Source organism: Mastigoproctus giganteus, chromosome 3 (genome assembly GCF_048544385.1).
Source record: "Mastigoproctus giganteus isolate SK-2022 chromosome 3, ASM4854438v1, whole genome shotgun sequence".
Classification (NCBI taxonomy): domain Eukaryota; kingdom Metazoa; phylum Arthropoda; class Arachnida; order Uropygi; family Thelyphonidae; genus Mastigoproctus; species Mastigoproctus giganteus.
Window position 1 is genome coordinate 188,384,034 of NC_143577.1, and position 144,179 is coordinate 188,528,212.

Below are 144,179 nucleotides of genomic sequence, written 5' to 3' on the forward strand. Positions count from 1 at the left end.
ACAAATTTACTCCTAGACTTGCGAATTGCAGTAATCTACACCAATGACTAAATCCACCGGTTCTCGCCGGATATGACATGCTGGTTATTCGAAGCTATTCTGAATGCTCGTGATCGCCAGAAGGGCAAATCGCTGTACCCACAGCAGCTTTCTTCCGTGTCTATCCTGAACAGCCGTGCCCCACCCATCACATTGTGTCACAATGGACAGATGCCCTTGTATACCATGTTTTAAGCTTTTGTCTCATGCCCATTGTACCCTTATTCTTTATCTTGCTATATTTAACTATCTCTGTACTTGGCGGATTATGGCACGAAGCTTAGCTACTCAATGATGCAGAGGTATTTCATCACAGGCCAGTCTCTGGATCTTTGTCTTGTTTTATTCAGTGTTAACACTGAATTTCACCCTTCAGAATCTGTCTTGATAGATCTCCAGTTTATGTAGCTCCGTCCATTCCAATATGATCTAGAACCTCTTTAGACCTTTCTTCTAGAACGCTTCTGGGATTTGCTTATACGAGAATTAAAACCATCCACATTGGCATTAAGATCAGTCCGCCTAATAAATTTTGAAAAATTCATTCAAAACAGCTGCACATGAAGGGGCCCTATAATGGAATTGCGGAGTTCATGTAATGATCTTACTTGCCTTAAACTTGGTACTGACCATAACTCCATATCATCCCTTATCAACTGAGTAAGATTTCAACATACTTTTCTGAGATTCCTAAACACCCTCTCCCAGCAGACGATCAAACGCACCATGGAAGTCTATAAATAACCGAGCAACTTTTTCGAATGAAAGCCTTGCTTATTTAAAGCACGTCGAACACTTCAGTCGATCTGCTCCCTTTTAAGCTTTCGTTAGCAGATTCCTGCCCTTAATGGTGAGTTTTCCGTTCCAATATTTTACCCAACACAGACAAGGGTTCCATAGGTATTGTACGATCACGGATCTATAGGATCCTTATCGGGCTCTTTTAGTAATTTAATGGCTACATATTCCATCTATTTGGAAAGAAACTTTGCCTCGAGCATTCGTTACAAATTCAACAGTAAGTAGGGTCACTTTAGCTATTCGCTTAACTGCTTCAATTACCACATTATCCAACCCTGGAGCCTTATTTTTATTTCACTATTAACAGCATGTTTGCTATTAGTTTCGCACATATGGAAAAGTCAACTTTCATTTAAAAACATTTGGCAATTAAAAGCTACAGCACACAGCAACAATTGTTTCTAAAAACAGTCCTTTGTTAAGTTATAAAAATTCGAATTCCTCAAGACTTTAAACAAATTGAACAAGCGCTTTAGTTATGCGCATGCAGCATCCATAATCGTATCTGCAGGAAAGCCATATTTACGTAATAGTTAGCAAATAGCTCACTACAGAAAGCAACTCCAACCATAATGGACGCAATCGGTGCGTTTGTTTTGGGTGAAGCATTGAGGAACTATACCGGGTCGCATAGAAATAGGCACTGTTCCTTCGTTTGCTTTGTGTTAAATTGTTTCGCAGTAAGCATCCATTATACAAATTCAACAGGAAGTCGGCAACCTTGCAGTTTTCGCTTCATTGCTTCAATTATCCAACTCAGGAGCCTTGTTTGTTTCGTTATTAACAGCATTTTCGTTAGTGTCACGCATATAAGAAAATGTAACTTTCATTTAAAAACATGGTTCTATTAAAAATTGTAGACATATAGAATCAATTACTTCTAAAAACAACTTTCTCTTCTGTTAAGTTAATTACAAAAATTCGAATTCCTCAAGACTTTAAACATGAATGCCAGTACTTTTCATGATAGTACATTAATTCAAAAGTTTGCAATTTGAGAAACTGTTCACTCAACATAATTAAGTTGTACTTTTTCCACTGAAAAACAAAGGAAAAATAGTCAAGCCTTTGATTGCTGATAGGGGAGTGAGTGGGAAAGACAGAAGCAAACTCAAGGAAGCACTGGATTCGTACTGTCATGGCTTAAACCATAACCGTCATCTTTCGCACCAGAACTGTTTTAAATTGGCCTCATTTGTCCTACAACAGTTCTAGTTTTGTGATTAGGGCCTGCAACTAATTGTAATTACCAATACCTAGAAATTCTTCATCCATTCATGTTTCCTTGAACTACAACCAAAAGGAAATATCCTTCCTCTCCAACTAGGATTGAACAGATGGTAATGCCATCTGGCTTCCCTCCTAATGCATCAATGCCATACTTTAGCTTAGCGCAAGAGGTGCCAATTTGCATTGAAAGCTAACTGGCGTGCCTGAAGGGAAAGATTGAATCTATCTATTGCATTCTTTCTATGGCGCGAGTATGGAGGTCTGATGCAATGTTATTGTCAGACCATCAGTGGCCAAAGGAATCAATCTCCTCTCACCGCAAAGGATGCTGTCTGCATATTCAGGACTATCACTGTACTAATCCACTTTCTCTCCTACTGGAGAAAGACAACTGAAATGTCTACCTCTATCGGCAATAAAAAGCAGAAATCCTTTCCCACGCAGCTTAGGATTAAATCGACCTGTAATCAGTCTTTTTTACAAGTCTACATAAAGGGAAAAACTATGAAGGGTCAACCTGGAATGTTTTCAAACATCAACTACACCTAAAACATCTGCAGCTTTATTTCGCTACAAAACGGGCATCGTCGACCAGCCAGTCATTTGAAAAACCACGCGTAGTGGTAAGCAATCGTAGATCTTTCCCACTTATGAGCGACGCTGTCGTATCCATTATCGTTGTAGTAAACCCCATTAACCAAAGCTCGTGTTAAGAGTACCATACACTAAGATTGACTGCATGACATGTATAAAGGGGAAGGGTCATTAATCTATTTAATTGACGTGACTAAGGATATTTCATAGTTCGCTTTCATTAACCCCACAATTTCAATTCTAGTTAAATGAACAGTAAACTACAACATACCAATGATGCTAATACCAAGTATAACCTAACCTCCATCTCGCTATATAGCGGTTGTTCATTAAACAAGCAAAAACTACTTGCATTTTACATTTAATGTATTAAGTTGAATTTGCATTCCTCACAGAATGGTCCGACTACCCATTTTGTAATTTATGCAGCATGATTGTTTATGTAAAGTCTGCATAAAGCGGAGTTACCTCAGCTTTTGTTCTTGTATTTCGTTTTAATACAACACCTTCCTTTACTTGCTCTTCAAACCCACAATGCTCGATCGATTCTTAGTATACAAATCCTCCAGCAATTGTTTTCTAGAACACTCCTTTGGAATGTCATTAATAAAATTTGGATTTCTCATTTTAGTTATATTTTCTAAATAACGTTCTATTAGTTAAACGTAATTCAATTGAATTACCAATACTTCTATCAGCCATGTACAGCGTTTGAGTAATTTAAGTTTTTCGCAAAGAATGGCACGTGATTCATTTATCTCCTGTTAGCAATAAGCATTCATAACTTTCCTCCCGGATTTAATACGTAAAGTGTTCCTTTGCACTAGCAACAGCTAAAGTTAGACTTGGATTTTTGTTTTCTTTCAACGATTACTAAATCTTTGGTAACCAGTCCCAAGCCTACTTTCAGATTCAATACTATCCAAAGATGTTTGTTTTTCAAGGCTTAGTCTTTAAAAGTTACTAGGTAAGTTTCTGAACTTTCTAGATGTTTCAAATCATACAGAGGAACTACTTAAATACATTAGTAAACTGAGCTACGGTATCTGGTTCCTTGAACGGTGAGCCTTTTAACTACGAAAATTGATGGGTTTTCCCTTATCTGTAGGTTATGGTAGGCTTCCATTTATAGTTTTAGGTGTTAGATTTAGTTTTGCGTTTTTATACTTTAAATTAAACAATTGTTTTATCCTTAAAGTTTCACTAGTAGTTAACTTAACTAACATTTAGTGTAATCAAATATGAATGCAGATGCAAACTACTCATTCAGTTGATCAGCTACTCGAGTAGGATCAATAGTCGAACCATCTATGTTAAGCGGACAAATCTGATTCATCCCCTTCTAGAGTTTGCATAAATAACTGTTTCTTTTTGCCAAGATTTCTCTTAATCTGCTGAACGAAGGCGATATTGTAGTTTACGTATATTCTGTATTTCAGCTTGGGCCAGTTGGCAACGTTAATTTTCAATCAATTTCCATGGACAAATTAGCTTTTGTATATAGAGCTTTAATACTGAAATAAGTGTTCGAAGTAAAAAAATTACTTTAATCCTAGGTCGATGAACTACTGGCGTGGTCGCTTTGTAAGGGGCCCTTGAGGGAGTGAACTTAATGTTGGTTGGTGTGGTATCTGGTTCTTCAGAAAGCAAAGGAAGTTAAGAAAGAGCCAGAAAAATCTGACATGGGTTTAGGTCTTTTACTGATAGATAAGCATCTCGAGGGTACTGCATTCTCTGATCACTTAAGAGAACAGAACGTTTTCTGAAGTTTAAAGCGTGATCTGAATTCTACCGGTTATGTACAATGGTATGGAATGCAGCCTACCTCAGTTTCGTGTTCTGCATCCCTAGATACTATTGCGGTATTCTTTAAGTTAAAGCTAAAAGCTCTCCGATGAAACAGCCATTCGGGTCCATTTAAAGAGTTAAAACCTGAAAATGGATAACAGTAACTTATTGTTGGATTTAAAACTTCAATGGTTCATTACTTCAAAACTGGTGACAGTTATAAACTCAAATTTATAACTAATTTTTGTACGTTATCGCTTTCATTGCTTAAATTTATCTCTATAAAGCCCTTTGATATAATGCATCTTTACTTTGAGTACTCAAATCTAAATCTTCTCTCCCCACAGCCAGGACTTCCATTTCTAAGAAGGAATTGTTTAGAATGCCTCGCACATTCTGTACAGGATGTGCGAAACATGCAGCACCATTGAGCTCATTGATCTGTCTTTGAGTTCCCCTCAATAAGCCAGCCTTTATACATAATAGGCATCTTAGTTGTAATAGAATTTTAGCCCTGTTTAAGATGGCTATCCTGTCTCTTCTTAACAGGAAGAAAACATTTTTCTATTATAGAAAAACTCGCTAAAAGATTTAGTACATTTTGGGTGTTTTTAGTAGTTCTATCCTTCAAGCAGTAAACTTTGTTTGTATCGGTCTATCAGACCTTCCAAGATGAATTAGCAGTTTCCATCATATCGGGTTACTTCTACAGACTCGTGCATACATTTATGCAATATTACCAAATCTAGCTTATGTTACGATGCAAAGTTTTTTCCCAACAAAAGATCATACACCGTACAGTTCTTTCAGGTCCATCAGAACAAACTCATTTGTCCGCATTTAAAATATCCATAAATTCCGCGGTCTTTTGCCTGAAGAAAAACCATTCTTGGGAGAAAGTCTTGCTATCCGATCTTGAGATCGACTAACTTAGTCATGTAGTGAAAAAGCTCAATTTCCCAGTCATTTGAGATTCGAACCTGGACCTTTTCAGCCGGTGTGGTGAAGACTTAACTCTTGTTACCCAAGAGGACCATCTCTGGTAGAAATGTCCTTTCAAGCGCTGAACTAATTTCGTGGCTACAGAATTAGCTTGACCATTGGTTTAAGGCTACACTTTTTTCTCTAATCATCCCAAATGTCAATTCCGAAAAATTGTGCAATAGGCCATTTTCATTTATTTTGACTTAAGGAGCAGCCAAAAGTTTAAATTGATACCTTTTTGGCTGCACTTTCAAAGCGACAATGGCGTACTTGAATTTAAAGCGAAATAAGATGATTTTAATCTGTTCAACTACGTTGTTTTTTGGAAGTCAAACTTTTAAGGTTCCATTCTTATCCCTAAAACGCAGACAATCCCAGTCTACTTTAAATATCATTTATACATGTATACGAAGTTTTTGTTCTTAATTGCCTCATGTCGACAATAGCTCGTTCAGCTTGGTAGGCTAAAGAACCTGCAACATCCCATGCATAATGTTTATTCGCAAGAATAATATGAATATTGCTTGGGTTTTATTTTGATCCATGCTTCTGCGAGCCTAAGACGCAAAACTGATATTAAATAATCGAAGGGCTTCTTTCAAACAGTGCTGCTGCCTCTCGTGCAGTAGTTACTTTCCTTCCGAATATTTAATTTATACAATTAAACGAGCTATATAAAATCCATAAATAATGGAACTTGCAGAGTACTTGTTCCACACGACATTAATACCTTCTAAATAACTAATCTTTTTAGTGAATGCGTATTTGGGCTGTGCGCACCGGTCTGGTTTCTTGGCTTTTACTTAACTTGCCTTCAGTTTCCTATGGCAAGTTTTCCGGCGAATAGCCTGCCAGTAAATTTCATCAAAGCTCAACTGTTTTGTAAAGTGAGCCTCTTTATGTGGCAATAATCGTAACTTCCATGAGACTTAAAAAAACGCAATTAAGCTCGCTTTGTTCTGTACACTTGTTCAACTTCTATCTTAGTAATAGTTAATTCAGACACTTTATCGAATTTGACAGCATTACTTGTAAAAATGTGATCCTTCATCTGAAAAGTTATGTAACATTCTAAATTTGTTCTTTAAACAAATCTGAATTTTTGATAAAGGTTATTGAACAATATTACGGGTATATGGTGTAAAGAATATTAAGTAAATCAACAATTTCCTCCAATGTTAATGTATTGGTGTTGGCAACATTTTGCAATTCCTATTTAATATTTTACTACCTTAAGTGGTTTTGTTCATTAAGATTGTAATTAATCTGAAATCATGCAATAAATTAAGATTGATTGCCCGTTTCCCTGTAGTTGAGCTTTGTGTAGCTAACATTTCAAATACAGAAAGTACTTTGAAATCACTTGTAGTAAAACCAAGGAAATAAAGTTTAGATATCGCCTTAAATCAGTTTGCTGTATTGCAAACTTGAATGCAATTCTTGGACATCTTGTCCACCAATTCTATTCAGATTTGATGGCTCTCTCAAGAAGAGTGCAGTGGCAGCCTGTACTGAAGTGAGCTTCGCTTGATTTCAATGTAAGACTTGCTGTACGATTTTTTTGCAATTTATGTTAATTAAATTGTGGTAGCCATGAATAGTTTAGTCCTGAAATTTTCTAAGGGGTTTAAATACAGCTGGCTTGTCAAAAGCCTAAATGACAAATGCTCAATTATATTGAACTACTCCAGGAAGCAAACATTCCTTGCTTCATCCTTTAACTTAAACAGATCCTAATGAGTAATATCTGAGCAGTGAATCTTTCCATTGTGTCAAATGGAAACACTGAACTACCGAAATGTGCTATTACTGAAACTTAGGGTTTCGATTTGTCACAATCGAAACATTCGTCGAATATATAGAGTAATGGATATTTATCCATAGCATGATTATCGCTGTCAGTGTTCGGACATGTCTGGCTCCTACTGTCCAGTTTTAACGTCACTGAACATGCGGCTATCCTATAGTTCGGCATGTTTGTGGATCCCAATAGCGTAGCCATAAATTTGTTCCCACTAGGAGTGTACCTAAATGTTTCTGTCGCAGTGTCTACTCCTTGGGCTACTGAGTCTTCTCAATGAAGACAAAGCTATTAGAAGGCAACTTTACACCATTTTAAACTGTTCTAAGATAACATTCCGTGAAATTTTTAAGTTAACATTTCCAACATGCTTTCAGTGATATGAATTTAAGTATCTTGGATTTTAAATTTTTGTAGTAAAATTATTTTAATGAATAAATAAGTATTCTACTTTTAATGATGTAAATTATGTATTTTAATGCTACATATGAATGTAATGTTCAAATAAAACCTGTATTTTGAACTGTAAAGCAGCTTTATTTTTTTTAAGTGAATTATATTGAGAAAGACCAACACTTCTAATGTACTTGCAATATTTTCTGAACTTTTCTAAGTTTTTTTTTTCAGTAAAATCTTAAATATTAGCAAAGACGTCAAAGTTCAAGATTATTTGAAGTTCTCACATCAGAATCTTGGAAAAATATTTTCCCTGAAACTACGCAAGCAATTGAAACAATTTCAAGAAAATGTTCTGTAGCTATCAGTGTTGAATCCGGGGATAGTTTCACCTCCGGTGGAATACATTTTCCTAGGGGAAAATGTTAATTTTTATTTTAACATTGCAAGAATAAGCATTTGTAAAGATGTAAGCTTATTGTAATACTTATAAACGTTTGATTATAACTTATTGTTTTTGCGAATTTAATCTAACATTTGTTATTAAACTAAATGTCAGCAATGCAGTTTGTGAACTGATCATTTTACTGTTATGTATTTAAATAAATACTTTCCTTGTTTTCTGATTCTCATATTTATAAATACACTTTTCTAACTTATAAAATAAGTAAAAATATATTCACTACATCTCCCCCTTCCGATGTTCATTGCGTTTTTAGCTGCAATACACATTTAATTGATTTTTTTAATCAATTCTGATGCAAAGTTAATTAAATGACGAGGAGCCACAGTGAAATTGTCATCTAAACTTTTTCATATCTCGAAGGAGGAGAACACCATAACAAAACCAAATCGTTCAAACAGGTTCGTGGGGAAAATCTTTGGCCTTTACGAATTGTCCTCTTGCCAGTCTTCACTGGAATGAGCTTTTATGGAATTTGGAAGCATTTTTTTTTTGTGGTAGTTGTTGGCTCATCAGCTTCTGTGGCCATAATGCACCTCCCAAGGTTTTTGCGGTACTTTGATCCAAGCCCGAGGCGGGATTCGAACCCGCGGCCTTTAGGTTGCCAGGCAGGCACTTTACCCACTCGGCGAAGCATAAATCTAGAGGATTACATCCATTAGTAGGCACTTGCTAGCAACACACTTTCACTTCATAGTCACAAGGATTATGTTGAAAAGTGTAAACAAGATCCAATCTTAATGCTGATGTTTTCAAACATCTACACTTTAAGTCATCGGCAGACGCTAAAAACATTAATTTTCAGGTATTAATAAAATTCATGGATAATATTTGTAATTTAATTACATATCGGTTACTGAAAAGTATTGGTCTGACTAAAGTAGGATATCTAATCTTCATATTGAAGAGATTTAGTTCACGACTGAAACTATAGTCCCATTACGTGTATTTATCGAAAGATCTGACGACAGTGCAAGTTGAATGTTTCATAAATGTGCAGAACTCTTCCGGCCTCAGTTTAATTGTAAAGAAAGGTTACATTCAATCTGAAAACACCAGGTGACTTGAAACCAGAGGTTTTCGAATTAACGCATTTCTCAGTTTCCAAAATTTTAGTATCTTAATATTTCTGTTCTAAATTCCTTCGTTTTCCAACGATATGCTATACGACCACATAATCCTGTTTATTACGCGAGAATTTACTTGTTCATATTTTCCTCTCGTATGGAGCTCTGTGCCAAATTTCATTAAATTTGGCCCAGTAGAAGGTAGTGTTTCCACCATACAAGGATTGCAACAATACAAATTACAATAATTCGGTTCTGGTGGAAACTGAAAATGACGTCACTTCCGTAGCACTTTTCGCATGACTTTCCTTTCCAAAATTTTTGATATAATGTATGTTATTTTACTTTACATATTCCTCTTAAATACGTATCGCTTCAGAGTATTTAAGTCGCTCCTGCTGGTCATGGGAATGCAGTACAATCTCTCAAAACAAGTCTGCCAGGTTGTTGCTTAGAAAATACATCGATGGGTTAAGAATATCGCCAGAAAATGGCATGAATTTTTATTGTTTCAAAATGTAAGATTATACATTGGGAACAGAATGGAGATAAAGTTCAATGTAACTTCGGTTACTATTCAGCTTGGCATAATTTTTTCATGCAGTTGTGGGGTTTTAATGTTATTTTATTTTTATCTCTCAGAAGATTTTCCTTTGGGTACCCTCACACCTAACAAGGCCCACCTGACTGCTACACACTGTATACCTCACAGAAGATTCTAAAGACCGTGAGGATAATGTTTCCCTTAATCAGTGCCCAGGATTCTCTCGCCTAATTGTATGGGAGCAAACAGTTAACGAGGCAAGCAAGGCGAGTGTTATTTAGAATAACAGGACTCAAGGTGAAATTAAAACTATATATTATATACAACTGAACTGTATGTTATATATTATGACATACAAAGAGATACCTTGCATCTTATTCCAGTTTCCCTTCACTAGTTAATCTGATTTGACAATTATATATACTCAATTCCTAGCTAACTTATACATTCACTATACCTATTTCCTTTACTCCTGGATGCAATACTGTTGCATATATTAATAATCAGATGTGCTACATTCAGCTATGTCAACGCTGTTACAATATACTTTTAGACGATCGTCAGTATCCTAATTTCCTCCCTTGTTATTAATCATTCAGATAAACCAATTGTACATTTTCTTTAATTAAAACAATATTCAGAGTTGCTCATAACTTTATCATTTAAAACATTCAGAATCCTTTAATCTTTACTACCCTTTTAACACATAGCTATTTGTACATAAATTTCATCTATTTACTCATTCCTTCGTTTCCCTTGCACTATACACTTGTAAGGACCTGTCCTTACAACTGTTAATTAATGAGTTATTGATATTGAAAAATTAAGGAATATTAATACAGACAACCATTTAAAATATCAGGTCAAAACTAATAACAGAACTTGTATAAAATAGTTCAGATAAGTTCCAGGTTTAATTGTGCTCGTTTCGCCTATTACTTTTAAGCAAGAGGAAGATTAACATAGCAACGGGGAGAAGCGTTTCGAACATGCGATTCAATAGGAAACACTGATGGAGCAGACCATAGTTAATGAGCACAGATCAGAGTAAACATTTTCGCCCCTATTGAACAAAAACAATTGAGATGGAGCTCGGTAATGGAGATACTCAAGAAATTTAAGTACTCTTTAAAATTTCACGGGGGCAATTAACGACAGGTGCAGCCAGGCAAATACAGGGTGTAGATGGGTGTGGATGTGAGGTCACAAAGATCTGGAAACTTCTTGGCTGACCGGTACTTCCGTTTACCTTCCTAGAAAGTTCCAGAAATTGCTGGAAAATCGGAAGCCTCCTCATATAAAGGATGGAAGACACGCCCACGGAAGAGTATAGGAGACGAATGGGAATTACAGGGGAAGGGATGTACAGATCAGCGATTGGCCAGAGTAAAAAGAGTAGGAAATTTTGAAATTCAGAGTAGGGAGAATTTTTTTGGGAGAGTCTTTGGAAGTGCGGAGAGGAAGACAGTCGTGTGGAGAGTTTTTGGAAGTGCGTGGAGGAAGACAGTCGTGTGGAGGGTCGTTGTTGAGTTTTGGGGAGATGGTTTAGTAATAGGAAGGAAATTTTCCTTGTGAGAACTTTTGTAAGTCTAAAGTTGGGGAAAGAATGTGTCCATGTGGAAGAAAGATGATACAGAGTAGCCAATGAATACAACAATGTTGTGAGAAACTGAAATTCATAGTGAAGGAAGGAGAGCGCCCAATGAGAATTCTATAGAATGATGTAAGAAAAGGATCCTCATTCAACTCAACAGAGCAGTGCCTATGGGAGAGCGAACCTCAAGTAAATTGATTCATTCCAAGAATGAACAACCGCCGCCTTCTAGTCTACGCCGCTACGCTGATGGTTATGGCAGCCCTGAATAGAAAAATCACTTGGAAAACCAGTAACTGATAGTTCAGTAAGAAAAAATCTTAAGTTAGTGAAGAAAGGACTCTAGGGGAGAAAGCTAAATGTAATTGTACCCATGTACACAGAATTGTAGGGAAATTAAGAGTAGGACTTTATGGTAAAGGTTTATTAATGGGTAGAAAGGATACTTTGAGATAATAGTTAATTTTGGGGAATGACTAATTAGGTATCAAAGGATTGTAGTTGAATATGATATTATAGTGAATTTGGATTTATAGAGAGTAACTTAGAGTGATAGTAATTGTTTAAACGGATAAAACACTGATTGAGTGCCCTGCTAATTAAAGAATTATAGGATTAGATACGGGAAGACGGTTAATTACCGTTTTTGATTATGAACGATGAACAGGTCTGTAGTTGAGGAAAGGTTTTTCTGAGATGTGTATGTGATAATTTTGGAAAGGGATATAAATATGTATATATGGCTACTTGAAATTGTTTATTACCACGCTGAAAGCCACTTGTAAACCTACTAGGACAGTTGATTGGTAGGAAAGCTGATGTAAGGATTGAGATGTAATGAACTCGTAGATCTGTTACAACCCAAGGATGAGACACACAAAGAACATGATGTTATGTATATATGTATGAAAATTCTGTAGTTTGAATTACAAGGATAATTACACAGATAAGACCTAGCAGTCTAACAAAGCCACACATAATAAAGTTTACAGTTAATCGTAGTTATAGATTGGAAATGTATATATAATGTCAATAAATATTATTATGTTTGGTACTTAAGTGTCAGTCAGTCATTTTGAACTTCAGCCAATCCAGAGGAATACCTAAAATATTGAGACCCCCTTCGAGTCTAGAATCTTCTGGGAGACAAACAAGTCAGGTGTAAAGTGGGAGGGGACTACACGGGGGCACAGTAGAGTACAGGAAATTATTTAAATAAATTAAGAAACAATAAATAATTTCTTCAATATAAAATCCCCCCCCCACACTAACCACTTTTAGCGTAATAACCTTATATCTACCTCAGATAATTTCTTTCACTTTACTTTGTAGTGTTACCCCCTTTTCATTAATTATTATGCTATTTCACTGACAATCATTGTTAACTTAGTGTACTTAATATATCGCTCACCTTTTTCTTTTCCATGGAGGGTTCAGACCATCGTCTAAGGCTTTCCTTCATTTGCTTTCTCCTTAATCTGCTTCAAAATTTTTCGGAACTCTTGACTGCTTAGGTCTGGCATCCTTTCTCCTGCTTTGAGTACACAACTTCTTTACTACAGATCATTCAGATGTACCTTTCTTCAAGGGGTCGTTATCTTTCCTGGTTCATTTAACTGTCTTTCATAACCTTTTTGCTTATCATCCTTAACCTTCCCGTTACTTTCATACTCTTAACTATTTTCGCCCTTTCTGTCTAGGGCCCTTTTTGCACTCCAATACATTTCTGCACTGCCCGACTTTTCTCCGTCTCGACGATTGCCCCTTTAAACACACTCCCTCTTACTCTAGCCACTACTGCGTCTCACGCTGACTACCCCAACTTTTTCTCTGTCGTTTGAACCTCCTTCCCCAGGACTCTCCACCAATCCCAAGAATTCACTTAATTGTCCTCTTTTCTATTCGTTAAAAAAATTACCATAACTATATGCGCCGTGTGTAAACAAGCCTTATTCCGTAATTTCCTTGTTTAGTTCTCAGGGTAGCACAATCCTTTCATGTCGGCAGTCATCTCCCAGGATAGCATTTTTGTCTTTTCACCTTAACAAAAATGTTCACAATTTACCAAAAAGCCACTACAGTGACCTGGTCTTTTTCGACACAAACGCTAGCCCATCGGGACTTAGGTCCAGCTGCCGCATAGGTCAAACGCGTCTTAATCACCTGCATTTCAGACCCATTGTTCTGTTTCCAGTAACCCTTTTCCACTCATTCACTAATGACCAATCCTTCCCTAGTTTGGGGCGGCTGTTTTTGTTTTCTCACTATTCACTCCTTTTCCCACGGATCAACGTTTATTGTTACTATCTCTTCCATCTGACTGCTATTCAGTTTGCACATCTGTAATCGCTTATTTTCTAAATCTAGTATTCTTCCCATATGCTTCTCTTAAATGCAAATTTCCTTTCCATATCAAAGATTAAATTATTCCCAAATTACAAATTTTCCCGTAACTTCTAAATCCTTATTTGTAAGACTGACATCTTACAAAGTGTAGATATGGGGCTAGGGAGGCACATGGGCTTTTGCTATCAAAGAAAACACCTTGTGCCCCATTTTCTTAGTATTTTGTGTTCGGAGGTGGAGACTAACTGGCAACCTTTCAGAGAATTCATTGAAGGGTAGCCTGATGAGAAAAACTATATGGAACGTGTTAAGTGTGGACTAGGAAGTTTGATGCTATATGGTTGACGGAAGCATAAGGCTTTTGCTCCACCAGGAAAATAAAGGAACCACTTATTTGATTCCATCCTCAGGTAGATAATTATCTGTTCTTCACAGAGATATGAGGCGGAGTTGAACTAACGTTCTAGGAGCCGCCCCTTACAAAAACACATGTCCACATCTCATCAACAAGGAGGGCGCTGTTGTCTGCCTACTTGGTTAGTCGCACATGTTTACTGCTCCAGATTTTTGCTTTTAAAAATTAATGTTAACAGTGAGTTTTGTTTTAAAACATACACCAACGGATTCCTCGTCATGTGGACTATCGTGGGAGTAAGTTTATTTTTGATTTTTGGGTTCTCCTCTGGGATATTTTCGTTATTTATCTGGCGCTATTGTCTGTGGGCCGGGTCACCACGCCGCCATAGATATAGCATTGGAGAGTGCGGCCGCTCTATCTTGGCCGCCATGAAAGTATCTAGGCGACCTTGACTAGGGTGGGTTTCCCCCCTTGTGTGCTGACAGTCGATAGATTTGCTTGTGACTTGAGTGTGCTTGAATATTCCGGAAACTCTGCTGACCTTGAAATTCTCACTAGGTTTTCTCTCACTGACCTTTCTCCCTTGTTGACCGACAGCAAAAAGATCTGCATTGTCTTCCTCGCAGCGTCTACTGTGCTACAACTGATTCTATCATGTTTTCTGTATTCCCTCCCCCCCATTTATTCAAATTTTCCGCGACTGACTTTCAACTCCTCCCGTTTCTTGCCCCAAATTGACGCACGAACTTGTGCTTCATCGCATGCATCCTGCAGCTGTTGTGGAGGACTTTACACCGTATAGCTTGCATCCCGCTAAACCAGAGCCCCGCAAATCCGAAATCGTAGGGGAATGGAAGAGACAGAGCTTGGTGATCCAAGCACAATTGAGGTAACGCCACCAACACAGGGGACACAACCAAACTCAACCGAAAGAACAGAGGAGACCAAGGATCCAAAATCGGTCACGAAGATGAAAAATACAAAATCGACGTTACCGAAATTTGATCGGGAAACCCGGAGTACAAGTGAGGCCAAGCAACCAAGCGATCAGGTGGGAGGACTTGAAGAACAGCATAAAATGCCAGAGGGAATCATCCTAGACCCGACACTCCCACAGGGAACTGTGCCAGAGCACACACTCCTACTGCGTATGGCCCTCGAAAATATAAAGAATAGTAGTAGGATCTCTTCATCCATCCGTGCAGAAATAATCCTGCAATGGAATAAGCTGGAGACCATACTAATGAACACACACACATACAAATTACCAGAGAACAATGGCAACCCTGGAAGCCCTACGTGCAGATGGCGGCAATCAAATGCCACAGCGCGCCCCATCATATGCCCAACGCTGAGGAATACATCCACAAACACTTAGAATGGGCAAGGCCATAGAAGCTAAAAAGAAAACACTTCTGCCAATGCCCAATATAGTCATTTTAAGACCAACAGGGGAACAAACCAGTACAAGTGAGGAAATCAAGAAAAAAGTAATCCAAAACCCCAGAAGAATTCGGAGCAACCAGAATGAAAGACCAGAAATCCAGGGACAGTAATAGAAACGGAGCGTAAGGAAGAAGCAGAAGGAATTATAACAAACCCCAAGTTTCCTACACTGGGCCTCACAGCGGAGGCCCCGAAGAGAAAAAGGCCCGCGGTGGTTATCTTCAACATGGACCAGGATTTTACCCCTGAACTTCTGGCGGAGGAGATCTACAGGAAGAATCTAAAAAGTGCACTCCCAGACCGGGATGCGAAAGTGCTGGTTTTCCCAAAATAAAAAACCAGAGTAAATAACAGTGACAACTGTAATTGGGTCATAGAACTTGCCCCTGAGGCTTGGAGAATCCTACGAACACAGAGTACCATCTATGTGAAGTGGAGCAGTCATAAGTATAGGGAGCATGTGGCAGTAATAACGTGCTATAGGTGCTGCAAGTATGGCCACACCTCCCATACCTGCAACCAGAAAGAAGCTACGTGCGGCCACTGCTCAGAGAAAGGGCATGAATTTAAGAACTGCCCAAACAAGGAGAAAGGTCCCATATGCGTCAATTGCAAATCTCTGAGGCTGGACCACACACTCCATACGGGTTGCAAAATGCCCAACGTACCAAAAAGTAAAGAGTATTCCAACAACGAATTGATTATGGGAAAATACCATAAGAAATAACTACAGAGTTCTGAAGATACACCAGATCAATGGGCAACGTGCCAAGGCAGTGGCTGACCAGGTGCGCCATAAAGCGGAAGAAGAAAATGGCGACATCATCCTTATCCAGGAGCCCTATACACACACAAAGCAGGTCAAAGGATTCCCAATGAGTTATAAAATTATCCAGAGTGATGAGGATACCCCATGGGCAGCAGTGGTAGTGAAGAATCCTGAAATAGCAGCAACAAAATTACCACAGCTCTGTATGCCATGGGCCGCCTGTGCCTATATAATCAGCTCAATTGGGAGCTTCTACGCAATTTCATTATACTGCAGACCTGGTGTGGAAATCGACTTTGCTATCACATATCTCCAATCCGTCCAGACAACCCTAGCAGGACAATCAATAATTGTAGGAGCAGATGTAAACTGCCTCTCCCCTGTTTGGCACAGTGCCACACTGAACCGGCACGAACCAGAAATGGACAAAGGCTCGACGAATTCCTGGCAAATTCAATCCTCACAACAAAAACCAACCCTTTAAATTGCCAACATTCTGCAATACCTTGTGGGAAGCCATGATTGATATCACCCTGACCACAAGGAATATTGAAGGCCATGTGACCGATTGGACAGTGCAAAATGTCTGGACCACATCGGATCACCGTAGAATAACCTACCAAATCAGAAGATCAATGACAAAAATAACTACAAATAGACAATTGGCAAATAGATTCGCAATCCAAAAGGCAGACTGGGAACTCTTCAGAGTATAACTGACCAGCAAGGTGCAAAAAAAAAAAAAAAACGCTGGAGGAACTGGCCAGACAGGCGGTGGACAGTGAGATTAAAAACCCAGATATACTCCAAGAGAAAATCACCAGTATCATAACTGAAGCAGCAGAGACAGCGATGAAGAGGAAAAGCCCCTCAGTCGGGGACATGCCCTGGTGGACTCCAGAATTGCAAAGATTGAGAAAACAGTTGTGGATATAAATGCAGCAGAACAACCTTTATAGTATCAGTTAAGCGTACAAACTAAAGCAAGAATGGGGAAAAGGAGTGATCTTACGGACTTTGAACGTGGCATGGTAGTAGGTGCTGGACAAAGCACCCCTGAAACGGCAGTTCTGAACTTTTCGCGCACCACAGTTTCAAGGGTGTATCAAGAATGGTGCAACGAACGGAAAACATCCTCTCAATGGCACTTCTGTGGAAGAAAATCGCTTGTTGATGAGAGAGGTCGGAGGAGGATGGCTAGAATTGTGCAAGCAAACAGACGTGCCACAATGTCGCACATCACGTCAGAATACAACCTTGGTGCGTAGAACAAAATATCGCAACGGACCACTAGCCGCACTTTGTTGCGAATGGGCTACAACAGCCGACGGCCACATCGCATACCTTTGTTATGAATGAAGAACAAGAGAGCACGCCTGCTGTGGGCACAGCAACACCAATACTGGGCTATCGAGGATATTGGAAAACAGTTGCTTGGTCTGACGAGTCGAAGTGCCTGGTGCATCATGTTGATGGACGCCTCAGAATTTGGCGAAAACAACATGAATCCATGGTCCCCTCATGTCTGACGGCTACTGTGCAAGGTGGTGGGGCAGTGTTATGGTGTGAGGAATGTTTTCTTGGCACACGTTGGGTTTATTGATACCCATAGATTCATGTCTGATTGCGACATTATACCTAAACATCGTTGCTGACCAATTTTTTTTTTTTTTTTTTTTTCGTTACTTGTTGGCGCATCGGCTTCTGTGACCATAATGCACCTCCCAAGGTTTTTGCACTGCTCTGATCGAATCCCGAGGCGGGATTCGAACTTGTGATCTTTGGGTTGCCAGGCAGGCAATTTACCCACCCGGCTAGTCCGGTCGGTTGCTGACCAAGTGCATCCGTTCCTGTTGACAGTTTATCCTCAGTCAGATGGTTACTTCCAGCAGGATAATGCGCAGGTGCACAAAGCCTGAATCACTATGGAATGGTTCCAGGAACATGACAATGACTTTTCTTTGCTGCAGTGGCCCGCTAAGTCCGTTGATCTCAACCTATTGAACATCTTTGGGATGAGCTGGAAAGGGCTGTTCGCTGCAGACCTACACCTCCGTCGAATCTCAAGGAACTGTGTGACACATTCATGTCTTCCTGGTATTCCATTCCTGCACAACGTTTTCAGCATCTTGTTCAATCCATGCCTAAACGAATTCAGGCTGTGTTGAAGGAAAAAGGAGGCTCAACACGTTACTAGGTAGGTGTATCTAATCAAGTGGCAGCATAGTGTAGAGAAGATACAAAGAAGAGAAGAGTTGAACATTGCATGAGAGCGAAACTACCTAGAAGATCATATTTAAGTTATGGATTGACACAACGTAGAAATCAACTAACAAAACAGTTAGAATCAAATTTCACCGAAATATAAATGACAAGTAGCAGTTACAATTTGGGTTGCATAAATTTCGAACTGTCCTATATTTCAGACAGACAGGACATCATGATGGTAGTGTGTTGTAGGGTTTTAGGTGCATTAGTGGCAAAGGCCATATTGCACTATACGTATTTTCTGTAATGTTGGCGTATTCTATTATCGGTTTCCTGTTTGCTGGAGAAAAAACACGAGTTACCGGGAGAAAAAGCCTTGCAACCCTTATCTGAAACCGACTAAATCGGCCAGGTTGTGAAAAAGACCCATAAAATTCTTCGCGTTATTGACAGAATTCAAACTCGGGTCTTTTCCACGAGGTATGGAATCCTACAAACTGTGCTACCCATGCGGGTAGAGCATAATGACTAAAAAGTAATATTGAATACTCGCCTTATGCGATGAGTTTTTAATGTATGTAGGATTTTATGTGGATGCATTAATCGTACTAAAAGAATATTTGATGGAGAGGGGATTTTGTTTCTGGTAAAACTCTTAAATTAACGTTGCCAGGAATATATACGAACACTCTAAAATCAAAATAAATATAGTTCTTTTTCTTCATTATAAATGTGAATATTTTTTGTAATTTGACTTATTAATTTATATTTCCAGAATCACTTATGATCGGGAACATCAAGATACTCTTTCTTAGGTGAAGTGACACCACAGCTGAAAGCATGCTGTGGGCGATTATGATAATGGCTGCATATCCGGAAATCCAGCGCCGTGTTCAGAAAGAAATTGATTCGATAATTGGGAGAGAAAAGATGCCTTCTTGGGAAAACCGCTTCCAGTTACCCTACAGTCAGGCTACGTTAATGGAAGTAATGAGGTGGAGGACTGTATCTCCACTGAATGTGCACAGGACGTAAGTTGTCTTGTACTTTCGAATCATCTTTCATGCATTTTCTCCCGAAACGTTTTTCCTCCCGCCAAACAAGCAGATCAACCATAGAATATAGAATAATTTAGAAATACAGTAAATGTCTTATAGTCTTAGGCATTTTGTCTTAAAACTAAGTATATTCACGTTGCACATTTTAATTTAAAACTTTCATAATATTTAAGAATGAAGAAGGAATTTCTTCTACATACAATTCCCCTCTTACAGACAAAAAGGGAAATTAGAGTAGCCAATGGGGTAGAAGGGAGCGATGTAGCAGAGAGAAACATCAAAGTCTGACTGATCACTGAATTATGACCACCCCTATGAAAACTGAATGCGACCCGTTGACCACGTGAGGTACGAGAGTGCGGAGTTAAAGTGCACCAGGACTCGTCAAAATGGTCAAACAACGACCCAACGGCAAAACTGCAAAGGTCAGCGAAAGGTTGATGTTAGAGGTGAGCGCCAGGTCTGACGACTCGTACAGGCGAACGGGCGCAGGACTGTTGAAGAGTTGACTACCCAATACAACATGGACCAGCCAACCCGGAACAATATCTGGCATGACCATGCTTCGCACGCTTGCACGTATGGGCTATACCAGCAGATAATCCCTAAGGCACACTCTCCTAACCAAGGTTCATCGGCATAAAAGACTCGCCTGGTGCAAAGAGCATGCAATTGGACGTTAGAAGACTGAAAGAAGGTATGCTGGTCGGATGACTCCCGTTATTTACTCCACACCGTGGACGGTCGTGTACGGATTTGGTGTCAATAACATGAGGCTCTTGATCCATCATGCATGGTATGAAAAGTGCAGGCCGGTGGAGGCTGTTGTATGGTGTGGGGCTGTTTCACTGGCAGGAACTTGGACCCCTGGTGCATGTGGAACAACGTATCACTGGTCTCCGCTTTCGTTAACTGTTTGCTGACTGTGTACACCCCGCTATATTACACAATTTTTCCCGAATGGTGATGGTGTGTTTCGAGATGACAATGCGCCTAGCCATCGGGCATTTGTTTTGAGATATAGGGGTATGCATATGGTATGGTTAGTTAAAACAACTCACGAATAAGAATCACCAATTACTGAAGAAGGTAAGTAGTGGCGAAGTCCTTGGAAAATGTTACCCTGTAACTCTAGATGTCCACAGGAGTGGCCAAAAGTGCACCTGTCCACACGTAACTCTACTGCATTGACCTTCATGATAAAGGTGCTGCTCACATGCTTTGATCATGTGGAGCGATGATTCACGTTGTACAGCGTTCAAATCAGAAGATATTTCCCGGTTTTCAGAATGGCCAAAGAACTACCTGGAGTATAATGCCACTTGTCGCTTCACACTGCAGTAGACTCAAGTCCGTTCGGTAGCCCCTCATAGGTAACACAACGGCTATCACCGTTGTCCCACAGCATATGGAAAAAGTATAGATTCGAATTGGTCTTAATTTTTCTTGTCTTGATTTTTCTGTACTTTATGATACTTCTTCAACACTCTAATATAAAGTTATCAGAAGGTGCTACTGCTGATTTAGAAGGCGATTTTTTGTTACCTTTCAACCTAAACCACAGAAACTATGCCTTACAAAAAGGAAAAGGACAATTAAAAGCAAAAACTTTAAAATTCTGCTACCTCTTTAATGCACTTTATAAGGCCGCATGAAAGAGGCAGAGAAGAAACTGTTAAAATTTATAAATTATATGGAAGAATATCAAAATGAATGCACACCATGCGACAGTCAATACTGAAATTTATGTAGACGTTCAAATATATAATTTTGGGTTTCTATATACAAAAATTCTTGTACGGTAATGAATCTAAAAGAGTGTGTTTCATCATGGGGATACACAAATAAATCTGAACTTCTGCAGTAATTCCAAATTTAAGATCGTAGAATAACAATTTAAAGAGTTATGATATTGAAACAAGCAGTATTCAGTCCAAACATTTTAATCAAATTGAAGTGGTACTTCAATATAACGCAATCCTTACTTTGTTTAAATGGATATATACAGGGTGTTTAGAACTGGATGTTGATTTCTAGTACGGGTGCAGAGAAGGGCAAAGAGTGGGGAAGGAAACGAAAGGGTGGTCCTCCAACAAAAGCTTCAGTTGTTCAGATTTCAGGGGCTGGAGACTAGGCACCTAAGAAGTGATCTGACTGAGGTGTTTAAGGCTTTAAATGGATTGGGCATGCTTAATGATGATGACATTATTCCTCTTGCTCAGAACACATATAGGGAGGCATAAATTTAAATTGAGGAGAGATGGCTGTAGGATAGATGTATGAAAGTTTGCCTTCAGCCAGCGGATGGTTGATTGTTGAAACAAACTTTCATCTGTTGTTGTGGAAGTGGGTAGCTGGATAAATTCAAGGAAGAACTACAACAACTATTGGATTATAGGGATTAGTGATGTGCGAAGTTTTTAGGAGTCTTGTAAGGTGCTTATGGTGTTTCAATGAGGTTTATTCCTCGAATGCCATATTAGCCATTTATCACCGAGTGTGATAGTCATATCTCTTAACCTCACAAATTGAACAGTAGCCGATGTATTGAAAAGATAGAACAAGAGCAGAGGAGATGAGTTTCAATTTATATTTCATGAAATTCACCTAAGATCGTAAAAAAAATCCAGCTTATTCAGAAATTTAAACATGCAGAATTTGGAAAAAGTAGTTTATTAAGAATAAAAGTACAAAAAGTAGTTTGTGCTTTTATTCTTAATAAATGTGAAGAAGACAACAATTTCATTAATGATATAGCTAGGATGCCAGCAAATAAATTTTCAGATTTTGAGCCCAGAAAAATAATTACACAAAAGGGCTGCATCCTGTGATATAGTCAGAATGCTATTGCAGTAGATTTCATAAAATTTAAGTTTTATATATTTGATAATACTGTATAACTATGACAATGATCTCTAAAAGTTACCTGAATAAATCGCAGAACTTTCATGTTTTTGAATTGCATGTAGGAAGATAATGCTTAACCCTTACACAGTTTCAACAAGATAGAGGAATATGCCATTACCACCAAAATTTCCCATTTCAGCAAAGCTTTATAAGGCCATCCAGTTACCATTTAAGTGTTCAGCCCATGTATTCAATCAGAAATCTGGTAAAAGTTCACAACTCGACGTTAGTGAAGTCCTGCTCGCAGTCATCACGAAAGAGATGCTCCATCTGGTGGGATCGCCCTAAATCGACTATTACCTCCTAACCAGTCAACAGCGAAAAACCTGATTACAAAAACGAACGCAAGGAGGAGATGGAAATTATTTATCTTGATATTTCAGCAGTGTTTTGAACCACACTAGTATTTGTCCTGTTGATTCTGCTTGAACAGCACACTATTCAGGTGATATTCTAAGCTTCTTGATATCAATTCCAAAGAGGGCAACAAAGTAAAGGAAGCGCGCTTATGAGAACAGTATTTTCCAGGAAAACGTAGTGTTATTTACTGCCATAATTATCCCCTTATGCAGAACTCTATCGAATTGAACAGTTATGCGGATGACATCAGTCTGTTTATACTGATTAGCCTCAGTATAGAACTTTAGCAAATCACTCAGGCTCTGAATACCTCAGTCAGTTCGAATGAATCGACTTACCTCAGTCAATATGTGGCGTCCATGTCAATCCCATGATTGAAAATACTCTGATCTCTAGCGTCTTCATCCACGTAGATCTAGGAACAGTTCTGTATCCCAAGCTCCACTTCCACCAACACGTACAATTCCCTAATCAACTGATTAGGGAATTGTTCGATAACAACGTGGCATATATTAAAGTTTGGATTATTTTATCTAACCCAATCTATCCAACAAAGAGGCTGTTATGGAATGGGAGTACCAATTAATGACAGTCATCTTTGGAGTCTAAATTTTTACGATGATCAGGTTATCATTGCACAAGAAGCTTATGATTTGGAATACATGATGAGAAAATTGTATCTTACATATGACCGATGGTGCCTCAATATCAATTTTACAAAGACAGACTACCAAAGCACAGCGGAACATCCTGATGAATTGAAAGTTACAGTCTATATACATCGAAAACCTGTTAACCTTTTCAAATATTAAAGATGTAGATTAACTAAGGAAGGATTGGGAAGAGAGGGAGTTTACACACGAATTCATCAAAGTAGGAAGATTCTTAGTGCCTCAACTCGATATGATGGAACAAAAACATCTCCCGTAGAACTTAAAAAAAAACATATCGGACAGGCGTTAGCGGATTCGATACTTTTCTACGGAAATAGGGTGACAAAAAGAAGCTTAGGGCCCTAGAGATGGTCTACCCACGTCGAAGTGCCAAGGTTTCTAGTCTAGAGTGAACAGCAAACGAGGAAATAAGAAGACGTATGCAGGCAGATGAAGATTTTATAGAACGAATAGAAAATAGGAAGTTCAGATGGTTCGGACAAATACTGCGCATGAATGAAGAGAGACGGCCTCAAATAATATATGAGTGGATACCATTAGAAACATAAAAGCCACTGCCTGAATACTGGGGACAAATACACGATGTCACGCATTTAAACATTGGCACGCGACTACCTGTCCTTGAGGATGATTACAGTGACGCCACTGGCGATGGGAGACAGTCTATTTCTCTAGCAGGGCTAGCCTCGCTTTGCTGGAGCGGTGGCGAAGCGAAGCAAAGATTGGCGCATGTAGCTGTTGGTAATAGTGTATTCATTACGTGCAGAAATACCAAATCATTGTTCTGTTATGCCGGATACATTACGTTTTACAGGTACCTGCGTTTGGAGATCTGCTTAACCTCAGAGTTTTACTCAGCCGACCACTTACTGAACAAATGATAACAGGTGACTATCGTTTACAAGGTAATCAGTGTACGGGATTCTGTTGTAATCCGAAGGTGTTTCCTTCTGACAAAACAAATGCCCTTCTGTTGCCTTTAGCGACTGCTTATTTACAGTAACCTCCGATCATATGGAGTCACAGTTGGCAAGTATTATTGAAAAGTACTTTACGATTTCAGCAATAAGCGTATCTGTGATAGCTTTCTTTTCGTATTACTTATTTAATCGTCTGAAGATTGGATGGAGGCTTCCACCTGGTCCTGTCACCCTACCTATAGTGGGATATTTTCCATTTCTTGAAAGAAACACAGTGCACTTACAGTTGACTAAACTTGCTAAAAAATATGGAAAGGTCTTTGGGTAAGCAGTTATGAATATTTTGGGCCAATTAATTCTGTTTAAGTTCGTTAGTAAGTAACAAAATTGAAAGAATTATAACGTTTTGCTTGTTTGTGGTTAATTATGAACGCAAATCAAAAACTATATGGGCTTCCCGTGTATAAACAAAAACTAAATTTTCTGTTTATTCACTGGATCAGCCATATTGTGTTTAACAGTCACATGAACATATGAACGTAATCAGGAATCACGTTCTTTGAATTTTACTTCTGTATTGAGTTGGTTCATGACTTATAAATTTAACTTCAATTGCGTTATAATTAAAATTATGATTGTAGATATCTCCCTTTGTTTTTATTTTCTAGCATGTACATTGGAACACGTTACGTTGTATTTCTCAACGACTTTGAAAGTACAAAAGAGGCTTTGATGAGTGCAAGTTTTCTCGGCAGGCCAAGCGTATCCTTGCTAAACCTTCTTCCAGAAAGCAAAAGTAAGAACAATAATTTTATTCGCTTTTAATTTAAAGAAGGATTTTATGGGAAGTTCAATTTTTGGCCAGAGGGGATTCATTGGATATGTATACACAAAAGTTACTTCATGCGCCCGTGGTATAATGATGCAATACTTTAGACTGTGGGATAAACAGAAATTCATACGTTGTCTCTATTTCAGTTTGATACATTTCTTGTTTATTAACTTTTTATGGAGATTAGTTTAAAGAACAGTTTTCGCTGGCAATAATTAAAATATTCTAAACAGAAATTACATTTATCTAACAGGAAATTTCAAATTTAATCAGGTGTGCCTGATTTTAAGAAATATATACTTTAAATGGTTTAAAAGTTTCCTTAAAACATTACTTCCTCTTCCCCATTTTACTTTCAAAGGGTAACAGGAGTACTTCGAATTCTCAGAATAGTTTAGGTGATCTGTAGAGTAGAGACATTTCATAAATCAAAATGAAAAAAATTAATGTTTGTTTGCAAGTTCGTAAATCGAATGTTCGTAACTGGGAATTCACTCTACCTTCTACTACACTTCCGGACCACTTTATTAGGACCATGGGATTTGAGCTGTATACAACAACCTTTGAAAAAATATTGAAATCAAAGAAACGAGAGAGAGAGAGAGAGATCCATTTCACAATTCAGACAAACAATCGAAACCATTCAGGAAGGAAATATTGCAACACTGCTGAATTTTATTGTAAAATTGGGTCGTTAGTTTGTTACGAATACTATTTCAGATTATGCAAATATATTTGAAGCATTTTGTTAAGGTACTTCGACGTTCCATACAATGTGAATTTTGTTAACAGGTGTTGCTTCTGAGAGTGGACCCAAGTGGGTGGAACAACGAAGGTTTGCATTACACGTACTTCGTGATTTGGGGTTTGGCAAAGGTCAAATGGAAGAACGAATAAAGGTAATTGTAAAAGAGTTCACAATGTAGAATTACTGCAATGTATTTAACTGAATTTCTATGATTTAGAAGCCCAAAATTCACTGTTATTCGATGTACCTAGTATCCGACAAAATAATAATTAAAAAAAAAGTGACTTGTCAAATAATCGAATCTTTCGAAAGGTGACAGCCCTTGCAACTTGTCCAATGGGCTATGCAGTATAGCCATAAGCAAATCAAGAGGAGACGTTATGAAAACTTATTGTTTCTGTTCTAATCTGATTTGTTTGTATTTTAAACTTATCGCATAAATTAATTTCGAATTTATTGTGCTTTATCAGTTCATATGTTATTCTTATCTTTATTAAAACCTGGAGCAATAGCTTTATTTTGTGTTACAGGATGAAATATGCAACTTTATCAAAGTAATTTCTGCCTACGATGGAAAGCCTACAAATCTGAGTTCTGATGTGTTTTCCAGTACAACCAACAACATCACCTCCATGATTTTTGGAAGACAGCTGAACGGACATGAAAAAAAGTTCCTTCTTGATCTCTCTGCCACTGGAGATGAAGCGTTTCCTCCATTCGATGTGGCCACGTATTTCCCGTGGTTAGTACCTTTAATAGTAAGAGTGGTACAATTTATACCACTTGTGAAAATTTTAAAGGAATTCAATAAATTTCTCGAGTAAGTATGTTTAAAATTTCTTATCGGATTATTTCTATTTTATTCTGAATGTTCTAAAAAATTTAATAATGAAAACAAATGGATTCCTTCGATTGAAATTGTGTGCTGTACATTAATCAGGACTGTCTGCCAATGGAAATCGGAGTGTAAAGCCAAGCTATACTCTTCCAGTCAAATGGATGTGTTTGGGTATAGAGAGCCCTTATCCAAATACATCCATTGGAGAACGCTTATTACCAATGGAAATATGAAATTGAAGTGTGTAGCCGCAACTGTGAACCTGGAAGGAGAAGGCGGAGGAGGAGGCATTGCATTTACAGTTATCATAAATAGGACATTGAGTTCTATTTGATCCCATAGTAATTAGTACTTGGGTATGGATTAAAGGTTGACAGGACACTAGATTCTTGTTGACATTGAACTTCATTATTATGGTCTGAATGTATTTCTCCTAATATAGTTTAGATCCATTGAAAGTACTGCATGGAACCATGAAAGTTGTGTACTACATTGATGCCCTGGTCAACTCTATGCCCTACATTATGGTAATTTTATGGAAGCGGCCTATTATACCTTCCCATCTCTCACGCTTCGGGTCACAAATTATGGACAGTGAAAGCATAGTTTGAAGAGAATGGTACCGGAACATTATAGCAGCCACCAAAGTTCCCTGAACTGAATAAAACTGGACGTCTTTGGGGTGCAGTGAAACACAGGATTAGGGCAAGCGTAAGATGGCTGTCTTTTTTTATTGGAACATGTGAATGCTTTGATTGAGCTCCGCTAATTCTTTTCTGAATTACTTCTTTAACTGAAGTATTTCAAAAAAAAAAAAAAAAATATATATCCTTAGCTGTTTGAAAGTTTTCCATTAGAAAAGCAAAAGATCTTTTCGCAATTACAGTTGATATGTTTGTATTCCTACCTCCTACCATTCAGATAATTTGTTTTTCGGCTTTTTCACTAATGGATTGGTAACTCAAACCATGTTCATTGTAGAATGTGTGCGTGTTCTGTAAGGCCGGTTTTTAGTGGCGGGATGAAAAACCCAGATAAAACAGTGAAGAAGGAACTGTACATCTTCCTTGCGACTGACTAATTCATCTTTATTTAAGCACATTCTCAATGCATTTCATATCTTATTGATGTCATTAGAACCTTTACATTTCCAATGATTCTCGCGCTATACTCCTGTTTTACTTGAAGGAAGATGTCTCATGAGAACATTTTAAGACGTTATCTCCTGTCGTTTTCAGAAAAGAAATTGAATCTGTTAAAAAGAACATCGATCCAAATAGTGTTGGAAGTTACATCGGCGGATATGTAGTCGAAATGAAAGCACGAGAAAATGACCCACATACGTCCTTTACAGGTAAGTATCTAAATAAGAACACAATTTGTATTTATCATTATTTATTCAAAAATTAAACTTTTTGGATATTCCTTTCTGCTTATTTATTCATTGCATGGGAATATTTTTGTGCATAATAATTTTTGGCGTAATTCAATTTAGCATGAGGCAAATTAGTATGCTGAATATACATGTAATAATTTATAGAGCTTGGTAAAAAAGTGATGACAGTACTCTTGACTTAGCGAAAATATTCTTGACTTGTCACCAGTTTAAGACGATTGTCGCATTACTCTTGACCTTTTACCCGGTATAGACATACAGGTTTGTATGAAAGAGAAAGGAGCTAGGAATAAGGCGCATAATAATACGTTTTAGCTTAATTCCATGGGTTTCTTTCTTGGGAACATCTAGAGGAATGCCCCCGAAAATATTGTGTGACAATTTATGGATGGAATTTATAAAAGAAAGGAAAAAAGAATAAAACAAGCCATATAGAAAACTGTCGCATACAATTTTCGATACAACCTTTGATAAGCATACTTTATCTGATTTGAAGTAATGAACTTTGTTCTCCTCGTATTTCTATTGTCATCTACATACTTAAGTATTTAATAAGAAATGAAATTTCCTCTGCCCTTCCTAGCAACCATTTCTTGGTATCGAATACGGGTTCTTGAGAAGGCACACCAGCCTTTTACTACTTCTATAACCATCCTACATTCCAACCTTGATTTCTTCCCCCGGGACAGACAATATCCACAAGAAGTACAGGGTCTGCACTGAAAAGAAACTGAATTGCACTAAAGTTTTAAATCCAAACTAAAAAATATGACATATAAGAGAGCAGAAAATTTGCTTAAATCTGAGTTAAATTTAATTTTCCCAGCAGCAGAGAGCTACAAAGGCACAATGCGAACATCGCAAGCATATATAAACTTCCATCTGTCGTTGTAGAAGTTGATAGCTTAAATAGATTCAAGGCAGAACTAAACAAACGTTTGGAGCGAGTGGGTGAAATAAGGGTATTTTTTTTTTTTTTTTTTTTTTTTTTTTTGGCAGCTACAATATGAGCTTGCTTTCTTGCATCATGTGCCTATGCTAATGCCGTCTGTAAGTTTACTGTTGACAATGTGCCTCACTTTGCTTGATCGCGCTTTAACTGCGAAGTTCTACGTTAATGGATCAATGTAGCGGCCGCTCTGCGTGAATTTAGACTCTGTAAGAACTCACCTCAAGGTCCTTTATCAGCTGCGGCAGTTATAAGGATGATTAACAAAGTTTAAGGAACTGGGTCTTTTGTTGTTAAGCCTGGAAGAGGAAGGAAGACTGTTTCGCCTCAGGCAGCAGCAGAGGACGTTGCAACGGCTATCGTCGATCGACCCATGGATACACCTGCTGCAACTAGTAGCAGCGCATGGGGAGAAGCGAGGCAATTGAATGTCCCATTTTTCTGCTGTGTGAAAAATTCTTCGGAAACTAATCCACTATTATCCAAACAAGATCAGTCGCCATCAGCAGCTGCAAAGAGATGATCCTGAAAAACGAATGGCATCTGCTCTAACGTTTCTGGCCAGAATGGAAGTGGACGATGCCTGGCCATGGAACATTCTTTGGGGAGATCAGGCCCATTTTTATCTCGATGGGACTGTTAACACTAAAAACTGCCGAATATGGGCTCCAGAAGCACCGCACGCTATTCAGCAAATCCCATTGCACTCGCCGAAAAACACCTTCTGGTGTGATGTGACTTCAGATTTCCTCCTAGGGGCCATACCTTTTCGAGGGATTGCACCCAGCAGGAGCAGCCACCTGTTCCGTTACAGCACAAAGATATCATCGCATGCTGAGCAGTTTTATTATTCCTCAACTGCAGCAAAGAGGATGCCTGGATGAGGCGTTTTTTATGCAAGATGGGGCTCCTCCTCATATCGCACGACCAGTACAGCAGCTTCTCCGGCATCACTTTACTGCAGAAAGAGTCATTAGTCGTTTGTTTCCCATGCATGGCCACCACGTTCGCCTGACCTTACATCGTGTGATTTTTGGCTGTGGGGTAATCGCAAGGCCAATATTTATCGAGGAAGTGTCCCTAACCTGGCTGTCTTAAAGGACAATGTAAATCAGCATATGCGGAACATCATCCTGAGATGTTGCATTCTACAGTCGAGCACACTGTACATCGAATGCAATTTCTGGTCCAGAACAATGGTAATCACATCGAAAACCAACTCCACCATTAGCGACATCATCGATCATTTGGGGTGAACTATGAACAAGTTTGTAGCTGTGAAACCATTTTCTCTGGCAGTTTAGTTCCGTTTCTTTCTGCTTTTTTTGCAAAGAGCTCAAATAAAAATTTGTAATTTCATTAAGTTTGTCTTATTTGTTGGTACTTTGTCATGTATTTCCTCTTGTACAGCGCCATATTATCCCATATCGGCAGATTTTTCAACTAATTTTTCTTTTTTCACGGAATCCTTCTACCCATGCCTTGAATAGTTTACTTACTAATTTTTGTGGCATTCCGCTTATTACTTACAGCTACAGAGAGCTCTGAATAGGGATACAGTACTTTAATTATGGCCACCTTCGAAATTTAAATTTTAAAAATTCAGTTTAGTTCTTTCCAAGATAGATAAATATGTAAATGTTATTTTAATTTTTTTCGAATGTAATAGTAAAGCATTTTATATGTAACCTTTCAGGGCGAACGCCCCATGGAATATATACCCTAATGCTCATGGGGACCCGCTTCACACCTAAGCATGTACCACACACCCTTTTCGCCAATGGCTGTCCCAGGGATATCTACAAAAACGAGATTGATATTATTAATGAAAATGAATAAATCTATGTCCATGAAATGTATTTAAAAATAATAAATTACTTTATACAGAAAGTATGCTAATGGGAAATACTGGAGCATTATTTGGTGCAGGAAGTGACACAACAGCTTCAGCACTTGTATGGTGTCTTCTGACAATAGCAGCGTATCCTCAGGTTCAGAAACGTGTCCAGAATGAAATAGACGAAGTCGTGGGTAAGGAATGGATGCCATCATGGGATGACCGACTTCGACTGCCTTACACACAAGCCACATTAACGGAAGTGTCCAGATGGCGGAACCCCACCCCATTGAACATATTTAGAACGTAAGCAGTTTATATTTCTAGGTCTTTAAACAGAACTTAGCAGTTAAAATTTTAGTTACTTGTTCTAGGAATAGCTGATTGATATTAATTTCTAGACGTGATAAGAAACATAATTATTCGTCTATAACTTATATTGTTTCATGGTACAAGAGGACTGGAGTCACACATTTAGAACTTGCAACGTCCACCTTCACGAAAGTTATAAGTTTCCTACCATTACGACGACCAACTACCATTTTACAACTTCCACCTTCCGTGAAGGTGGAAGTTGTAAAATAAACTTGAAAGTTACCAAAACTTTCAAGTTTATTTTACATCGTACATTTTTAATTTTCTGCAGCGCATATTCGACGATACTTTCATATCTGGTATCTTTCTTGTTTACTGAAAATTATGAATACTATTTTAGAAGCAAAGGCATCCGTTAATTGTCATTTTACATATTTATTTTCAACTATGGTCTTTTTTTCCTTCAATTCAGTTTCCTCCAGAAAGGCGCATCAGCAACGTAGGCATATAATGTCTGTAAGGTGAGTGTGTTCAGTTGTCGATTTTCTGTTTGCTTGAACAAACACCGAATTCCATGGAGGAAAAACCATGCTACTTTCGCCTGAGATCTAATGACTCAGCCATGTAGTGAAAAAAAAACATTAAAATTCCTCGTGTCATTGACGAAATTCGAATTCAATCTTTCTCGCTTGTGCTTCTTGATACTTCTGGGTGGGCTGCTGTATGACACTACACCATTTATTTATTCATTAACACAAAGAAGAAATATGATGTTTTTGGGAAAATATGTATAAGATAAAGAAATATAGATACCATTTTTTAACTCAGAACAATTATATTTATTTAGTGTTTATGAATTTGTTTTATTCTAATTATGCACTGTTTATGAATTTATTTAATTGAATTTATTGCCTATTTATAGAGCAGTTGAAGACACTACAATAGGAAACTATGGCATTCCTAAAGGAACTATAGTCATTGCCAACTTCTGGGCTGTGCATCATGACCCCGATTACTGGGATAATCCAGACGAGTTCATTCCAGAGAGATTTTTATCATCAGATAAGAAGACGGTGACAAAACCAGAATATCTCATTCCTTTTTCAATGGGTAAGGCTCAAATATACCTAGTTCTATTTACAGACGCTAACAATTGTCTATATACCCCAACGATGGCCAAAGTGAATCTTTCAAATGACATGTCTCTCCAGATAAAAGAAGTCCAAAGTGCTCAACTATTACCCACTTGTAATTGTGTTTTCCAGCACGAAAATTTTATATCATCATTGAGACCACAAGGGAAAGTCAGATAAAATGTTATGACTTGCTATCCCGAAAAAAAATATGCTCGACTGTTGTTAAGTGAGAAGTTTAATATAAAAAATAGAAAATGGGTAAGGAAATGCACAAAAAGGATATAATATTGCGCCTAATATAACATATATTTAAATTGCGTTTGCGTTCTGCGCTCGATGTGCGGTTTGCTGGACAAAAAACGGGTTCTGGGAAGTGAAAACCACACTGCCCTCTCCTAAGACTACAAACTCAGCAACTTTGTAAAAAAGACCCATAAAAATTCCTGGCATCATTGACTCGAATCGAATTGCGTCTTTTTTCATCAAATATTATAACAATGAACTTCGTAAATTCACCTCACTCATTTTGTTCCAAATATAATTTAACATTATTTAATTTAATATTTTTCTTGTCTTTAATACTTTCTATGTATATCTTGAAAATTCTAATAGTATTTTAAGATAAGGAATCTGTTTATGTATAATAATAATAATTTATGGATATGTGTTTAATTTTAGGTAAAAGGTCTTGTCCAGGAGAAAAAATGGCCCGTTTGTCTATTTTTCTGTATTTTGTGACAATTCTACAACAGTTTGATGTAAAGTTACCAGAGGGAGCAGAAGCTGATTTCGGAGGATATTTTTCCCCAATCTTTCGTTCCAACCCTCAGAAATTATGCCTGATGAAAAGAAAATGAAAAGAAATGAAATAAATTTATTTTTTCATACTGTGATGTTATTTATAATCATGTAAACTGTTCCATAATTGTAAGTTGTATTAAGGGAATACAAGCGACTGTTAATTTTTTTATGTTAACCTAAAACAGAAAATGTTATTTTAACTTAGTCTCCAATAAAATGTTGAGAAAACTGTTTGTTGACATTAGAGTTGAATTTTTACAGATTATAATTTTCACGAAATACATGAGAAGGTAGGAGGTTGTTCAGAAGGGGTAAATGAGGAAGAGGAAAATTCGGTGAGTTTGGAAGTTAAAGAGGAATGGACGTTAACTAGTTGAGACATGTGTTGGGATTGGTTTAGGAGAGAGTTTACAAGTTCTTTTGAATATGACAGAATAAATAGAGAAAATAATTTAATTTGCTCAAGAAATATACTGTACCCAATTAATATAATGAATAACTGTAAGCCCACATATTGAGACAATATTTCAATTGGGTTTCAATAGCAAAAATCATAGCGTAGTGATAAGAAGCAATTGTTATTGTGAAATTTAATAATAGGAATAGAATGAGTAATACAGAGTGGAGATGCTTTAATAAAGATTTTATTAGCTGCTTAATTACAAGTTTATTACCATTTGTGCAGTAATCTTTTATTATCATTACTGTAATCGTGTTTTTAATTTCTCACTTCACAATAGTCCAGAAATTCTCTACTTGGATTCATGTCGCGAGCTGTTTCCAGGCCAAGGTGAAGTTTTCAGGTTTAATTTTTGTAGTACTTCAGTTAGTTTCTTTGCCACAGGGTGCTGCATCATCTTCGAAAATATATTGCCCATCTGAGAACCGCTCTTTAATTGGAAGTTAAAACGTTCTTTTGTAAAACCTTGATGTATTGGTCTTGCTTCATCGAGCATTCTACAATATATAGACGTCCCGGACAATGGGACGTCTCTGGCCATACTTGAAGTTGGTTGATTCACTGTTTGCTTGATGCAATCTGCATAAAACTCTTAATTTTGCCTTCTGCGCACATACTGACTTGTTCCTCGGAGATAAAAAAAAAAAAAATAGCTTCATTGCTAAAACATACCTAAAGTAAAAAACAAGCAGTACGTTAAGCAAATGTGACATTATAATACTTGAAAAATAAAGGAAAAATATTGCATTTTATCGTGCAATACGATAATTCTTTCATAGCCATAGACAGAATTAAATAATATTATGTTATAATGTTAGTATGCTAAATTTTAGATACCTTTCTTCACTCATAATTGACCATGAATTCAAAACATTTGCTCACTTCAACTTTTTTTTTCTGTCATGCTAGGCGTGATCTTCGCTTTCTGACATAGTCTATTCGATTTCAAACCTGTTGCTGCTAAATGTCGCCTCGAAGTTCTAGGTCTAGTCCTAAAATACAAGTTTTTGTCAAAATTACACGTTTGGTCTAATAATTTGGCCACTCTGTGCGACCTATTTATCAATGTATTTCATTTAATTTCTATGCTATTGCTGTTTCATTTGATATCTGCATTATGTTTATTTACAAGCATATTGTGTATTTATCCATCTGAGAAGTGATAAATCTGATTTTTCCAACAGTTCTTCTCTCTTTCGTATTTTGAGAAATCATCGTGGTTTCTAAAGGTTGCACAACGACCAGTTCACAATTACAACTTAGCATGTAGAGAATGTCCCCAGCTGTGGCTTATCTCGGTTCATTCTTTGATTTTCTGTGGGCGAAGGAGATTCAATCACAATTTTATTCATTGTACGTTTGTTTGTTTATGACCACACGTAATATTTGGTGGTGCTCTCTGTGCGTGGTGATTACAACTTCTGGGGACGGCAGAAGCATTATAGAAATAATGTTTCTTGTTATTCATACTAACTGAACACAATTCCACCTCGATGAATGGTGGCATTACCATCCCAGGGCATTTCATATTCGCAAGATGGGATGCAATGAGAGGATCTACTCCATGTCATGAAAATTCTCTCCATACCCGTTCACGTTGTCTATAAGTACCTTGACTGAGAGGATCAGAAATGATGGGTGTATGTCATACTGTGAATGTCGATACACTCGTCGACCATTTGTTGGGTAGAACGTGAACCGATATTCTCCATTCACCCTGGAAATGTCAGTGGTGGAGTGATACCATGGAATGCGATAATATAATGATATTTATGCATCTTTCTCACTTGCAGTTGTTTCCTTCAACTGTTGAAACTGTGGCCTCTGTTCTTCACAAAGCAGTTTGAACCAGAATGCTCCGTTTCATGACGTAGTCTTCTCCATTCACATAATTTTCACTTCTAATGTATACCCTTTTAATGTGTCCCTTGATTTTCCGGCAAAGCGAAGCTAGTTATCCGGAGTTTCACGGAGCAGTGGAGAAACGAAGCAAAGCAATATACTCCTGATTTTTCACTGATGCCCATGATTTTCTTTGTAGAAGTTTCTTCCAGTATACGCGTACAGCAATATCAGTAAAAAATCTGACTCTGTTTTTTAAATGCAGTTGTATACACTACTGTATATTGAACGTTATACAGTAAAACTGTCTTTAACTTACTGCTTTATCAATACCTTTTAAGATAACGTATTGAGAAGTTACGTGTTGAATTGATGAAATCAATTCAACACGTATATTAAAGTTTTGCCAATAAATTATCAGTAATATTCGTTTCTTAGTAAGGATTACTTCTTGAGAAAAGGATTGCTCATGCGATCTGACCTATAAAATTATTTAATGGATTAAAACATATTTCGCTGCTCCATTAGAAACATAAAAGCCTGATCATTGGAGTACAAATACAGTACACGACGTCAAGTATGTAAACATTGGCACAGTGACTAGTTGTCCTTGAGCTTGATTGCTGTGACGCCATGAGCGATGGGAGACACTCTGGCGGAGCTTCATAACGATGTCGTAACTGGCTTCGCTTTTCTGGGGCGGTGGCGAAGAGAAGCAAAGTTTTGCGTACCTGCGTGTTGGTAAAGTTGTATTAGTTAAGCACAACTACCAAATCATCGTCCTGATATGTTGGACAATTTATGTTTTACAAGTATCTGCGTTTGAAGATATATTTAACCTCAGAGCTTGACTCATACGCTTACTGAGCAAATGATAACATGTGGCTATCGTTTACAAGGTAATCAGTGTAGGTTTCTGTTGTAATCCGAAGGGGTTTCCTTCTGAAAAAACAAATGTCCGTGTATATCCGTTAGCGACTGTTTCCCTACAGTAACCTCTGATCATATGGAGTCACAGCTGGCAAGTATTATTGAAAAGTACTTTACGATTTCAGCAATAAGTGTATCTGTGATAGTTTTCTTTTCGTATTATTTCTTTAATCGTCTGAAGATTGGATGGAGGCTTCCACCTGGTCCTGTCACCCTACCTATAGTGGGATATTTTCCATTTTTTGAAAGAAACACAGTGCACGTCCAGTTGACTAAACTTGCTGAAAAATATGGAAAGGTGTTTGGGTAAGCAGTTATGAATATTTTGAGCTAATTAATTCTGTTTAAGTTCGTTAGTAAGTAATAAAATTGAAAGAATTATAACGTTTTGCTTGTTTGCAGCTAAAGATGAACGCGAATCAAAAACCATATGGTCTTTCAGTGTATAAAAAACACATTTTCTGTTTTTAAACCGGATCGGCCATATTGTGTTTAACAGTAACGTGAACCAAGATCAATTCAAACATGTGTGGTCATACTACTGTTTACCATTCGCCTGCCCAATGAGGACAAATTGGAACCTATCAGTTGTATTGTGGGGGGGATGTAAATGTTATTTATTTTTCCCTCTTTGTTATTTTTGTATTATATTTATTTTCCCCCTAATTCTCCTCCTTCCACATTAACAAGTCAAGTGTTAATCTCTCAGAAGATTCTAGATTTCGGGGGGGGGGGTTTCCAGTGGTTATATTCCTCACCCGGACTCTAGGCTCTGTGCTCAAAATGACTGACACAACTCATATGCATTATATACAATTTGTTTATTAAGATAATTTACATGAAATAAATTGGTGAATAATTAAGTACATATAACAGTTGATAATATTATCTTCACCGTCCAAATATAAAATGTTTGGCTAGGTTAAGCTATACTCTTTTACATTGTCCTTCACTACATCACATGGATAATAATACTTCCATAATTTACTTAAAACAAATATTCTTTAAGTAAATCACCCTTATATTCTAATAGGTCAGACTTATCTTCCACTCTTCCTTTATACAAGGCTATTCCTCGGTTAGCAATATTTATGATAAATCTCTCTTATTTAGATTTTTACCTTAATACATTCGCATTCATCCTTTAAATCAATATTCATATCATTGCCTAAGTTTTATGCTAACAACTTTACTTCTGACTTGTCATTCTACCACATTTTAGACATCATATATATTTATATAACATTCTCTATATAATCTCCCTTAATTACTCCCCTCCAAAACTTATCTTACTTTCCGTTAATCAGGGTATTTTACTACCTCTATGAAACCCCTTTCCTTATCATAATTACTCATTTTTATGTACATGTCTCTTATATAAATCTGTTACAATTTGCTCTTTCTGTATTTGTTATCCTCTCTAGAGTTTTTTAAAATACATGGGAATACTAATCAGACACTTACTGCTAATAATGGACATGATCCCTCCGCTGGGGCTTTCCGTTCTTTATTGGGGCTGCTGTTCTCGTCTGAATAGGGCATCATCTACATCTTCTAGGAATTTATCATATGGTCCTTGATACTGCTACTCGGTTTCGGTCTGCAACTTTACCTTCACGGCTCTCTTTATCTGCACACTGGCCAATGTCACTGCCTTCTGATGACGGACTAGGCTTTATTTCTCCTTAGACTTCACTTATTTGCCCAAGGCTCTATTTCTCCTTTTGGCGCACTTGTCCGCATACTGCTGTACTGTCGCTTCCATCACTAGCCTTATAAAACAACTACTTAACCGTTCACTCCTATTCTTAAAACTTATCTAACCTTTCACAACTGACTACTCCATCTTAAAACTTTGCCAAACTTTCTTAACTCTACCAGACAGACCTAAACTTTATCAGAACCTACTCTTCAGGAACCACCTCTTTAGGGACCATCCTCATAACAAACACTGGAACAACCTCTCGGGAACCTTTGCTCTCAGAAAACTTTCGGGAACACACCCTATCAGGAAAACTTTCGGGAACCCCTATTCCTCGCCTCACATCCCCTTTTGTATCTGCACTACCTCTCATTTCTAACCAATCATTCGCTACTTCGCCCCTCTCATCTCCTATCTCATTCGCTCATTTCATTCCTATTGTCCTTTGTTGCCTGAACTTCCGACATCCAGAATTTTCGCGATCCTTCTAGGATGGCCGGAAGTTGCGGGTCTTCTTGTGACCTCACATGCCCTTAATCCCCCATGAAATTTTTAAGTACTTACTCCCATTTTTGAATATCCTCCACTATCGTGTGCTGCCTCTTTCCCCAAATGGGTTTCGTAGCGGTCTATTGTTTGATTAATGGTGGGGTTCTGCCTTCGCTCAGAATACTTTCACTATGAATTTTTTCCAGATCAGTGAATGCATTGTTCCGCGGGTTCGAAACCGTTTCCCACCCGTTGCTGTTTCAATCAAAGACTTACTTAAAGATTTTTGGCCGAACAAGAGATATAATTAAGGCTGGGAGTGTCTGAACTACAATTTTCAGTCTATTGTTTTCTAAAAACCCGGTATTTTTGCTGAAGGCTGACTGTTTAAAAATACAAATAATTTCCAATACTTAACAAAGCCACTATTAATAATATTTGTAAGGATGGGTCCTTACAGTATATAGCTGAGTAACCAAGTTCGGATTGTTAATGAGTTTATTAGTAAGGCAGACTGACTGGTAAATGGAAAAGATATGCATACCAAATAGTTAAAATATATTTTAATGAAATTTTAAACAAATGAGATAGTTAAAGAATTCTGCAGAGTAACTTTCTTTTATAATAAACGTAAACAGGAATCACGTTCTTTGAATTTTACTTCAATTGTATTGAAGTCGTCGGTTCATGAATTGCAAATCGAACTTCAATTACGTTATAATTAAAATTATGATTGTAGATATCTCACTTTGTTTTTGTTTTCTAGCATGTACATTGGAACACGTTACGTTGTATTCCTCAACGACTTCGAAAGTACAAAAGAGGCTTTGATGAGCGCAAATTTTCTAGGCAGGCCAAGCGTATCCGTGCTAAACCTTCTTCCAGAAAGCAAAAGTAAGAAAAATCATTTTATTCCCTTTTAATTTTAAGAAGAATTTTACGAGAATATCAATTTTCAGCCAGAGGGGATTCATCGTATTTAGACTGTGGGATAAACAGAAATCCATATGTTGTCTCTTATTTCAGTTTGATTCGTTTTTTGATGTTTGTTTCTTGTGTATTAACTTTTTATGGAGATTAGTATCAAAAATAGTTTCCGCTGGCAATAAATAATTAAAATATTCTAAACAGAAATTACATTTATCTAACAGGAAATTTCAAATTTAATCAGGTATGCTTGATTTCAAGAAAAAATATACTTTATATGGTTTAAAAGTTTACGTAAAAGCTGAAAACATTTCTTCTTGTTCCCCATTTTACTTTCAAAGAGTAATAGGAATACTTCAAATTCGCAGAACAGTTTAGGTGATCTGTAGAGTAGCGACGTTTCATAAATCCTATGCGCTATCAAAAAATTAATGATTGTTCGTAAGATTGCAAGTTCGTAAAACGAATGTTCATAAACTAGGAATTCCCTCTACCTTCTACACTTCCTGCCCAGGACCATGGGGACTTGAGCTCTATACAACAATCTTCGAAAAAAATATGAGAATCAAAGAAACAACATAGAGAGTGGTGCATTTCAAAATTCAGAAAAACAATGGAACTATTCAGGAAGGAACTTTTGCAACATTGCCAAATGTTGTTGTAAAATTGGGTCGTTAATCATCACGAACACTATTTGATTTTATGTGTATATATTTGAAGCATTTTGTTTAAGGTACTTCTCTGTTCCATACAATGTGAATTTTGTTAACAGGTATTGTTTCAGAGAGTGGACCGACATGGCTGGAACAACGGAGGTTTGCATTGCACGTACTTCGTGATTTGGGTTTCGGCAAAGGTCAAATGGAAGAACGAATAAAGGTAATTGTAAAAGATTTCACAGTGTAGAATTATTGTAATTTGTTTTAACTGAATTTATGGAACTTGGGACTTTTAAGTTCACTGTTATTTGAGGTTCCTAAGTGTCCCACAAAATAATGATAAATTTAAAAAAAACAGTGACTTGTCAAACGTTCGATTTTACTCGAAAGGTGGTAGCACTTCCAGCTTATTCAATGGGTTATGCAGTATAGACACAAACAAATCAAAGGGAAGTGTTATGAAAATCTTCCGTTTCAGTTCTAATCTAATTTACTTCTACTTTAAAATTATTGTATTAATTTCGAATTTATTTTGCTTTACCAGTTCAAATTGTATTCTTATCTTTATTAAAACCTGGAGCAACAGCTTTATTTTGTGTTACAGGATGAAATATGCAACTTTATCAAAGTAATTGACTCCTATGATGGAAAGCCTACAAATCTGAGTAATGATGTGTCTTCCAGTACCATCAACAACATCACCTCCATGATTTTTGGAAGGCAGATGAATGAACAAGAAAAAAAGTTCTTTCTCGATCTCTTTAACACTGAAGAAGCTTTTCATCCAATCGATGTGGCCACGTATTTCCCATGGTTAATACCCTTAATAGTAAGAATGGTACAATTTATGCCACTTGTAAAACTTTTAAAGGAATTTAATAAATTTGTAGAGTAAGTATCCTTAATTTCTTCTGATACTATTTCTCTTTTATTCTTTCCGAAAGTTTTTAATAATGAAACAAATGGATTCCTTCGATTGATGCGCGGTACATGAATTTGGAGTATGGGCCAATGGAAATCGGAGAAAAAAGTCAATATATATATATATATATATATATTCTTCTAGTCAAATGGATGTAGTTGGGTATGGTGAGTCCATGGCGAACGCTTATTACCAGTGGAAATTGTGTTGCGTTGTCTCAGCTGTAAAACTGGAAGAAGGAGGAGGAGGCATTATTACAACAATTTTCATAAACAGGAATTTTAGTCCTATTTAATGGCATAGTAATGGCTACTCGGGTGTGCATTGAAGGTTGAGATGACAAAAGATTTTTGTTGAAAATTCAACTTCAGGATTATGGTCTGGATGTATTTCTCCCAGTGCAGTTTAGATCCATTGGACGTATTGTATGTAACCATGAAAGTTGGGTCCTACGTTGATGTTCTGGTCAACTTGTGCCCTAAATGGTGTTAATTTATTGGAAGCGTCCCTTTACACTTACTATCCCTCAACGTTCCTGGTATCAAATTATAGTCTGTGAAAGTGTAGTTTGAAGAGAATGGCACCAGAACATTACAGCGGCCACCAAAGTCATCTGAACTGAATACAACTGGACGGTTTTAGAGTGAGTTTGAGTCCAGAATTAGAGCAAGCGTAAGATGGCCGTCTTTGTTATTGGAACATGCGAATGCTTTGCTTGAGCTCCACTAAGTTGTTCTCTTCTGAAATACTTCTTTAATTGAAGTATTTTAGAAGAAAAATTATATTCCTTAGATGTCTGAAAGTGTTCTATTAGAAATGCAAAAGATATTTTTGCGGTTATAGTTCATACAGTATGTTTATATTCCTGCCACCTACCATTCAGATTACGAGTAATTAAATCAAACCATGTTCAGTGTAATGTGTGTGTGTGTGCGCGCGCGCACGTGTGCGTGATTTAATGCCTGATTTCAGTAGCGGGATGAAAATCTATATAAAACATTGGAGAAAGAAACTGTTCCTTGAGACTGACTAATTGATCCATATTAATCCATATTAAACACATTTCTTACCTTATCCATGCCATTAAAACCAATAAATTTCCAATTTTGCACCCGCTATATTACTGGTTTTAGGTGAGGGAAGATGTTTCATGAAAAAAAAAGTTGTTTTCTTCTTTCATTTTCAGAAAAGAACTTGAATCTATTAAAAAGAACATCGATCCAAATAACGTTGGAAGCTACATCAGCGGATATGTAGCAGAAATGAAAGCACGAGAAAATGACCCACATACGTCTTTTACAGGTAAGTATCAAACGAAGAACACAAAGTTTATATTTATTATTATTTATTGAAAAATAATAATTTTTTGAAATTCCTTTCTGCTTTAGTGCATGAGAATTTTTTGCATAATTCAATTTAGCAGGAGGCAAATTAGTATGCTGAATAAAATAATAAATTGTCATATTCAGCATACTGATTAGAGCTTGCCAAGAAGTGATGATAGTACTCTTGACTTGTCGCCAAGTTAAAGAGTATTGTCTCCAGTACTCTTGACCTTTTATCTGGTAGAGTATATGGGTGTGCATGGAACCGGAAGGAATCAGGAATAAGGCGCAGAATAATAAGTTTCGGTTTAATTTCATGGGTTCCTTTTTTGTGAAATATCTAAAGGAGTGCCCCCCCCCACAAAGAAATTGCAGGCATTCCTTTCTTCGTATTGGTTTTGTCAGACATTTTCCCCTAACAGTCGAAAACATTGTCTGACAATTTGCAGATGGAATTTATTTATTAATAAAATAAGCCAGATCGAAAACGGTCGCATGCCAGTTTCGACAAGCACAATTCATCTGATTTAAACGTTGTTCCCTTTGTATTTCTATCATTTTCAATGAGAAATGAAATTGCTTCTGCCCTTCCTAGCAACCTGAAAGCGTTTCTCGCTATTGAATACTTGCTATTGAGATGGCCTACCAGTCTTTTACTACCTCTATAGCTATCCTACTTTCCAATCACAATACCACAAGAAGTATATACACATTTTAGATCAATTACTCGCAAAAATATTACAGGGAGGAGAGTTCCGTATTAGCTTAATAACCTATATAAACTGAGTCGTTTCTTCCAAGAAAAACCATAGATCATTTCAATCAAATTAAGATGGATCAAGAAAAGCACTGCAACTACAAGTTCTTCAAGTTGCAAGTTGTGGGAACTTTTTTTTTAATTTTTTTATTTACTTATATAAATATGTTTCTATTTTATTCTTTATTACTTTCTAACCCCCCTACTTACCTTGGAACCACTCTGGTAGTTGTTATTTTAAGTTTCAAATTAAACTGGAATTCTCACCTTCTCCAAGGCCCACAAAGCCACCTGACTGCAGTATTTTCTTTTCCTCAGAAGATTCTGGGCAATGAGGATTTTGTTATTTCCCCGTTTCATGATAAGCTTCAGTGGTTTTCTAGAGAGTGGTGTATATTTCTCTTGAATAACGAGACATTTTCTTTATCAACATAAAGTTTATTACACTGTTTGAATCATATTAGCAATACAAAATGCTAAATGCTGGCCATCAGCAGAGTTCCGGCTCTTTCATCTTTGTAGTACTGTACTAGGATTTAGTTGAAGTGAAGTGTTTCGGCGTCCATTACTTAACGATCTTTCACTCTATCATAGCAATAACCGCGCTAATTCTAAAGGCCCTTCGGGGTCGGTCACTTTATTTCCGCCCCTACTCTTACTCCAACCATTACCGAAGTACTGCGTCTCCTCAGTTTCAAGTAAACCGCCTTATGTCCCGCTGTCACATTTTTTATGGTTTCCATTTTCTCCTGGATCGGCTCCCATTGACCTCTGTACTGCTCACCACTTCAAACAAGAATCTGCCGAGTGTCTTTTGATATGCACGATATTTGCCCAACTCATAGTTTTATAGAATTGATTCCATAAAATTATTTCAGTTCTGTCAAAAAAATAAATTGATATTAATAATAAAAACGAATAAATCAAAATTCCAAGAAATGCATTTAAAAGTAATAAATTACCTTATACAGAAAGTATGCTAATGGGAAATACTGGAGCATTATTTGGTGCAGGAAGTGACACAACAGCTTCAGCACTTGTATGGTGTCTTCTGACAATAGCAGCGTATCCTCAGGTTCAGAAACGTGTCCAGAATGAAATAGACGAAGTCGTGGGCAAGGAACGGATGCCGTCATGGGATGATCGACTTCGACTCCCTTACACACAAGCCACGTTAATGGAAGTGTCCAGATGGCGGAACCCCACCCCATTGAACATATTTAGAACGTAAGCAGTTTATATTTCTAGGTCTTTAAACAGAACTTAGCAGTTAAAATTTTAGTTACTTGTTCTAGGAATAGCTGATTAATATTAATCTCTAGACGTGATAAGAAACTTAATTATTCTTCTATAAATATATATTGCTTCATTTACAAGAGGACTGGAATCACACATTTAGAACTTACAACTTCCCCTTGAGATCTACTGACTCAGCTACTTAATGAAAAAGATCCATACAAATTCCTCGCGTCGTTGACGGGATTCGAACTCAGTCTTTTCCACCTGTGCATTATTAATACTTCTGGGTGGACTGCTGTATGACATTATACCACTTCTTTATTCATGAACACAAGGAAGAAATGACGTTTTTAGAAAAATATGTATAAGATAAAGAAATACAGGTATAATTTTTTAATTCGGAGTATATAAACAATTATAATTCTGAAAAACAGTTCTGAAAGGCATTTCAGAATACAGGGAGCTCTACTAAAAGTCATCGTTTCCATTCTCAAACAAAGGTATTTGAGAGTTGAACATAAAACCTTCCAATCGAACCTCGTCATCTATAGAGGAGTAGATGGCCCCCAAGGTGGCGTCCTTTCTGCACTATTTTTTGCCGCCGCTTTAGACCCCTTTCTCTCTACGCATCCCGACTGCAGCTTTTACGCAGATGATATAAAACTCTTCATCTCGTCGAAACAGAGTGACAAATCTGATGCAATCAACGCCCATGCCACTGCCTTAATAGAAGAATTTGACCGTTATCTTGAGAATGTTGGCCTATCCATAAATCCGATAAAGTCAGCACAAATGTCTTTCACCAACCTGAAGAAGAAGATGAACATAGACATCTGCATCAATGGTATTAGAGTCCAAAAGGTCTCTCATCACACTGATCTAGGGCTCACCTGGGATGATGGCCTGACCTTCCAACAGCACTTCGCCAACACTAATGCAAAAACTCTGTCAGCAATGTGGGCGATAAGACAGGAACTTACTGGAGTAAACAACCAGAAACTTGCCACTCACTACATACAAACATGTCTTGTTCCGATTCCCATGTATGATTCGACGATCTGGTCCTCTGTTTCCCTCACTAACATCAAAAAATTCATGGGTATCGAGTACTGGATTTTAAGGTGGTTGAATCGTGTTAATGGCCACCCTTTCACCATCTCGAGATCAATCATATCATGTATGATAACCTTGGTTGCACTTCTTTGAATCATTTGCTCATTGCAGGAAATCTGCGCAATATCTGTCAACTCCTCACCGATCGCTTTGACGCCCCAAATGTCCATAATCTTGTTGTAGGCCCTAGGCTTTCCCGCGTCCTTTGCAATAGCGCATGAATTCCCCTAAGAAGCTTATTACAGAATTTAACTATGCTTAGAAGATGTTTTCCGTCTAACATCCTCCAAACGTACAACACCCTGAAGATTGATCCCCACAAGTTCTGTGAAGAGAAAGCATGCAGATCTGAGAAGATACAGGACATGTACCACCACATACAACTGTAGAAGTTTCCTGATCATCTCCTTCAGGATGGAATCTCCAATGAACTCTACTTTGCTGAAGAATTAATTTGTTTTAAATTATTATGTTTGTATGTATATGTATTAGTTGTATATGCATATATTAGGATTCGTATGTGTTTATATGTCTCTACCTTTTGCTTGTGTCACTGTATATATTTGTATGTGCTTTATTTGCTCTCATTAATGTTATTTGTTGTATTATTTTATAGAAACTAATGTTTATATATGCATAATTTATGTACGACTTCTATGTTTGCTGTCTAAGTTATAATGTACAAATGTATATAGGCACCCTCCTAGCTGAAGGCTGTTCAGGGGTGAAGCATAAACAATAAATTGAATAATAAATAAAAAAAATAAATAATATAATTAGTCAGTGTTCATGAATTTATTTAATTGTAATCATTTAATATTTAGGAATTTATTTGATTATAATTATTTAGTGGCAATCAATTTATTTAGTTGAATTTATTGCCTATTTATAGAGCAGCTGAAGACACTACCATAGGAGGCTATGATATTCCTAAAGGAACTATAGTCATTGCTAACTTCTGGGCTGTGCATCATGACCCCAATTACTGGGATAATCCAGACAAGTTCATTCCAGAGAGATTTTTATCATCAGATGAGAAGACCGTGACAAAACCAGAGTACCTCATTCCTTTTTCAATGGGTAAGGCTCCAATATACGTAGTTCTATTCACAGACTCTAGCAATTCTCTATATAAATCAAAGATGGCCAAAGTATACCTTTCAAATAACATGTCATCCCGATAACAGAAGTCAAAAGTGCTCAAATATTACCCACTTGTAATTGTGTTTTATAGCACGATAATTTTAATATCATCATTGAGACCACTCATGTAACACAATTGACGGTCAGATAAAATGTTATGATATGCTATCCAGAAAAACATTTGCTCTACATATCGCATCTTATATAACATGTCTGTAAATTGCGTGTGTTCTGTGGTCGATTTGCTGTTTTCTGGACAAAAAACACGAGGTTTTGGGAGGAAAAACCATATTATCCTCTGCTGAGACGACAAACTGGGTCACTTTGTGAAAAATGCCTCGTGTCATTGATGGGATTCGATCTCAGGTATTTTCCAATCAAATATGAGAACAGTGACATTCGCACATTCTGTTACATTTGCAATATTTTGTTCCAAATATCATTTAATGTTATGTAATCTAATATTTTTCTTGTCGTTAATACTATCTAAGTATATTTTGACAATTCTACTATTATTTCTAGTATTTTAATGCAAGACATCGGTTTGTATATAATTATAATAATATATAGATATGTGTTTAATTTTAGGTAAAAGGTCTTGTCCAGGAGAAAAAATGGCCCGTGTGTCAATTTTTCTGTACCTTGTGACAATTCTACAACAGTTTGATGTAAAGTTACCAGAGGGAGCAGAAGCTGATTTCGAAGGACATTTTTTGCCAAGCTTTCGTTCCAAACCTCAGAAACTATGCCTGATGAAACGAAAATGAAGACTGCAATAAAGCACAAATTTAAAAAATTTTTCCTACTGCGCTGTTATTTATAATCATGTAAATTATTCCATTATTGTAAGTTATATTAAAATATTACAAACGCTTGTTGATTTTTTTATAGTGAAGATGTTTTTATCAAGATTTGATTAGCAGCTTAACTACAAGCTATTACCATTAATGTGTACTCATTAATCGAAAAAAAAATTACTACATTTTGCAATTATTGTTAACAGATAATTATATGCATGGTGTGCAAATGTTAGTTGCCACATAGTTTGATCATAACCATTTTTATGTTTCTATTTTCTTGCTTTATTTTAACCCGGATTGAGTTGTTTCAAGAATACAACGCAACTACCCACTGTGAAAAATTGTATCCGAACGGTTCGAGGAAATTTCACAAGATTTCCAACGTCTAATTCGGCCGCCTAATCATCCAGATCTGAATCCAGTTGAGATTGACTGAGGTAGGTTGGAAAGGGCAGTTAAGCTTCGCAGTTCTCTAACGACCACATGACAGCAGCTAACAAATATCTTAATGGGCGACTGGTCAAATCTAAAGCTCGATTTCCTTAGACACCTACTGGAATCCATGCCACATCGTGCGTACGGACTGTAATGCGGGCAAAAAAGTGGGCCAGAAGATACTGAATAAAGATTTCTGATTCTTTAGCAGTGAGTGTGTAATATATTGTGATATCCGTATGAACTGAAAATTTACTTATTTCTAATATGAGAAGAAATCTAACTTTTAAATATTTGTAGAGTATTCGATAAGTTTCCAGGATTCGTATAAATGTTAAAATGTTCTGCATTAGAATAACAGTGCCAGATTTCACATTGATACTAACATTTCTTGTTTAGACTTCTCACTATATGTGCAACTACAGTTTCTTATCGTTTCGCAAAGAAATGTTAGCTGACCAGACAATTTATTACGGAATCCAGTGTTTACGCCTTCTTTAAACTCTGGAGAGATTGTTTCTGATGTACATTCCATGCATTGTTATAATTATGAATATAAACCAGAGAATGGTTAAGGCCATATATTTTATTAACCCACCTGAGTAATATATACATAAACTGTCATTTTTCGTTCCATATTATTATGTAACCCTGTCCTCAAGCTGCATAGCTGTAAAGGAACATTCCTTTGGAAATAAACAGATTAATAATAATGATAATACCGCTATATCAATCAGAAGACTACTTATCTGAGTGACATAGCGGTATCCAACACTGGCAACTTGCAGAAAACCCATGAGGAAAATATCAGGAAGTACACGAACCTAAGACTAGATCAAAGAGATGTGGCATGTGCAACAAGTAACGACCATCCCGATAATCGTGTCAACCACAGGTATGGTGCCAAAGACCCTACATAACAGCCTAGCAGCAATAGGTCTCCAGAAAACACCTACAAGGAACTCCAGAAATTCGCAATCCTGAACACTTGTAGGATAGTCAGAGAGTTCCGCGACCAACAGTAACACCAGACATAACAACAAATCACCCTGTGTACTTGGTAGCAATAACCGTCACGAGGTGAAACTCCAATCAGGGAGAAATAATATAAGAGCAATAATAATATGATAATAATAATAATAACACCACCCGAAGTCAGCAGTGGAGAGAATAACAATATCTGGGAAAGAGGGAGGAAGGGGCCTGATATACCTGATAGAACAACAGAAAACAGCGATAGCTAACCTGAAGAATTACTTCGAGAACAACACAGCACCACTCCAACAGGCCATAAGATAAGTGGTATGATAAGTGATAGATAAGTGGTATGCTCCACTCAACCTAAGCGAGGAAACCCCTCCCGCCTAGACAGTAAAAGACACTACAATGACCTCCATCAAGATCACATCGACACCATTGCTTCCAATGCATGGCTCACAAGCGGGACGCTCTTCCCCGAGACTGAAGGATTCATGATGGCCATCCAAGACCAGGTAATCAACACCAGAAACTATAGAAAATATATCGCAAAGGAGCCCGAAATGTCAGTTGGCACATGTCGACGATGACACCTGGCCTCAGAAACGATCCAACACATCACTGCAGGGTGCAAGGTGATCATCCAGACTGAGTACACTCATACAACCAGGTAGCCAGGATAATGCATCAGAAGCTAGCGAGGAAATACCAGTTGACCAAAGAAAGTGTGCCATACTACAAGTACGAACCCCAGGCAGTATTAGAGACCCGAACCCACAAGCTGTACTGGGAACGCGCCATAATAACGGATAAGACCATCCCGCACAACAGACGGGACATAACCCTTCTGTACAAGATGGAAAAGGCTACCTAGCTGATTGACATAGCGGTGCCGAACACTAGCAATGTCCTGAAAACTCATGAGGAAAAAAATTAGGACGTACACGAACCTGAGACATGAGATCAAGGAGATATATCATATGCAAGAAGTATCAACCATCCCAATCATCGTGCCAACCACCGGTATGGTACCAAAGACTCTGCCTAGCAGCAATAGGTCTCCCAGAGAACACCTACAAGAAACTCCAGAAAGTCTCAATCCTGAACACCTGTAGGATAGTCACAGAGTTTCTCGACCGATAACACCAAACATTACAACCACCCTGTGTACTTGGTAGCAGTTCCCGTCAAGGAGTGGAACCCCCCCAATCAGGAGAAATAATATAAGAGCAACAATAATAATGCACTACAATAAATTACAATTTATTCATCAAAAAATTTGTTTACAACAAATAAACTTGTTAAGAAAATTAAATTTCTTGACAACAAGTTCTAATTCATCACATAAACAGATCACAAATTTATATATTCAAATATATACGTACAAATTTATTATTTAACAGAAAAGATAAATAAATTCCTACACATGCATTCCACACTGTAAACAGAGAGTACTATTGATATGCATAGCAACTCTAATCTACTGAATCAATAAGTATCAAAAATTTCTTATTAAAAGTTTTAATTTGAAACGAGGATAACATCTACTGTCTGAAATCGATATTAGCCAACTAATTGTTTATTTTATTCATTGTACATCTTTTTCCAAATCTATTCAGTACCCTAGAGTACCCTTAAATTATCACATTATTTAAGGAACCCAAAAGCAATCGTTTTGCTTTTGGGTTGTAGTCATTCCAAATATTTTTTCCATTATAAGTCTCAAAATCCTGTTAATTAAGTTGTTTATTACCCTTATTTCAGTTATATTTGCTGGTGCCCATACATTTAGTAAATAATTGAGTTGGGAATCCACTAATGCATAATATAAGGTAACTTTAGTTCTAAGATTTAGTTTATTCTTAATGTAGCAAAAATGTACGCATAAACTCTCATTTTTTATACAAATTTGTTATATGAATTGTCAAACTGTACTCAATTAATAACCCAAAGCAACAATGATTTCAAACTTCTTTCGCAGTTTGGCATTCGCAATTCTGGAAATTCTAATCATGAATGCATTCATATTTATCTAATTTTATAGAAGGATGAATATCTAAGATTTTATGAGGCCTAATTACCAAAATTTTTGTTTTTTCAAAGCTCAGTGCTAGTTTATTATCATGTAGCCAACTCTGCAAATGAATAAGATCCTGTTGTAAATCATGAGTCTTTTTTTTTCTTAAGTTTTTTCCGACTGTATATAAGATTATATCATCTGGATACTTTTTTTATAAACGATCTCTTAATTACTTTAAATATATAATTTATGTATATAATGAACGTTACTGGCCCTGCATGGGGACCTTGAAGTACCCCTCTATTTAATTATATGATTTTCCTTTTATTTTCTACTTCAACTGCTATTTTAATTTGGATAAATAGCATGCTAAAAGTTGATTGATTCTTCTCCTAATACCATATTTCAGTAATTTTTGTTGCAATATTGGAATATAAATTAAGCCATATCTATAAATAAAAGTTATTGAAGATTATTTAAATGTAAGATAAAAGAATTCATTAAATTCTCTAATGAGACCTGTGTGCTCTTACCCTTCGGATACGAGAATTGAGAGTTGTTTAGCAGTCCATATTGATGTAATTATTTGCTAATATGAGAGGAGAAAATATACTTTTCTATTATCTTATTTAGTACTGACTGTATCGTTATTGTTCTATAATGGTAATAATTGTCTGGTGACCCCTTTTTGTACATTGGAATTACATTAAATGAAAATAAATTAGTTGGATAGCTCTCTGGCTCTAACATCCGTGCTATAAGCTCCACTAAGAGATACAGCGAACTGTTCCTTATTTTTCTTAACTACGGTTACTGTATTATAGCCCAGTACATAAGTTTTCTTGTTCTTCAACTGTAGCAGATGAACCCTACGGCATCCTCTCCTAACCAAGGTTCCTCGGCGTAAAAGACTCGCCTGATGCAAAGAACATGCAAGTTGGACGTTAGAAGACTGGAAGAAGGTGTGCCGGTCGGATGAGTCACGTTATTTACTCCACACCGTGAATGGTCGTGTAAGGATTTGGAATCAACTACACGAGGCTCTTGATCCATCATGCATGGTATCAAAAGTGCAGGCCGGTGGAGGGCGGTTGTATGGTGCGGAGTATATTTCACTGGCAGGAACTTGGACCCCTGGTGCATATGGAACAACGTATCAGTGGTCTCTGCTATCGTCAACTGTTTGCTGACTGTGTACATCCCGCTATGTTACACTTTTTGATGAATGGCAATGGTGTCTTCCAAGATGACAATGCGCTGAACCATCGGACACTTGTGCAGAAATGGTTTGAGGAACAAAGTTCTGACTTCCGGCATATCGATTGGCCTCCGAACTCCACCGATATCAATCCCATAGAGTACTTGTGGGACACTATAGAAAGGCATATCAGGCGTATGGATACACCAATCACCTCCATACCTGCATTGCTGACCGCATTACACACGCTTCCGTCATCTGGTTGAATCAATGCCACGTCGGATAGCTGCTGTACTGAGGGCAGAAGAGGACCTACGAAGTATTAGGTTAGCTGGTCATAATTCAGTGATAACTCAGTGTATATTAATATATAAAATAAATATGTTTTCTATTTATCCTCTGGGAAACCACACAGAATCAGAGAAATTTAAGTAGATTGACGAGTTGAACTCTGTATTCTTTTATCTATCACTTAATGCTCACAGATAACACTAGATGTCAGGATCTTCAGTTAACAGCAAAAATGTTGGACTTCTGGTTTAAGTGTGTGCCTTTTATCTGTTTGTGAAGTACAACATCGCAAGTGGATCATTCCTGAATAAAAGTTTAACAGGGTATTTAATAAGCTTTCGCACGCCCAATGGTTATCCATCTGGTATTTACAACTATTATTCACTAATAGAAATGCAATCTCAGTATATTACAAAACTGGGAAAATTAATACAAAGAAATAAATTAAAACTGAATGATGGAGTCCATGTACTTCAGCACACCTTCCAATAGTTTGCCTAGTTCTTCCTTGAATTTATTTAAGCGATCCACTTCCAGAACAATAGATGGAAGTTTGTTCCAGCAATTAACTAAAGGCAAACATCCTCTTACCTGTTCTGCGATCATCCGTCCTCAATTTGAATTTGTACTACCTTATGTGCACAGTATGAACAAGTTGAAGAATCCCATCAGTTTGGTCAAACCATTCAAAGCTTTAAACACCTCAATAAGATGGCCTCGCAGGTGTCTAGTCTCCAGACGCTGCAATTTGCAGAACTTAAGACTTTTTTGGTAAGAGCAGCATTTCGTTTCCTTTCACCAATCTTGTTGCCCTTCTCTGACCAGTTAGAGCAGATCAATATTCTTCTTAAATTGTATTATATTATAGTTTATCTATTTTATATTATATCTATATATTTGTAATTTATACTAGTTCTCGCTAGTATAAATTACTTTGAATGTAATAACTTTTTCATATCTCATATTGCTTCTTATTTCTCCAAAAACTTGTCAAGGATACTTTTCACACATAAATGACAGCACTCTTTCATGGCGTTGGTAATTTTAGGACTTGGGATATAACTAATTATCTAATGCAATATCTATTTCAATTTAAAGTAGAATGTTTTCTTATACCCAACAGCATGCGCGTTGGAAGTCGGCTTGTTGTTTTCTTAAATGACTTCCAAAGCACCAAAGAAGCTTTGACTAAATCGGCCTTCCTAGACAGACCTCATCCATCAGCAGTTATTCTTCTTTAAGAAAGTAAAAGTAAGCAAAAATCGCATCTTATCTGATTCAAACATTGTGATCAGTGTCCTAACATTTTGACATTTATATGAAAAGGCACAAAAACACTAAATGCTTTGATATAAACAGCATTGATGATTAATTATATTTTGATAATTCAAAATATATTAATAATCAATAGAAGTAACAGACACACCGGATATAGATTAAACATGGCGTATAGAAAAATAGCCAAAAGGCTATTTTTTAAAAAGGAAAAGAGAGGGGCTGACAATGGAGTAAACTGTGACCTGAGTGTGCGGAGAAATCCTCATGCATTTCCAGTCATCTGTTACATGCTTATGCTGATGACTAAAGGAGTACTGGAAGAAACAGTGGCCATGTTGGGTACTGAAGCGCAAAGAAGAGGACTTATTTGTGCAAAAAATATATGGAAGTCCGGAGAACGGTAGATAACACGGAAAATTTAAGAACCAACAGCTTGTCATTTGAGCATGTTCAAAATTTCGCCTATCTAAGTTCGCAGGTAAACCAGTTCAACTCTCTTACTAATGAAACTAAGTCCCGTATCCTCAGTGGAAACAGATGCTTCTATGCACATGAAAACTAATGAAGTCCAGAGTATTGAACAGACATTTAAAATTAAGAATATACAAAAGTCTCATTAGACCAGTTGTAACATACGGTTGTGAAGCTTGGACATTAACGAGTAAAGATGAGTAGTTGTTGAGAGCGTTCGAGCGTAGAATTTTGTGAAACGTCTTTGGGCCCGTACAAGACGTTGATGGATCCTGGAGGATCAGGATGAACCATGAACTTGACAATCTTATTGAGGGTGAGGACATCGTCAGATTTGTAAAGAGCCACAGACTTGTCTGATTGGGACATATAATGAGAATGGATGACAGTAGAACAACTAAGAGGATAATGGAATTGAAACCTATCGGTAGGAGGGCAAGAGGAAAACGTGTGTGTGTGTGTCCTGGTATCAAAGGTGGCCCCTAGGCATAACCCATCTCCACCTAGTGGATCTGTATTGAATGTAGGACCTCTGCAAAGGAGCAGCCAATACCTGTGCAGCTGCTATCTGGTGCCTGTCCCCAGGCGCGAGTAGCCAGACCTGGTTTTTTTTTAAACCTTTTACATGCCAAAGTGCACGAAATCCCGCACCCACTGGAGGTAGTGCAATACCAGTGGGTGCCCGCTATCCCGCTCACAGGCTGCCCAGGCCTAGAGCCAGCAAAAAAAAAAAAAAAAAAAAAAAAACAAGGCTGGAGCTCCAAAAACCCATTGAAGTCACACAGCCAAGACAAGCATTTTTAAAGAGACGTGCAGTTATCAGTAACATTATGTATATCAGTTATCCTATTAAGTTTAGCATTAATGAGGGCAAGAGGAAGATCCCGTCTCACTGACTCTCTGAAGAAGAAGAGGAAGAAGGTCTGTCTCACTGACTCTCTGAAGAAGAAGAGGAAGTTCCGCGGAAAAGATGGATGGATGGCGTAGAAGAGGATTTAAAGACCATGAGAATAAGAGTTGGAGAGACTTCTGGGAGGGCCTACTGGTGGAACACCGTTGAGAAGGTTAAGACCCACCTTGGATTATAACGCCTGAAGAAGAAGTTACATGCTTATGAAAGATGCTGCTCATAATCAAAGTAAACTAAAATCTAAAATCCTAAAAAGGCGTTGTTAATTTGTTTACAATTCTGGCCCATGTCATGGTGCATTACCTTGTTGGAAAAAACGTATTCACAGATTGATGCGCTGCAGCCATAAAAGAATGTGCATGGTTAGAAACGATTTCCAGCTAACGTGTAGAATCTAAACAGCTACTGCACTAGTATGAAGGAGCTCATTGTGCACCATGAAATTCCCCACTCCATTACATCGCCACCACTAGGTCGCATTTTTGGCCACTTGTTGGACTCGTGTTGTTTCCCATATAGTGGTGAAACATTCGGATAGGTGTTCATCAGAATATAGTGTATTCATAATATCATTGTATCAGTATATACTGTTTGTAAACTGCTTGCATTCTTGTTTTACTTGCTGTCTTGATACCGAATTAGCTTAATAGAATTGGACTCGTACATGTTATTTAGGCTGCAAAACTGAATATTTCAGTGGAGAAGTCAAATCATGCAGCTTTCGTCCGAGACGGACTAAACACTTTCTATGGCCTTTCCAAAAAAAAAAAAAAAAAAAAAAAAAGAAGAAAAATCTGTAGGTACTCCCCAAAGGTCCAGATGGAAATCCATATTGCTTTGAAGGAAGAGAGGTATTTCGTACAGTGTCGTTTTTCCCTTGAAAATCTGCTGTAAAATTTCCATGGATATTGGTTTTTACTATTTTCAAAATTTCTTTTGTGGCTTTATATTTAAGTATATTGAACCATGAAATATTCATGGTTCCAGATTTGTGTGCAAACTTAAACTTTGGAAGAAAAAAGCTTTAAAGAATAAGATGGAAAATCTGGAACTTTTAGATCACTTCAAAGGTGTTTCGATGGACGAACAACATTTCAATTGACTGACTGACCATTTGCGTGATATGGGTATTAAATCTGCAATTGTACAAAATGACTTACTCATAGGTCCGGTGCTTGTGGTACTTATCTGATACAGTTGAATGGAGATTTCTTTTTTATTCTTCTCAGTTCCGCAAAGAAAAATGTGAAAAATTTAAGAGGATTTACTTCTAAGCAGACTGCCCAAAAAGAGAATTTGTGTCTGGAATCCTGGAGGGCGACGGTTCTTTTAAGTCATATATTGAAATGAAAAACGTTCTATTTTAGCTAGTTCATTTATTAAAATAGTAAATAATTGTGATCCTTGACGTTAACCTTGTCTGCGCGTGTAGCACAGTGGTATCGTCACCATCCTGCCCACACTGGATGGATAAGGCCCGGATTCAAATCCCGATAATGACGTGAAGAACTTTTATGGCTTTTTTGAATCTGTGGCTGAGTTATTCGATTTGAGACGTAGAAAGTAAGGTGTCCCCCCTTTGTTGGACAGGTAAGTCACAGATTCCTATTATTCGTCTGGAGAGGTTAGTTATTAGACAGCAAATCAAATTTAAAGCAGAAAAGTTTGAATTTTTTACTCTAACCTCTTGGCAAACTTTTTACATAAGTTATACATTTTAATATTTAAAATTTCATCTTACATATTTTCTGGTTCAGTGGTTAAGTTATTTAATCTGTTGCCAGTGACAAGCTTTATCATTTATGTCAGTTAATTCTTCACTAGAGGCAAAATTCGAGGGTAAGGTCATGAAACCACATAGTTAAGAAGAATGGCTTTGATAATGTAGAGCAGATTGGGAACAGCATCGCTGTTACTTTAGATAAAATTATATCATATTTACTTAATCTTTAGTTATCTGAAATTTCATAATTCTATTTCAGAATGAAAGAAAGATAAAATTGTACAAATAGAAAAGATGAAACTCCAGTATCGCCAGAATACGCGACTTGTATGATAGACTGGTTTTTAATCAAAAAAGTTCAAATTTCAATTTGAACTATCGAGTACAATATTTTAAAGGAATGCGGTATGTGAAGGTGCCTTCTTGAAAACCTTACTGTATGTTTTAGTACACTGCAAGCAGTGTCCAAGGTCATTTTTATGCAGTGAGGGAAGGGGAGGACTCTTTATAAATGACAATGATAGGAGAATAAAAAGAAACGTCCTTGTCTTTTAGTAATGAGAAGGACGTTTCTTCTTATGTAATAGTTGAGATATTACCATGCCATGCCATTTAGCGAGAGAGAATGACATTCGAACGGGAACCCTTTTTTTTTGTCCTTGGTGATGTTTGAGCAATTACGACGCTTGCCTGGCACATCGTTGTTTTCTTCGCCAATTCAATATTGACATCATTACAATCTGTCTATAAAATCGTGCGTATTCTTCAACCGGTTTGCATGTTTTCGTTGGATGAAAACTCGCATTTCCAGTTAAAGAAAAAAAAAAAACCCACTGAAATCGCGCCAGAGACTAACACTTATACGGCAATACAAAAAAAAAAAAAAAATAATATTAATAAGGGGCTTGATGCCCAGTGGTTACGACACGGGACTACTAGCTACTATCAAAATTTTTGTATATCATTGACAATACCCCATGACCTGTCTTGCACCCTGTCAGCACTGTTCAGAAAACTGCATATCGCACTTCGCAATTACTCCCAGGTCTTTTTCATTCTCTACCTAGTTTAGTACCACACAGTTTGCACGTTTCTTTGGGGTTACTTCTACTCATATGCAGTACTTTGCATTTGTCAATGTTAAACTTCAGTTGCCACTTCTCAGCCCATCTTCCCAAATTTTATAGATCCTGTTGCAGTAGCCCACTGCCATTACTATCATTAATAGGCTAGGTATGAACTTTGCCCTTTGAGACCAGAGCAAATTTTGTTTAGCCTTCGCCAACTATACCTGTTCTTCAATCGATTACCCCGTTAAATTCCAAGTCGGGTTACAGACATTGAGAATATGATTCAGGTAGCCGCATTTTTCTTCCTCACCAAATCGGACTCAATTGTGCATCGCTATAACGCCCATTTTTTTGAATGTGGGTATGAAATCTCGCCTCACCATTCACGTGAGCGAAATAAGCTATGGGAATAATACAGTACTAATTTATTAAAGATGTAACGTTTGAAGCTAAATGTAAGTTTCATGGTTTTGATTCTGCCATAAATATGATAATATTCTTGCGCTCTCTATCTTATATCAGGAAGGGCTGTTGTATTCGTTGGATATTTCGGGATTCATCGACACTTCGTTTGTAGTGTGCCAACTAGTAAGGTAACTGAGTTCCTCTCACCTTTATAGTGCGCTATGTTCAAGGGACGTTATGTTGTGCGGAAAAACTCCCTGAATAACTAGAAGAAAAACTAGACTAGAAGAAAAACTAGATTGTTTCCGTCTAAACACAAGAAATAACAAAAATCACCAATCCTTTAGCAATAACAACCACGAAGAAGTGAATCAACACGAATTGGTTACGTTTCTAAGAAAACGAAGATGCTCGCAACTATTCTAAATGTGGAATGATCCTATATCTCTCTAATAGTAAACACGTAGATTGCAGTGACTTATGTACTGTATGTTCACACGGTCAAAGCCATATTCGTTTATCTATATCACTTAATGTTCACAGATAACGCTAGATGGCAGGATCTTATTCAGTTAACAGCAAACGTTGTTGGACTTCTGATTTCAGTGTGTGCCTTTCATCTGTTTGTGAAGTACATCGCAAGTGGATCGTTCCTAAATAAAAGCTTAACAGTTCCCCAAGGTATTTAATAAGCTTTTTCACACTGAATGGTTATCCATCTGGTATTTACAGCTCTCATTCACTCGTTGAAATGCAATCTGAAATTGTACAGTTTATAGAGAAACATTTCACCGCTGCTACTATCAGCATATTTGTGGTTGTGTTATGTGCGTTTGTTATCATTCCTCGCCTACACTGGAGACGAAGGCGACTTCCGCCTGGTCCGATCTCTCTACCAATTGTGGGATATTTTCCATTTATTAAAAGGAATGCACACATCCAACTGATTGAACTTTCAAAGAAATACGGGAAAGTGTTCAGGTAAGACAATGAAAGTTATTCAATAGGTATAATAATGACTATTAGGATATGAACGTCCATAATGATCCTAAGAGAGAAAAAAGACAATGTTCACTTCTCTTATTTATATAAAAATTTGACAGATCAATTTTGGCTGCGATGAGATTGATTATTATGAGCTTATAATACGTAATTACAGTGAAAAGGAAAATATATGTTTTCTAAATCAACAGATAACAATTCTTCGGGATATAATTTATTTCTAAAAAAAACAAAAATAAATTGTTAATACGACATTTCTGATGTATCTTATTCAGTATATAACAAAACTGGGAAAAATTAATGGAAAGAAATAAAATAAAACTGAATGATTGAGTCCATGGAGTTCAGCAAAATGAAATGCTTCGTGGACTTTTCCCCCTTATCCTTTTTCTGTTATTTGCGTCCATCATTAAGAGATAAAATGTTTTGTGTCTTATTCGTAACCTTACCAATTATTTCGCAACTTATATTATCTTGTCTTGTTTTGTTCTTGGGAATTTTTTGATGCACCAAACCATAATACTATATAATTGAAAAACTTAGAATAATTCTCGAGGGTTCCACAATCTTCACCTGAAATCAGCTAACTGTGACTGGATTAAAGGGCTCTTAAGAACTTCTCCAGGCTCTTACTGAATTCGAACTCGTATCTCTCTGAATCAGTAACAACAGTTGAAATTACTATATTATCTCAGAGGAATCATAGACTGAAATAAAACAGCCGTGAAATACGACTCACGTGTATTACAAGTATGTTTACCTTATAGAAATTTCTATTATCCTCGTCATGGTGAAGTACACTGGTTTCATTCATTTGTTTGGAGAAGTTTGAGTTTCTAATCCTACAGGAAGCTACAGAAATTTTTAAAGCTTTCCACACATACCATCGTCCTTTTATCGATGTTATCTCGGACCACCTTGTTCCCTTCATTACTCATCCCTAGTGTTTTTTTTTATATATTACTATTCACTCTACATATCCAGTGAAGTTTTGACTACAGCAGTGTCAGTTAACTTATAAATATCTACAAAACTGAGCTGACAAATTTATGGTTACTTCATTTTCTTTCTACAATTTTTATGCATTAATAATTATTTATATTTACATTTAAAGCAATAAAATCTTTAGCTTCGCGAAATCGACGAAAAAAAATTATGATTTATGGGTCTCTAAGTGTGGTAAGTTAATACAATAGGAGTTCGAAATAGCCAGATAATCGTGCTGTAAATCAGACATCCTTTCAGAATCTCTTCGAGTTCCTTTATAAAGCCAGACAAAACTAAAATCTCTTCAACTCTGCTCGATGACAAAACTAATTCTGTATTAGAACAATATCACTCACCAGTACAGTATTAGATGACCAATGCCTTTTCTACAGTGTACAGCGAATTCGAATAAAATATATTAAATTCTTAGTCTTTCAAATTAATCTTGCCTTTCATCGACCAGGCATGAGGCATTCTGCCACCCTGCCAGAACGGTCCCTCTCTGCTGTAGACACGTGATCATGCTATTCATCCAATAGAATCGTCCTAGCATTAGTAGTGGCAAATGATTCAAGAAAGCAAGCTTATGCAGCATCAGCCAAAAAGAAGAAAGAAAAAAAGACACCTCTCATTTCACCTATTCATCTCTTCCAATAGTTTATCTAGTTCTTTCTTGAATTTATTTATGCTATCCTCTTCCCTAAAACAGATGGAAGTTTGTTCCAGCAATTAACCACCCGCTGTCTAAAGGCAAATTTCGCACAATCTGCTCTACGACTCTCTTTCCTCAATTGCAGTTTATGCCTCTCAGGTTTGTAATCTGAGCAAGCGGGAGAATCCCATCAGAATTGAGACTTCTCAACCCATTCAAGGCCTTATACACCTCAATCAGATCGCCTCCCAGGTGCCTAGTCTCCAGACCCTGCAATTTGAAGTCCTTAAGTCGTCATTCTTGATAAGAGCAACCCTTTGTTCCCCTAACCAATCTCGTTGCCCTTCTCTGTACTCGTTCCAGCAGATGTACATCCTTCCTGAAATGAGGCCTCCAGACCTGAATGCGGTACTCAAGATGTGGCCTAACCATTATACAATGGGATAATCACCAACTTATATATATATATATATAATTACTATAATAAGAGTATAATAGCTACTCAAAGTGTATTAAAACATAGGCATAAAAGTACTCAGCGGGCCGTAAGGCCAAAAGAACCTATAAAGACTAAGATAACCTGTGTTGGTCTACATTGCCATACCCTAGAAATAAACATATAATTAGCAATAATATAAAATATAATAAAATAAAATAATGATTATGTAGCTAATTATTGATATACGGATGCATTGAATGGAACTTTTTCAAGGGCTTACCCCATTCAATATATCCCACCAATAATTAGCAAGGCTCTGTTTCTGATTTCTATCTGCCTGTTTAATTGGTTCAATTAATTTATGTTTATTAATTGGACTAGTTTAACTAGTCCAATTAACAAACATAAAGGCGATTTATGCTAAACTTTAAATTTAACAGCAGACAGGCAAGATAACAGCTAGCCCGACAAATAGCATTGAAACGAATATACAGAATATAATACAGAAAATAGAAGGGCAAACATAACTTTCAGTTCAGTTGTAAATATGTATATATATATATACTTAAAGTATATTTTTACCTAAAGTATATTATATATATATATATATATATATATATATATATATATATATATATATTATTATATATATATATATATATATATATATATATATATATATATATATATACACACACACACATTTTCACACATAAATAACAGTACAAGTTCATGGCATTAGTAATTTTAGGACTTGAGATGTATCTTGTTATTTAATATAATATCCACATCAAATTAAAATATAGTGTTTTCTTATAACCACAGTATGTACGTTGGAAGTCGGCTTGTTGTTTTCTTAAATGACTTCGAAGGCACCAAAGAAGCTTTGACCAAATCGGCTTTCCTAGACAGACCTCATCCATCAGCAGTTAATATTCTTCCAGAAAGTAAAAGTAAGCATAAATGGCATCTTATTTGATTCGAACTTTATGATCAGTTTCCTAACATTTTGATATTTATATGAAAAATAGCACAGAAGCACTGAATGCATTGGTCTAAACAGCATTGGTTAATTTGATAATTAATAATATATTAATAATTAATAGAGGTAACAGACACACCGGATATAGAATAGACACGGCATATAGAAAAATAGCCAAAAGGCTATTTTTCCAAAAAGGAAAAGGGATGGGTTGACAATGAGTCAAACTGTACCCTGAGAGTGGGGATAATTTCGCATACTTTTTCAATCATCTGATACATGCTTGTGAAAGATGCTGCTCATAACAAATTAAACTAAAATTCAGACATATTTCTGAAAGGCGGTCTTAGTTTTTCATAATTCTCTCCTCTAACCTGGTGCATTATCCTGGTGGAAATATCTATTCACAGATGGATGCGCTGCAGCCATGAAAGAATGCGCCTGGTGGAAACGATTTCCAGCTAATGTGTACAATCTAAAAGTTACTGCACTGATACGAAGGGGTTCAGTGTGTACCATTAAAGCATTCCCCACACCATTACATCACCACCAGGCCGCAATTTTGACCTCTGGCTGGACTTGTGCTGCTTTTCCCCATATTGTTTTTTTAACGTTTTAGAAAGCACCAAAGAAGCTTTGACCAAATTGGCTTTCTTGAATAGACCTCATACATCAGCAGTCAGTCTTCTTCCAGATAGTAAAAGTAAGCAAAAGCAGAAGTCGCATCTTATTTGAGTTGAACTTTATGATCGGTTTCCTAGCATTGTGGTGCTTCTCTGAGCGTGCAACATTCGGATAGGAATTCGTGAGAATATAGTGTATTCATATTATTGTATCGGTGTTTGTAAACTGCTTGCATTCTTGTTCTACTTGCTATCTTGATACTTTATTTCTAAATTCCAACCTGTTTAAAATATATCCAGTATTTATAACTGTGTTTATTATATGATTCTTTAATATTTTTAAGGTTTCGGTTCTGAAAATGGCCCCATGTGGCAGGAACACCGAAGGTTTGCACTGCACGTACTTCGTGATTTAGGATTCGGCAAAGGCCAAATGGAAGAGCGAATAAAAGTAATATGTCTATTTGTTTACAATACAGATATAAAGTAATACAGGTATTAGATATAATTTACACATTAGATGAAGATATAATTTTAACAATACAGATATAAAGGTCCTTTGACATTGAGTATACTGTACTTGAGTAATATACATGAACTCTAAATTACTAATTTAGATGAACTCTAAATTACTAATTTAGATGAACTCTAAATTACTAATTTAGATAAACTCTAAATTAGATGCAACTCAATCATTCAACATCAAAATGTTACACAAAAGTGTAGAAAAGATTGATTGATTGATTGATTGATTGATTGATTGATTGATTGATTTGTTTAATCCATCAGACAATGTCCTGCTAAAATAGTTATTAACTTAGAGCCTTTCGAAGAACACAGTTTCTCTATATCGTGGAGTGAGGCATGGAATTAGGCAGATCACGTTTGCACTTCTTTAAGAATTTTCCAAAATTCTCAGAAGAAAATGCTTGAAGAAATTTGTGTGTTGTTTCTAGTTGACTGATAAGATCTACTTGATGATTTGTGCGAAAACTTAAACTTTCGAAGAAAAAAGCTTTAAAGAATAAGACGGAAAATCTGGAATCCTTAGATCTGTTCAAAGGTATTTCTCTGGATGAACACCATTTTAATTGACTAACAGTTTTCGTGATATAGATATTAAATCTGCAATCATGCAAATATACTTACCCATAGATCCATTGCTTGTGGTACTAATCTGATTTGATTCTGTCTGATGGAATATTTATTCATGATTTTCATTTTTTTTTAAATTTAAGATGTAAGAGGATTTACTTCTAAGACGACTGTTTCTGCCCAAAAAGGAGAATTTGTATTTGAAATTCTGGAGGGCAATGGTGTCTTTTGAGTCATATATTGAAATGAAAATCTTTGCATCATTAAAGATAATAAAAATAAGGACTCTACTCGATTTCTATTTTACCTAGTCATTTATCCAAATAGTAAATAAAACTGGTCCTACAGACCTTAAGGAATGCCATTGGAGAAAAATCAACAGTGATAGCATCAGCTTGTGTTGGACATGTACTCGTACAATATATGTAAATCACAGATTTCGGTTATTCCACAGGAGAGGTTTGTTATTAGATAGCAAATCAAATTTCAAGCAAAACCGTTAGAATTTTTAGTCTAGCCTCTTTGCAAGCTTGTTTACATAGGCTATACATTTTCTTGTAGTAGTAATAGTAGTAGTAGACGCATGCGATGCAAGAACGGAAGTTTATGCAGCATCCGGCAAAAAAGAAAAAAATCATTTCACACGTCCAGTCCCTCTAAACGTTTGTCCAGTTCCTAATTGAATTTATTTAAACTATCACCTTCCACAATGACAGATGGAAGTTTGTTCCAGCAATCAACTACCCGCTGCCTAAAGGCAAATTTACCCACATCTATTCTATAACTCTTTCCCCAATTTGAATTTATACACACTCAGGTTTCTAATCTGAGCAAGAAAAAGAATCCCATCAGAATTGAGCCTGTCAACCCATTCAAGGTTATACTGCTATTTTCAGAAAAATTTTTATGCCTTTCTTCGTAAGACCACCCTTTCGCTCCCCTCACCAATCTTGTTGCCCTTCTCTGTACTCGCTCAAGCAACTCTACATCATTCCTAAAATGAGGCCTCCAGACCTGTACACAGTACTCAAGTTGTGGCCTGATAATTGCCTTATTCAAAGGGATAACCACCTCCTTATAAAAAGGGATAAGCAAAATTCCTTTATATCGTTGACAATACCTCATGCCCTGCTCTGGTGCCTGTCTGATCTGCTCAGAAAATTTCATACCTGACTGCACAATTACTCCCAGGTCTTTTTCATTTTCTACCACCTTAAGTGTAGTACCACACAGTTGGTACGTTTCTGTGAGGTTACTTCAATCCATATGCAGTATTTTTCATTTGTCAATGTTAAACTTCAGTTGCCACTTCTCAGTCCATCTACCCAACTTTTCCAGATTCTGTTGCAGAACCGCACTGTCATTAGTACCATTAACAACCCTGCCAACTTTGTATCATCTGCAAACTTCAACACTAAGCCTGATATACCTTCATCAACATCACTGATAAATATACAAAACAACATTGAACCCAACGTCGAACCCTGGGGGATTCTACTAATAATATTAGTCCACGAAGAGCAGCGTCCATTGATTACCACCCTCTTTCTTCTCCCACTCAACCACCCTTTTATCCATTGTAGCAACTTACGCTTAATACCATACTGCTCCATATTGTACAGTAATCTTCAATGTGCAACGGTGTCAAAAGCTTTTCTGAAATCCAAGTATATGATATCAAAATTATTTTTTGCGTCCAGTTCCTTTGAAACCACATCATAATATCCAATCAAAATTGTCAGACAAGATGTGTCTGAATCATTGCTGCAGTCTTGTCTAGATGATCTTGCAATGCATCTTTAACCAGTGACTCCATTATTTTCCCCCTGAACAGAAGTTAAATTAACTGATCTTTAATTATTCGTGTGACCCTTTGTGAATTGGGGATATATTTGCACATCCCAGTCCATGGGTAGTTTGCTTAGTTGCTTTGCCGCCTCTAATCTTTAGTTATCTGAGATTTCATAATACTGTTTCAGAATGAAAGAAGATAAAATCGTACAAATAGAAGAGGTGAAACTCCAATATCACAATAACACGCGACATGTATAATAAACAGTTTTTTACCCTACGTTTTAGGAATAATATCAACGTTTTATGTTTTTAAACTTAAAATGTTGGTCTTTAATTCGCAACATTTTGCAATTACAGTAGACTAAATTTGTAGTTTAGTCACAAATACGTTCTCTCACTTCCATTCCTAATATGTTAAAAGACTTGGACCTTAAAATGAAATTTTATTAGTGCTCCAAATTTTTCGGAACCTTTAGAGCGAAATTTTGGAGAATGGTTATCAAAATTCAATTTGAACTACTCAGGAAATTTTACAATAATTTTTGCACTTTATTTTTAGGGAATGTAGTATACGAAGGTGCCTTCTTGAAAACGCTACCCAGGAGTATCCAAGGTTATGTTTTACGCGGAAAGGGAAGCGGAGGATACATTATAAGTGACAAGTATGAATAAACGTCCTTGTAATTTGTAATTGTTCCTTTAATAGTTGAGATATTTCCATGTCATGTGATGTAGCGAGATAGTGTGAAACTAAAACAAACGGAACCTCTTTATTTGTCCTTGGTGACGTTTGAGCCGTTACGAAACTTGACTGACATGTTATTTTCTTCGCTATTGTATTTTGATATCATTACAATCTGTATATAAAAACGTGCATTCAACCGGTTTGCCTCTTTTTGTTGGATGAAAAACTCGAATTTCCAGAAAAAAAATAAAAAAACTCTGCAACATTCGCCAGATATTTAATAATGATAATAGTAATAATAATAAGCCTATGATAAGTCTTCTTGCTTTTTACATGATTCGAACCAAGTCTTTCCTTCTCAGTATGGAAAAATCGTTACTGCGTTGTTACTCGCGAGTTTTGTATTAACAACGTTAAAAAGTTGTATGACATAATTTGTGAATCCTTTTATTGAGCGTTTAGCTATTTTCCATAGTAAAACAGATCTATATATTTCTTAACATGTCATGAACGTAATCTGTCTATTCAGTTGGACTTATTTCTTTCAAAACACTTTAAAACAAGTTTGCCATTACAAGCACAAAGCAATATTCTGAATAACATTTCTAAATTATAAATCTAATTAAATCTTGCCAACTCTTAGAGAAGAAAGAAAGAAAGAACTTACACCACCTTCTAGGAGGGAAACATTCTTGAATGGGTTTAAACCGACTCCAACCAAATGTGTTTAATGTTGGATAAAATCGCTCAGTAAGTGAGTGATTCTCCTAAACTTCAATGGCTTCAAGGTGGAAATGGTAGAAAAGTTATCTAATGGTAGATGATACCATGCCCGCAATATCAGATAAATTCTGTAATATGTCTCAAATTTTGTGTTCCCAAAGAGATAGTATGTATATTCTCTGATATGAATGTTTTTATTTAGTTTGTCAAAATAGTTTTCTTGAAGACTCCTCCCTCTGCGCTAGGGGCAATACAAAAATCGTTTTATGATGCTCTACCACTACTACTACTACTGTACTAGTTCGGGACTTGGCTCAAATGGACTTCATTTTATCTTCATTTTTTCTCTCTGATGTCATCCTAGACATCAGAGAGAAAAAGAGTTTCTGAGCATCTGTAATAAAAAATTACTACAGACGTTCTGAAAGTAATATCGAATTCAAGCCTACTTCAGGAATCGTCAGCATAGGTAGTTACTAACAAATTACAATCATCAACAGGCGAATGTGAAATAAATTAGAAAAAAAGATAGAAAAAGTCATTTCTAATACTTGTCTCCATCTCTGATGTCGAAAGACTTTTTGTTTTGCATGCTAATCCTTCGAATGTGTGGTCTTGGTCTTGCATGCTAATCCTTCGAATCCTTCAAAAATAAATTAGAAAAAAAGATGGAAAAAGTCATTTCCAATAATTGTCTCCATCTCTGATGTCAAAAGACTTTTGGTCTTGCATGCTAATCCTTCTTGGCAAAAGAAGGATTAGCTTCTTCACTTCTGACAAGATGGAAAATATTGTAGTGTGTAATGCGGTGGGTGACATGAGATCATTTTATTTGCCTTCCATGTTTCGTATTGAAAAATATAGTATTAAAGTACGTATTTTGCTCCTTTTTTGAATGCAAATTAGCAAATCTCAGCAATTTAATCTATATAAATCTTTCTTAGTTATAAATTTGTGACTAGCTGTAGATTCGTGGAGTATATTCATACTCCATGAATGTTTGTATAAAACTAGCTGAAGGAATGACTTTTACAATCTCTTTTTGCTCTTTTTTGAAGGTAGACTCATAATTTTTATCTATATTACAGGACGAAATATGTGATTTTATAAAAGTAATTGAAAACTACAATGGAAACCCTTTTAACGTGAAGGCGGATCTTCTTTATAGTTCCATCAACAACATCTCTTCTATGGTTTTCGGGAAAACAATGAATGAAGAAAGAAAACGGTTCACTTACGATCTCTTTACATCTGGAAACGAATCTTTTCCAGTGTTTGACGTACCTACATATTTCCCTTGGTTGACACCAGTGATCATTCGAGTATTACCATTTATACCAGCAGTAAAACTTTTTCTGGATTTTAAAAAATTTATCGAGTAAGTATTGAACAAGGAATATTTGCCTCAAGGTTTTATTGTATTTTTAATTCTTAAGTGATAATGAGAGACGAGACTTTTTTAAGGTACGAGCAAATATTGGTTTAAATTGGGTTTTTTTTATCAGAAAAAGTTTGAATTTGGTTGCATTGTTTTGGATACATGTCCGGGCTACTAAGACAGGGATCAATAAATCATATCAGAAGGCATTTAATGTATTATTGGCTTGTCGATTTGATGAAGGAAAATTCAAGGCAGATTTGGTCTCAAAGAAATTGGTGATTATATATAATTGTGATTGTGTAATGGTGTGGGAAATGTTTTAGTGGTGCATGTTGGGGCCCTTAATACCAATTGAGCAAATTTCGATAGCAGGAAGAAGCACCACGTCACATAACCAAAATTATACAGGACTGGTTCCGGAAATATGAGAGCGAATTCTGCAGTATTTGCAACTATCGAATTTGCAATGGCTGCCAGAAGGAACTATATCAACTGGGATGCCTTCTACACCTTTTTGAATCCCTAACACGACGAATCCCAGCCGTTCAGGGGTCTGAAGGAGAGCGGGAGACTTACTTGCTGTTAAGTTCGCGTGTCTAATAAGTGACTGCTCAGTACGTGCTAAATCTTGGAACTTCTACAAAATTTTATATTTCGCATAAATAGTATCTAGTTCCATAAAATCTATCGTATAAATGAACTCCACTTTGCATAACAATCTTTTATAATGATATTAGTCGGATTTTTGAAAAACATTATTGTACTTTTTATATGGTTTTTAAAGTAAAATATATATTTTGTTTTTTAATTCTTTGCAGACAAGAAATTGGACCTATTAAAAAGAAAATGGAGTCCAATGACGTTGGAAATTACATCGACGAATATCTGGTTGAAAAGAAGAAACGAGAAAATGACTTAAACACTTCGTTCACTGGCAAGTATCAGTCATGAAGATAAAAATGAAATCGGATTATTATTCTTTTTCCGCGGACCCTTAATACAATAAAAGTTTTTAGAGTAATATTTATGCCTCTACTGATATGCTAAATTCGGAGTATCCATATTATAATTTTTAAGTTGAAGTTAAGCTTCGGAATAATTCTAACTTGGTAAAAGAATTGATACACCAACTTTACTTTATTGTTAACTATGTTTATACCACAGTAGTTTCAAACTTAATAGAGTCAGTTCTCTCTTACTGCTGCTCGCATACTGACATCCAGAATCTGACCAATGTTGCATGTCGTGCCAATTACCAAACCAGACAAATTAACCAGGCAATGAAGCCTTGAAACATAAGCTCCCTTATCAAACAAAAAAAATAAAAAATAAAAAAAACAGCACACTAATGTGAAAAATAAATTTAACAGTTAAAGAAGTATCGTAGTACTTTCACAGGTGTTCCAAATTCAAGGCGCAGAAATCCCTTCAAATTCTTCAAACTAGATGCAAAAGTAATTTTACCAGCCCAAGGCTAGTGTCCTACCATATCGTTATTTCTTGGCTTGGTTCTTGTAGCGAAATTGCACGGTTCGCTAGCCTGATGGTTTCCTTTCTTACCTTGTAATACCCAATCAGAAATAAGAATCCAATTTTGTCTGAAATATTTGCGACTTCTTTTACAAGTTTTGACAAATAGATTTCAGGACTGAATCCGATTTCGAGCAAAAGAGAACTGTTTTCTGTTTCATGAAAAGAGTATGCAAATTCTGTTCTCATTATCCAAAATCTTTTCTGAAAAACTGTGGTATTGTTCCTTCGTAGTATAGTAGTCAACATCCACGTCTGTCACTCGAGAGAAAAGGATTCATTTCGCCACAGGGGAGATATTCACTTTTAGGCCGCAGCAGCCATAGTAGTGTAGAGGACATTAGAAGATACTGTATATGCCATGGTTTGCGTCACGATGAACTTTAATGAGGCATACTCTGTATACCCTCACTTTCCTTCCCTTTATGATTTCTCAACTAACTAATGACTTGAGATTAAAAAGAATCATTAATTTTTAATTTAAAAATATTAAAGTTATCATGAAAGATTTTGAAGCCAAAATGTTGAAAAGAAATGTTATTTTTACACAGAAGGCATGTTAATAGGGAATGTGGGAGTTTTGTTCAGTGCAGGAAGCGATACCACAGCAACAACACTGACGTGGGGCCTTCTGATAGCAGCAACTTATACTGAGGTACAAAGACGAGTCCAAGCTGAAATAGATGAAATCATAGGGAGGGAAAGGATGCCAACATGGGAGGACCGCTTTCAACTTCCCTACACCCAAGCGACGTTACTGGAAATATCCAGATGGCAGACAGTAGTTCCACTGAATTTGCAAAGAATGTAAGTACATTCTGAAAATGTTTATATTCCTAGTAGAAAGAGATGCAACTTTTGCTTTTATATACTGTAACTGCATTTGTTACCCATTCAGCCGAGCTATTATTTTTTAATAATATCTCAGTTGAATGGGTTTAATAATAGCTCAGCTGAATGGGTTTAATAATAGCTTAGCTGAATCTTAACTTGTCTTTTTTTTATTATTGTATAATATACGAATTTTTCAGAATATTAAAATTCTATTTTTTCTTTTCAATTAAATAAGCAATGAGTCCTTTAGGATGCTTCTCGAAATACTTGCTACAAATACAATTGTAATATTGAGTGGTGATATTATTTTGCTTTCTATTTTCTTTCCATTTCCATTCATTCTTTTTGCTGTCCATTTTCTTTTAATTTTTCTTTCCATTTCTGAATTCCTTTTGCAAAGAAGTGGAATTACTCTTCTCTAGATGCAAGCAATATCAGAGAGAAAATCAAATGATCTGCATCACGGTGATGAACGGAAGATAAAATGAGCCCCTTTTGCAGTTTTCAAATTGAAATTGCAGGATCTTCCGAGAAGCATCCTGTACAGTTGATAACTTATGAGAATGTTTTCAGTTTCACTGCGAAGTAAATTTTTTTCTCAGATTTATTTTAAAAAATGGCATATGAGGACCACCCAAAACTTATATTATCTACAGTGGCGGAGAAAAAACTGCATCATCTTAAAAAAAATAACATTTGTAGTGAAGCGTATAAGATATTGTTTGATTACAGTCATTTTGTTTGTCGCAGAGCAAAGGTATTGCGTTAGACAACACTTCTATTGCATCAGACAGTAATTGCAAGGTATTTCATCAGCCGTTTATATAAATACAGCGTTGGAAGGGTATACACGCTCATTAGTATCCTGTTTTTCGGAGGTGTGAGCAATGGCTCCATATGTTCAGTTGACACAAAGAAAAAAAAAGTGTAGCTGTTGCTCTGTCCCAGGAAGGGCTTTCTACGCGTGCTATCGCTGATAAAATAGACTGCCACCAGTCAACAGTATCCCGGGTGCTGAAATTAAACCGTGAAATCGGTGATGTGAAGAGAAGACCTGGATCAGGCCTTAGGAGAGAGACTACGCTTTTCCAAGATCGATATTTGAAATGGCTGTGCCTTCGTAATCGCCATGCTAGTGCTGCTGATCTAAAACTGGACTTTGAGATGGCCTCTGGTGTTGAAACAAATGCACGAACTATCCAAAGACGGCTTTCGAATTTGTGGTCTGCATGCCTATCGGCCCAGGGAGAAGAAGTCTTTGTTGAACCAAAAAAATGAGGAAGAAGCTACTTTCTTGGGCTAAAACGCATGTTTCATGGACAAAAGGGCAATGGGACACTATTATCTTTTCTCACGAATCGAAATTCAACCTGATTGCCTCGGATGGGAAACGATATGTCAGAAGACGAAAATCGGAGGCATACCATACTGACTGCATAACACCGACTGTAAAGCTCCCCGCTGGTCAGATGGTCTTGGGATGCATAACAAGCAAAGGGGTAGGGCAAATTAAGTTTATAAACGGACGGTGAATGCAGAAACCTACACTGATATCTTGGAGGAGTGCCTGAAACCCGTTATTAGAGATCACCACGCAGACGTCCAAAACTGCATATTTCAACAGAACTCAGTGCCTTACCACACAGCAAAATAGGTAAGTTTTATGCTATTTAGATTTAATGATGAGTTTGACTTCTTGTCTCACAAGGCTTTAAACATACTTACACCAATCTTTTCCCCTTTTTTCTCCCTTAAGGTGCAGTCATACTTCAGAAATGTTGGCATTACAGTGTTGGATTGTCCCGGAAACAAAGTAAATGTGAACCCTATTGAAACCTGCTGGTACATAATGTCGTCTAAAATTCCTCAGAAGAAGCCAACAAGAAAGATTCAGCTGCGGGAAAGCATCGTAAGGGTGTGGTTCCACGAAATTGGGTAACCGTACATCCAGAAGTTGATTAAATAAATAAATAAATCTTTATTTGTCGTACCAAATTTAAATATAGGTTTACATTGGTAAGTGACAAATTCCCTTCACGGCAGAAAATGCCAGGGGATTACCATAAAATTAACTCGATGCCAGATCGTTTCAAGGTTGTAATTGCAGCTCGAGGAGGAACAACAAAATATTGAGGACTTATTTTGCTGATTTACAGTACATATTACTATTACGTTAACTTGTCATTTCAGTTTGTACACGTAAATGCAATAAAATTTATGTTTGGTTGTCATGATTTCCATTTGTATGATTTCTCATATTTCTATTAATTAAGCATTTTACTCTCTGGGAAGATATTTATGGCAATTAGGTATATCAAGTGAAGTATTTTTATTCGATTTCATTCACAGAGATATACAGAGTGTCCCAAAAAGGTGTAACCGATTTTAAATGTTTGTAGCAAATGTAATTTTAATGATAGAAACACAAAACCTGCGCTAAATGTGAGGAAAACAGTTGAAGTTTTTACTGACATTCAACATGTGCACCACTTGTCACATGAACAATATCTAATCGGTAATAAAATTCATCCCATGTTTTTTCAAGGATGTCGCGCTTAATCATGGTAATTGCATTTGTAATCCTGCGCTTTAAGTCTGCGATGTCTGCAACAGGGGTCTTGTAGACTGTATCTTTGAATCCCCATAGGAAAAAATCACAAGGGAATAAATCTGCTGAACATGGTGGCCAAGCAATGGGACCATCACGCCCAATCCAACGGCCAGGAAACTTGTCATCAAGAGACCGCCTCACACCCAAAGTCCAATGTGGCGGCGGTCCATCCTGTTGGAAAATAACCATATTTGGCAGTTCATCCAATTGAGGATACACATAAAGCTCAAGCATGTCCTGGTAATTATCCGCTCTCATAGTCGCTTCTTGGAAGAAAAAGGGTGCAATAACACGATCAACCATGATGCCACACCACACATTCACTCCTGAAATTACGCTGAACCTGCGTTTCAGACTGGGTTTCAAGAAACCATTCCACTACCTGTGCTTTGGTCACGGGATCCATTTATTACCTCTTTACTTAAACTTCAGGACAACCGCCAGAATCTGCAAAAGAAATGAACGGATTAGTAGTTTCCTATTGTTTGTATTGGTCATTTAAAATTGGTTACACCTTTTTGTTCGTGTGAAAAGTGGTGCACATGTTGAATGTCATTAAAAACGTCGACTGTTTTTCTCACACTTAGCGCGGGTTTTGTATTAATCCAGTGTAAAGCCAGTTTATTTATTTATAGTGTTGCTGCAACGTGCATCAGAAAGAGATTCAGTGCAATATCTTTGGAAGTATCGCTGAGATTTTCTTTTCTTTGAAATGATTCATTTTCATGGTTAAGACTGATATAAAAAATTCCTTAGAAAAGGGGTAACAGAAAGACAGAAGCAAAACCACCATTAGCTTTAGTATGGTTGTTCAAGAAACTAGCGGGTCATTGGAGTATCTGGTGGACGTTCAGAACTTACAGTTTCTACTCTGGTGATGGAGGAAGGCTCTGATGGTTTGTAAGTTGTTTATTCCATCTTAAGGACAAGAAATACATCTGCTTACAATAAACTGGGTCTACCGTTAAAAACTGTCTATGTCTATATTCCTGGAAGAACGTTCGATACGTTTTCCATTTTTAAGGCAGTTATATGAAGTTAATATAACTAGTAAATTTAAAACAATTATGAATAAGAATAGCCTATTTTTTCTTAGACTCCAATGCACTATTATACATATAATATGATTTGAAAAACATGCTTAAACACTTTCATTATAGTTTATTTCTATTTTGAACTTTTAGAGCAAATAAAGATTCTTCTATAGGAAACTATGACATTCCGCAAGGAACCATGGTTATTGTCAACATTTGGGCAGTTCACCATGATCCGAAGTACTGGAAGAATCCAGAAAGCTTCATTCCAGAAAGGTTTTTATCGTCAGATGGAAAAACAGTCATAAAACCAGAATATCTTATTCCCTTTTCAATGGGTAAGTTATTATTCAAATTGGATTATTATTAATTTTATTTTCTTTGTGTAGTTGCTATTAAAAGTTCTATATAACGGACTCCTCAGACTTATGTTCAGGTTCTGTTCCTCGAAAAGTGCTGTAATTCGAAATTGTGGGTGTCAAAACCGATTTTCCCAGAGAAATAATGAGAGATAGTTAAGTAGAAAGCGCTAAGTTCTCTTTCACTAAGTCAATTTTCTCTTCGCTTTTAATGTAACCCTTATTTTTATTTTTTTTTTCAAAAGATCTTAATTTCTGTTTCGTAATATCATCATCGTACCCTGATTTCCTTTATAAAATTATTTTCAAGTAAGTGTTCTATTCTTACCTTGAGTATAATGATACTGTCCATTAATAAATTAATAAAACAAAGAATTTTACTGATCTTATACTGTTTATTATATGAGTTCCTTGATCAATTTGCTTGATGGATAAAAAACATACAAAAAACCCCAAATTTCCAAGAGAAAATAATCATAGAAACTTCGCCTGAGACCGAATAACTGGGCCACGTTATAAAAACCCTATAAAAAACCCCATTATAGCAATTTTTCGTCGATAAATTGCTATAATTTCTGAAAAGCAGTTTTTGAATCTCACTTAAAATTTCTGTTTTCGTACATAGAATATTTTTATGGTAACTCACAAAAGATGGAAGACATGATCCTTATGTGGGTACAAAGTGAAAGTCTAGTGTTAACGATTATTAATATTTTTTAGCACTAAGTAAATTTTATTGGATAGTCTAATTATGTATTTTATCATAAAATATGCTTTCTTTTTTTTCCCGAAGGTAAAAGATCTTGTCCAGGTGAAAAAATGGCTCTCGTGTCAATCTTTTTATATTTCACAACGCTTCTACAACAGTTTGATGTAAAGTTACCGGAAGGCGAAGTTGCTGATTTCGATGGAATTATTTCAGTTACCCTTCAGCCCAAACCTCAAAAACTGTGCCTTTTAAAAAGAAAATGATGCTGCTTTTTACCAAACTATTGTTTTTCATTAACTATTTTGTGTTAAATCAATACAAGGCAATGAATGTAACTGAGTTTTAGTTTTTTGCAAACTTTCTCCTTTTCTACCTCATGAAAATGTTTACAGATTGAAATTGATTTTAGTGTTTATAACATGTGATTAGCGGTAGAAATTTGAATTTTAGAAATTAAAGTGTTTTACTACTTTAAGAAAAGCGGTTTATGTGTTTTTAAGAATGAAAAAATATGATTTTAAAGCATACTATAATGAAACGTATATTGAACGTTTACGAAGGATTAAAAATCGATTTGCTCAGTGGTTTTTACTTATTTTACTCATCAACAGTATGAAGAGGAACCATCCATCCCGAAGGCCTCATGGGGATGAATCACCGTCCTCCCTACACCGGGTAGAAAAGACCTTCGTTCGAATCCCCTCAATGACGTGTGGAATTTTTATGGGCCTTTTTCGCAACGTGGCTGAGTTAGTCGATCTGAGCGAGTGTTGCATGGTTTTTTCTCCCAGAAACACGAGCGTTTCGTCCAGCAAACAGCAAATCGACCACAGAATACATGCAATTTACAAACATACTGTTTACTGCGCAATATGGCCTAAGTTGCTGATGTGCCTAAAACCCTGTTACAACCAACCAACAAACCCACTCCGAAACTTTTTATGCGTCCCTTCTGTCGGCTTCATTATGTGCAATTTAATTGCTTAATTAATTGTATACGTTTGTTCTGAAAAACATGGTGAACCATCTTAACACATTGTATATACTATATAAAATGTATTAAGATGGTTCTCAGTATCTTAAACTGGCCTTAATCGTGTGTAATTTGCTTTCCCTATATAAGTTAATAATTTAATGGATTTTTTATTGCCTATTAATTTTTGATAAAGCTTATTTGTGATGTGAATCAGTATTGTGTTGTTACAGTATTTTCGTACAAATTAATAATATCAGAAAATAATCTTTTGTTTCGGATGAATAATTAGATATTTCTGAGTAAATTTCGTGTCTTTAGCTCTCTTTTGCGCTATGTTATTCGCATTTTCGATAGTTCTCATATAAAATATTCACCGTGTTGATCTATATTAAATATTTTTATTATATATTACATCATTTTATTTCCACATCAGTGGACACTCCTGGGACAGCCTGGTTCGGCTAGAAGGGTGTACATTACGCACATTCCAGTTGATTACATTGATTGGAATTGTAAGAAATCAACACAGCTTGAAAATACACAACAAAATAATAAAAATAAATAAATAAAATAATAAAAAATAAAATAAATAAACAATAAAAAACACGACTGTGAATCCAGGGAAGCCTTGGCAGGGAATTCTTTTCACATAATGCTTATTGTTCATGTTTATAGAGGTCTTTTACTATGTCCTATCTATAGCGCTTCGAGTTGCAGAAAGCTGGAGGCATCAATTCCCAGGGTGTTATATATTCCGAACGTATTCGCCGGAATACGTTCGGAATATATAACTCCCTGGTACTTAAGGTATTGCACGTCTTGCAGATAAGATTGTAGACAAGGTGTTGAACTGCACCGGGTTCGTTCTGAGGTCCGAGGGTTTGTAGAATTATCCCAAAGGTCAGGCGAATCCATTTGGTCGCATAGAAGTTGTGCCAAGGTGTGTAGATTCCTCTCTTTGATGATGGTTTCCCAAGGTTTCATGACAAGGTTTGCATAGAGCACGCTCCTAGATATGGTGAAGGGTAGCCCATCTCCCTGTTTTGCCATCTCATGAGCCAATATTCAACCCCAAGAAATCTCTTTAATTGAGTAGAGGAGGCGCCTACCAGAGTACTGAAGCGTAGAGCGGTGCGGATGTAAAATTCCTTCGGACGTATTCCAAAAGGAACCCTCGATGCCTAAGACCGACCAACTCCTGTCGGATTGTCCAGAGCACCGCATCTTGAGGTGGTCTTTGAAAGTAAGCCCGTCATCCCACTTCAATCCCAAATCCGTGTGAGAGTGAAGCTTTTTAATGGCGGTCCCATTTATTGTGAGCATAATTTCATTAATAGTCCTCCTTTTTGTGAAAGTCATCTGAATTGCTTTCTGAGGATTAAGTTTAAGTCCAAGACGTCCAAGATAATTCTGTAGTTGAAACAGTACTATCTGATTTTCAAAGGCGACTGCCTCAGCTTTTGCTGGATCGTCGGATGTGACCAGCATCTTAAGATCATCAGCGTATGAAATGAAGGTTTTTGGGTGTTGCAAGGAAGGGCTCTAGTGCTGTGACAAAAAAAAAAAAAAAAAAAAACACGATGAAACAACACCCCCTTGTGAGATTCTGACAGAAGTCGTGGTGGTCCTCTCCAGTCTATAGTAATATTTAATAAAAATTTGCATGTTGATGAGGAGTTGATGAAGAATATCAAGAAGGTTACCTTCGATTCTGAAATAATGCTTAAAATATTTTACTAGCTCTGTTGAGTTGAGTGTGTCGAAAGCTGCTTGTATGTCCAGGAATAAGATTTCAAGTTGTTTCTTAGAATTTAAAGCTTTTTGGATTGCCCAGCTGGTCATCAATAGATTTGACAGTGTAGACCACCTAGAAATAACAGTAAGAACATGCTGTGGAAGACCATTGAAGCAGTGATCGACTGAGATGAACTGCATGGTGTTTTCAAACACTTTTAGTAGTCCACAGGAAATAGAGATTGCTCTGTAGCCTCTGGGATCTTTTGGTTTATTAGTTTTTGGAACTGGCAAAGGATGACATACATTACAAGTTGTCGTAGTTCAGGTATTTCAATTAAAAAAATAAGGATGTCAGCAGAAGATTTAAATTAAGTTAAAATAGAGTGAAGTAACTATTGAAAAAAATAGGTATATGAAAACACCTTCGAATTTTCCCAATCTCCCATTAAATTTAAATAAACTTCAGGCTTCTACATGAGTGTAGAGTTAATACCAACAGTAACTTCAGTTACACTTTGACTAAAGGAAAAATTTAGGACATCCAGTCTACAATTATTCGCTCTCAATTTAATTTTATGACTTCATATGTATGTCATGCGAAATGAGCAAACTTCTCTCAACAATTAAGTTATTTTTCCAGGCCTTAAACCGGGTCCACCCGAAGAGATCTGATTTCTAAACACTGCAGCTTACAAAAGTAAAGTAAAGTGTCAGTTTCTCTTGATAGGAATACTCCTTTATGCTTTTAATTGAAGTAATCGCTCTTCTCTAAAAGATTTACCTCTTTCCTAATATGGGGTCTATAAGCCTGTATGCAATTTTCAAGATAAGCCATAACAATTGTTTTAAATAATGGAATAATAATATCTTTGCCTTTACTGTCAAAATTACTATCTATCCTTACAAAACCCTACAATCTGTCCTGGAACTTAACTCTTAAGTTCCAGGACAGATGTACTGATTAAGGCTAAATCTAATAAAATATTTTTAATTTATTTATGATTTTGTGATGTTTTACCTTTTTGAAGAATATGACATCAAAGGCAGATATTTTACTATTCACAGATCACATATATGTTTAATTTAATTTTTGTCAACCCTGCTGCGAACAAAAATCAAACTCCATAAAGCATGGTAAAAAAAAACAACAGGGCTCGAGATTACTTTTAGGATTTCTCTTCCATTGAGTTCGTATGATTAAATTGAGTGGGATGCCAAACGAGTGACCTTGAGCTGACTGTTGTTTTTCTCCCCACTATGGACAGGTACATTCAGGCCGCTCTAGATTTTTATTATTATGATACGTTCTACAACTCACAAATACCATCACAATTTTAAAAGAAATATTAACTAGGTATGGACAGCTGCGACCCGTTTGAGCGCAATGAGCACATTAATGTTTCAAAGTTGCAAACAAGTTAAATAGTTACGAAAATGTACCTTAAGGAACTGAGAATAGTTCCACAAGCATGGCGTGTCAGTAGTATTGGGAAGTTGCCAAGTTATCAACAGTTTAACTGACACTCTGCTTTTAAGATACCTATTCAAAAAGAGAAATGCATCAATGATGAAGGACAAACAGATAAACACTAAGGTTTGGAGGACGCTAGATAATTGACAACATGATAAAAAGAAAAATAAATAGCGAAATGCATTGAAAGTTACTTGATCCAAAGCCAAGAGGAAAGTGAGGACACCTTTTAATCATTGTAATCAAGTTTGTTTAAAATTCCGTAAAATACAAGACGCCAAAAAAGAGGAGATTAATTGGAAAAATGAATCCTTTATAATCACTTATTACATTAAATGTCCTCTACTCATACTTGTTAAGCGCACTATACAGATGATGAAGGGGAGAATTGCACAAAAACGTCTAAACGTTATCATCAGGGACATGCATGTGATCGAGCGCACTGACCAGAACGATGGGCCCTCGCTGGTAGCACAGTTGTTATAATCCCTGTCCTCTCCACACCGGATGGAAAATACATGAATTCGAATCCCTTCAATGACCGAGGAATTTTTATGGATCTTTTTCACCACGTGGCTAAGTTAGTTGGTCTCAGTCAAGGGTGGAATGTTTTTTCTCCCGAAAACTCTGGGTTTTCTTCCAGCAAAGAGCAAATTGACCACAGAACACATGCAATTTACAGATATACGAGTATTATACACGGCGCACTCGGTAGCACTGCGACCTTTTTACTGCTAGGACTGATATTTGCGTCATAAATACAGATCTAGGCCTCACCTGGGATGTTGGACTCACCTTCCAGCCTCACTTTGCCAGGATGAGACAAGACGTACGCGGCACTTTGGGCAGCGCGTCTGGAACTCGTTGGTGTGCATCAGCCAGCGGTGCTTGTTCGGCACATCCTGAGGTGCATTACCTGTATCCCTCTCTACGCATCTGAAATTTGGTCATCTGCTCCTGCCTCCCACCTAAAAAAGTACCTCTGTCTGGAATATTTGTTGCTCAGAAGGATGAACAGGGTTTGTGGTCCGCCTTTTACTATCTCCATATCCATTCTCAAAGCTAATCTAAGTACCACCCCTGGAGAATTTTCATCACGAAAAGAAATACACTCACGCTGGCTTGACTTATCACAGGTCAAATTGATGCTGCGTCTATATCTCCATTAATCTCCTTTGTTCCCTTCATCAATCTGGTTGCTCTTCTTAGTGCCGTTCCATCAGATCTATATCCTTGCTAAAATGAAGCCTACAGACTTGTAAGGAGCACCCAAGATGAAAAAGTGTAAAGTTTGTTAGTTGTCTGATGGCACTAGGGGTTTCCCCCATCTCCGCGTTGTGTACTCTGTTTGTGTAGCACAGAACTCTGTGCAGGCCAGAGATTTAAAAAGTGTGTGGGGGGGGGAGGTTGGAAGGATGTGTTTTGTCAAGTACCGTTGTTCTTCTGACCATTTAGCCGTTGGGCCCCCCGTTGGGACCCACCGTTACTGCACTTGACCCCGGAGAAGCAGTTCAGGTACCCAATAGATTTTATTTTGTACTCTGGCAGGTCCTGCCACCTAGTTTCCCAAGATTTCAGAGGCAAGGGCCTAGGTGAAAAGAACAAAAACAGAAAGAGGGGGTTAACGCTAGAATATAAAAGGTCGAGAGAGGTTTATGTAAGCGTGGTTTAAATTTGGACGTTATTAATTGATAAATTGTGTGGGGTGTACATGTGAGTTAGACACAGTAGGGGAAAGACTGAAGGCTTGGGGGAAGGACAGAGGTATGGGGACGATAGAGAAGGCGACCCCAGAAAATCAGTGAGGCAGGCCCATGCCTCACCAGGCAGAATAAGGGAAGGGCAGGGAGAGGAGACAGGTATCCTTTTCCTCCACTCGCCGAGGAGGAGAGTTAAAGAAAACCAGGTTAGAGTGTTCGGTTTGATTGCCAATTTGGTTTGCGGCAAAGAAGCTGTTGGTACCTCCAATGTCTCGGTTTGGAGCCTTGTGTAAAGTGTATTCGTGTCTAGCGGCACCGGGAATTTTCCTCATCTCCGCATTGCTTTCATTGTAGGTGTAACAGTTCACTGTAAAGGCCAGAGATTTAAGTGTATGGATTTTTTAAGTGTAGTGTTGTGTATCGTTGTTCTTCTGGCAATTTAGTCGTTAGGTCCCTGCTGGGGTCCAACGTTGCCCACACTTAGGTTGGTGGAGGCACACCAGGTACCCAGTAGTTGATATTTTAATCTGGCGGGCCCTGCCACCTAGTTTCCTGAGATTTCAGTGGCTAGGGCCTAAAACAAATTGTGGGGAAATAATAGCTGAAAAAGGTTTAAGCCGAAAGAGTTTTGCATGCGTGGTTTGAATTTGAACATGTTTTAATTTTTGACATTGTAGGACATGCGCTGGTGTATAGACAGAGTAGAGGAGGGAGACTGAAGACTGGGGAGAAAATTCAGAAGTATGGGGATAATAGAATAGGCGTCCCCGAAAGTAGTGGGACAGGCCCATGCCCCATCAGGAGCAGAGAAGCGGGGGTGGCAGGGAGGGAGGGAGGGAACAGGAAACCGTCTCCCCCCTGTCTGGGGGATTGGGAATTTAAGGTGAATAGAACTAAGGAGTCCTATTCAAGCCGCCATATGGCGTACCGCAGGTAGTTCCTGCATTTATGTCCAGTCCGGGTATTTTATCACTTGGTTTGTTTGCATGTACTCATCTTCGTCGGTTAGTTCCTGCGGCTGTGTCTAACCAGGTTGTTTGTCCCTTTGCTATTTTCTTTTATCTTTGTAGGATCCGTTTGTGGCCTCACTTCGGTCGGGGTTGTCTTCTTCTGTGCTCATTTTGATTTCCTCTAGATCTTTGCAGTCTTGTGGGGTGGTCAATTTTCTTCGAGTACGTAATTTCGTTTTATTCATTGTGGATGGCAATTTCCGTTCTTCTTCGGTCGAAAACGTCTCTTGCAAACCGGCTGAAAGCTTCATAGTCGTTTTCTGTGTCCAAGAGATGGTGTTCTTGGTTTTTTGGTATGATTAGTTATTGGCACGCTTCTGGGTTCCTCATAGTACTCACACTCATGCATTATATGATGCCATGTTTCAGGCTCACCGCAGGTGCAAGCATGTTCAATTTTGCCTTGAATGGGCTATGGCCCGTTAGTAAGTAGGTTGCATTTAACCCTGGGTTAAACCACGGTGGGACTTTTGAATGCGTCTTGACAACCAGTGGTATGAATCTCTTCGTCACTTCGCCTTTGTTTGATGCTGTCCATCTGTCCTGCCACAGCTGTAGCAGGTGAGCCACGATTGTATGCTTTTCTGCTTTGCAGTTGTAATTTGGTTCTAGGGTGAGTCCATAGATTATAATGGGTGTTCCCTTAGACAGGCGATACATCAGCCCTCAGAAAATCACATCCAGGTTCAGTAGGAGGACTCCTGTCAGGACCTGCAGGGCGTGTATGCTCACTGTTCTGCATGCACGAGAGATGATAAGCATAATGCTGCGCTGGATTTGGTCCAGGTTTCTTTTATTTACTACTGTTCCTGCTTTTTTTTTAACCCTATCGGGGATCCGTAGGAATGGCTGGGATGAAAATTGCTTTGTAGTACAGGGACAGGGTTTTCTGTTTAATCCGCAGTCCCTGTGTGAGACTCTTGCTATTAAGGCTGCATAATTCCTTGGTTTTTCTTTCAGGTGGATGATGTGAGGGGGTGAAGGATTAATTACTGTCCATTGTAATTTCTAAGTATCGTATTTGTTTTGCATGTTTGATGGTTGTTCCTGCTACTTTATTTGCTGTGCTCTGTGGATGTCGAGGAAGTCGTCAAAGACAATGTTCCACAGGAGTGGCCCCAGGACAGAGTCCTGGAGGCGGCCCCTGCAGACTCAACGAGCCACTTTTCGAAAAGGTGTTACCACCTCAATTTTTCATCCAGTTAGGTAATCCTTTATATACTTGTAGAGATTTGTTGGGAGCGCTGCCTCCCGGAGCCGGCCGAGGGTGCCAGTCACCACAGGGTGTGTCAAATGTCCCAGTGAAGTCCACTGCGATGACTAAGAAATACTTCCTGTCGCATTGGATTGCTCTGAATATAAGGTTTTGGACTGCTTCTATGGTTGATAATCCCGGTTTGAATCCATAATGTTTTGGTGATCCTAGGTTTGCGGCTTTGTAGTGGCTCATAATTCTTTTATGCAACAGCCTTTCGTATAGTTTACTCAGGGTAGTTAGTAAAGCAATCGGTCGGTAGGAATCCGGTTGTTCTGGTGGCTTGTTAGGGTTCTTCAGGATGAGTTTCAGATTTGCAGTTTTCCAGGAGGTCGGAAATATTCCCGCTTGCAGGCAGCAGTTTAATAGTTTGAGCAGGAGGCCAGGTATGTGTTCCACAGCCTTTTTGATGAGCTCCGGCTCCAGGAGGTCTGGTCCCGGGCATTTCCTATTTCGCATCTGTGCCGCAGCATTTTGTAGCTCCTCTATGGTGAAGGGCGGCTGCATATGTTGCAATGTGCATGCCTCGTTCGCTTGGGAGATTTCTTCCTGCTTGTCATTGAGGATGTCTGGGGGGTTCTAAAATGATTGTATTTAGAATGCTATTAATTGAATCATCCCATGTTGTAGTGAGGGATCCTTGAGGCGTTTTTGTTGCCGTCATTATTTCCACCCTGGGGAGTTTATTTTGTATACCACTCCCCAGGGGTTTTAATATCCGGTCGCAGAGACTAGTCGCTCATAGGAGGCTTTCTTATTTTTCTTTATTTTTCAGTGTAGGCATTGCGTAGTTGTTGGTATTGATGTCCCAGATAGGCTACCTCTGTCGGTGGCCAGGTTCTCCGCGCCTTCTGGTATTCTTTTGTCTTTATTTGGATTTGCTTTCATATTCTTTGTAACTCCGGGGGTCCACCACGGCATAGCTCCGCCGGAGGGTGTCTTCCTTTTCATCGACATTTCCGCTGCAGTGGTTATAATGTGGGTGACTTTCTTCTGCATCCTGTCCACGTTTTCCATCCCTTCATGTGTGGACATGTGTTTATGTAAGGGGCGGCTCTTGGAACGTCAGTTCAACTCCGCCTTGTATCTCTGTGAAGAACAGTATCACTACAAATAGGCCAGATATGTGTGTGATGGAGGTTTGTGTGTATTATGTGTGTATTCTGTTGTTATGTTCTGACCGCTTGGCTACCCAGAAGCATCAGTCACCTGGACAGATGATTCTGGGTACTTGTCCAAACCACGGGAAGGTGGGCCAGTTCCAGTAGATGGGACACCTATGGTCTCAGAGTATGAGACAGAAAAAAAAAAAAAAAAAAAAAATTTTCCTTCTCTGGGGCCCACTCCAGAGGAGGGAAAAAAAAAAAAAAAACCGAAAGGAAGAGAAAGAAAAGAATAAAAATAATTAACTAAGATAACAAAAAAAAATAATAATAATAAAAAAATAAAATAATAATGAATAAATAAATAAATAAATAAAAATAAATATATATACTAAGTATATATATATCTATTGGTTTTTAGCATATATACGCAAACATATATGCATATATATATATCAAAAAGTGAAAAGGGAAAAACCAAGGGGGTTTTTCCCTTTTCACTGTAACTTTTCCCTTTTCACTTGGTTTACATCGGCGCCGATTACGACTATTTTTCCTGCTAAGTTTTCTTGCATCGTTTGTAGGTAAGTGATAGCGAAATCTATTTCTATTCCGGTCTGCAGTACAGGAAAATCATATACAGGCTGCCAACAGAGCTAATAATATGGGCACATATTGCCCATGGCGTGCAGAGTTGTGGTATTTTTGTCGTGGTTATCTCCGAGTTCCCTACTACCACCGCCTCCCTCGGAGTGTCTTCATTGCATTGTACAGTTTTATTTCGGAGCGGGTAGCCACTGACTTGTCCTGTGTGAGTGCAGGGGTCCTGTATCAGGATAACATCTGCGTTTTGCCGTACCTGGTCGGTCACTGCTCTGGCCCGCTGCGCGTTTATTTGGTGCACCACTAGGATTCCGTTATTAGATTTCTTATGGTGTATTCCTATAATTGATTCGTGACTTGTATGAACTCTTAGCTTTCTGGTAGATCGCGTGTGGAATGGGCATGATCTAACCTCAGGGATTTGCAGTTGGTGCAGATGGGATCTTTTTCTTTATCTGGGCAGCTGTTGTAATTGTGGCCCATTTCAGAGCAGTGGCCACACGTTGATTCTTTTTGGGCGCAGGTGTGTGTTGTGCGGCCGTACCTGCAGCATCGGAAGCACCTTGGTACGTCCACACGTTCTCTAAATCTATGACTGCTCCATTCTATGTATATGGTGTTTTGCATTCGAAGGATTTTCCATGCTTCGGGGGCCAGCTCTAACCACCCAGTTGCAGTTTCCACTATTTCTAGATTTTGTTCTGTACTTGGGTACAATCAGCTGTTTTTCATCCTTGTCAGGTAATTCGTTTCGGAGGTTTTTCCAGTATATCTCTTCCCTTAGACTTTCAATTGTCATGTCCTGGTCAATGTCAAAAATGATTACAGATGGCCCTTTTCTTTTGGGGGCCTCCGCGATAAGGTGTAGGATTTTGTTGGGGTTTGTTGTTATCTCCTGTGCTTCTTCTTTAGTTGCCGTTTCAATAACTATTCTGAGGTTCCTGGTTTTTCGGATAGCTTTGATTCTAGTTGCGCCGAAGTCCTCTTTCAGGTTCAATGTGACTTTCTTCTTTATTTCCTCACTGGTGGATTTTTCATTCCCTACTGGTCTTGCAACCACTATATTGGGTGTGGGCAGAAGGGTTTTTCTTTGGACCTGTTGACTTTTGGTCTGTGTATTTGCAGGTTTCCTCCACGTTTCTGTGTAAGTGGGTGCCTGCTGTGGCATTTGTTTTGCCCCACATTCCATATAGGCCTCCAATTTGGCCTTATCTGTTACCGCTTTTACGTGGACCTTCTGTAGAATTGTTTCCAGCTTGTTCCAGATGGTCACGATTTCAACTCTGAGGGCAGTGGTTATTCTGCTAGAGATTCCTTCAGCTTGTTTTCGAGCTGCACCCGAAGGGCCAGCATCTTGTCCAGAACAGGACCCTCGGGCAGCGTAGGGTCCATGGGGGGGGGGGGGAACTCCGCATTTTTTGGTGCGTCGTTGGCATCCCGTTTGTCCCCTGGAGTGTCGTTCTGTGTGGCAGCTACTTCATTTGTCTCCTTTTGCTTGGATTGCGAGCGTGTTTTCCTTTCTGATTTCGGGACGGTCATTTTCCAATTTTTTCCTTTGGTCGGGGGTTTCCTCCGTCTCTTCTTGGTCTTCTCTCAATATCGAGTCATTATTTTGATCTTGTTCCGCGGCGAAGGTAGTTCTGTCCAATTTTCTCTCCAGTTTGTTGGTACTTCGGCTTAAAGAGGTTTTCTGGATTATCGGGTTTTGGGCATGCTTGTTGAAATTAGGGCTCCAAGAGCTGTCGAGATTTATTAGATGTCTTGAAACTGTTAATCGCAAATTTTGAGTTCTCCCCTTGGTCACATGGAGGTGGAGGGAACAGTGGAGTACTAAAATGCACCCAGGGTGATGGGATTAGTTCCCTGTGGTGTTTTCGGGGAACGCCGAAGACGATTGACATCACGATTTCAATGTATTGCACGAGTAAGAAGTTCACGCGTCACAATAGAAAGTGTATGGGAGGGGGAAGCACAAAAGTCATGATTTCCTCTTTAATATCGCTTTGATAATGGAGAGCTATTAAGTGCTCGATAATTCCTATATTCAATTATATTATGAAAACAACAGGGATTACCTTTATTTTTGATATAGAATGCTTCTTTTCCAACCAACTCTCCTGGTCTAACGCGCTAACAATTCATTGTGGAGGCGGTATAAATTTTACAGAAACTGTGAGACATCTTCCTCACTGTCAGAACAGTCGTGTTCAGACCCCTCGTTCTCAATATTGAGCGCTCAACGCAACCTCTGTCTTCAAACACCATACCGCTGCCAGCAAGGAAACCATTAAGTAGATTGACATTAAAATTAAAATTTGAAGATCTAAAAAGCTAAATAAATATGGAGCGATTCATCTCTTCGTTCTTGTAGATTGACATTAAAATTTAGGGGGCTAAAGGGCTTAATGAATATGAAGCAATTATTCTCTTCATTCTTAAGTCCGACCAGAACTTTTCGAAGCGGCATGTTCACAGGAATAAGAGTAAAACACAATTAATCCGAAACTTTTGTCTTATCATATGTTCGAATGTTTGTTCTTCACGCATGCTTGTAAGTGACCAATCTTCGGATAATAGGAATGCTCTACGGATATTGAATGAATTTTCATATAGTTTCTTCTCTGGGTTTCCGCAATAAGTAATTTGTGGTAGTTATGTTGAATATTTATTATTTTCGTTTCATTAAAGCCGAAAGAATGTCGTTCATTTATTTTTTCACGAGTTAATGTTTTAACTTTATTTATATAGGTTAGCGGTTAACCCCTATTGGAGAATCTTCTAGTTAATTCATTTATTTCTGTCGTTAGAGAAATCTGAGTGGAAGAATATTGGTCTAATCTGTGTATGGTAAAATTTAGGAAATTTATGGAGTGGGTTTCTGCTTCAATTTATAATTCAAATTTTAATCTCTGATGGATGTTATTAAAAACTTGTAGAATATTGTTAATGGTCATATGATCTGTGATAATTAGGATGTCATCCAGATATCTTCCATAGTATGTGATCTGTGGTATAAATGGATCAAGTTGGATCTTTTCTAATTTGTCTAAGTATAGTTCAGCAATGAGTCCACTGATGGTTAGGCCCATTGGGAGGCTACAAATCCTGTCTATATATTTTTTCTTGAAAGAGAATGTAGTTAGCATTTACTAATAGTTTCGATAGTTCGAAGATTCTGTCTTTGGTAAGTCTGGTGTTTTTAATTTTTATGTTATCATCGTTAAAGTAGGCCCAGACTATGTCTACGGTATACGGTACATTTACATTAGTGTATAGTGAAGCTACATCCATTGAATATAACTTCATATCCTCCTTGATATGGAGATCTTTAAGGTTCATGAATAATGCGTCGTAGTTTTTATGCTATATGTTAGAAGTTCTCTAAGTGGTTTTTGAATTGGGTAGATGAACATGGCTAAGGAAGCAAATGTTGAATTCTTATATGACACTATTGGACGTATTGGGTATCCTGGTTTGTGTAATTTTACTTGGTCGAACATAACTATGGCCCAAATTAATTTGTTTAAAGTTGGGTCAAAGTTATGTGGTCATCTTTCCTATAAATAATGAGGATTTTGTTATATTTATTCACTAGACTATTGAACTCAGAAGGTTCAACTATCTCGTATGTCGTCGTGTCTGAAATGATGGTGTATAATTTATTTATATAATCTCCTTTATTGAGAATAACTACTGTTTCGCCTTTGCCGGCCTTTTGAATAATGATATCGCGATTTTGTCTAAGTGTGTGCAAAGCTTTAAGTTCTTCTCTATGTAGTTTAGATCTTGGAGGGATAGTTTGGTTTATGATTCGATTAGTCTGTTGGATTAATACGTTTTTTTGAGGCAAGTCTCTAAGAGCAAACTCAAGATCAATAATCATTTATTTCTCGGGTGGGGGGGGTGGATCTCGGCGGTAAATTGTAATTTAAACCTTTATTTAATAGAGCTATTTGTTGACAAGTTAGCGTAACAGATGATAGGTTCTTTACATTATCTGATGGGATAGGGTCGTTATGGGAACCATAGTGTAAATAGACATTTTTGGTTTGATAATGATGTTTGTTTTTTCACCTGAGAGTCATTAACATGTGGTAAATATTAATGACTCCCAGGTGAACGAACAATCTATTGGGAAAGGGGTAAGAATTTTTATCTGTGTTATTGGTGTTTTGATATCCATTATGATCTTCAAAACGATTGTGTGAAGAATAATGATCTCTATTATATGAAAAACACCTCAGGGCTTGTTATTTAAGGATATGTCTATTCTCTAATGCGATGGATTGGGCGTCAATTTTTAATTGAATGGCTAGCTTTAGATTATTCCAATTAATAATGTTTAGGTGTTTTTTAAAAAAAATATTGCGATATCATTGAATCTGTTTAAAATAAATCTTTTCAAGGTTAAATCGAGATTTCGGGATTAAATTTTCAGAAAGACATTGTTTCAGGATGAATCCAGAGCGCACAGGCCTCTTTAATCAGAAAGAAATTGTTTTAAAAACTGGATATAATATTTTTGGGCCGCATATTTCAATGTAATTCTAGTATAGTCTTGTTTTAACCCTGTTAACCATTCAGCCATAGGGTTGTATATTAATGTATAACTTGAGTGGTAAATTAAGTCCGTATACACGTATGCGTGAAGTATAGATCTAAAAGGTGGCAATCAAATGTCTCACATTTTTTTGTAAAATTTATACCGCCTCCACAATGAATTGTTAGCGCGTTGGACCAGGAGAGCTGGTTGGAAAAGAAGCATCCTATATCAAAAATAAAGGTAATCCCTGTTGTTTTCATAATAATATCGCTTTAAACACAGTCCAGAAATAGTGGAACATGGTTTCTGTCCAAGTTAACGCAAGGGGCAATCACTATTAGGGCAATCTCCCCAGTCAACGGCCAGATACCAGCGTGCTAGCCACCAGCGTGCTAGCCACGTTATATTGTCCGCTCTCTATTTCCCTGCCGTCAGCCGCATGGTGACCAGTTTGGTCTGGCAACAAAGGAAACAGATAAATGACACTGGGATCTAACTAAATACCCGGTAGAATGCAAAACGTTTCTGACCAAAGGACTCCTGCATGTATATCTTCTTGAGAGAATACACTATAGAACATAAACTGTATTTTAAACACATTTTATACACAAAAATCACGGAGCGATATATCGTACGTCCGAACAAAACTGCGGCCATATTGGCGTCCGGAGCCTTGCGTAGGATGAGGTCCCGTTCGGGATTTATGGTCACTTCCTTGTTTCTTCTAATTCTGGTGACAATTCGGTGTATTGCGTTTCATGGGACACAGTCCAGTCCATGGTTAGTCTTCTTTTATATTGCCGCATATTCAGGATCCAGACGTGTTGATATACTTGGAACAAAGTCCCATTCAGGGTTTTCCATCACCTCCTTGTTGTCTCATTAAGTTATATAGCCGGCGTAGTGCACTGTCTTTCCTGGGACATGGCCCTGTCCGTGATCGTTGGTCATATGCGTTGTGGCGCATTATAGCGATCTTCTTTCCTGTGATGGGATAGTCAGGTCCTGTTGTTTCAAAGTTAAAATCAGGTAATATCACATTCCGATTGATTGATCTTGCTTGCAAATTCAGTTTCAGATATCAGCTCGATGGAACCTGGATGAAAGAAGTTATGTTGTTATTTCTTATTTGGTTTTTAGGAGCATTAGCAACTAAGGCCATATTGCTCCGGGGATATGCGGTGGTCAATCCCTGACCTTTCCGTATCCTCCGTATTTGGTGGTCACGGACTCGAACCCTGGTCTAATAATGAAGCGTGTGCTACGCACTGCTGCTCCTGCCCACCTGGCTACGCAGGCGCCAATGAAAGAAGTGAATCTCAGTTCAATTGAACTTCGATGAGGTTGGCGCTCAATGCTACTGGAGAGGGGGTACCCATAATCTGGCTCAAGTTATTGGTCATGGTGGTTTAATAAGCTCCTTAATGTTCTTCGTCTGTTGAAGATATCCTGTGCAAAAGTGGTGAAGATTAGGCTATGGTTAGGCTACATCTTGAGTACGGGAATAGGACCTAGAGGAATAGTAAATTGGTCAGGGCTCGGTCCTAGGACCAACTTTCTGGAACATTGTCCTGGATGAGTTCCTAAATCAAGTTCTTGGGCGTGTTACGCAGACGATTTGATCGGTTCCGTTCCTGCCAGTTCAAGGGCCCAGCTTGAAATTTCTGCTAACCAAGCAATCTGGCTCCTCCAGGAGTGGTCTGCCCAGCACAACCTGATAATCTCGGCTGAGAAAACCTCCAACATCCTGCTGAAAGGGAACCTAAGCTCAACCAGACCACAGCAAATTAAGATCAGTGCCACGACTAACAAGTATCACACTAGCGTAAGCACCTTGGTGTAATTCTGTACTCAAAACTGTCCTTCCTCCCACACCTACAGTATATCCAAAAGAAAATAAGAAATTACACAGCATTGGTGGCAATGGTACCCCGCAGGGACTGGGGTTAAAACCGACATACCCTAGCTCTGTTTTACAAAGCATTATTTATTCCAGCCATCTCATATGCTGAAGGGGTCTGGTATCACCGGCCAACTATTTTCACAAATCAGAAGAAATTAGCCACCATTCAAAGAGCAATACTACTTACCATCAACAGAGCCTGCTCCACAGTGAACACTCCTGCTCTCCAAATCCTCGCTGGAGTCCTCCCTCTAGACTTTGAAATAATTAGATGTGGCATGTTGTATCATCTGTCCAAAGGAATCTCCACTACCACCGTTAGATTCACCACCAACCCAGCAATCAAACGCATGACAGAGAAAAGGCACCTTCTTGCTCTCCTGCAGCAGGCCTGACAGGATAGATGCACGACATCCACTAAGGGAGCAATTACAAATAAATTAATCCCTGAAGTAACGTTCGCGTTCCCCAAAGCGCCAAGCTGGTTTCCCGTTGGCCTGCACATAACGTACCGCCTTACAGGACATGGGTCAATACAAAATAATTAACGTTTCTGGGCATCACAGATGATCCACGCTGCCACTGTGGCACTGACGAATCGTGGCACCATATAATGTATGACTGTCCTGACTATGAAGACTTGAGATCTATTTTGATCACAAAATTACTAATTTGCTAAAGGACCAAGAACATATATTAATTCATACCCACGACAATTATAAATAAATGATTATCCTATTTTAGAAGGCAATGGTTAGGCTACATCTTGAGTAGGGGAATAGGACAAATGCAAGTTACTGTTTAACATTGACAAATGCAAATTACTGCATATGGGCAGCAAAAAAAAAAAAAAAAACTTTTTAGGCCACCCGAATAATTAAATTCATTTGCCGTGCTGTGTGTCAGATATGGGGTATTTCATCCAGCAAAACAGACAAATCGACCATAGAACACAAGCAATTTACAGACATAAGACACACAGCACGGCAAATCAATTTAATTATTCGGGTGGCCTAAAAAGTTTTTTAGACAAAGACGCATGTGTTACCGAAGCAAAGACCCAACAGAGCCATGTGTATTAAGTCTGGGTGATTAATGAATGATTAAAGATTAATGCCAGAACTTAATGCAGGAGCAGTTTGATCAAAATCGTTAACCGTTTAAAAACAGATCTCGGTTTAAAAAAGAGTGAAAGACGAGTAGGAGTAGAAATGTTAAAAAAAAAAATTCAATTTCGACACGAATAAGTGTTTCTTCTTGAAATAAAGCCAAATTGGAAAACTCATATATACTGCATATTGGATTGCACTGAATTTTATGGATTTAAGATTCTCAGGTTTTATTTTAAAGTACTGTATATTGATATTATCAATTTATTCTTATCATCATGAAGGTCAGAAGTCGGTATGTTGTTTTCTCAAATTACTTAAAAAGAGCAAAAGGGCATTGAACAAATCGGCATTCCTAGACAGACCATATCGAAACTCACTAGCTCATCTCCCTGAAGGCAAAAGTAAACAAAACAGCCATTATTTTGATATTTTTTATCACAGGTTTTACGATACTTAAAATTTTCATTTTAAAAATAAAAATTAATTAAATTAAAGAAAAAAGTGTAATGAATATGTCTATATTTATTCTGTTATAGTTTATTGAAGTTTTATATGTGTGCTCTTCGCATCTACCATTTATAATTAAGGAGTATACGCGATTCTCTCCAAATGAGAAAATCAGAGAATGGCACATCTAGTCACATCTAGTGTTAGGCACATCTAGGCACATCTAGTGTTAGGCACATCTAGTCACATCTACTGTTAGGCACATCTAGTCACATCTAGTGTTAGGCACATCTAGTCACTAATAGTGACTAACTATCCCTTTAAAGCTTGGAACAACCTGCATTTATCATGACATATACTCCACAAAGGGTAGTGTAAAATTTTACCTGGATGATGGGGGTTGGTTGATTTAATTGATATCACAGTTTTTGAAAACTGGATGGATACTGATCTCTATTCCATTTTGTTCATTCTACCTCATCCACCATATCCTCAGTTAGTTTGAAATCTGACGATTTGGAAAGCTACCACGGTTGGCTGAATTCATTCTCATGTTATTGTAAATTTGCATTGCACATACTTCGTGATCTGGGATTTGGCAAAGGCCAGATGGAAGAGCGCGTAAAACTGATTGTAATTGTGATAACGATAAATAACGAATCTTCTGAATCTTTAGTTCTCTGAAAGTTAGCTGTATTTCATATGTTTCGCAACGAAAAAGCACGAATGAAAAATGTGACAAAATGACAGGGATAGGCGTGATTTATTCCGACTCTTTCTTTTAAAAGTTTACATTGCAGAGTAAACTATAAAGAAAACAAGAAGCGTATACAGTACTCCTGTTTGCAGCAGATCACAAAACCAAACCTACAGGCATAGATGAAGTGTAAAGTGTGTTTAGGGTCAAACGGCACCAGGGGTTTCCCCCATCTCCGCGTAGTTTACATTGTGGTGTGATACAGTTCACTGTAAAGGCCAGAGATTTAAAAGTATATGGATCTTGAGGTGTGTGATGTTGTGTACCGTTGTTCTTCTGGCCATTTAGCCGCCAGACCCCAGCTGAGGCCCGACGTTGCCCACACTTCACCCCGTTGAGACAGACCAGGTACACTAGTATTACAGTTATTTACTCTGGCAGGCCCTGCCACCTAGTTTCCTGAGATTTCAGTGGCAAGGACCTTTAAAAAAAAAAAAAAACGTTTGCGTGGGTTGATCGCTAGATTGAAAGACCGAAATGTGAGCGAAATTAATTTGGAGCTATTAAATTTTGACCTGTGGGATATACGCTGGCGAGCAGGTAGAGAGGGAGAGGAGACAAAAGACTGGGGGGAGAAAGACAGAAGAAATGGGGTCAATAGAGGAGGCGACCCATTAAAAGTCAGTGGGGCATGCTCATGCTCCACCAGGAGGAAATCTGGGTTGGCGAGTAGGGGAGGAGACAGGAGGGGTAACCTCCTGTCTCCTCCCCCACCGCCAAGGGAGGGAGAAAGAAAGATGGGTCCAGCAAGAGCGCCGACACCGATTGCCACTATGGCTGGCATATGCAGAAAGCTCTGCGGTCTCATTGGGCTGGTTGGAATTCAGCTGAATAGAAAGTCACTCATGAGGCTGTGTCCCGTCTGGAGGAGGTCCACATATCCGGTGTGCACTTTTCGTGGGTTATGTCCGGTTCGTTTTTCCCTTCTTCCTCCTTCTTTCTTCCTTTTCCTTTCTTTCCTGAGGCAGTTAGTTGTTGGTTTGTACTGTTTGCTCTCATAGGTTATTCATTTCATGGTTGTTGCTGTTGTGGTGGTGGATGCGGGAGAGTCCGCCTTCTTCTGAAGAGGTCTTGCGCATATTGAGTGAAGGCACTATAAGTATCTTTTTCAGTTAGTATCAGATATTCCTGATTTCTTAGCATTATTTGGGTGGTGGTTATAAATCGGCAGCGGAGATCCTCGTACAGTGGGCAGTCGTACATCAAGTGCCCCCATGTCTCGCGTAGACCGCAGTGGCATAGGGGGGGGGGTGTCACTCAATCCGAATCCATGGAGTTTTCCTCTTATGGCGCCATGGCCGGTCAACAGGTAGGTGGCGAGAAGTCCAGGAGAAAGCCAAGGTGGATAGTTTGGCTACACCAGTTGTAAATCAGGAATAAATGTTTTAGTTATTTCACCTTTGGTTGATGTCTGCCAGCGGGTTTGCCAGCTCTGGTTGAGATGTGCGAGGAGACGTTTGCGTTCCAATTTGTGGTCAGCTTCAGGGTCCAAAGTGAAGTTCAGATGGTTAGCCTCACGTCCCTTGGAGAGTTGATATATTAGGCCGCGGAAGACTATTTCAAGGTCTAGGGGAAGAGTCCCTGTCAGGGCCTGGAGGGCGTGTGTGCTTACAGTATTGCAGGCTCTTGTTATTATAAGTAATATATACCGTTGCGTGGTGTTCAGTTTTCTTCTGTTGACGGCCGTGGTAGCCTTCCGGTACCACACTCCAACGGCATACTTTATGGCAGGCAGGAATACGGCTTTATAGAATAGCTTGAGGGCTCTCCTCCGCAGGCCCCAATCCTTGCGGGAGACCCTCATGAACAGAGCAGAGTATCTTCTGATCTTTTTCTGCATGTAGGTCAGATGAGGGGTGAATTAGAGGTTATTATCTAGGACAACCCCGAGGTGTTTTAGTTCCTTTGTCAGCTTAATTGTAGTTCATTGGATTCGTATTTGTGGTGGTCTCCTGTTGTCCAGGTTACCTTTTAACAGTACTGAGCTGGTTTTGGTTGAAGATATGCGGAGATTGTTTTCGTCGGTCCACTTCTGTAGGGTGTCAAAGGCACGAGAAGCAGAAGTTTCTAGCCTGGCTCTGCTGTCCTCTCGCAGTACCAGGGTCAGGTCGTCCGCGTATGCCTGAGTTGCCACACGACCTAGGTCTAGATTTAGAAAACCGTCGAGAACCATGTTCCAGAAGAGCGGACCCAAGACAGCCCTGTGGGCAGCCTCTGAAGATCTGTCTGGAAATAGAATGATATGGAGTTTCTACAACAACCATTCTGTTGTCAAAATATGTTTTGACGCATTGGTATAGGTTGGCCGGGATGTTGGCCTTCCGGAGCCTGCCGAGGACGCTTGGCCACCACAGGGTGTCAAATGCCCCGGCAAAATCTATTGCGATTACAAGTAGATATTTATGGTTTGTTGTTTCAGCAGTTCTGGTAATGTTTTCCAGGGCATCCAGAGTGGAGCAGCCCCTCCTAAAGCCAAATTGATTCTGTGATTGTAGGCCTGCAGCCATGTAGCAAATTTCGATTCTATCTTTGAGGAGGTGTTCAAAGAGTTTACTTAGTACAGAGAGAAGGGCTATTGGTCGGTATGACTCCGGAAGGTCCTGTTGCTTGTTTGGACTTTTCAGGATTAAGCGCAATTTGGCAGTCCTCCAAGCTTGTGGAAAGCATCCCTCATTAAGGCAGTGATTAAAGAGGGTGAGTATTACCTCTGGAATTGTCTCGATGGTCTTCTTGACGATTTCAGGCTCCAGTAAGTCGATACATGAAGTGTAAAGTGTAAAGTGTAAAGTGTGTTTAGGGTCAAACGGCACCAGGGGTTTCCCCCATCTCCGCGTTGCTTTCATTGTGAGTGAACCAGTTCGCTGGGAAATGCCAGAGATTTAAAAGTGTATGGATATTGTATATGTGTAATGTCATGTACCGTTGTTCATCTGGTCGTTTAGACGCTGGACCCCTACTGAGGCCCAACGTTGCCCCACTTTCGCCCCGTGGAGGCAGACCAGGAAACACCAGTAGACTAAGATTTACTCTGGTAGGTCCTGCCGCTTAATTTCCTGAGATTTCGGCGGCTAGGACCTAAAAAAAAAAAAAAAAAAGAGGAAAAGAAAGTTAAAAAATAAACTAAGATATATATATATATATATATATATATATATTTTTTTTTTTTTTTGGTAAATTCTATGGGGAATAACGCTAAATTTTTGAAACGCCGAGTGTATGGGCGAAAAACGTAATTTGGAGATGATTAAATCAATTCCGATGTGTAGGGCATTCGCTTGCGTATGTGCAGGTAGAGTGGGTAGGGAGTCTAAAGTCTGGGGGGAAAAGACAGAAGTATGGAGCCGAGAGAGGAGGCAACTCCAAGTCACAGTGGGGCATGCCCATGCCCCACCAGAAAGGAAAGTGGGAATGGCGAGAAGGGGATGAGACAGTAAGACCGTCTCTCCCCCCCACCGGGGATATGGGTATTAAAGATGAAGGAGGCTAGGGTGCCCTCTTCAAGTCGCCAAATGGCGTTTGGCAGCTGTGCTGCGTTAAGTCTCTTTTCTTCAATATTGAGTCGATTTCAGTCCAGTCGCTCATGGGGTAAGCTCCGTCCTTGTGTTTTTCACTCACTTGTCTCAAGGTTTTTCTCTGTAGTAACTCTGTTGGATAGTATTTTATGGTCTTGTACAGTTTAACTTGTGGTGATCTTTCTTCAGACACGATTTATGGTAATTAGCAGTTTTCTCCTCTCGAAGAGGTCCTGCGCATATTGAGAAAGTGCTCTGTATTCCTCTTCTGTGTCAATGAAGTGGGATTCCAGTCCTTTCGGAAGGTAGTGTATCTTTGTGATCAGGATGCCTCGGAGATCTTCGTATTCTGGGCAGTCGTAGACCAAGTGGTTCCAGTTCTCGATCTCCCCACATGTGCAGTTGGGGTCCTCAACAAGGCAGAACCCAAGCAGCTTCTCCTTAAAGGGACCATGACCAGTAAGGAGCGAAGTCAAATGCTTCCCCGGAAAGTACCAGGCTGGTTGCTTGGGATATATTTTGCTGAGGTTGGGAAGGAATTTTCTTGTGATTTCTCCTTTTGTTGTATCGGTCCATCTTTGTTGCCACTCCCGAAGTAGGTAAGCCTGTAATCGGACTTTTTCTGTTTTTGTACTACTCGCTGGGTCAATTATGAAATCCTGGAAGGTGGCAGCAACCCCCCTGGCATGCAGGAAGAGCAAGCCAGCTTTTACAGTCCTCCAAATCGAGGGGGAGCGCTCCAGCAAGCACCTGCAACGCTGGTGTGCTTACTGTTCTGCATGCTCGTGTGGTTGTTAGTAAAATGGTCTTTTGTATCGTATCCAGAGTTCTCCTATTGACTGCAAGCGTCGTTTTGCTGTACCACGCTGCAGCAGCATAAGTTATCGCAGGGATGAAGGTTGCCTTATAATACAACATTAGTGCTGTTTTTTTTAATCCCCAGTCTTTTCTCGTAACCCTCGCCACCAGTGCCGAGTAACGTCTTATCTTCGTCCTTATATATTGTAGGTGAGGCTGAAAGGATAAGTTTTTGTCTAGGATAACTCCTAGGTATTTCATTTGGTTGGCAAGTTTAATGGTCACACCTTCTATTTTAATTTGGGGTGGACGCCTTATTTGTAGGGTTCCTTTTAGTAGAATAGATGTGGTTTTCGTCGGTGAAATTTTTAACTGGTTTCTTGTAGCCCAATTTTGTATTTTCTGCAGAGCTTGGTTTGCGGTAGTTTCCAGTTGGGCTCTTGAGTCAGCCTCAATGGTAAGAATAAGGTCGTCTGCAAAGGCCTGGGCTCCGATCAGCCCCAGGTCCAGGTTCAGGAGCTCGTCGAGAACCATATTCCAAAGGAGTGGCCCCAAGACAGACCCCTGCGGGCAGCCCCTGTATACAGATCTTGTGACATTTTGGTAGTTGGCATTTATTTCTACTTTCCTGCAAGATAGGTAGTCCTCCATTACCTTGTATAGGTTGATAGGGACTGCAGCCACCCTTAGTCTGGCTAGGACGCTCGGCCACCATAGTGAGTCGAACGCCCCAGCAAAATCAATTGAAATGACTAGTAGGTATTTTTTTCTGCATTCCTGTGCCTTCCGAAGCAGGTTTCCAAGTGCATCCACTGTGGAGGAACCCGGCTTAAATCCGAACTGATTCCTAGCCGCCAGGTTTGTCCTCTCATAGTGGTTTTTGATTCGCTTGTGCAGCAGTCTCTCATATAGTTTGCTGACCACTGAGAGCAGTGCAATAGGTCTATATGACTCTGGGCAGTCCGGTTTTTTGTTAGGATTTTTAAGTAACAACTTGGTGTTTGCTGTTTTCCATGCTGTGGGGAATTTGCCTGTTTCCAGGCACCTGTTGTAGAGAGTAAGTAGTAAGTGCGGTGCAAATTCTGCAGTTATCTTCAAGATCTCTGGTTCGATCATGTCCAGTCCTGGGCATTTGCGATTTCTGATCTTGGTGGCAGCCTCACTGAGCTCTTCCAGGGTGAAGGGGGTTCAATTGTCGAGGTGTTATAGATTGCGTTGTCCTTGCAAATTTCGTGTTGTTCTTGCATGGTTAATATTGCTGGTTCCTTGAAGATTTTGTCCAGTATGTTGCCCATTGACTGCTCCCAAGTGGTCGTTAGGTTTCCCTCCGGTGTCCTGGTAGTACTAATGACCTCGCCCCTGGGAAGCTTATTGGTTATCACCTTGTAGACTATGCCCCAGGGGTCGGTGTTTCCAGAAGTAGACACTAGGCGCTCCCAAGAACCCTTCTTACTTTTTTTTATGGTGTCTGTGTAACGGTTCCTAGCTTCTCTGTAATGTTGTCTCAGGACCTCCACCTCATCTTCGGGCCAGGTTCTGCGAGCTCTCTGGAAGTCTTTTCTTGTTTTTTGCATTTGTCGTCGTAGTACTGCAATTTCTGGTGTCCACCAGGGTACTGTGCCAGGTTTTGGGTTTTTTTTTTTTATCACTCGATCACTGATGTTTAGTAATAATTTTGCAGTTTCCCTCTGAAGGTCATCCGGGTCGCTCCGGGGGTTTATGTTTTCCAGATTGTGTCTAATTGCCGTGGTGAGCAACTCTCTATACAGTGTCCAGTCTGCATTTGCGACTGCATATCTCATTTGTGGTTGGTTTGTTTGAGTTATTCTTGTTAGTTGTCTTTCAACTGAAAAGGTTATTGCCCGGTGGTCCGAGGTGGTCCATGCTTCCTCCACCCTCCAATTAGTCACATGTCCGGCCATACTCCTGGTGGCCAGGGAGACATCAATTGTGGCCTCCCAGAGGGTGCTCGAAAATGTTGGCAGATGGTGGGGTCGATTTAGTACAGTTAGATAGGATCCTGCAAGGTAGTCTTCTAAGAGTTGTCCATTTCGAGTTCCTCGCCTGTCTGGGGTGAGGCTGTGCCATGCCGGGGAGCGACAGTTGACATCAGCTCCAATGATGACTCTTTTATTTGGTAGGGTGTCCTGTAGGCATCGGAGGTAGTCGATTGCAAAGCCTATATCTTGTCCTGGTCTGCAGTAGAGTGCCACGACATATAGAGATCCTAATGCAGTGCCAAGTTGTGCACAAGCAGCCCATGGAGTACACAGCTGTGTGATTTTAGTTGCGCTGATGTTGGTGTTTCTTACCAGAACGGCAGCCCATGGGGTGTCGTCATCCGTGTGGATCACCTTATAATTGTGTGGGTACCCTGCGACCCGCTTTAGATGTGTATACGGTTCCTGGACTATAATGACATCCAAGTTTTCGTCTTCGGCTTTGGTCCGTAACTGGTCAGCCACTGATCTGGCCCGTTGTGCGTTAATTTGGATTATTTTCAGCATATTTGTGTTATAATTCTTAATTCTCGTTCCCATAGTTGATCCTGCTTTGGTATAAGGTCTTGGTTCGTTGGTATGTAGGGCATTTCGGGTCCCTAAGTGAGTGCTTGTGGTCTAATTTCATAGTCTTGCAGTTAACGCAGGTGGGTTCCTTATCTTTGTGGGGGCAGGCGTTAAAATCGTGGCCCTTTTCAGAACAGTGGCCACATGTTGGGGTGGTTTGCGCACATGTGTGTGTCGTGTGGCCAAACTTACAGCAACGGTAGCATTTCGGTATGATTACTCGTTCGTGATAGCGGTAGCTTCCCCATTCAATGAAAACCCTTGTTTGGTCTTTCAGGACCTTCCAGGCCTCCGGGGTAAGCTCAACTACCCAATTTTTATTTATTCCGTTTATACATGAAGTGTGACATCTCTCATTGAATCTGAGTATACTTTGGAGGTTTTGATTTTGTAACTGAGCCATTGCTTGTTTGGTATTTTGGTACATCGCCACAACATAGAAGCGAATTTGCTATTATGAATTGATAATCTTGAAACTTTTGTTATCGAAAAATCGAAGTAAACCGGAACACATGGCTTTTGACGAATTACATGAACAATTTCGTCTGATGAAGAAGATGGGTAAATTACTTGGCATTAATGGAAAAGCAACAATGTATATTTGTGAGAAATATATATGTAAAATTAATACCAATAAATATATAATTTCTTTTTAATCCTAAGCAAATACCTTTAATTCAAACTTAAGATTTTATACATAAGTCGACCTTAAAATTTTACACGATGACATAACAATTACAGCAATCAAGTACCCGCTGGCTGCAGGCAAACATCCACACATCTATTATGCAACCATCCTTCCTCAACTTGAATTTATGCTCCTCATGTGTGTAGTCATAGCAAGTGGAAGGATATCATTAACATTCAGTTTACTCAAAAAATTCAAAGCCTTAAACACCTCAATAAGATCACCCTGCAAGTGACTAGTCCCGAGACGTTGCAATTTGCAGAACTGAAGTCTTTCTGAGAGTAAGACCCTTTATTCCTTTCACCTATCTGGTTGTCCTTCTCTGTACGTGTTTCAACAGATCTGCATCCTTCCTAAAATGAGTCGCCCAGGCCTGCGACCAATAGTCAAGACGCAGCCTAACCAAAGTATGTTCTTCTCTTGATTTTTGAAAAAAAAAGCAGTCAGAGATGCTATTTATGTCCGCCCAGTAAGGTGGAAGTCAACAACAACAAGAAATAAAGAAACTTTATAAATATAAAGAATAAACGGGCGCGTACACAGCAAATTTAAATTTTATTCGTGGACGTCTGTCTTATTTGAAATGAAATTAAGTATTTTATGAATTTTTAAAAGAAGAATACGATGAAAGTAACAAATAGAATTGATTTAAGGAACATTTGAACTATTTATATGGCTCATAATTGTCTTTCATGAGATAAAACCTTGACTTTTAGAATAGACCCTTCAGCCACATGCCTGGTTTAATATTCCTTAGATAATTTATAATCGCAAAAAATTCTGAAATATGACTTTATGGAAAGTGTTTCAAGATCTATAAAGCAGCGTGGTAGTTGGCTCGCTCCATTCTTTATCTGTTACCAAAGTTTCTGATTTTATGAAAACATTAAACACAAAAACCTTAAATTTTATTCGAAGGACTTCTGCCTTATTTACATCAAGGAAATGAGATATTTTATGAATTTTTCAAAGTAGAGTACGTTGAAAGTAACAAACATAATTCATTTAAGGAACATTTTAAGTATATACATGACTTATAATGGTCTCTTTCATAAGAGACAATTCTGTGGCTAGACAAGAGGCTCATATCGTTGTCATTGAATTCTACTGGATGATGGTAGTGCCGGGCAGGAGTAGAAATGGCTTAAGTCGTAATATACTCCATGATCAATTTGCAAAAAGGAAAGGAAGGAAGGGTTGTGTTAACCAACGAAATTTATGTATATAAGATGGTAAAAATAATTCTTCTTCGTATATGAAATTTCAAATTTGGAATCTATATGTATGTATGTAAATTTTTGTTTATATAAGGTTCATTAAATTTTGCTATTTATGTAAATTTGTGACGTTTTTAATGCTCTGCTAACTTGCCGCTTTACACACCCTACAGTATCTTAAAATATCAGCCAGAATTGCGAGTTGTCTCAGCCCGAGACTTCAGTAGGGTGGAAGCAGTCATGCAATTATAAATAAATAGAATATAAAAATGTGACCACAGGGTGTTAGACTGCGGTTAGAAGGAATGCCTCCAGTTCTGTTTCTACTGGTTTTTCTGTGGGATTCATTGGATTACTTGCATTACCATGCGTAGTGCGTCTGACCATCTCAGCATCCAGTACTCTAAACCTAGGAAAGCCTTGATGGTAGCATCTGGGGCAGAAGACCAAATCTGAGATGCGTAGAGAGGGATGGGGATAACGCATCTTAAAATATATTGTTTAACAAGGTCAGGGTTCCTGATACCTACCAGTTCTTGTCTGGAGGTCCATAGCGCTGTTTAAGTTTTCTTCTTTGCATGTCTAGATAGCGAAGCACGTAGCACTGCATTAGAAATCTGTTAGCTTAGTATAGTATAGTATTATCAATTAATCAGTAAAATATATTAATTTTATTAAATTTTATTGTCAATTAAATTGTACTTTTTTAACTAAATACATATAACGACCTAATTTTTACAAACGTAACGTTATAAATTAATACATATAACTTGATAGAGGATGCGAAAGTCACATAACGTAACTCGAAGATAATATTCGATACTGAAATATATATATAGTGTTATTATAACTTATATTATTATAACCCTAAGTTTAGGTTTATATTTTTGTATTCAAATTGAATCGAACTCATGACTCAGACCAGAGCAGCAAAGCAAACGCCGCTCAAGTTAATGGGAGTGCTGTGGCTCAGGGGATAACTGAGGGGGAGGAGGGCAGTTGTCCTCTGAATCGCAGCCTTTTAAAATGTATGTACTGCTTGTTTGATGTGCTTGAATCAATCAGGAACGGGATATGATTTTGCCAAGGGGAATGTCTTTGTGTGTGCGCGATGTAAGGAATGTGAGGAAATCAGGCGCCAAAATCAGCGTTGTTATGGGCCTATATGAGAGCTTGAAGGACGGGGTGGATGCCCTCGAAGGTTTTAAATTGAGGGGCCCCATCATGCTCTGAGATACCCACATCAAAACAACAGCTTGCACGTGAACATCACGCAAAACAGCGGCAATGCCCAAGGCAGAATGGGCTGGTCCCACAGGAACTAGTTGTTGTTGATGACTCTATTGTCAGGGAAACGGCGAACATATTGCGCAAAAAAGGAGAGATGGAACAGGACCAGGGTATGTCTGCCAGTGACAAAGGTTGATGACGTTGTAGAGCGGATATCATCTTTTAAGGGCACAAAAGGTGATATAGTTGTATACGTTGGCACTAATGATATTAAGAGTAGGGAACCGGCAGAATTACTTAACAAGTACAGCTCAATATTGAAAAAAGCCGTCAATTAGGGTTGAATTTGAATGTGTCTGCAATGCTGCCCAGACATGATAGGAGGGAGTATATGATGAGAGCCTTGTCGATCAATTCGGCCCTGGAAAGATTGTGCAAGCCTCAAGGGGTAGAAATTTTTTCATCCTGGTCTGTACTTGTTAACAGGAGAGACTGCTTCTACAGGGACGGGATACACTTAAATAGAAAGGGTGCAAAAATATTTGCTGATGCTATCGAGGCAGTGTTAAGTGGGTCGGAAAACGCTAGCTTGGGGGTGGGATACACCGACTAATAGTTTAACAGTAGAAGCTGGCAGATGTAAAAGTGATTCTTGTACTGCTTCTATTGGAATGAGCAGCAGCCTGAAATTTTCAGGCTACTGTCTCAGGTTGCTTTACCCAGCAGTCTCTAAAATCAGGAGATTTTAGAGACTGGCCATTATTAGCCTTGCGGTGTGTGAGATTTTCCGCACTCTGGGGAGTGCCAGCATGAATTCTACCCTTATCGGGTTAGCAGGGTAACTTGCCTTTAAAATATTCTGCACTAAAGTAAAAAAAAAAGTAAAGTGCAGCCATTATCAACCCACTGCAGGATGGAAGCCTCCTCAACAATTCATGCTGAGGGAAATGGACCATAATCTGCCACGCTGGTCCAGTGCGGGTTGGCAGATCGACCGTATTCAGCAGTCAGGGGCTTGAACCCCGGTCTACTCAAAGAGCGTGTGCTACTGCACTCCCGCTCCTGACCACTCGGTGCTTGAATTAAATTACCCCATTCGGGGTTCGCAGAGGTGGTGCGTTATTCTGTTCTGTCCTGAGTACCGAAACTCTAACTCGGCTAGAAGTGAATACAGTCTAGGCGTAACATGTTAAGGCTAGGTATGTGGCCTCTTCCTCTAGTAAAGTTGACTCATGATTGCGGGTATTTCCTTATATCGCGGTGAGGAATTGAAGACTTGCATTGTCATTAGTGGGACATTCACAGTGGCAATATGGGTTATTTTCTATTCCCATGGTTGTCACTTTTTGTTGAAAATGTCTGTGGACTGTAATCAGGAAGATAATTTGCAATCCAGGCGAGTACCAGGGAGGCCACTTTAGGAATGTCCGACTTATCGAGGGAATAAACCTTTTGGTGGTATTGACCATTTCGGCATCATATCCCATGTTTCTTTCCAGAGTTTTTGTAGGTGGTCTGCAGTTATTCTTCTTTCCCGTTTAGGATCATTTGCATGGTCCAACTGCAGATTTAATTTTGTTGCGTTGGGATTCCCTTCTTCAGGCGCTGGAAGAGATCCCTCTTGACAACTTCCAGATATACAGGTAGGCAACCTGTAATCACTTGTAATGCAGGGGTGCTGACAGTACAACACGTCCTGTAACTGATAGTAACATAAATCTTTGAATGGATTCAAGGTTGCGCTTGTCCTTTCCAGGATTGCTTTGTTACACCAGGTAGAGGCTCCATAGAACGAAATTGGGACATATACTACATTATATATTAATGATAGAGCTTTATCCTTTATTAGTAATTTGGGATGTTGTTCTTGTTCCCCATATTTGTTTGCGATGTCAACTGTCGCACGGTGACCTGCCGTTGAGAATGTACATTCAACACACTGGGCCTTTTACTCGCCACGAATATTCACCTTGCGTAATTTAGAGTTCTGTCGTCCGGAGGTGGATTGACCCCTTTGACACCATTCTTTGAACAACTTAATCACTGTGGGGCGTCAGCAACAGAAAACACGTGCTGTTTTCGATATGGAGCATCCAACGTACGTGCTTCCATAAACATGCTCTTTTGAATCTCCGCTATATATCGTTAGTGGGTCTCATTGCTGCTGCTTTATCACTTTGCCTTGCACGAACAGATGCAAGTTGCCACTGCTCTAGCTTACGAAACTGTTCGGCTTATTATACAGCATAGTCGTTTAAGGATCTGGTGGTCATAATGCAGTATACGAACATGAAGTTTAGAATAGATTTTATAAATATGCTATGACGTTATGTATATAAAGTGCTTACTAAAAAAAAAAAAAAGAAACAGGACTGAAGTCTTATTATTTCGTCAGGAACATCCAAATGTTCCTGTCGAGAAGCTTACCATTATTCATCCATCATTACAATTTGGATGATATTTTTGTAATTTTCGATAATGGCAGGTGTTATTGGTGAGGTTATAATTCAAACTTGTGGATATAATTCTCTAACTTAAGTGGATCAGATACGTGACGTATTCGCTGTTGCAGTTTACTAAAAAAATTAAATTTGTATTCAGTTATTTTAGCATTGATCATTCCTCCCTTCAGTCATGGAATAATCATTCCTGAATATAGTCCACACTGGAGACTGTTTATAGAATGAAGGCATATTTGGTTGTATTAAGAAAAAAAAAAAAAAAAGAACAGTTTGGAAATTCTGGAAAATTGACAATGAAACTTAATTGAACAATTTCAAGTGAAGCTGGCATTACAAAAGCATGCCCAGGAGAGTGGAGTCGAATGGAGTCGAAATTTTTATAAATTCAGTAGTTATGTCGATGGAGGCGTAAGATAAATAAACAACCATTCTTTCATAGAAATGTTAACATCACATATTTTGGTTGATCCAAAGAGAATAAAGAATACATTCGATCACATGGTTGTATTATATCGCATTATCTTATTGCAGATTTATTCAATTTAACACTGATACTGGTGAAGGGGTGAATTTATTTGTAAACTACAGCCTACATTTTCCCAGGAGAGCTTACTTTTGTGGTTTTTAATGAATGATTTTGATCTGGTAACGTATTAGGAGTTGGAGACATAAAAACCATTGCTTGCCTTAACTCCGAATAATGACCATATAAACAAATAAATAAATTGTCTATTTTATACTTTTTATCCATAAATCCTTACATTGAAAGCTATTTTATTTTAACCCAACATTATGTTTTAACGACACTGACGGGAATTCTACCAATATCTTCTTTAACAGATAAGTTAATCGTGTTCTTCAAAACCATTTTTTCACACATTTAGCTCAGCCTGAAATTCGAATGTTTCCCCTTAGTTTGAATCAGATAACGTGTGATGCACCATCAATAATCGTGTAATCACAGATTATCTATAAACTCTTGTGTTTTCTGTTTTTGCTCCTGATGCCGCATTTTCTAATCTATATTCTGATTATGTTATCTTTGCTTTTTGGAATCAGATTTCGGCTTCTACTTCCTATTGTTTTTCTTGAGTTCCTTGACTGATTCTTGGCATTGTTCTGGGATAGTTGTCTTTAGGACATTATCTGACAATGCTACTGATACAGTACTTTATCAGAATTTGCACGAGAAAATTATTTTTATATACAGTATTTATTTATTTTATTTAATTTTTTTTTCTGACACCATGTTTAGCATTGATTGGAATTTTCACCATTTTCTATCGTGAAGTCTCGTTTCGTCTTTCTTTATCTTTATCTCTTCTATCTTCCGTTTATACTGGCCGAGACGGAACTCCTGCAGCTTGCGATGAAGCTGGACAAAATTTGGTATTGTGGTGACTCCATAGAATAACGATGAAATGAGGAGACATTGAGAAACTTCGGACAGGTATAAAGGATATCCATAGGGGTTATATTACAGGTCGTATTACATAATCGATTCAAGATGTTCGAAAATATGTCACATGATTTCAGTACTTCGTATTCCTCCCCTCCCATGGCTAAACAGGCCTGACTCCAGTGAACCATACTCGACCAAAGAGTGTCTATAAGTTTCTGTGGCAACAAATCCCATTCTTCCACCAGTGCAGACCTTAGCTCCCGAAGTCACCGAGCAGTTGGTTATCGGCGTGCAATGCGACGTTGTCAGCGTGAAGAGAAAATCTGCACCACTAAAATGTAGGTTCGAGAATCTGTTTTAGGTGTCTCTTTCAGTTATGGTATTCCTATAAAAAAATTAAGAGTTCAGCCGTTGACCATGATTCTACCCCACACAAAAACACCGCCACCATGGTATGTGTCCCTTTCTCTGCTTGTTGGAGGGATGGACCGCATTCCTCATTATCTCCAGCTGAAATGACGTCTAGAATCTCTTTGTAGGTTAAAACTGGTGTCAGCACTGAACAGAATTTTATCCCTTTTTTCCTGAACCCCAAGTCACATGTTCCTTGCACCAGTTTCGACGAGCTCTGCAGTGCTTTGGGGTTAATGGGATTTAAGGTTTGTATGGAGGTCTCCACGGTTTCTTACACGGCGAAACTGTTAATGGGATTCAAAGCATTCAAAGTAACCAGCGGTAACCAGGGTTTTCCCTTTACCCCGCTGGTGCCTCTGTAAGGGCTTAGCGCCAAAGACGGCAAATGTGTGTGTGTTTTCTCTTGGGTGTTGTGTGCCGGCACCTGGCATTTCGCAACCACTTCTGCTTTAGCATGGCTCTCATCCCGAGCCACGTGGAGGCAGCTAGACTCCAATACCCAAAACCTCTTACTGACGTGTCCGGACAAGACGGAAACCTGAAGATAAATAAGGAAAGAAAAAGTCCATAGATAGAGAAGTATGGGAACTGGTAGGGAAGAAACGCGCATAGAAAGAAAGGGGATGAAGAAGGAGATATCTCCTGAAACAGAAAAAAAGGGTTAAAACAGAGAACTGAAACAAGTTAGAAGAGTACTAGTGGATAATTTGCAAAGAAAATTAAATTCAACGTTATTTACAATTATTAGCATTAGGTTCAAGACAGCATACGTACGACAAACAATATTTAACGATAAACATAAACACCTTCTGTATGTTAATAAGTGTTAAAATCTTTGAACTTTCTAATATTTGAAGTTTTCTACCAGCAAAGCATTTATTCACAATAACATCATAAATAACATATATTCGTATCGATGTACGCATTCCAAGGTTTAAACTCTTTAAGCAGATGGTTACCGCATATGTCCTGACTTTGCAGTACAATTTCTTGCCATGTTGGAAGAGAATGACCAATGGTCCAAATTCCTAAATCTGCATGGTGTGGTAGCGCTGCTATTTTTGTTGTTATTATTGGGATAATGGCGATTTTGTGGTAGTAATCTCTACTAGTGCATGTACAGTATACACGCAAATCAGCAGCTTCCGTAGCCGAGTGGTCAGGAACTGGAGTGCAGTGGCACACGCTCTTTGAGCAGACTGGGTTTCAAGCCCCAAAATGCGGTCGATCGGCTAATCTGAACTAGACCAGTGTGGCAGATTGTGGTCCATTTCCCTCAACATAAATCGTTGAGGAGGCTTTCATCCTGTAGTGGATTGATAATGGCTGCAGTTTCCCCCTTTTTCTACATACAAATTCCAAATTGAATTTACATACAGGAGAGTAATACAAAAAATTCACCATCTCACACATATATGCATCAACTTTTCTGAACTATTTCCTTATAGATATAATTTACATTGGTCAACACATCCCTTCCTTCCTTTATATGTTCTTATTGGCAATCTCCCACACTAATTAAAATTTTCCAAACATTACTTCGAAAGAGGTTCTCTTCCTTTACAGATTTTCCGCACATATCACGTTTTATCAGTAGACTTACTACAAATCACCTATTTCTATCAAATCAATTACTACTTATTATCTTACATCAGTAATTGTACAAACCCAACCATAAGCATCTTTGTACTTGGCTTTTCTCGCTACAGGGTAGGATTCCCCATTTCTCTCAAGGTTTCTCAGTAGATATTTCGGTTTTTCTTTCACACATTAACTCATTACCTTGAATTTTATGTGTTATAATATTATCACATTATCTAGAAAAATTATATATGTTGCCCACTTTCCTCTACTATGCTTATGATTAATATCATTATTTATTCCCTTATTTTTTCTTCTCCTTAACTATTTTAGGTGCCCCCACATCATTTAATGGTCTTTAACTTAATTTATATGCCCAACTTAATAACTCAACAGGACATTACAATAAAAGTTACTCTAAAGTTTGAGGAACATAGTCAGAACTATGTTCCTCAAACCGTTCCTGCACAACAAGTGCACGATGGTCGGCGCATTGTCATCTTGGAAGACACCATCGCCATTAGGGAAAAAGTGTAACATAGCGGGGTGTACACAGTGAGCAAGCAGTTGACGATAACGGAGGCTACTGATACGGTGTTCCACATGTACATGCACCAGGGGTCCAAGTTCCTGCCAGTGAAACATGCCCCCACACCATACATACAATCGCCTCCATCGGCCTGCACTTTTGATACCATGCGTGATGGATCAAGAGCCTCGTGTTATCGACGCGCCAAATCCGTACACGACCATCCACGGTGTGGAGTAAATAACGTGACTTATCCGACAAACACACCGTCTTCCAGTCTTCTAAAGTACAACTTGCATACTCTTTGCACTAGGCAGGTCTTTTACGCCGATGAACCTTGGCTAGGAGAGGATGCCGTAGGGGTTGTCTGCCGGTATAGCCCATACTTGCGAGCTTGCGACGCATGGTCATGCCAGATTTTGTTCTGGGTTTGCCCATGTTGTATTGGGTAGTCAAGTCTTCAACAGTGCTGCACCTGTTGTTCTGTACGAGTCGTCTGATCAGGAGCTCATTTCTAACATCAACCTTTCGCTGACCTTTGCAATTTTGACGTCGGGTCGTTGTTTGACCATTTTGACACTAGTCCTGGTACACTTTAACTACGGCGGCTCTCGAACACCCCGACCAGTTCAACCGTTTGGGAAATCGAGGAACCAGCTTGTCGTGCTCCAACAATCTGTCCTTTATCAAAGTGCGATAAATCCTTCCTTTTACCCATCACGCTCGGAATTTTGCTACCTACTGAACCACTGACCCTTATCTATGCTACGTAGGTCGACTAACTGCGCACTCTCGTACCACACGTGTTCAACTGGTCGCATTCAGTTTTCATATGGGTAGTCATAATTCAGTGAGCACTCAGTGTATATAAATAAATAAATAAATAGATAACCTCACTATTTTTAATCCATATTTTCAAACCGTAATATTAATTTTAATTTTATTTGTAAGATTGAACTTTTACATAGTATAACTGTGGGTTCTCTATTACAATTAGGGGGAGGGGAAGGATACTGCTCACAATTTCTTCAGCAGTTAACACTTCCTCTACGATTTAATTCTTGACAAATATGCTGCTCACAATGATTTTTGCATGGACTGAATCAATATCATTCTACTTGTACATATCAGTGACATTATAAATATTTATTTATCACTTTGTTGTTTTAATTATTATTATACTAATACCATTTTTTATTATTTTCTTTTTGGAGAATGTGCATTTAGTTTAATAAACGATTCGTGGAGTTTAAACTGCGATAGTCATTGACCTTCCAGCGTTCATGGATGACAACATTTGGCAGGAGGGGCTTTTGTTATCAGCGAAGTTTTTAATCGGCGTGCGTAAAACTGGATGAGTTTCTACTTATTGTGTAATGCAGAACGAAGTGTGAATTGGTATCGATAATGATTTGTGGTTTTACACTAATTTTCAGCAAAAAAAAACTCTGAAATATAGTTGAAAGTGAACAAGTGTCTATCGGATTCTTAAAGTGCTCCTCAGTCATTTGCTTCTAGGGTTATGGATTCCCAAATTTTACATTTTATAGAGGAGCGTTTCACTGCCTATACTATCATCATATCGTGGTAGTGTTGTATGCGCGTGATTTTTGATTCCTCGTAAAAGTTGGAAACGTCAGCTTCCACCTGGCCCGATCTGCCTGCCTATTGTGGGTTATTTTCCTTTTCTTGAAAGACAAGCGCATCTCCAACTGATTAAACTGGCGAAGAAATATGGCAATATATTCGGGTAAGTACCCCAGTGTATTTAATAAGATCTGAGCAGTAGCATTGGTGTTCGTGACTGTCAGAAACTAAAAACAAATGTGCATTTTGTGCTGCTAAATAAATCTTTTATTTATAAAATATGCAGAAGATACAATACAAAGTGACAGATGATCGAGAGTGACGATACAGCCTCTGTAATGTCAATCCTATGTCTGACCATTGTTGACTACCATAGGAACAACGTTAGATTCAATCTAGGAATTTCCAGCCTTCCCCATGAGACAGACACTTGAAATTATACTTACATGTACTTCAAATAATTCTCTATTAGTTACACTTCTTGGCGCTATCTGGAAACTCGATAGTCCGAAGTTCTTGAACATTAATTCGGAGCACTGAAATGTATAGCCACCATTTTATATAGAGGGCGTTTTTTTTATCTTTCAAATCGACCCCCGAGCAGTGGAAGTCAGTTATTTTCTCGGATGAGAAGAAATTCAACCTGCATGGCTCTGATGGGAGACAAACGAGTCTCCGTAGACGTGGTGAAGAATACCGTCCAGACTGTATGTTGTCTATAGTGAAATTTCCTACCAGCCAAATGATATGGGGGAGCATTTCGTATCGCGGAGTAGGTCAATTGCAGTTTATAAAAGGTTCAATAAATGCCAATGGATACCTTGCTATCTTGGAAGCAAATTGTTGCCAACCATTAGTGACCATTTCAGACTACCAAGTAACTGCATCTTTCAGGACGACACGACTCTGCTCCTTGTCATTAGGCGAAAAGTGCAAGTAGGCACTTATTTTGTTACTTTAGTGTCATTTATCATCGATATAGGGTCGACAGTAATGTGTTTACTTTTGTTACAGGTGAAAAATTGGTTGGAAGAACAGTCCATTAAAACTCTTAGCTGGCCAGGAAACAGCCCAGACTCGAATCCTATAAAGAACTGTTGGCATCGTGTGGAATCTGCTGTTGCCAGAAAGAAACCAAAGACCCTTCGTGAACTTCATAATTCGTGTTTGGAACCACGAAATATCAGTTGATTATCTTCAGAAATTGATCTTGTCAATGCGTCGACGGTATGCTGCTGTCATCAGGGCCAGGGGCGGTTCAACAAAATATTAGTTTGCGCCTGGTGAACTTTTCATTTTGTTTTCCATTTAAAATGATAAACTGAAGCAAATTGAGGGCTTCTGATAACATTTCAGCCGTAATTTTCGTGTTTATCAAAACTGTTGTACAAAGGTTGAAAATGCTCATTTTGGAATATTTTGAGAGCACCTGTCAAATATTACTTAGTTTGCCTTAACTATTAATAAATATATTTTGTTTATATTTCTATTTGTGATGTTAGTCATTAATGTAACATACCATCGCGAAAAGGAGTTAGAAATGTGAAATTCCTAGGTGATGCACTTCTTGGACCACCAATGTATATGCTATTTCTGATATTCAAGGTTAACTTCTTTAGGCAGGTAGTTACGGCATATGTCCTGACTTTTTATTACAATTTCTTGCTAAGTAGGAAGAAGATGAGGAATGGTCCAACGTCCAGTAACTGCGTGGTAATGCAAGCACTGTTATTCCGGTTGTTATTATTGAGTTTATGGCGGGTTTACGGCAGTATATCTGTAGGATTGCATGTACATGGCTTAGTATAAATGATCTCCAACTATCTACACATTCTCTCCAACAGTGTACGAGTTTTCCTTGCGCAACCTGTGTACAACCTGTTCCATTTGATGACATCTTCAACGGCAGGTATTATAACTGCGGGTTCTACATTACAATTTTGCGGAGAAAGATTCAACCCACTATTCCCAGCAGTTAAACGATTCGTGGAACGAAAACCGCTACGCCACTAATCTTCCAGTTTTCATGAATGACACCAGGTGGCAGGAGAGGCTTTTGCTATCAGAAAAGGTTTTCATTGGTGATCGAAACATTACTGAGTGTTTACTTATTGGGTAATACAAAACGAAGTATAAATGTGTAATCGTAAATGATTTGCCGTATAACAGGATTTCTAAAATACCTAAAAAAGAGTATATTTGATACTGAACAAGTGTCTATCCGATTCTTGAAGTCTCAGTAATTTTTCGCTTGGGATATGGAATTTCAAATTTTGCATTTTCTAGAGGAGCATCTCACTGTCTACACTATCACCATATTCGTGGTAGTGTTATGCGCGTGCCTTATGATTCCTCGCAAAAATTGGAAACGACGACTTCCACCTGGTCCGATCTGCCTGCCTATTGTGGGTTATTTTCCTTTTCTTGAAAGTCGAGTGCATCTCCAAGCGATTAAACTGGCGAAGAAATATGGAAATATATTCGGGTAAGTATACCAGTATATTCAGTAACATCCGTAGCCGAGTGGTCGGGAGTGCAGTAGCACACGTACGTTGAGTAGTCTGGGGTTCAAGCCCCTGACTGCTGAATACTGTCGATCTGAAAAGGTGGAAAATTGTGCAATCTCGCTAACGGGCCATTGAGCGCCGGGTCATATTGTGGAAAAGGCCCATATAGATTCCCGCTATTCACATAGAATTCGAACTGAGACCTTTTCATGCTGTGGAAAGACAGCGATCTTAACCAGTGTGGTCTACTACCTTGAGAGGGTTATGGATCTTCTTGTATCTTGAAGAAGATACAAGAAGACTCCTGATGCAGTTTCATGGCTTATATCCCGCCAACAGACATATCAACCATAGAATATCCTGTTTATGGATATCCCCAGATGGCTGTTTCGGATAGCCGAAGGATTTGTAGAACCGAACTTCAGGCTTTCCTTCATTTTGAATTCTTTTTTTTTTATTTATCCAGAAATTATCTTTCCGATTAGTTATCTTTGAAATCCATTTCATTATAGTTTTTGGAAACTTCATTAACTTGTAATATATGTATTTCATTTTTGTTGCGTGTTTTACACACTCAGCAATCATAGAACTTCAGTAGCATGGTCAATGGTAACATTATTTTTTTATAAATCACTAATTTTCGGAAATATAATACTGTCATATTGCTTGTGATTAAAGAATAAGATCATACTTATGGAAAATGCCAACTAAGGCTTTGCATGTTGAACTCAGCAATCTTAAAATCGAGGTTTATAGTTGGACAACCTTTCAGACAAAGATTGCTGCCAGAACTTAATATAGGAGCACTTTAATCATTATAATGTTTAAAACGAAATATTGTATTAAAAATAGTGAAAGAAGGGTAGGTGTAGAAATGTTCAAAAAATTGAATTTAAACACAAATATGTGTTTTTACATGAAATAAAGACGAATTATAAAACTATATATTGAATTGCACTGAATTTTACAGATTTCAAATTATGAAGTTTTAATTTAAAGCACATTGATTTTATTTCTTTTATTCTTATCAGCATAAGGGTAGGAAGTCGGTACGTTGTTTTCCTCAATGACTTCGAAAGCGTGAAAGAGGCATTGAACAAATCGGAATTCCTAGACAGACCACGTCCAAGCTCAATAGCACTTCTCCCTGAAAGCAGAAGTAAGCAAAACAGCCATAATTTTGATATTTTATGAAAAGTTTTACGATTCTTAAAACTTTCAGTTGAAAAATAAATTTAATTAAAGAAAAATGCAACGTATATGCCTATATTTTTATTCTATTAGAGTTTATTGAAGTTGATGTGCATGCGTACTCTTCGCATATACCCATTATAATTAAGGAGTAGATGGCGATTCAATCCAAATGTGAAAATGAGAGAATGCATTGAAACATGATTCGGAAGAAAGTTCGCAAAGCTTTTCAGTAAAGTGCTGAAATGAAATTTCAGCACTTATTGAAAAGCTTCGCGAACTTTAATCACCGTTCTTCCATAATGTGTATAAAATTCATGGGTTTTTCCAGCCGATGGAAATTTTTCGAGCTTTAATTTCACACAGTGGTAAGTTACGTCTATTTCGAGAGAACATTTCTTCGTTTTTTGTTGCCAGGTCTTTTTATTCATAAAATTGGCAAATCGATCACGTAATTCAAGTAATATACATATTAAATACACTGCTGTCTCTATGCCCTCAGAGACCTCAGTGAAATGCGAAATATGAACAATAACAGGAAATCTGTCAGCATTGAATGGTCACTTTATTAGGCACACCTATGTAATAGTGAGCAAGACTCCCTTTAATCCTTGGAACAATTGCATTTGTCGTAACATACACTCAACAAGGGGTGGTCGAAAGTTTGTTACCTAAATGTCACAATAGATACCACAGTTTTTAAAAATTAGAATGGATGCTGATATCTCTCTTTTCCATTCTGCTCATTTTACTTCGTCCCCCCATATCCTCAGTTGCTTTGAAATCTGATAACTTGGGAGCTACGAAAGTAGGTTGAATTCACTCTCATGTTACTGTAAATTTTTATTTTATTTTTATTAATAACAAGGTACACAACAGGTAACCATTAACAGTGCATCTGAGAGCAGAACAATGAACAGAGTCGATAACAATAATAAGAAATCCAACAGGAAGCTAAACATTGATATAGATTCGGACATTAAAACTATATATACAAAAGAGGTATATATTAAGTTAAGTTATCCGTAAAACAAATAATAAATATATTAATTAGCGAATAGGAAAATAATAATAATAACAATAATAATAAATTACATAATTAGATGAGAGCTAGTCACTATGCAATTTAAGAGAAGTGGCAAACTGGTTCATGGAGTTCATGTTGCAAACTTGTTGATTGGGAGTCGTCAAAAAAAGCAATGAGAGGGCCATTTGCTAGTTTGCTGATTCTGTTCAGTGGACTGAACTTCATAAAGTCAGTAGTAGTAGTAGTAGAGCAAGGCGAAACAGCGTAAGATTCCTGACTTGTCTACAAGGAGAATTGAAACTGATTTTACTAAGGACATCAGACGCTTCATATATTCAAGTGATTACTTTGGCTAGAAGGGTGCTGTCAGCAATAACTCTTCTACTGCACAGAGGCCTCAAATGAAAATAATCACATAGCGATTCATAGTATACTGAGTGATAAAATAGAGAATTACGGTACATAAGGCAACGGACAAAAATCTGTTGGACTGTTTTAATTGTTTTAATGAAAGTTTTTGTGCGAGGATTCTAGATGGATAAGCTGAATTCAAGGTTTGGCAGAACTATAGTTTTATACAGAATGACAGAATATCTGTAGTTTTTGAAATTGTAGGTGTTCCGTTTGATAAATCCCAGTGTTTTGGATGCTTTTCTGGTGATTTTAAGGACATGGTCATCAAATTTGGCACTGCTAGAGAAGAGAATTCCCAAGTCGTTGACTAGTTCACACTTTTCGATGATCACAGAATTAATAGTGTACTCCGTATTTATTAGTTGTGGAGATCTGCGGTTGAGAAAGAGATTACTTTGCACTTCGAGGGGTTAGCAGACAGGCCATTCAGAGATAGCCAGAGAGAGAATTTATTGAGGGTGCATTGATGCTGTTGAGAAACGGTTATCTTCTTCACTGCTGAGTAGATCTTAAGATCATCTCCATAGACAGCAACTTAACATTGGAGGTGCAGATGAAAGAAGGATGATCATTTATGAACACAGTGAAAAGTAGAGGACCTACGGGGGGAGCTGCGAGGTACTCCACTTAGTGGTATGAAATGGTCTGAGTTCAATTGAATCATGATGACATGATTCAATTGAACTCAAGGAACGAAGCGTAATATAGCTACTCAGCCATGAGAGGAGCTATATTACGCTTATAATTATATTACACAATCTACGCTTATTGTTATATTACACAATCTACGAGTATCATTATATTACACAATCCTCGGAAAACAAACTGTTTCCTGAGGATTATGTAAGTAATAATACTCTTGAACAGTGTAAGGTAAGAGCAGATAATAGAGATTAAGTGAACGATGAGGATATCTCTCTTTTTACAGCAGAGGAGGTAGTTGTAGTCAGTAAGCTTGACGTAGCCTAGTGGTCAGGAGCGAGAGTGCATAACACGCGTTCCTTGAGTGGACCGGGGTTCAAGCCCGTGATTACTAAATACGATAAATATTTGTAGTGACGATTTATTGTAAATTCTACTGACTTGGTTGTAGTGCCGGAGTATAAACAGAACAGTGCCGGCGTATAAACAGAAAATAAATTCATTTATTTAAACAGATAAATGTTGATAAGACTCCGGCAATTGATTTAATTGAGAACAACAGTATCAGTAAGTTACTGAAGGTATAAGTTACTTATACCTTCCAGTTCTGCTTAATATGTATAAGAAATGTCTATTGGAAGGCACATTTCCTGTTTTGTGGAAATGTGTCCTTCTGAAATTGTTGCAAAAACCAAGCAAAGAAAAAACAAGCCCCAGGAGCTTTCGACCAATATCGCTGTTATCTAGGCAAATCAATCTCTCAAACAACTTGCCTAACCTAAGCAAGTTGTTTGAGAGATTGATTTTCCAGCGATTAAGTGAATCCATGAATTTACACCGCATTGAGTTGCCATTTCCTTATGGTTTTAGAAAATCCAAATCTACTGAGGACGCGATTAATGATTTAGTGCTTTACGTTAAAAATGTAGACAGTAAATATGTTCTTGCTCTGTTCATTGACTTTGCAGGAGATTTTGATTCAGTCTGGCACGAGAATATTCTTTACTCGTTAAGACAGCTCCATTGTCCAGGGGAAATATACCGGGTTGTAATAAGCTATTTAAATTCAAGGCAGATAATTGTAAGGGCACAGCATTTAAGTTATAGGAAATTAGGGTCTAGGGGATGCCCACAGGGATCTGTGTTGGGTCCCTTATTTTGGGTCCTCAATTTAAGCCATTGGTTCTGAACCAATGGCTTAAATTGAGACAAACAGTTTGCCATAAAATAGCAATTGCTAATGATCTGCTTATCTGTGTGCCTTTGTAACTGAAGAAGGGATATTCGAAGAAGGCTGAAATGGTTCTTCAGAGTCTAACATCATGGGCTACTGTAAATAAATTAACATTTCCACATCTGAATTATTTGATGAATAAAATTAAGCGTTTTAGTGCAGCAGTAATACGGATTTCTAGATCAGAGTGGGGGTTACGTAGATCAGTTTTAAATCTTCATTATACGGCAGTTTTTCTGCCAATAGTGACTTATGTATCATCAGTGGTGGTAACTTGTGTGAATAAGGTTAAGTTTAAAGCCAAGTTAAATTCTGTGCAAAGAACAATGCTGTTAGCAATTCAGAGGGCTTGCAGAACAGTGTCAACAAATGCCCTGCAGGTATTAGCGGGCCACATGCCGTTAGATCTTTTTATAATATATAGAGCTTTCTGTTACCATATTAGGAAGCATAATAATTTCACGTGCTTAAACATTGTGTGTGACCTTAACCCTAAGGTTGAAAAGAAAAGAATATATGCGAAGTTAATGGAAATCTGTCAAGCCAGATGGACGGATAGTATTACTGGTGCAGTCACCAGACATTTTATTCCAAATGTTTCTTTTTCATGTTTTAAACTGAATAAGTGGTTTTTTCCTAGTATGGAGACTTCTTTTTTATTACCAGGGCACGGTTCTTTGAATAGTAAATTATATTATTTTGGATTAAAGTCAAACCTTTACTGTGTATGTGGTGTTGAAGGAACTTGGTGCCATGTATTGTATGTTTGTTTGTTGTATGAGAATTACCGAACCCAATTAAAGAATGTAATTAGTGATTTGAGATATAGAAATGAAAATAACTACTTGTCAGATTATAATAAGTTTGTTGCTTTTCAAAGGTTTGCTATTTCTGTATTTCTAAAAAGAAGACAGTAATCAGCCTGGATATTTGTAAACTAATAGCTGTTTAATTTATAGATTTTTTTTTTCTGGCTCACAGGCTTGGGCGGCTTAGGGGTGGGATTGCTGGAGCCCTCTGATCTAGCACTTCTACCAGAGGGTGCGGGAATTTCGTGCGGTCACCACAGACAAATACAGTAGACCTAGGCCCAGCTCCACGTTCATAAGGAGGAGATCAGGTAGCAGTTATCCTAGGTGATGGCTGGGTATCCTGTATAAGGATAATAAAATCAAGGATATTAGGTGGATTTGGACAAATGTCTAGGGGCTACCAAAGACAATAATAATAATAATAATAATAATAATAATAATAATAATAATAAATAGTCAGCCATGAGAGCAAAGGATCACGGATACCATACAGCTTAAGTTTCCCCAGAAGTTGTTTGTGCGGGACTTTATCAAATGCCTTAGATATATCTGTGTAAATTGCATCAACTTGAAGGCGGCTATCAAGAACTTCAGAGGTGTATTGCCAGAAAGGAAGCAAATTTGTGACCACTGACATGCAACTGCAGAAACCACGTTGATTCTGGTCAATGAAAGGCCTGAAGAATTCGAAGAGTTGTTTGTATACCGCAGTGTGTCGAAGAGATTAGGTTGCTTCTGAAAGCAACCTAAGGTTGTTCTGAAAGGATATGGGCCTATAATCAGTTATATTTTATTACATTTTATGAAAATTTGAACTATATGAACCTGCTTAAAGTGCTTAGGATACTTCCCCAGCCTGAGAAACAGTTTGAAGATCCGAAGTATGAGGTATTTTAAGGTAGTGACAGTCTTTTTCAAAATAAGCCAGGAATGTCATCTAGACCTCTAATGTAATCATTTTTCATGCTTTTTAATGCTGAATTTAAATTTTCATCTGTGATAAAGAGGTTGATTAGGATATCATCTTTAATAAGTGTGAAGTCAGGAAATGAGGCAGGTCTCGATTTATCATTGGTTTGAATTATGGAAAAATGTTTGGCAAACTCTTGAGGATTACTAATTTCGTCCGATGAGAGAAATCCATCTGAGCTATGGAGTTGTAACTTTTTACTGGTTATGTTCTTACGTTTCATGAAATTCCAGAATGGTTTGATGTTTCTGTGAGTAAGTAAACTATCCTGAACTGACTTTGTATACTTGTTAGATTTTAATACGAGCGTTTTCACTTCTTTGCGGAGTTGGCTGAATATTTCATAGTACTGACTGTTATCTGATTGCTTATATATACGTTCCTATATAATTATTTGGATTTGATTTTATGGATTAATTCGCTGTTATACCAGTGCCGGTAGTGCTTATAGAGCTAGGTTGAGCAGATGCCAATCAGCCATTCTGAAATTAAACCGTGAATACAATTGTTTGCATTGTGTGGGCGATTTTCTATTTGCTGAAAAAACCGAATTGTGCAGACTAAAACCCATGGAACATTCGCCTAAAACCGACTAACTCAGTCACGTTGTGAAAGAACCCATAAAAATTCCTCACGCTTTCGAGGATTCAACGAATCTCCACCCGTGTGTGGATAACGGTGATTATTCTCACTGTGCCACCCTCAAGGTAGGCCCCTTTGTATTAATGGATCAACACTTGGTTGCCACAGATTTTCTGGAATTTTTTCTGACCAGCTGCATCTCTTCAAGACTGAAGTGCACCAATTTGTTAATGGTTTTTCCAAAATTAGATAGCGTACCATGTCACTTGGCAATAATTGTGAAGAACTGGTTCCAGGAATATTTGAATGAATTCAGCCTATTGTATTAGCCACCCAATCATCGGGTCTCAAAACAATTAAGAAAATTCAGGATGAGGTAGAACGAATTCTTTGGAGTAGAAATCGTCGTGCACCTAATTTGAAAAAAAAAAATAAAAAAAATGGTGGGCAGCAATTGAGTCATCATGGACCAGAATTCCTGTGGAAAGCTTTTGATTTTCATTTTTCTAGTGTTGGCATTCAAGGTGAGCGGACGCGCTTCGTCAGGGCTCCTCAGTTAAGTGGATTGCTGTTGATTATTGCTTTTAAATATTTGATTTATTTAGATATTGTTGGATTATTTTGTTATAGGTTTCCCTGTAACAGTTTGATTTTTTATAATATTATAGATATAATTTTTTAAAGTTAATTTTCATTGATATTTAGCTAATTTTATAATGGTAGTTACGAGATCTGCCTTAAACTCTTCAGAGGGTATCGGGACTCACACGGAAATAGCCAATGGCGATTTACGGGTGAGTCATGATTTAATCAGTTGCGGAACCTGTGGAATGTTTTCCAAGGTCGACCTGGTGACTAGCTCACCTGGGGATTCTTTTCTTTGTGATCGATGTAAGGAGTGCACCGATCTTAAATTACAATTTGGTGCACTGATGGAACAATTTGAGTCACTGAAAAAACAGGTGCTTGCCCTCGAGAATAATGCATCTGGGAGCTCGTCAGGGGACTCAAGACTCCAGTAATCTACCAAGTGATGCACACCCGATTCGGGCCTCAAAACAGAAAAACCAAGTGCAAACTACTCTGGTTAAAAGAAAGGACATTGTTTTATTAGGAGACTCCATTGTCAGGGAAACGGGGAATATTTTTTAGAATAAGGATAGGTGGAGTAGAACCAGGGTATGTATGCCGGGAGAAACTAATAATGATGCCACCAACAGATTGTCAGATTTTAAGGGGGGTAAAGAGAATATTATTATTCATGTGGGGACTAATGACATTAAACGTACACGATCTGACGATTTGTTGGAAAAATACAGGACCATGCTGAATAAATGCTGCAAGCTAGGCCACAATGTCTATGTGTCTGCAATTCTGCCCAGACACGATAGGAGGGATTATATGTTAAGAGCCTTGCGGATAAACTCAAGATTTCATGGACTCTGCAAGGCTTTAGGGGGGAAATTTCTATCAGCATGGCCCACTCGTAGGTAGAAGGAATTTGCTTTGTAGAGACGGGATACACTTAAACAAAGGTGGTGCAAACGTTTTTGCCAGTATTATTGAGGATACCTTAAAGGTTCACGGAAACTGCTAGTTAGGGGGGGGGATGTTGGTAATACTGACACGCGTCTATCTGATAATATTGGTCAAAGTAACTCTTGCACATACCTCAAGAGTTCTTATCTGTTACCCCAACTGGACGTATTATCTAGATGTTCTGGGCCAAAGACGTTTCACGTGAGCGGGTAGCTAATATCAGGGAAGAGAGCCTAAAAAACTTCAAGGGTTGTGTTAGGGTTGCTAAATATACAAGTACAGTAAGTCTTAATTGTTTATATAGTAATGTTAGAAGTGTCGTCAATAAAATGAGCGAATTCGAACTGCTGGTTAAAACAAGTAACGCGGACATAATAGGGCTTACGGAGACGTGGTGCCACCCGGAAATTGGGGAAGATAAGTTTCAGTACGGCTTGTATAATGCACTTAGGAAGGATAGGATAGATAGAAGGGGTGGTGGGGTAATGCTTCTTATCAGAAGCAGCCTGAGTGCGACGATAGCTTTCCCGGATTCAGACGTTTCACGTGCTAGTATAGAATCTGTATGTAGAAATTTTGTATAATGCGAGTAGGAGTAATCTACAGACCAGGTGATTGTGAAGATTATGACGAAAGCCTCTACATGCAAATGGAATGGGCAAGTAAGCGTCAATGTCTTATTATGGGGGATTTCAATTTGCCTCTAATTGATTGGAGTAAATGGGAAGGAAAATCGACATGGGGAACTACATTTTTAAATCAACTAGATGACTGTTATTTGTATCAACATGTCAGGGAAAGTACTAGAGAAAAGAATATCTTACACCTCATCATCACCCATGAATCAGATGACATAACAGGGCTGACAGTAGAGGAACCAGTAGCAGGAAGTGATCACGGGGTTGTAGGGTGGATGAAGAAGAGAGAGTGGTAGCAGTAGTAAAAGGCAAAGGAATGGGTTTTAATTTTAGAAAGCACCCACATCAGAACCCACGCTTTCCACATTCTGGTAGGAGCTCTACCCCCTGATTTAGAAATAGAACTGGATTGCTATGCCAGCTCTCAAAAGGAGTTTCACACATTATCTTCGACTTCACTATAAACTCGGATAATGGCCATAAGGCAGAGAAGCAATGCCTCTTACTGGCCGTAGATACATTAAAGCCAAACTAACATAACTGGGAATTACTGAAGATCTTTCTTGTGCTTGTGGGGGGGGGATACTGGGAAGCTGGCACCATCTTATATATGAATATCGCCTGTATGAGGAGGACCTTCTTTTTATATTAATTACCAAAATCACTTACTTACTCAGAAATCAGGAATTAGACCTACTGGACAATATACAGGAGTATATGACAATTTTCAATTTTGCTCAGGAGTTCTTTGCAAGCAGAAGAAACAATCCAAACATATATGCCGAAGAGCAATCACTAGATAGTGAATAATATACACCCAAATGCTGATATCAAGACCTAACAATTGTGACAAATACCTGGATGCGATTAAATACTTTGACGTGACTAAAATCCATAAACAAGCCACAGACTGAGAACCTCCAATTGTAACAAATACTTGGACATGACCAAGCCACTGAGGGGAGATGGTCTCCCAACCATGACTTCCACTTCTTCAATTGTGACAGTTACCTGGACGTGAAAAAACCAAAGAAAAGGACTTTGCCTCTCGACCATGACCTGTGCGCCAAGTGGCGATCAGTACCAGACTCTCTTCTCTGGTATCTTTCCCCTGTCTCCCATTCCCCTGCGCCACTCGCCTTTTGGAGTTTGCTGCACCTTTGAGGACGCCTTCCTTTACTTCTCAATATTTCTTACTATTTTGCACCCTCACCACTTAACTTTTGTATAGGTCCTGTCAGTGAAAGCTCAGGCAATTATGTGCCATCAGGACCTTCCAGAGACCACCATATTACTAGTTTATAATAGTAGTTTGATTATGTGAATATTTCTGAATTTTTTAACTTATATTATGAGAAATAATTATTTATAGTGTTTCTAAATTTCAAAGCATTTCTGTTACATGAGGATATTTAGCTTTAACATGTGTGTACAAATTCTGCAATTTTTTCTTACAGCTTTTATTGCAGAAAATGGCCCTATCTGGCAGGAACAACGAAGATTTGCATTACACATACTGCGTGATCTGGGATTCGACAAAGGCCAGATGGAAGATCGCATAAAGGTAATTGTAACTGCGATCATGGTAAATAAGAATGCATTTTCGGAATCTTTAGTTCTCTGAAAGTTAAATGTATTTGACATATGTGTTTCGGTACGAGCAAACGCGAATGCAAAATTTTAAAAACATGCCGGTTGTTTGTTTGTTAGGTAGTAATGTTTTTTATTTGGCTAGCCCTCGATTTCACAAAAAAAATTAAAAAAGTACAGTAAAACACCGAATAATCTATTTTCACTCAAATATTAACCAAGACGGTTACATTCTTCTAATGTCGTAATTTTTGCAGAAATGTTGATCCTGTTTCTGATGTGGTGCTGCTTTCCGCGACGTTGATGACCGCTGCAGCCATTGCGTCGGCAATGGCTGCAGCAGATTTTCTTTTTATACTCCGGGACCGTCACATAAAGGAGTTCACAACATGGAAAGAATACAAGGACATTGTCTTGTTATAGCGGTGAGTTTTAACAGGCTGCAAACGTATCCTTGCTTTTGACTACTCGGCTACGGTAGCCAACATTAATTGCTGTCCAACAGGTGACTCCAAGTTTTTGTGTGCACTCTCCCTTTTGTGCTGATGGGGTCTTTCTTGCGATTCTGTTCACCTACCGCAGGATCCAGTGTTAAAATTGCAGGTTAGATCTTCAATGTGCAGCGAAATGGCAGGTTTAACATATGTACTAAACCGTGTACTAGCTTTTACGGAAACATTAGTTAGCTTGACCCAAAATTTGTGCTGCTTCCCCCTGGGGCGTTGTGTAGAAAAAAAGTTGACAAAGTCAACCTTTTTTTGACAGTGAATTCAGGTTTAGGTTAATAAAATTGGCTGCCAAAGCAATTCTGGTATGATGAGGTCTTGACGACAAAGCATGCCTGACTGACGCTATTTACCATCTCTGGTTGGTGGTGTATTCTCGTGTTCGAAACGAAGCATTTCAACATATCACTAACTCCTTTTTGGCTTTAGCATCCCTCGAAATAGGTATGCTAAATCCCAGCAACAATCCTTGATAGTATTGTCAATGTGTGTGTTTCTGCCGTGTAAGTGCTCTGTACTTAGTGCACTCTATATTAATACCATATTAAATATAGTATTTAGAAGTTTTTAATAATTTTTACCCATATTTATGTAAAATTTACTTATTATTGGTGTTTTTTCTACATCTTTCTGTTTTGGATGCCAAAATAAACGTTTTTGTTTTGTACTACAGGACGAAGTATGTGAGTTTATAAAAGGAATTGAAGCCCACAGTGGAGAGCCTTTTGACCCGAAAGATGCCCTATTTTTTAGCACCGTCAACAATATAAGTTCTTTGGTTTTCGGAAAACAGTTGTCCAAAGAAAGAATAAAGTATATTAATGATCTCTTCACAAGAGTTAGCGCGTATTTAACAACGTTTGATTATCCTACATATTTTCACTGGTTTGTGCCATTAATAATTTCACTCCTAAGATTTATGCCCATAGTAAAATTATCCCTGGATGTCAATGAGTTTATAGAGTAAGTATCAACTAAAGAATATCTCTTTATTTTATATTTTTAATTCTTGCAGAAGTGCAGTGATCACGTATATAGATATTAAATATCATGTATCGATTTGAAAGCAAAATGACACAATTATGTGAGATTATAGATATAAACGTTGTGAATAACACTACAGGAATTAGTGAAATCAGAATTTACAAGATATTCTTAGAACGGAATTAATCATAATAGCTATCTTATTTTTGCCCCATTTTCTTATCTTCTCTATAATTTCTTATGAGAAAGGATTTTACTAATGAATTCTCATTTTCTTATCATTTTTCATATCAAGATGCAACCCTTGTTAGTATTATGTTTGGTAGAATCGCCGACCTCCCGAAATCGGTTGGAAAACCCCCGGGTTCGAATCCTCCCTACGATGTGTGGAATTTTGATCTGAGTTACTTGGTCTCAGGCGAGTGTAGCATGGTTTTTGTCACGGAAACTCGGGTTTTTCATCCAGTACACAAAAACTCTATCACATAATACACGCAATTTACAGTGAGTATGGAACAATATGGCCTTAATCGTTGATGCTCCTAAACCCTACTATAATTGATTTGACTGGAGATGCCTCTATTCTGAGTCGATAGAGGATACCACTAGAGCCTTGTTCGAACAATTGAAGTTAACTGCACTCTGTGGTGCAGCCAAGAAAGTTAGGATTTGTAGTAAGTCGAATCGGTGTTTTAATGAGGAAACCAAGTTGGCAGTCATCAGGAAGTAGAAGGCTTACCGGAAATGGCAGAAATCTCAACTTTCCTCAGACCTCACTATATTTAAGAAAGAAAGCGCTTACTTCCTAAAAAAGAAAAGACAAGTCCTAAACTAAGCTGTTCTTGATAGGTTGAAGAGGCATAGAAGGATTCTATCACACCAGACAAATCATCATATCATTGATCAAAAGCTTGTACAGGAATGGGTACAGTGCAACCTCCTGCAGGCAGATTTTCCACATCCAGATTCCTCTCCCCAGCAGGAGTACTGGTTACCTAGGGCACAGATGAACGCCATAGAAATATCTAGAGATACCATAATTGATGTCATCAACAATTTACCTAACAAAGCTACTGTAGGACCAAACGGTTTCCCATTATTCATAGTAAAAATATGCAGCACACACATTCTTAATATTCTACTCCACATTTTCAGACGAATCTTACAATTTGGAATCGTTCCATCAATTTGGAGATCTTACCATGTCAAGTCTATTCCAAAGATTAGGAAACCTAAATCTCCGAAAGATCCGTGACCAATTTCCATCAGTTGCTCTTTACTTAAAATCTTTGAAAAAGCGATTCAGCCATTAATTGCCCAGCACTGCTTGGTCAGAGGCTCGAGTACCTTAATACCGTTCTGCACAAGAGATCAACAATTACCAATCTTCTAGATACCCTCTTCGGAATCCAACAGGCCATCAACAACAAATCCCAGATTGGCCTGATCTTCCTGGACATTAAATCGACATATACTTTCCAGGATAGAATATACTTTCCAGCTCTCTTTACTATTCTGAAGCACTACTTCGGTCTGGCTACAAATCGTGAGGTCCATCCTACTTCTCAGACGTCTGTTACCCTCAACGACTTCTAGGTAACTTTAGACGTCACAAGAGGCATCCCGCAAGGGAGTGTGCTTTCAACAATCCTCTTCGCAGCAGATTTGGAACCTTTTCTAGCATGTAATTCTAACTTTGTCTCTTATGCCAATGATCTGAAGTTCTACATGAGTTCAAACCATTCTGATCAGATCCTTGATATTAACCAACAAGCCTCTACACAGATAATGAAACTGGGCAACTATCTAGCCATAATTGGGTTGCATCTGAACCATTACAAATCTGCTCAACTACGATAACCAAAAAAAAAAGCTAAAAAGGATGTTCAATTCTTCGTTGGCGGGAAAAGGGTGCACAGGGTAACTTCCCACACAGACGTAGACATCACCTGGTATGTTGGAATCACCTTCCAGCCTCACTTTATCAGGATGAGACAGAAGACATACGCGGCACTTTGGGCAGTGCGTCAGGGGCTTGTTGGTGTGCATCAACTTGCGCTTCTTTCTCGGTACATCCTAAGGTGCATCACCCCTGTCCCTCTCAACGCATCTGAAATTTAGTCATCTGCTGCTGCCTTCCACCTTAAAAAGTACCTTTGTCTGGAATATTTGTTGCTCAGATAGATGAACAGGCTGGTGATTCATCCTTTTACTGTCTCCGGATCCATCCTCCCAGCTAATCTAGGGACTACTTCTGGAGACTTCTCATCACGACAAGAAATGCACTCACGCTGGCACGGCTTATCACAGGCCGAATTGATGCTCCATCTGTATTTCCGTTAATTTCTGGCCCAAAGAAGAAGACAAGTGGTGAACGTCACGACTCCTGCCAACCTCTGCGGTTTACACTTACAAACAATGATTCCCTTAGGGGAATGTTTCCGGCCAACTGCCTCCAAACCTATAATAAACTGGGTATCAACCTTGATAAGTTCTGTGAGGACAAGCTCTACAGAAAGGAATGCCTCAAGAACTGCTACCAACTCTTGAACCTGCGACGATCACCTACTCCTGGTATTTTTGCCTGCTGCATTTTAATTAATTATTTATTATTATTATTTTTTGCTTCTGATGTTTATTGCTATAAACTTTGTTTTTATTTCAAGCGTCATATGATATCAGTACGTAAAATCATCTGCAACGGATAAATAGGCCCAACAGCGGTAACCCATTCATGGTATACGGGTGTGTTAAGATTTTGTGGTAACAAATAACATTCTTCAACCAACGCAGGCCTCAGCCCGTGACCGACGAGTTGGCTGTCAGTCAGCTTGAAATGCGACACCCATGGGAGTCCCGCACATCTTCGATCGAATTTAAGCCTGGTGAACGTGCAGGCCACAACACTCATTGGATATCTTCCGTTCCATCACGTTAGTTGCCTTTATCAAAAAGCAAAATATAATAGACATTTTACTTGTGGTCAATATATTAGATTTAAATTATAAAACTGAGAAGAAGAAATGTACTAAAGCGATATACACTGAGTGATCACTGAATTATGACCACCACTATGAAACCTGAATCCGACCCGTTGACAACGTGAGGCACGAGAGTGCGGAGTTAGTCGACCTATAGCTTAGATAAGATGTCAGAGGTTCAGTAGGTAGTAAAATTCCGAGCGTGATGGGTAAAAGGAAGGATTTATCGGACTTTGATAGAGGACAGATTGTGGGTGCTCGACGAGCTGGTGCCTCGATTTCCCAAACGGCTGAACTGGTGGGGTGTTCGAGAGCCGCCGTAGTTAAAGTGTACCAAGACTGTCTTCAAAATGGTCAAAAAAGACCCGACGGAAAAATTGCAAAGGTCAGCGCAAGGTTGAACTTACAGGTGAGCACCGGGTCCGACGACTCGTACAGGCAAACAGGCGCAGAACTGTTGAAGATTTGACTACCCAATACATCACAGGCCAATCCGGAAGCATATCTGGCATGACCATGCGTCGCACACTCGCACGTATAGGCTATACTAGCAAACAACCCCTAAGGCACTCTCTCCTAACCTAGGTTCATCGGCGTAAAAGACTCCCTTAGTGCAAAGAGTATGCAAGTTGGACGTTAGAAGACTGGAAGAAGGTGTGCTGGTCGGATGAGTCACGTTATTTACTCCACACCGTGGATGGTCGTGTACGGATTTGGCGTCAACAACATGGGGCTCTTGATCCATCATGCATGGTATCAAAAGTGCAGGCCGGTGGAGGCGGTTGTATGGTGTGGGACATGTTTCACTGGCAGGAACTTGGACCCCTGGTGCATGTACATGTGGGACAACGTATCGTCAACTGCTTGCTGACTGTGTTCACCCCGCAATGTTACAATTTTTCCCGAATGGCGATGGTGTCTTTCAAGAAGACAATGCACCGAGCCATCCGGCACTTGTTGGGCTGAAATGGTTTGAGGAACACAGTTATGACATCCAGCATATCGATTGCCCTCCGAACTCCCCCGATATCAATCCCATTGAGCACTTGTGGGACACTATGGAAAGGCATATCAGACGAATGGATACACTAATCACCTCCGTACCTGCATTGCTGACCGCATTACACACAACTTGGTTGGCCATACCTCCCGAACGCCTTCGACATCTTGTTGGTTCAATGCCACATCGGATAGCTGCTGTAATGAGGGAAAAAGGAGGACCTACGCAGTATTAGGTATGTGGTCATAATTCAGTGATAACTCAGTGTATAACAGTAAGGTCAAATCTTGGTAGAATTTTATACTCACAACTGTAAATCAAGATCCGTGGGGTCACTAGAAATTATATAACTGCTGGTGATATTTTTAATACAGTAAATTTAAATAATACTTGAAGTCTGAACTGAAAACAAACTGCCAGTCAAATACTTGAGAGAATTTTTACCAATGGTGATAGAACTCTCGATTCTATCTCCAGTTTATTTTAGGCAGGAGGTAGAAAAAAAAATGAGAAATATGATTCTCCAATTTTTACTGCTTTAATTTTTATGGCAGAACTTAAAAATGCTATTTCTTCTATGAGTAATTACAAACGCCCAGGTATGCATCTACTGAAAAGAATTTTCATAAAATAAGATTCTCCTCTATTAGGCCAAACCATCTTTTGAAAGACTTCAACGAGTGTCTTAAACCTGGGAATTTCCCTGTTATTTGGAAGTCTGGCCTCATTAAAATAATCCAAGAAACCAGATAAACCGCAAAGTGATCTTAAATCATACAGGTCTATCTCTTTATTATCCAACTTAGGCAAGTGACTTAGAAAAACTCATGGCATACAAATGTAATCAACTTCTTTTTCTAAATAATCTATCCTCCTCTCCTCAGTATGGATTTATGCCCGGTTGTAGTTGTGAAGACGCGGATTTTGAATTGAAAAATGCTAATTGATAGCTTTACTTACAAATATACACTAATACTTTACTTTGCTAAACGTACTGTTTACATTCAAAACAAACATCAGTCGGTATCTAAATCTGTTTCTCGAGGGTGTCCCCATGGTTCAATTCTTGGTCCCCCTTGTGTGGAATCTCCCCCTCGATGATTGGCTGTTTTCTATCTCTGAAACTGTCGAAGTGCAAATGATTGCCTTTGCCGACTATCTCCCCATCTTAGTACATAATAACTACAGGTCTCCTTTGGAACAACGGAGACCTCTTTGGCTTACTCTATACTCAATAACTTGTTGGATTGGACACTGAAAAGTAAATTGTGTTATCATCTAAACCAAGATGTTGATATTTCACGGAAAACAAGAACATAATTGACCTCCGGTTGTCAAATTTAATGGAGTATCTTTTTCACTTGCTACCATCATAAGAATCTTGGAATCATTTTTAATGAAATTTGCCATTTTCCATTCTTTCCACACATTCAAAATTTGCCATTCTTTCCACACATCCAGAGTCTTTCCAACAAAGTTCATACTTTTACGGCCATGTTATTCAAAATATCTCAGCAGGATTGGGATTTATAAAAGGAAACTCTCAGAATTCTTTACTACACAGTTTTTATTCCAATCGTTTCATATGCAGTCAGCATATGGTTTCACAGAACCGAACTTATCGCAATTCAAACCAAACTGGACATTGTCCAACGTATCTTTTGTCTACTTCTTCTGAGAACAGTTTCAGTTGCGTCTTTATAAGCTATAGCAGGCGTATTACCTCTGGATGTACATATATCTCACGTACAAAGGTTTTGCTTACTATATTCGTAAAGGATATCCTCTAGCTTTTTCTGAATTGATCTGTGATCCCACTGCCGATCCAAAGAATGAAAAAACGAAATGTTGGCACTGAGCTACATAAAAGATGGCAAGCGAGATGAAATTCCTCTACCAAAGGAGCAGTGGCCAAATGTTTTTTTTTTTTTTTTTTTACTGATATTAAATTCACTACCTCAAAAAATAATCGACGTTGGTTCTACCCAAATTTCTTACATCATACATTTCTACTGGTCACGGTTCTTTCAATGTTCATCTTCTTAAATTCAATCTAGCTAGAGAAATACCTATTTCTGCAGTGCCTCTGAAGATCGGAGTCATGTCTTATTATTTTGCACAGTTTACCAAGATTTAAGACAAACATCTAGTAGAGTACATAATTTTTCTCCTGGAAATGCAAGATATCTTATTGTAAATCGAAATGCATTCTCAGCGCTACAGGAATTTGTTACACAGGTTTTTAACAGACGACGCGGATTAATGAATTGACTTCTGCACTTAACAAAACTAATTTTATGACTCTCCTATGTTGAAATTCAACCCTATTTACTTGGGCTTCGTTATTTCCCTAGGGTAGTTATGCTAGTCCCTTTGGGGAGAAGTGTTTTTTTTTTTTTAATGTTACGTCTTCGGGGTTTAGATTCGCCTGTCTCCAGTTTATTACAGGCGGGATTTTCACCTGCTCGATTTGGGCTTCCTGGGTACGAGAACTGCAGACATCCACTTGAATAACGTAAGAAATAATATGGAGGTCCTAAAGCCTGGGAACTTTATTAGACAGTTGGACAGACAACTTGGGTAGTCGAGACCAGCTAATATTGCACTATCTCCAGTGGATGCTGGATTCTTTGTGGTCTTCACCACCATACATGAATATAGAAGACTCTATGCCCATACGACTTGCGCTTCTTCCTAAGGATGCTGGTATCATACATTTAGTTTAGTATGTGTATATTTGGGACCGTCTCCTCGTGGCGTGGACAGCTGCACACACACGCACACCTTCATAACACTGCCTCACTGTACGTGTCCCTTTTTTCTGACATTGGAGAGAGAGGGTACCGCATTGCTCGTTATTTCATCTTGAGACAATGCGCCAGATAAAATAAAGTCTAGAATTTGGTTGTTGGCTGAAACAGCACTCTCAGTGAACTGAACTGTGGTCCATTTGTCAGTCCATAGTGCCGAGGAGACACTGGGTGTCAGATTAAGACAACGTGCTACTTCCGCTTGCGAATGCCAGGCTTCACGTCGACCAACGGCACGCCATCACAGAGAATCGTGTAAACAACGTTGACTTGCCATCCTTAGTACCTTAGGTCGGGCTATCCCACAGAGCAAGCCTAAAAATTGGAATAAGGTGATGTTGGCACAACTCGTGTTTTAATAGGCATGAATAATTTGCATAATATACGGGTCTGTAAGGTGGCAGATCGATTTCTATTGAATAATCGGAATTTCAATGCTAGGATGCCTATTATATCGAATATAGTATTCGCCTACAGTGACACTGTTCACAGTAAAATATTAATGAAAAACATTTTGTTCTGTTAATTTTGTCAAGTAGTGTATTTAACTCTCACGGTTGTTCAGGCTTCCTGGATGATATCTATGACGAATGGAGTATGCCTCAGAAAAGGGATGACGAATGAAATACACGCATTGTCAATTGTAACGTGAGCTTCTGCATAAGAAGAGAAATAAAAATGATAGACTAAAGCTGGTTTGTCAAGTATTGGTGGTTTTAATACTTATAGTTTTACTCTAAATTTATATTTATTTCAGTTATATTGATAACGAATTATTAGTTTTATTGAGACGAAATTGTTTATGAGATGGTTCAATTTTCAGTGAGTAATGTGCATTTCTTAGCTATATTTTATTTTATCTTTTTACAGGCGTGAAGCCGAACCCATTAAAAAGAAAGCTGATCCAGATAACATTGGAAGCTATATCGAGGGATTTGTGGTAGAAATGAAAAAACGACAAAACGAATTGAACAGTTCGTTCAATGGTAATTATCGCTCTCAAAACAATAGTAATAAAATTGGTCTTTCGAACTGCAGTAACAAATCAATGCAAAACATTTTTGTTGGTTTTAGGCGCATCAGCAACTTTGGTAAAATTGCTCTGTATATATTATCTGTAAATTGCATGGATTCTCTTGTCGAATTGTCTGTTTGTTGCATGAAAACAATGCTACCCTAGACGAAGACCAATTACTTAGACATGTTGTGAAAAGTCCATAAAAATTTCTTTAGTAATCGACTGATTCGGAGTATGTCATTTCCACTCAGTGTGGAGAAAACGTCAATTTTCCGACTGTACTATTCGCTAGGATATTTGATCTCAAATTAAAAAAAGAAAATAATAAAATAATTCCTAAAACTAAAAAATGATCACCTGTACTTCAATTAAAAATTGTGACAACAAGCTCCTCCCTTGATCGAAGTTCAAAAATCATAGATGGTCCACCAGATATTGCAGATGAGTTGAACAGGTACTTTGCAGCAACGTTTACAGCTGATAGACTATTTGAACTAGGGAGTAACAGTGAGAAGGAGCACCGTTTATGTAAATTAAGTGGTTTAACGATCTCGGGAAAGTGTCCAACAGTAAAGCAGCAAAGACTGAGGGATGTGAGACTCATGGTTTGGACGCTAACGTTCTGTTACATTAAAAGAGCAACTGCATACGCACATTGGAATTGTTAATCAGATCACCATTATACTGGAAAAAATGATCATTAGAAGGGAAAAGTATTAATTCTCCCCAATTCAAAAAGAAGTGATGAAAAGAATTAATAGCATAAGGAGTTTGATTTCTGTTATGGGAAGGATTATGAAATCTCTGATGAAGGATGCAATAGAAGACTACCTCTATGAATATCACGTTCTCTCCCTCTCTCTCTCTCTCTCTGAATAAAAAATATCAAAATCGGAAATATCATTTAAGGACACCCTGTACTTATATGTTAAAAATCAGTTGTCTCAGGATAAAATAAAACCCAATGAGAGAAATTAAAATATAATGCGAGTACCCCTAAACGAGGAATGAATACCCCAAACATAAGCATGACTACCTCGAGATCAAATTTTTAATCTGGTGTTGAATGCTTCAACAGTGTTGTCTGGGATGGGCTTCTGAGAGATACTTGATAAAAAGTGCTCAAAAAATATGCGCAACCGTTGAAACTTTAATTCTAAGCATCGTTTCTTACTAAATATTAAAGTGTTATTTTCAACAGTTCATTACATACGATAAAAACGATCGATCGTTGATGTGATAACGATCGCTCACTTTCCCACGAACCATCTGCAGAGCAGATGGGGTTGTGGGTGAAGGACGACTGCGGAGGGCGAAGGTCCCACGTGATTGCTCGTGCGCTGCAGTTGAGACCTTGAACAGATCCCTTAGGTATTAGGTATAAAGCTTTTTTATTTTACAAAAGTTAATTGTTTTACGTTTTTCTCTCTCTAAGGGGTTGGAATCTAGAGACACTAGTCTCAAGTTGGAAAGATTGGATTGGATAGAATACGCCTAACTTCATAATTTGACTGTACAATATAACTGATGCCTAAGTAAAGTTAATTTTAAAAAAAAAATGTAACAAATGTATTTCGTGGGTGTTAATGAAAAACGTTTTATTTGACAATAGCCTTATTTTTTCATTGGTAACAAATACTTAGGAGAGATTTGATTCTAATATCGATAATTATTCTTGTGTTGATGCGTTTAAAAGGGACTTTAACTTTTACTGATGCACAATGGCTTTAGTTTGTGATTTCCAGTCTCCTTTGTAAAGTCGTCAAACATTTTGTGTTAAATTGAGCAGGTTTAATTATTGTTGTGAATAATTCTAAGTTAAACATTTACCGGATATTTCTTTCAAACACTTTGAAGTAAGCACTAGTCAGAAGTTTCTACCAGTGCCAGAAGATGTAGCCAAACCCCCACTTACTTACAGAACACTTTGCCTCTCCCAGAATTCCCCTAATCAACATTAACTTTCAATAAAAAATCAAACAATTCAGCTGATCATCATCATCATCATCAGCCATTTTCAATCCACTGCAGGATGAAGGCCTCTCCAGCAGCTTTCCAGTTCCTTCTGTTTTGAGCACTGGCCATCCATTTACTACCCACAAACTCATGAATTTCTTCTATCCATCTCCGCCTTTGTCTTCCAGGTTTTCTTCTAGCTCCTCTTGGGTACCATTCTGTTATTTTCTTAGTTCATCTGTCATCATGTCTTCGAGCTATGTGTCCTTCCCAAGACCATTTTAGTTCTTTAGTTTTGATAAGAATGTCCTTTACTTGATTTTGCTGCCTAATCCATGTGTTTCTCTTCTTATCTAACAGTGTGATTCCAATTATAATTCGTTCCATTCTTCGCCGTGTAGTTCTCATCTTCTCTTCCATTCTTTTGGTGAGTGCCCAAGTTTCACTTCCATAAGTCATGGTGGGGAGTATACATTGGTTCGTTATTTTACGTTTTAGACAAACTGGGATATTGCTCTTCAGTATATGACTATATTTCCTGAATGCTATCCATTCAAAATTTATTCTTCTCTTGACTTCCAGCTATTTATCATTATTACAGCGAATAACTTGTCCCAGATAAGTATATGACTCCACCTTTTCAATTACTACTCCTTCAATCATTATTTCCCTTTCTGTGGCATACTTGTTCATCATTACTTTTGTTTTAGCCATATTCATCTTTAGTCCAAAATCCTTACTAACTGTGCATAACTGATTAAGATTTTCCTCTAATTCTTTGTGATCGTGGCTTATGACCACAGTGTCATCTGCAAATCGTAAACGGTTGAGGTACTCTCCGTTCACATTGACTGCTTTCTGCGACTGGTCTAATATTCTGAAAGCTTCCTCAAGGGCAGCAGTAAACAGCTTCGGAGATATTGTGTCTCCTTGTCGAACTCCTTTCTCAATTTTAAATTTCCTACTGTCTTTGTCTAGTCTAATAAAGGAGGTAGCGTTCTCATATATTTTCTTCAAAATCATAATATATGGAGTATCTATGCCTTGTCTTTCCACTGCCCAAAACATTACCTTATGCTGTATGGAGTCCAATGCCTTTTCATAATCCACAAATGCCAGGCATAATGGTGTTTTATATTCACTTGCTTTCTCCATTAGCTGTGATATTACGTGAAGGTGATCCATAGTTGAGAATCCTGTCCTAAAGACAGCTTGCTCTTTCGGTTGAGTCCCATCAAGTATTCTTTCTAATCTGTTAGTAATGACCCTTGTGAACAACCTGCAGATGTGGAATAACAAGCTAATTGGTCTATAATTCCCAATTTCTGATTTATGTCCTTTCTTATGCAGCAAAACTATGATTGCATTATTCCACTGCTTAGGCATCACACCTTTTCTAATGCACTTTGTGAAGAGCCTTGCCAGTTTTTCTGTTATGTCTCTTCCTCCCAACTTTAACAACTCCAAAGTAACTTCAACTTTCCCCGGGGCTTTCAGATTCTTCATTTCCTTCAATGCGTGTTCTACCTCATCAGGAAGAATATCGGGTATGTCGTATGTGTTGCTAATTTGCAATCCATCTTCCCAACTGCTGGAATCATTTCCTTGCTCCTTGTATAATTCTCTATAGTAGTCTTCTGCTATTTGAATTATGCCTTCTCTGCTGTTTATAAGTACACCATCACTATTCCTCAGTTTCGGTATCATTTGTCTTTCTGTATTACTGCTCGTGGCTGCTGATTTAAGTCCTTTGTTTTCCCATAATTCTTGTTCTACATTTCTTCTGTTAAATCTTCGTATGTCCTCTCTGAGTCTCTTTCTAATGGCTTTACATAACTCAGTATACTCAATTTTTCCTTGTCATTGTTTATCTTGCTCTTCGTTTTTTGCCTTCGGTTCATCATAACAAGTGTTTCTTGACTAATGTTTTCTTCTTTGGATTTTTTTCCCTATAGATTTCTTGGGCTGTATCACTTTCAGAAAGTTGTAATATTCCTCGTCGATATCTTGATCCTGAGCAGTCTGCAGAAGGTCAAACTTGTTCTTAAGTTCCAGTACATATTGATTTTTCTCCTCTTCTGTTATCTCAAAGACCTTAGTATTATTTACTCGAGTCAGTTTTCTTTCCTTTCCTTTCCTACATCTATATCAATTGTACATCTCACCATTCTGTGATCACTTCCAACATTTACCTTATCCAGGACGGTAACATCATTCACAATATATCTTCTGTTAGTGAGGATGAAGTCGATTTCATTAGTTGTTAATCCATTTGGACTCTTCCATGTCCACTTTCTGTTCACCCTTTTCTCGAAAAAAGTGTTAATTACTGACAATCCTTAAGATTCTAAAAGTTCCACAAGTCTTTCGCCTCTTTCATTTCTTTCACTAATTCCAAAATTTCCTACAGTTCCCCTTTCTGCGCTGTTTTGTCTTTTTCCAACCTTAGCATTGAAGTCCGCCATAATAATAGTTTAGTGGGTTTTCTGCTCAACTAGAAGACTCTCAAATTCGGTGTATATTTCTTTAACCTCTTCATCATCATTGCTCGATGTTAGTGCATAAATCATTATAATCTTTAGCTTCTGCCTCTTAGAAATCTTGAGTATTATTCTTGTCACCCTTGGTGATGTACTTTTGAATTCCAAAATGTTGTTTTTTAAATCTTTATGGACCAGGAAACCCAACTCCACCTTCACTCCTTTCACTGTTTCCATAGGTGTACAGAAGATTTTCACTTGATAAACTTATGAGTGATTCATTTCTTCTCCTTGTTTCAGCCAAACCGATGATATTCCAATCCTATGCTATTCCTATGATATTCCAATCCTATGCTATTTCTATGATATTCCAATTCGACTGATAACCCTAATTAACTATGGACCCATGATACAATCCAGCTCAAGTTAAAAATAAAGTGAAAAAATAACTAACGCTATCTAACGAATAAAATAAAAATATATGGGACCATCTAGAAAATAAAATAAAAATTAGCAATAAATAAATTAAAAATAAAGAGCGCACCTAACGTCCAAAATAGAAACAAAAATTACCCCACCGACTCGTCACCATCTTGTCCGCCTTTGCACATGTTCAAACCCTCCCCAATACTACTTATGTCACATGGTATGGAAGTGACGAGAGCCTAAAACCAGGGATTAATACTTTGTCCAGTCATTATCAATGCTAAATTTATATATTGAATTACATAAATTTGTACATTGGTACGAATTTATACTTTTAAGTAAAATGCATTGTTAAAGTTATTAAAATTATTGATAACGAATAAAAAATATAAAAGAATTTTGATAAGGTTCTGAAATTTTTAAATTTATTATCGGAGTTATTAATAATGGATATATAGAGACAAAACAGAACAAAGATTTGAAAAGGCTTACTTTTTTTACATAGAAAGCATGCTATTGGGGAGCATAGGATCGCTTTTTGGAGCTGGGAGCGAAACCACCTCAGTTATGCTTACATGGAGTCTTCTGACAATGGCTACTTATCTAGATGTACAAAGACGTGTTCAAATTGAAATAGATGAAGTTGTAGGGAGGGAAAGGATGCCATCATGGGAGAATCGCCTTCAACTTCCCTACACCCAAGCAACCATACTAGAAATATTGAGATGGCAGACGATCGCTGCTATCAATTTGCATAGGGTGTAAGTACGCAGTATTTAAAAAATTTAAAGAATTGATAATTGCTTAGAAGTGTTCCTATTTAGTAATTATTTTTTCTGTATTTTCGGTTATTAGAAAGGATCATAACTACATTTTGTTCATTCAGTTATGCTTTCCATGTTAATTGTCTTGAATTTTGTTCATTATTGTGTCAACATCAATAGTGTATCTTTCCAAAAAATTACTTCCATATTCAAGTAGATTAATTATAAAATTTTGTACATGCTAATCAGCACACTTTGCCCTTAGGTACTGTATTCTGATGTTTCCTTTGACTACATTGCTCGTAATATTTTAAAACTCTTTTTAGAATTTATGGCAAAGGAAGAGATATAATGATATAATAATAATAAACATACAGAGCACACATTGACTGGCCAAAAAAAATTAGAATCGTTTTTGCAACTGATATTTAAATTGACAGTATGCAATTGTGAGCTGTAAAATAGTATGGGCACTAGTTAGATGTTTTTCGAATAAATACACTGTTCAGCTGTTGCCAACTTTTACCAGGCAATCTTCTCTATTAATTTTTGTCTTATGCTAATGCTAAGTTTATTGAAGTTGCTTGTTTGCATCGAAGGTCCAGCCTTCCCTCTACTGAGTGCCAACAGGGGAAGGTTTACTTTCCATGTTGGAAAACACAGGGAAGTTTTTCCTCAACCGAACAGAACGGTCTCATTGTATAGAATCGACTTTGATTATGTTTTTATTGGAAACTGAACATTGAAAACAAAATTTTCAAAAAAAGTTTGCAAAGAAGGAACATTATTTGCTTTAACTCGTTGGGTACTACATCACCAAAATAAAATTTCATTTTCGGTCCATTATGAACTTTTTTCATTTGGACAATCAAATTAAGGGACTACTTAGTATTTTTCAGCTTCTGGCTGATCATTACAATTGTTCTTGGCAGAACAGGGCCATTCCTTGTTAATTGATCAAATTTACTTATATATCAGAGATATGGGGACATCAAAATCCACAGAAATAGACACCCCAAGAAAATGCCACTGAATCCGATTGGAAAGATCTAATTATGAGAAATTTGCTGCAATATGTGAGGTAGCTGAGTCTGCCCCATTTAGGCACTTTTGTGAGGAGTCTGTGAGGGGGATCTTTGAACACGCGAGACTCTGAGAAGGATGATAAGCAAATTGAACCAATGTAACAGATACCCAAAGACCAACTCCTAATGCTCCGGGTGACCTCAAAAAGATTTATGGAGAAACAGACAAACAACGTTTCTGTCATGACCAACAACGCATTATAGCTATTTCGCCCAATATGGAGGGTATAATACTTCATCTCCCTATGCAAAATGAAAAGGTAACAGCCAAGATGAATATAGTTAAGTAACAAGAGAAAGAACGTACAACTAAACAATGCACTTTTGCTCAGGTCCTGAAAGATGGCCTGCTGTTCCTGCCTCTGTTCTCTTGATCACTCAGCAAAGACAACAACTGAACAAAACAGAGGAAATAAACCCTAACTGACATGATATTCTAGTCAAACCCTCATAGGAAGTGAAACTAGAAACCAGAGACAATGTCAAGGATGTCCTCACTACCAATTAGAAGGACCAAATGCAAAACCTTTTAAAATTAAGAGCACTAGGAAGACAAGGACACCATGGATCACCATTGAAACCAATACCAGGGAGGAGACTCACAATTCTGAGGAACGCTGACATCCCTGCAATAATATTAAAGGCTGAGACTCCCAAACGTAGAGGCACTACCATGGTTGTCTTCAACTTGGACAAAAGTATTACATCCATTTTACTTAAGGAGCTATTTTACTGGAAGAACCTTGAATCATACATGGCCGAGGAAGATATTGATCCTGAGCTCATTCCAAATTCGAGGTTTTAGTATTAAACGACATTAACTACAAAATAATCTCATTTTGTAGTTGATTTTTTTTTTGTAATTAACCGAATAAAAAAGTCATTTGTTTATTTTCTTGGTTTACCAGAAATGTATTTACAGCCTAAGCTAACGTGTAACATACTAGAGAAATATTATTCTGTGATATGATATCATTGTTATTTATATAAAAACTTAAGTTATCGCAAAAAGAAAATGTAATTTTGTAGTGCACATTGTTTGACACTAAACCTTCAGATTACAACACCAAGAGCAGGTTGGGAACAGCAGTCAACTGGGCTGATTGAGTTATCTTCCAGAGCATGGCAGGCATTAAGCCAACTGGAGAGGGTATTCATCAGATGGGGAAGCTACTGATTTAGGGAGCATGTCGCAGTCCCTAAATTTTACAGATGTTTCTGACTGAGATACACCTTGCACACCTGTAAAGGAAACCTTTGGCCACTATGCCCACGTGGGCAAAAATACAAAGAATGTTTCAACAAGGATAAGCTACTTGCCTGCACAAATTGTAAGAGCGCTAAACTACCCCACCAGCATTCGAAAAGAGATACAAATTCCACCATTTACAATAGAGCCAAGAGTACTTACGAATCCCATACTAACTATGGCTAGAATCCAAACTCTGTAGAGCCCACAAGAGCTTAGATTCCTTCAAATAAACGCGCAATGTGTAAGGACGGTGGTAGATCAAATTAGGATTAAATTACAAGGGGCAAATATTAATATACTATTGTTGCAAGAACCATATGCACGTAAGGCTAATGCTATGAGTTACTTGAATTCTTATAAGATTGTTCAATGCACTACAGATTCACCCTGGGCTGTTATTTTGGTCAAGAGCATTGATATATCAATTGCCAAACACCAATAAAGGCATGTACTCAGGTTACATTTGCCATGGGCACTCTTCAAATAAGTTTCTTTATATAGTCGGCCAGGTAAAGATATAAAATAATTTATTAGGGTCACCCGGAAAGTTACTTCATCTACACATGTGTATTGTGTCTGTAAATTTCGTGTGTTGTCTGTTCAATTTGCCTATATTACTGGACGAGAAACCCTGGGTTCCTGGGGGAAAAAACCTTTCTATCTACCTGAGACTATCTGAGTGAAAAAAGCCCATTAAAGTTGCAACATCAACCTGAGCCTTTACAGCCCAGTGTGGGGAGGACAGTGATGATACCACTCTGCTACGCATGCAGACCAAGTGTGAAGATATAGAAATGGTTATTAGAATTATCCAAACAACTCTTGTTTTCCTCCAAGGGGAACTGGTCATTGCAATTGATGCTAACCACCACTCATCACTGTGGCATAGCCGAACTCCTGATCTTTCGGGTATTCGAGCTCGGAATGGAGACAAGTTAGAAAATTATATTAGAGCTTCAAACCTTCAAGTAGTGAATCAACCAGGGAACCTCTTCACATACAGTAGTACCCTCTGGGGGAGTACCATTGATATTATCCTGGCTACACTGGCAATTTCCTGTAAACTGGGCAAATGGATGGACAATGATGCATGCACCACCTCTGATCATAGGGCGACCACCTTTTCCCTTGGTCGCTCTATGGAACATGTTTTCCCCAATCACAGTGATAATGCCATATGCTTTTCTACTAAGAAAGCAGATTCGGGGGTTTCTTCTCAACTTGAACTGTCAAGAAGGCTATCTTAGGGCTATGATGTACAGTGAGTGGACACAAATCATGTGATAACTACCTAATAATGGGTAGAGCGGTGATTTTAATATACAAAACTCTTTTCGTCACTATTGTCTCCTATTACGAAGGTGTCTGGTGCACCAGGGAAACACTCTCAAGAAATCACTGCAAACTAAACTCCATTTAGAGAACAATGCTACTTACAGTC

The 144,179-nt window shown here is 38.0% G+C and overlaps 3 protein-coding genes across 5 annotated transcripts in view; all 3 read left to right on the top strand.

Moving 5' to 3' along the window:
• Window positions 1–24,168: 24,168 nt before the first annotated feature.
• Window positions 24,169–47,489, top strand: LOC150088483 (uncharacterized). Its single transcript, XM_090370180.1, has 15 exons — window positions 24,169–24,671; window positions 25,016–25,143; window positions 25,972–26,078; window positions 26,458–26,747; window positions 28,004–28,119; window positions 30,998–31,253; window positions 32,185–32,566; window positions 36,457–36,737; window positions 39,389–39,516; window positions 40,322–40,428; window positions 40,813–41,099; window positions 42,317–42,436; window positions 44,188–44,439; window positions 46,457–46,644; window positions 47,296–47,489. Exons 1-15 carry the CDS (start codon window positions 24,442–24,444, stop codon window positions 47,472–47,474), a joined length of 3,051 nt encoding a protein of 1,016 aa, XP_090226306.1. The 5' UTR covers window positions 24,169–24,441; the 3' UTR covers window positions 47,475–47,489.
• A 158-nt stretch (window positions 47,490–47,647) lies between these two features.
• LOC150088484 (vitamin D 25-hydroxylase-like) lies at window positions 47,648–76,042 on the top strand. 3 transcript variants are annotated; one of them, XM_090369541.1, is made up of 8 exons: window positions 47,648–48,152; window positions 62,192–62,319; window positions 63,316–63,422; window positions 68,357–68,646; window positions 69,468–69,583; window positions 70,731–70,986; window positions 74,809–74,996; window positions 75,811–76,042. In XM_090369541.1, the coding sequence occupies exons 2-8, from the start codon at window positions 62,193–62,195 to the stop codon at window positions 75,987–75,989; spliced, it is 1,263 nt and encodes a 420-aa protein (XP_090225667.1). In that variant the 5' UTR covers window positions 47,648–48,152; window position 62,192; the 3' UTR covers window positions 75,990–76,042. The 3 variants fall into 3 exon arrangements, with proteins under 3 accessions (XP_090225667.1, XP_090225666.1, XP_090225665.1); XM_090369540.1 differs by lacking the exon at window positions 47,648–48,152 and adding an exon at window positions 51,858–52,464; XM_090369539.1 differs by lacking the exon at window positions 47,648–48,152 and adding an exon at window positions 58,897–59,267 and having other exon boundaries at window positions 75,811–76,041.
• A 38,042-nt stretch (window positions 76,043–114,084) lies between these two features.
• The window catches only part of LOC150088485 (cytochrome P450 2U1-like), a 36,407-nt gene continuing 6,312 nt past the window's right edge, over window positions 114,085–144,179 (top strand). The window contains exons 1-6 of the mRNA XM_090370181.1: window positions 114,085–114,239; window positions 115,869–115,996; window positions 125,344–125,450; window positions 126,656–126,945; window positions 134,628–134,743; window positions 140,143–140,398. Of these exons, the coding sequence (XP_090226307.1) occupies window positions 114,085–114,239; window positions 115,869–115,996; window positions 125,344–125,450; window positions 126,656–126,945; window positions 134,628–134,743; window positions 140,143–140,398 (1,052 nt within the window). The remainder of the gene's footprint in view (window positions 114,240–115,868; window positions 115,997–125,343; window positions 125,451–126,655; window positions 126,946–134,627; window positions 134,744–140,142; window positions 140,399–144,179) is intronic.

Coding starts and splice junctions, on each gene's coding strand:
- LOC150088483 (XM_090370180.1), top strand. CDS start 24,442: ATGGAGTCACAGTTGGCAAGTATTATTGAAAAGTACTTTACGATTTCA. Junction 26,748..28,003: donor GAATTCAATAAATTTCTCGA/GTAAGTATGTTT, acceptor TGTCGTTTTCAG/AAAAGAAATTGAATCTGTTA. Junction 46,645..47,295: donor CCTCATTCCTTTTTCAATGG/GTAAGGCTCCAA, acceptor GTTTAATTTTAG/GTAAAAGGTCTTGTCCAGGA.
- LOC150088484 (XM_090369539.1), top strand. CDS start 59,038: ATGCAATCTGAAATTGTACAGTTTATAGAGAAACATTTCACCGCTGCT. Junction 59,268..62,191: donor AAATACGGGAAAGTGTTCAG/GTAAGACAATGA, acceptor TTATAACCACAG/TATGTACGTTGGAAGTCGGC. Junction 62,320..63,315: donor TATTCTTCCAGAAAGTAAAA/GTAAGCATAAAT, acceptor AATATTTTTAAG/GTTTCGGTTCTGAAAATGGC.